Source organism: Eublepharis macularius, chromosome 6, assembly GCF_028583425.1.
Source record: "Eublepharis macularius isolate TG4126 chromosome 6, MPM_Emac_v1.0, whole genome shotgun sequence".
NCBI classification, from domain to species: domain Eukaryota; kingdom Metazoa; phylum Chordata; class Lepidosauria; order Squamata; family Eublepharidae; genus Eublepharis; species Eublepharis macularius.
The window spans coordinates 77,813,459-77,957,637 of NC_072795.1; the positions used below are offsets into that span (position 1 = coordinate 77,813,459).

At 41.6% G+C, this 144,179-nt stretch overlaps 2 protein-coding genes across 2 annotated transcripts; one reads left to right on the plus strand and one right to left on the minus strand.

Moving 5' to 3' along the window:
• Positions 1-215: 215 nt before the first annotated feature.
• On the minus strand, positions 216-22,774 carry DCLRE1A (DNA cross-link repair 1A). Its single transcript, XM_054982086.1, has 10 exons — positions 22,694-22,774; positions 18,962-19,804; positions 15,749-17,302; positions 14,028-14,161; positions 12,269-12,387; positions 11,981-12,124; positions 10,435-10,580; positions 8,706-8,860; positions 3,778-3,919; positions 216-1,713 (listed from the first exon to the last, which is right to left on the minus strand). Exons 2-10 carry the CDS (start codon positions 19,452-19,454, stop codon positions 1,547-1,549), a joined length of 3,054 nt encoding a protein of 1,017 aa, XP_054838061.1. The 5' UTR covers positions 19,455-19,804; positions 22,694-22,774; the 3' UTR covers positions 216-1,546.
• A 434-nt stretch (positions 22,775-23,208) lies between these two features.
• NHLRC2 (NHL repeat containing 2) lies at positions 23,209-87,173 on the plus strand. The gene is made up of 11 exons (XM_054983493.1): positions 23,209-23,379; positions 27,301-27,453; positions 50,407-50,862; positions 52,765-52,886; positions 55,022-55,151; positions 74,884-74,983; positions 76,143-76,374; positions 77,492-77,614; positions 79,702-79,911; positions 85,002-85,227; positions 85,768-87,173. Exons 1-11 carry the CDS (start codon positions 23,214-23,216, stop codon positions 86,022-86,024), a joined length of 2,175 nt encoding a protein of 724 aa, XP_054839468.1. The 5' UTR covers positions 23,209-23,213; the 3' UTR covers positions 86,025-87,173.
• Positions 87,174-144,179: the final 57,006 nt, after the last annotated feature.

The window sequence follows — 144,179 nt, forward strand, 5'->3', positions numbered from 1 at the left end:
TTCATTTGCTTCCACCTATTCCTCCATCACTGCTATCACCTGCTGATTGATAAAACTTTGTGACTGTTAATATAAACTGATGCTTTTTGTATAGAATACAAATAAAGCCATGATTTATGTAAACTACTCACATGGTTTGCACTGATCACAGGTCAGAGTCAAAAGAAAAACAGTAGCAGGGACACATAGAAAGAAGCTGCAGCAACACTTTGGGGCATATTTGATATATTTTTATTAATTTAAGAAATTTCATGCAAAATTTAAACAGGATACAAATGCACAGTGTATTTGAAATATATTTTTATAAAACCGTGGAAGATATTTTCATTAATGTATATTATTTAAAAATTATTCTTATCCAGATACAGCAGCAGCTAGTCCAGACTCAGCGACCACCTGCAAGCATCACCCCCCCCCCCCCCACACACACACACACCGATTCCACCAGTCGCTACCCAGGAAGACCCAGAAACCTGCATTCACGGAGATGAGAGGCTGAGGAAACAGTGCAGACTCCCAGACAACGGACGGTGAAGGCAGGAGGCGGCAGTCCTCCTCACCATATCACAAGTGCACAATGCAGTCACAGCTCTTAGTTAAGTTATAAATTATACCAATGTTTTAAAAAGTATTCAGATTTTTGACTGCTGAGAAAGAAGCTGATTGTTCTATGGCTTTGGGGTACTATCATGCAGTACAAGTCTTGACTTACCAATATCCAATGTGCTTAGGAATATCCCTTAGGGAGCTGTGACCTACATGTCATTCCCCCACATTCATGTATGAAATTGTTGATCTGTTTTCCCATGCTGTACCTTTAAAATAAAATAATCCCTTGCCATTGAGCAATCCTTCCAGGTTCTTCAGTAGTAGAGATTCTGCCCATATTTCTGTATCTAGGATCTTTGGCAAGTGGGCACTTAACTTGCTAGGAGACCACAAAACCCGCAGCTGGAAATTGCTCACTAAGATCTTTATGCAGTTGCTTGGCCCCAGGAACAGAAACATATATTGCAGTATGCCAGGGACAGATGTCAGAAGTCACAGGAGGAAACTACATGAAAGACTGGATGGAAAAATTGTTTGGGAAATAAATCTTTAGACTGAATCACTTTCTGTAGCTAGTTTTGATGTCACATTCTCATATGTGTAGACTAGAATGTGTACATGTATTTTTACCATGAGAATAAGCAGCTTTCCTTCCTGTACATTTAGTAAGCAAATCCCTGCAGACATTCATGTTTATCAGAACCCCCCTCCCCCACACTTGGAATGGCTGCTTATCTACAAAATACACTTGCCTTACATATTAATACAAAGCTACATTACAGTTTCTCTTCTTGTAGATAAAAAGGTAGAACAGAGAAACGGTCATGTCTATTGCATGCCACTCTCTCTTCTTTGTGGAACTGGATCAATCAGAAAATTTGGAATATCCATACCATACCACTGGCTTCTGCATGAAAGTATGATTCTGACCATGGCTGAACATCTCAAATGGAATTTAAGGCAGACATATGCTGTAGTGTAAAGTTCATTCCTCTTCCTAGTTCTGCCCTTCAACTTCCATCTTCCAATCTCTAAAATGTTTCTCCATTTCATTTCTGGCTTTCCAATCACCTACATTTACAGTAGGGATAATTTTGTGTGGCTTCAACCACTGGACAAATCGCTTCATTTCTAGAAAACTGCTGTGTTCACTGTAAGGGATCCCTGCCAACAAAACACAGAAGAAATTTAGACAATGTGCGGTGTGGAAGATATTAATGGGTGATTTTCCAAAGAGTAACGCGGGATATACATTTACTAAATAAATACTGCAAACTAAGAAAGATTTAGAAGAATGTTTTGGTTTGTCATTCTGAGTATCAAGCTATTTGTCATGCTGAAATCCTGAGAGTGTTCAGTGCAAGCAAATGGTCTGTTTAGAAGCCAAGAGACAGTGCGCCTTTTTCTGTTAGAAGGTTTAACACTATCCACAGAATCAGTAAACGAAAAGTATAAAAACTTTTCCTTAAACTTTTCCTGCAAGACTGCGCGTGTTTTAGAAGTGAGGTATAGATTTTGCTGACATTTCCAAAGAACTACTACCAATTAAAATATCCATTTGGCAATAGTTAACTCTAAATAAAATACAGCTCTCTCCACCTTTCAATGTGTATCAATGGACATTTAAAATTCAGCACTAAGGACTACAACGGATTGTCTACTTTAAGATATTTCTGAAAAATGTACTTGAAGAATTGAATATCAGTAATTTAAAACACAAGACTTCAATAATTTTACATTACTAGAAAATGCTAAAACATCACTGTTCACTTACAATATATGAGAGAGAGAGAGAGAGAGAGAGAGAGAGAGAGAGAGAGAGAGAGAGAGAGAGATTAATACTTGGGAAATCCCATTTTTTCCTCTACCCTCTAAAAGGACTAATGAGATAATTCTATCCACTTCCAAGAAATCCAAGAAAGAATTTTTCCTTTTATGCAGCGATTACCGAGTAAAGGCTCAAAGCCTTTGCTGAAGGACCCTGCCAGTGCTATATTCTGTTGACGTTTATTTGACCAGCTGAGAAAGACTTTGAAAAATGCCACATCCCAGGGAATGCCTAATACCATGTATCTATCATTTCCCCAGACCATGACTCTGTTCTGTACCTCAGGTGCAACACTGAAAGCTGGTGTAATAAAGTACTAAGAAATTAGGCTATGGTTTTCATAGTGCTTGGTACATGTCTCACTAGGGGATCTCAGACATTCAGTCTCAGTCCAATATTTGTAATATGGAGATCTACCTTATGGGGCTATCACTATTACAGCAATGTAATGTAGACAAAGTGCGTGACCGCTAAGTGATGACTTCAACTCCAAATGCAGGGCTCTGAAGGGGAAGTTAAACAGTGTTGCTCGTGTCCCTGTTTTCATAACTTTTCTTAGAAAGGCTGCATTTTATTCTGAAGAGGCAAACATCTTTGCAAATGTTTCATCTGTCCACATAACTCTGCTGTGCAAATAATTTTAACACTTGGCCCATTCATGGACCAAAAGGGGATATGCAGAGCTAGGATATAATATTGATAAAGTAAAGTATTACATGAATAAAGTATTATCATTATTACCACCACTACTTTTGACTATTTTGAACTTCTTAATCACAGTTATGTACAGCTAAACCTCTCTCAACTGGCTTAGTTCTGAATAAATCTGTGTTGGGTAATGGCTTGTAAAGCCTGACTACTATGTGAGCAGTCCAAATCTTTGAGTAGGGAAATGGTTGCTTAAGCCACTGAACATAAATTCTTAAAGCGGCTGCTACTGGGGAAAAAAAGGGACAAGAAAGCACAATTTCTCTTTATACATTCATGATGAACTTTTCCTATTGGTCATGTTTAGTTATGTATTTAACCAAGTTTTAAATTTAATCTGTTCTCAATTATAATCTTTGTCAAGCTTCATGAAACTGAAACAGTCTCATTTAGTCTACAGTCCGTAGATCACACCTGGGTATTTGTTTTTAAGCATAGAGTTGTTTCATGAGTTTTCTTCAGATCAAATAGTACTAGGGCTTATACAGGAAATAAGTTATACTTCTGGTTCCAATGTTTCCTTTCAGTTTGTTCAGAACTCTATGTTAAAACTGGTCTAGTCCCAGTTATGGTAGCACAAGTTTTAGACATAGATGTTGTCGGAATAGTGCATCAAAAGATGACAAAAGACAATATATGAAAAGGCTATCTGAAGAAAACTAAACATATTGAATCATTTGAAGTGACAGTACCGTATATAGTGATTTTTCCTCTGGTCTGAGGTTGGATCTCACTTAAAGAGTTACATCTGTCTGAATATGTCCACCCAGTAGGTTTAAAGGCCAAAATATGATCAAAATTCAATGAGAATTTATTCAAGTGGTTCTGTAAACCCTGGTGATAGAAAGTTACAGCTGGTTATTAAGAATTCAAGACCCACACACTCAGCATAGGTGGCAAGGGTCCTGTGGGTTTTGTAAATGACAACTGACACATAGTTTTATAAATTTTCACACTCTTCCTATAATCAACGTAGAAAACACCGGAACCACACCAACTACAGCATTCTTTTTATTAAGCATTTTGCACAATCAGCATAGAAGTGGAGATTTCTGCTTGCAGGATTTGGAAACACAGGATTTGGCACAGAATTTATGAGAATCTTACTAAAGCCAGATCATGAATCAAGGCTTTTCCACCAATACAGCTTTCAACTATTGGCTAGAAAAGGTGACACAGCTCCGAGAGAGTTTAGGAAGACTTTACTTGTATCAATAAGGAAGCACAAGAAACCAACGGCTTTTCTGCATGGGTTTTTTTGTGTGTCAGTTCTAGACCAATACAACTTTGATGTATCCACAGTTCGGCATGTATGGTCAAAATAGCTAGGTTCAGTCTTCAAATTGCTTCCCATATTCTTCTGAGTTCTGCATAGAGAAAAAGCTGCATCTGCTACAGAACAGATCCTCCCTCCCTGGGCTTTCTGCAATTTCTCTCCTTGAGCACATACCCCATTTTTTTTCTCTAGCAAAGTTAAAAGACAGCGTTTTTGAGATATAAAAAGCCCTGACTCTGCCTTTCTCCGTCCCCATTATCTTCCTGCATCCCAACTGGTTGAACAGCAATGTGTAGATAGACCCATTCCCCTCTTTCTTCTCCCACCACTGTCAGCTTTCATCCTAAAAAAAAAGTCATCATTGTTTGTTGTGTGTTGTGTATGCATGCTAACCGTGGCAATATGATGTAAATAGTCTTCTCAGTAGCACAAGCTGTTTAGGATGACATTTTGTACCAGAGTCTCCGTATTTCCTGCTTTTTTAAGTTCAGCCCCCCCGACATTAAAAAAATATATAAAAACAACAACGTTGCAACATTGCTGTGTTTTTTCCTTTAAAAAAACCCTTACAATATTGGGAGGGGGAGAATGATGTGATGGCTAACAGAAAAACTCTGTAGAGAGCCCTGAATCCCACTTAATATTTTAAAATTTCCCTCCAGAACACATCCGCCAATCAACACACTGAAATAGTATCATGGTTTGGTGTGTGTTGAGTGTGCTCGCTAACCTCGGCAGTATGATATAAATTGTCTTCTAACCAACACAAACTATTTAGGACGACATTTTGTGCAGGAGTCTTTGCACTCCCTATATTTTTTAATCCAATCCCCCCACCCCAGTTTTTAATCTAAAAAAACAACAATGATACAGTCAAATAACACCATTCAATCACTAATGGACATGTACAGGGTGAGGTAGAGGTTAACCGTGACCTCTTCTAATATCCAAATGTTACAACGTTGTAACGTGCAAAAAACCAAAACAAGCCACACTGACAAAACTGCTGATGTCATCTTCCCTAGGCACCACTTCAATCTGACTCGCTCAAGTGCAGACTTACAGAAACCCAAAATGGACTAGATCCTCACAGGCTGAATACCCACAAAACTTACTGTACTTGAGCATGCTGAAACCACTAAAATATGGAAATTACAAAGAAAAATCAAGGCAAGAAAAATAAACATTGTCAAGGTTTCACATTTTTTTTCTGTACACAAACAAAATTTCTCTTATTGAGTTGAAAATCCTTGGTGACTGAGAAGAATTATATCAAACAGTAGAATATAAATTTAGGAATAAAAACACAAGAGTGGCCAGTTTAGTTCCCTGAAACAGAATGAGCATTACAGCACCGGATCTAGGGTCGCCCTTGCCCGGGGAAACCTTAGGCTGACCACCTTGCGCGTGCAGCGTAAGCCCGCTCCCCGCACTGCGTTATGACGTCACTTAGGTGACATCATCATGCAGGGCGGAACGGCGGGGGCAGCGTGCGGAGCTGGGAAGCTGCCTGCGCCATTCACCTCCCCACAGGCAAATGGCGCGGGCGGCCTCGCAGCCCCGTGCTGCTTTCGCCTGCCCTGCAGGACAGGGGGCAGCTGACTGGCCGAGCACCCCCTGCCCTGCAGGTCATGCAAAAGGCAGCGAGGGTGGCCACCCGCGCTGCCTTTTGCCTGCCCTGCAGGATAGGGGGTGCGCGGCAAGCCGGCCACCCCCTGTCCTGCGGGGCAGGCAAAAGGAAGCGCGGGGGGCTGTGAGGCTGCCCGCGCTGCTGCCTGTGCCCTCTGGCAGCTGCTCCCGGCGCCCCCTCCCTGGTGGCGCCGGGGGCAGACTACTCCCTCTGCCCCCCCTCGATCCGGCCCTGGAGCATTACATGCTGCAGATATGGAAGCAAAGAAAGAAACTAGTATTGACATGGTCTATATTATAGTCATTTTTGACAATGGCTTATACCGGAACAAATGGGGTAACGGAATTAGAAACTGCAGCTATCCCAAACATCACCACCACCGCAAAGATTCATTGTATGTATATACTGCTAAACAATATAATTTTCTTTTATCATATAATCCTGTCAAAGATATCCTGTGCTTAACTTTAAGACATCAATGTAATATTTTATAAGTGTATTGCTGGTTACTGAGACATCATGCAGTCTGTCTGAGGAATAGGTCCTCAGAAGCTAAGTTCCACTGAAACCATCAAAGTCTAGCACTTGGTAGAAACAGTAGGATTGGACTACGAGTCAGATTTCCCTTCGGTATTTTAGGAATATACGTAACTAAAGCTTACTGAAAACAATAGCAACAGCCTTCAGTGACCAACCTAACTCATCTTGGAAAAATACAATGTAGAAACTCAAGGACCCAATGTCTCAGAAAGAAAACTATGAATACTCAAAAACCATGAAAACAGAAATGAAAATAGCAAAGCAAGGAAATTAACCAAAGTTGAAGACATGCAGGCCAATTAGAGAGAAATAAGAGGAGCAAAAAAGTCAAAGACAAGAAGACCAAACAAAAGCTAAGAGATGAGAAGAATAAAACTAAATAGGAGCTAAGAGAAAAACAATGCAAGAAGAAAAAGAATTCCTCATTTCAGTGGATGATCATGAAATGAAAGTCTTGACAGCAAGATGGAGTGTAAAAGAAATTAAAATGTGATCCAATATATTATTTTTAAAATAATATTTAGATGCTGCCTTACCAACCCCTTCTCATGTTGCCACCTGTTTAGCTACAGAAGGTGGAAGGGCACCTGAAGCAAAACCACTGAAGATGACTGGAGTGGACGGGTAGGTTCATATGGGAAAAGGCAGTCTTTAAGGTATGATGGTCCTGAGCCATATAGGGCTTTAAAGGACAATACCAGCCCCTTGTAGCTAGTATAGATGGAATACATTTTGAGTGATATTGTCCATATGACCCACTCCTGGCCACAGGATTCTGTAATAACTATAGCTTCTGAACAGTCGTCAAGGGCAACACCATGCAGAGAGCACTGCAGTAATCTAATCTGGATGTTACCAATGCTTGCATGACAGTGGTGTGATCCCTCTTCCCAGGAAGGGCCTCATCTGATGAAAAGTGTCCTTGTCCTCCCTGCCACCTGTTTATCCAACAGGAGGCCTAGGTCCAGCAGCACCCCCAAGCTACAAACCTGCTTTTTTAGGGGGAGTCCAACCCCAGAATAGGAGATATCCTCATTCCTGGGTCAAACCTTCCCCCCACCAGTAACACCTCCATTCTGTCAAGATTAAGTTTCATCCTGTTGGCCCTCATCCATCCCAAAATTGCCTCTCGGCACCTGTTCACAGTTTCCACAGCATCCCTGGTGGAAACACGAGATGAAGCTGTCGTCCACATACTGATGACAACTCAGGAAAAATTGTAGCTGTGAGATACAGCAAAGAACAAGATGTAATTTTAAAAATCAACAGAATGTTCAACAAGATGAGTAGGAGAAATTATATAAACATAAAGACTAAAAGAACTATGGAGAGTAGACAAATGCCAAGTAGACTGATCAAAGACTACATCAAAATTATTATTAAAAATAATTACTAAAAGAGGAGATAGCAGCAAAAAAAGAGAAAGGTTTCAAATTCAAAGAAAAGAACATCACCAAAAGTGGATGATACAGTATTAAATCAGCATAATCTCGAGCATCGTAGTAGGACACATTAGGAAGCTGTTGAGGGAGGAGGCAGAAGACAGGACAGAGTTAAGTATCCCCCCACCCCCAAATACTTTTCATAGCATCAAAACTCAATGTAGAAGAAATAAAGTATCATCCCAAGTGTGACCATTTATAGCCACAGTTGAAAAGAGTCACATTAGCCTCAATGTAGTAAACTGTATTAACTTCAACTTGGCATCCACCCTACTTCTCTAAGTCATTTGATAAACACTTTCAGAAGTTATGCAGTGTTCATACTGTAGAATATATGTGGTTAGAGTCTGACCTCTGGTTCATAATTCATTTTCAATATGACTGTGGCTGATCTAATGCTTTCAAATTATTGGACAGGTACTATTGGATAGTACTTATCTCAGTGGTCAATATGAGACGGAATACAATCTCTGTGTAAAAGCTACTTCAAAAAAAGAGCAATAAGTCATCTTGTCTTGTTTCATGAAGATGCAGGAAGAGAGCTATTAGACATCTGTGGTTTATATTTCCTGTTAATTTTTAAATCTGCCTCATGCAGATTATCAAAAAAGAGCTAACTCAATGTGATGTTAGAAAGAACAGGACAAAGAATTAAACTGATATACTTCTGTGTGTCTCCCCAATCAATTCAAGATAAAGTAGGTAAATATAAGTGACAGATTGTAAGCTTACCTTAAAATTAATTTGCATCATAGGCAGAAGATGAAGTAAAGTATTGCTCCAGTCTAGGGTGATGAGGGAATTTATTTCTGCTGATTCCAAACACTGCAGTGTTTTGTATTTCTCTTGGGACATGCTCACTTTTGAGCCTAGAACTTCAGCAATAGCTGCAGAATTCACAGTGGAAAGAAATTAAGATACGATGAAAATGGAACTAGGCAAAGAAAATAAAAACTTGACCCATTTATGTCAATTTATTATCCTAGAGGACCCTTCTGAGTTTTTGCACCAAGTTTATGCTAGTCTGTGGCAGAGTACACTCTTCAAAACACCAGCCAACCCAACAGAGGTATTTTAGAAAGAAAGAAGTCACAGGAAATTGGGCTATGTTAGGGCTAGAAGGAAGTTCTACTATCAGTTTCTCTCATTTTTTGCCATTCCTATTCTCCATCTGAAGATGTGCAAAAAAAAAAAACCCTGTGATAAACATTAGGAAGGTCTGATTTGTCAAGACTGCTATATTAAAGGCTTCAGAATTCCTTCTCTCCCCATAAGGGTTTCTCTGGGGGAGAGAACAGTTATGACGATTCAAAAGCTAGAACTTAAAAACTTGCATGGTGCTCACATTAGAAAATGGCAAAGACTAATTCATTAAAAAACTATTAAAGCTGTATCTGCCTGCTTGATTAAAAACAGTCAGTTAAAAGCACCATAAGATTTAAAAGTGCAGTGATAAGTACAGGGCATAAAAAGGTTTGAAATTAAATAAAGTAGCTAAAAGATTCATTTAATAACAGTGTTCAGGAATAGTTGATGTGGATGTCTCAGCTGGTTCCAGTTCAGCATGGAAATAAATTACATTGCAATTGGAAAAATAATGCACATACCCAGAAATTGAGATTAAAAGTTTTAAAAATGCCTTACATTTACAGGACTATTAATACTGCTTAAATGCTTTAAAATTTAGCGTTACTAAAAAGGGGCAACACTCAATGATCAGTTCAAGTCACATGCTGGTCTATCTCCACACTCTGTACCAAGATGACCCATGTGTTCTGGGTTAAAAATGTAAGAAGCAGACATTTCAAAAGAGAGAGCTTTGACTACTTTGCCCTATGTCAGGGGTGGCCAAACTGCGGCTCAGGAGCCACATGTGGCTCTTCTAGACATATTGTGCGGCTCCCAGAGGTCTCTGAGTGTTGCCGCAGCCATACATTTGATTTTAGTTTAGTTCTTTCCCTCCCTTCCCTTCTTTCTTTCCACGTTTTTCATATTTTCAATACAAATGTTGGGGTTGCTAGGTGTGACTCCGAAAATATCTGGGGACTTTAGGGGTGAAGCCTAGCAAGGATGGGACGTCACTTTTGTGACATCCCATCCAAGTCAAAGGTCAGGTAATGGCTCTTTCCCAGCTCCACCCCTTCCAGTGATGTCACTTCCAGCATACTGCACCAAAAGCCCACCTCTTCCTGTGATGTCACTTTCAGGACACTCCCCCAAACCCACCTCCTCTTCTGAAGTCACTTCAGTGCATCATGTCTTGTGGCTCTCAAACATCTGACATTTATTCTGTGTGGCTCTTACCTCAAGAAAGTTTGGCCACCCCTGCCCTATGTCATACAAAATGTAAATTCTATTAACATTCTATTAATCATGTCCACACTTACTTAGGAGTAAGCTATTTAAAACTGTCAGTCATGCACTATCTTTTGGCCTTTATTACAAAGAGTAACACACATACCTAGAAAAACTTTTTCTTTTCCAACAGAATATGTGCCACAAACAATCAAAGTTCGGGGGTTTAAAGTCACTGTCTCAAAGGCAGTATTGACAGCAAACTGAATAACTTCTTGCTGGGAAGGAAAAGTATATTCAGGACTACAATATCTAAAAAATGGAAACAGAAGGTATATTAAAGAATTGGCTCCAGAGAAAACATTGCTTTATCTAATGTCCCAAACATGGATTATATACAAGCAGAATAACAGTAAAGCAGAGATACATTTCTTTTATGTTGCAAAATTTATATCTTGCCTTTCTGACTTCACAAGGATCACCAAGGTGGCTAACAAATTAAAAACATACCATTAAAACAGTCAAAACCAGAGCTAAAATACATACAAAAACATAAAAACCACAGTTAAAACACTGAGGAGGAAAGAGCGATCACTGAGGGAACACCAAATGAAACATCCATCTGCATAAGATGGCAACAGAAGGGGACAGATGAATCTCTCTGGGGAGAGAATTACAGAGTTTTGGTGTCACAGCCCACAACTGAGAAGACCCCCTCAAAAGGGGGCAGAAAAGGAAAGGGATTTCCTCGTAGTTCTCTTGCTTCATATCCCAAGAAGCCATGGCTGCTGATGCAAATGTCTCCATCCTTTCAGGCTAGGGTCTAATCAGGGATGCCCCACTTGCCCAACAGTGGACTAACCTTTACTGGAAATGGCACAAGCAACTAATCTTGCCAATCCATCAATCTGTCTATTTACACATTTTTATACCACTTTTCCCTTAAGGAGCTGAGAGTGGTGAATGTGCCTCCTCCTCATTTTAGTCCAAACAACACTGTGAGTTCAGTCTGAGAGAGAGAGAGACTGTCACCAAGTGAGTTTGGTGCAGCGTGGATTAGAACCTGGGTCACCTAGCTCCTAATACAACACTCCAATCAGTACACTAGATTGGCTCCATAGGATAAGACTCATAATAATTTACATCTCCCTATCAATAACTCTGCACTGATTACAGTGAGGAATACTACCTTTAACTGCTTCATGATTACGATGTCTTTCTTAATATATATGTTTAAGAATCCTAAATTATACTTTTTCAAAATTGCATGCTTTGATCTTGTTACTTTTTACTGATCATTGTTAAAATTGGTGCAGGGTAACGTTATCAAAATTTATAATGAAGGAGTTTGTTACATATAAGATAGAACGTATACGCAATTAGGGGTTGGTGGGTTGTGTGTATTTACATAACATCTAAGCAAATAATCTGCGACATCTGCAACTGCTACATATGTTGGCACAAATAGAAGAGACAAAACAGTATACATAAAGCAAGTGTACCTTCTATTACTAGAAAAAGGCAACATAATCTGCCCCAAAACTTATCCTGGGTCCCAGATCCCCAAATTGTCTTTAGCACCAGGCAGAGAATGAGGCCAGGTTCACAAACTCTGCAGTATAGCATTAAGCATAACCCAATATACAGAAGAATAGTACTGGGACACAATGTAGTCTAAATTAAGCACGTTTCATTAAGAGAATGCAACTTACGTAGTATCCAAGTACAGACTATGAACTTTCTGGCCAATCAGAAAAGGATAATGCTCCATAGAAGGATTAGCTCTGAAGTCTCCCGTGTGTAATGCAACTGTCCCATTTGGAAGGGAAAAAAGGATCATTGCAGCACCAGGACAACTGCCAGGGAGTGAAAGGGTGGAGGGAAAGAAAGGAATTTTGATTTAGAAGCCATGTATCTCCAAGCACAAAGTATAGGAATCTAGTTAAAATACGTGATTTTACTGTTAAACATTGACATTGGCGTTGCCAAAAGATACCTACTGATTAGCATCGAGCAACACCACTTTGATGCCATTTACTATACATTCTGTATCCATTGGTAAGACATGGACATACTGTTCTTGCACATGAAGTTTGCTCTTCACCAGATTCCCAGTTATCTGAAAAATCAAAAGTGTTTAGCCACCAACTTTCCCCATTCTGTCAAGTTCCCCCTTCAATACTTGGAAAGGGAAAAGGATACTTCAGCCACTTCCATGTATTTTGCATACATGGCAGGCAGAAACAAATATGGAAAAAAGAAAAGAGCAGAATGTTGCTGAAGCATGTCTAAAGCTATCTTAAAGAGAAAATACATATTAAGTTCACAAGCATATAACAAAGTCCTACTAGGGTTTTTAAAATAAGTTTGCTCAGGAGAATATGCTTTGAGTGGAAAGGAGGCATGAGTGCATGCCTTTTTATTTATTATTTAATGCTTTCTATTTAGTGATTACAGTCTGCTCAGGATAAATGCAATTACCTTTTGTCTGTCTGTCTGTCTGTCTGTCCCTGTTTGTCTAGTCTGTCTCATCTCTCCTTGCACTTGCTCCCTTGCTGTACCTTTTAAAGAAGCGCTCCAACCCCCCTCTTAAACGAGGATTTTGACACACAGCAGAAGTGCTGGATTAGTTACCTGTGCCAAAAGTCCTATAAGGCATAGCAGGAGCTGCCAACAAAGCTTCTTAAATAGTATTCCATTCCTTGCCTTTTAAGTAAGCCCTGGCCAGGGGTGGGTGGGGGCTGTACCTAAAAGGCAAAGGGCGGAGCCCTCCTTGAGACTGAGCTAAAGGCTACAAGCCAGCTTCTTAAGCCACACTCCAACCCTGCCTCTGAGGAATGGCTGTGGGTGCTGGTTCTACTGAGCTGTCAAGGGGGCTGGAGATAAACTTGAGGCACCACAGAGAATTATCAAAGTACCATGTCCCCCGGCAACAACATTTGTTAATGTCTGGTCTATTCTAACACACTTTTCTTTGATGCTGAACCTCAAGTTCATTTTCACCAATACAAACAAATTATCTAATCCACATATTTATATACAAAGACTCTCTGGAAGGTGAATTATTAAAGAAATACAGCTAATGAACACGATTGGGTTTGTATTCGCAATACAGGAAAGAAACATCAGTCAAAACGGGTAACAAATTACCACAAAGGCATGCATGGGAAAAGCAACAGAGCTGCCCAGGCTGCTCCCAATGGCTAAGAAACACCGGGATCCTCAGGACCGGGACCCTCTGCAGATGTTTTGAAGCCCCAGAGAAAACTAAGTCCTTGCTGCACACATGAGTGCCTCGTCCTCCCTCCTCTTCCTCCTCCAATCATACCAGAAACTAATCTCATTTCTCTATGATATCTGCAGGGCCTTTTCACAGGGGGACACACCAGTATGGAGTACTGGCACCTCTTGGGCATTCAGGTCCTGGGCTGAGAAGGGAGAACTTCATAGATACCAGCATCTCTTTTTTGTGTGTGTTTACTCCCCACCTGCAACTGAGATTCTTACACAGAAAGAAGCCCAGGTTGTGGGAGGAAAATGAATTTGTACAGCATTGGTAACAGGAGTTAAATTCTAACTAGTATTTTCTGTGCAAAAAGGGAGGAAGTGGAGTGAGAAGCCTTCATGAGCCCAGCAGGAAGCCAGATTCAGAAGCCTCCTGGCTTAATGATGGTTACAGGTATTGCCTAAATACAGCCATGTTCAGTACAAAAATCAGTATAGATCTTACAAGGTACCTCTAAGGTACAAAAAACATACCTTATTGCAGTATATTGGGAATGTAAACTTTTTAGTTAGGCCACCATAATGATCAGAATGGAAATGTGTAAGGAAATAGCCTGTGCAGCCTTCAATTTCTCCATACTGGAATGCATCTACTACAAAGCCAGTTCCTGTAACAAATTCATACAGCTGAGTTAACTCAGATAAATAGGAGCTGCTACCATCTTTTTTTTTAAAACCCTCAATAAATGCATCTACCATATCTACCCATCATTCTCCCATGCAGTGTTCTGCCACCATTTAATCCTTGCTGCCACTACCACTACCCATTGAGGCAGGTTAAGTTGACAGCAAGTGACTGGCTTAAATTCAGCCAATGATCTTCACGACAAGGTGTAGATTTGAACCTGGGTTTCTAAAGTTACAGGGAAAATTAATAAGCATAGCTTTAAGAGACATTTTAAAAATAGGACAAGCAACACAAGATGTCGAGGTAAACTGCTGAAGCATATTGTATCTGTGCACATTTTCTTTTTCTGTAGGACCAACAACAGGAACCACACGTCTGTCTCCCTACTGTTTCCAAATTTTTCTTGTTTCTCACATTTTTCCAGAAACACTGCTCTTCACCCCTAGTCCCTCACAAAATAACATAAAGCTTCAAAATAATAAAAAACTTAAAAGGAAAACCTATACATTAAACATGCAAATGTATTTATCATTGTTCTACCTATTAAGATTTTTAGCACAAAATCCTAGATTTCCTGAGCACAGGGCCTCAAAAGTCTTAAACGTTATAAATCACAGGGCTTGGACAGATGAAAGGCAAGAAGAACTAGGAGACCTTCAGAAATACAGAGGAGAGGGATGGTTCTCGAAAGCTTGTGCTACAGTAAAGTTGGTTAGTCTTAAAGGTGCTACTGGACTCTTTTCAATTTTGCTACTACAGACTAACATGGCTAACTCCTCTGGATCTATGACCTTGTAAATGTGAACTGCTACACTGATTTACTAGACTAGTATAATTTTGTTTCCTAAAACCTTTAAGGATGCAATCCTATGGATATTTACTTAAGGCTAAATATACAGTGGCTTCAAGCTATACATTTACAGTGCAATCCTAAGAGCACTTTCCTGGTAATCAGCTCCATTGACTGGACTTGAATAGGATTCTGAGTAGACTTGCTCAGAACACCATGGTTAGTTTCTCAAACGCCTAAAATAAAACAAACTGCTTATTCAAAAAGCAAATGAAAACACGAAGTTCATGAAGTATTATTTCATATGTGGCAACTATATAGCTACTTAATAAAGTTAAGTAACATATATGAAACAATACATGTTACAGATGATATATGTGACTTAGGAACTTGATTCTAATAAAACTTATTTTGTTAAGTCTTTTTAAGAAGGGTGTGTTTGTGAGTGAGTAAAAAATCTCTTTCATTTTCTCTGTCCAGAAAATGACAGAAGTCATAGTATGTTTTCACATTTCTCTGTATATTTGATTTGTATACAGACTTCCTTTAAAAAAATCATTTTCATGTATATTTTGGTCAACAAATGGCACAGGCTTTCTTCCTGCAACTAATTAATGCAGAAGTACTCGAGCCCGGAGAGGGAGGTGTTTAAAGAATCGCTAAGATTGCATGTTAAAGATATTGTTCAAAATATAAAAAGAGAATATGGTTTTTACCATAAAGGAGAAAACTTAGCAACATAATAAAAGAAGTAGTTCAAGAAACATAACATAATACCTGGTATCTTTTTATAGAAAGGGCAGTGTTTTTTTCTTCTTTCACCTTCAGCAGCCCATGACTCTCTAAATCTTTTTTTCCACCTTCTCTGTCCACCAAATGTTGGCTCTGTAAGGGTGGCAGTTTTTCTTGAGCTTTCTGAAACCACATCTGAGTCTCCCAATGATCCTTCAGCTTTCCTCTTTCTAGATCTGGACCTCTTTTCTGCAGTGGTGGATGGACTCAAAGTCTGTGTTTTCTCATAAAGATTTTTCTTTTGGTCATTCTCCGTTTTTGCTTTCGGTTGCAACCCAAAGAAAACACCAATGTCCATTTGTTTTAGCTCCTTGGCAGGAGTGGCTTGGATTTTAAGATTTGCAGCAGAAACATGTGACAATTTTTGTGTAACAGTTTTAGGAAAAACAGGCATAGCTACAGTATTACTAAGCCTTCCTTCTTTTTCTATGATTGAGTATGAATTGTTATGAACTAGTGTATTTCCACATGTGTCAGGGTTAGTTTTAGCTACATGGCACAACTTCTCTAAAAAGTCAGCTTGGCAGGACTGAAAAGGACTGATGCTTTCTTCCATGAATTTCAATAGCAATGGCTTGTTCTTAACAGTAGAATCTGTAGGGAATTTCCAACTAGAGTTGACCCACTCACAATCACCTGTGTTCAGTATGGAAGAACTCAGTTTAGGTCCCTCAAGGTCTTCTCCACTTCTCCTGTAATCAACAGGGGGAGCAAGTTCTTCTGCAGTGTGTTTAGAACATTTGTTTGAACTTAAAATCCTGCTGGGAATACTACCCTGAGAAAGAGACTTAGAAACTATATCCATAACTGGGAATATATTTGAAGTTTCACAGGATTCATTGTTTGTTCTTTTAACACTGTTGTGCTCAAGTTCCTTCTGTTGCGAAGTACCAACTGGTTTATTAAATACATAGCTTCCAGCTTTTCTACTTTTGTCTTCTGGGCTTTCAGCAACAAACAGTCTTTTCTTGAGATGTTTTACCTTAGTTTCTTCCTCTTCCTCTGCCTCCCCTTCCTCTTCTGTAGATTTTTCTTCATCTGTATTAAGAGGAGAGTAAGAAATGTCACAGTCGCTAAAGTCAGCTTCAGAGACTGTGTTTAATTGAAGTGAGTAATACTGATTTTCTTGATCACGATTACCTTGAGTTTCTTGAGAAAGAGGGCCCAGACTTGCAACCTGTTTTGTACCACCTATGGACTGTAGTCTGTATTGATGGAAATCTTGAATGTTTTCCAAAGGAGAAGCCTTTATATTAGCTACATCCACAGAATTCATATTTGATGAACTCTGCTCTATCAGAACACAGCAGTTTGGAGGTTTCCCCATATTCTTGTTCAGCTCTTTTGACACCCCATCTTCAAAAGTATTGCTACAGTTAATGGACTGAGAAGTATTATGACCAAAAAGATTGTTTTCCAGGAAAGATGATGAGAATTCCACAAGATGATCTCCTGCTCTGCTGGCAGCAAGCAGGAAATGACTATAGCGCTGGTAATGAGACGGTATAGTTGAAGTGCATAGAAGACCATCAGGGCACTCTAAGAAAAGAAATAAAAGTCTCAATAGTGAAAGAAAAACACACAATATTCCATCTATGAAAGCACTACAGATGATGAATTACAGCATAAAGAGATTAACACAACTCGGTTGCCAAAGCTTTACTTGGGAATGTGCCAGGCTCCAATCAATAACATCTGGTGCACACCTGCTTCACTGGACCAGCCTGGTGGTTCCTTTAGTCCACCATCCTGTTCCAACCAATCGCCCTAGAGGGCCAACAAAAACAGCACAGAGACCAAGGCCTGTTATGAAAGGTTAAACTCTGCACTTAGAATAAGTCTGGCCCAGCTGCAGATAGGGGAGAAAATAGATTCTAACGTTGTATCTCCTGAAAGGAGAGACAGGTATATGGTAATCAATAGAGCAACGAATGGAATAGAATCCTGGGCTCCGCTGTCAAAGAAGCCAAGACAGATCAATACTGGCTGTCTGCCTTGGTGCCTTAACCTGTTATCTAGACTTTTGAACTGAAAGGTGAAGAGCAGGCTTGGAGGGAGACTGTGAACCTGCACCCCTAATTTCCAACTGGGTTTGAAAGGAAACTCCCAGGATGTGGGGAAATCTATAAAACTGTTAGCCTAAACTGGAGTCTCCTAGTGTTGGTATTCAGAGGTTTGCTGCTTCTGATGAGTCTAGTGGCCATTAATGGACTTCTTCTGTGAATATGTATTATTCCCTATCTATGCTCACTACAATCACTACATCCACTGGCAGTAAATTCTACAATTTAGTAAGTCATTGAGTAAAGAAGAACTTCCTTTTGTACATCCTGAATCTACTGTGTATCAATTTCATTGAGCACCCATGAGTTTTAGTATCAAGGGAGAAGGAGAAAAGGTTTATATAAAAAGTCATACTGAAATTAGTGAGATTTATTTCCTAATAAATATGGATAAAAGAAGGCCATATGAGCTAAAATTGATTATTTCAACAAGATGTGGATGTACTATATTATGTCATATTCCAGAGGGGGTGTCCAATTTTTTAATGCTCCCCTGTGTAAAATACTCCAGACATACCTAAGAATAGCATATCATGTGAAATGCTCTGGTTTAGCATCCCCAACCTCGACATTCTAGTTCTCTCTCTCTTTCTGTGCAAGATGTATTTTATATAGGAACATTTAAATATTTGATTTTTCATCAGCATTATGAACATTACAGCTCACTTAGGCCTTTTGCTCATTTGTTTTCTCTTTCAATCATCATAAAATGCCCAATAGGAATAGATTAGGCTGAAACAAATAGATGAGAACAGACTGTCACTTTAGATTTATAGAATTCCCTGTATAAGTAGAATTGTGTAATTAAGAAAGAATATTTGTAGTTGCCTTTGCCAGCTTGACACCTACGTCTTGTCACTGGCGCAGAAGATGTACTCCAGAACTCCCAGACTCTTTTCCAAAAACATTTTTAGGTAATGCTGTCTTTACAGTTGCAATTCCAATTTAAAACCTAATCTAATGTTATATATTTTTCTTTTAAGTGGCTCTGCTCCTAGCCTTTTAGAAGCACACAGACATGTATGTTTTCACAGCAAGGAAAATATTTCACCTTCTAAGTATCTGAATGTTATATTGCTCTTAAAGGCACAACAGCAGGGCTTGTAAAAACCATACTGAACAAACATTTTCTTACCCTTGACTGTAGCCTTTTCAGCAGTCCCTGCACTGTCCAAACATTCACTAACATGCCACTGAGGTGTCTGGACCAAAAGTGAAGAGAAAGGCATCTGGCAACTTGGGCAGTATCCTTCATATACAGGACGTACATTTACAGGGCTTTGCTTCTTACAGTTTTTCTTAGGTTTTGCTGAAGATGATATTCCTTCTTCGGACTGTACAACACGGTCATTGTTGGACACGCCAACATTCTGGGCTTGCTTTAAGGATGTCTGAATTATGCTCTGCCTTGGCCTTTGCTTTGCTTTATTAGGCTTGTCTTTTCCTTCTAATGTTTTCCTATTACTTCTGCTGCCACTACTTTGTGCCTTACTCTCTTCATCATTTGATTGCTGTACATTTGTGGAGATAACTTCTGAATTTTGGCATACTGACTTTGGCTTCCACATAGATTTGTACTCCCAAATGTCCTCTTCCAACAGGCCATCTTCATACATGACACAAAGCATTCAAAAATGTTTCTTCTGATTTAGTATTATTCCAATATTTTCCTACTCTCTTTTATTACATTAGTTTTTATTTCCTTGGTTGGTATGACAAAAATACTCAAATGCCATTTAAAAATGAAATTAGGCCACAAACACAAAATGCTCTTCTCAAAAATAGATTTAACAGGCCAGCCAAAAAAAAAAATGCAAGGGTATTAATTCTAAAAGTTATTTTTAAAAATCAACTACAGAAGATTCTGAATTTATTGGTTCCTTCTAGGAGGGAGAGTCTTCATTGTATCAACTTCTAGGAAGTTTAGATAAGAGGTTATTATAACTGTTCCACTGATCTCCTTGTTTGACGCAAACATCTAAAATGCAGAGCAATAGAAAAATCATAAATTAGTTCGTCAGTAATTTATTTAAAGTAAAAACATATATAGGGTAATAGCCATAAAGGCTTGGATCCTGCCAAAAATATAAACCTGAATTTCTTGCATTGCTCCTCCCACTACAGCTCCAAATGTCCTCCAAAATCCTGTTTCTGAGGGAGCTCCTAGGAACAGCATGAATGGAAAATCATAGGTCTGCCATAGGAGGGGCAAAAATCATCCATCTACCACCACTCATATAAATCCTCCATAGAACCAATCTATAGCATGCTACAGCAAACACAAAAAGTCCTTAAAGACTAACTGGTTGTGTAGCAGTTAGTCTGCCACACAACCAGTTAACCAGTGGCTGATATTTTCATGCCGTCCTCTTCTCAGAAGAGACCTGGGCGACCCTTGAAAATGTCCTGCTGAGTCATGGGACTCCTTGTGGGGGGGGGGGGAAATCACTCAGCATGGAGGCTTGTAGAGAAGAAGAAGAATTGAAAGAAATTACTCCAGTTCATTCTTGTACCAGTGGGTAGCTCAGGAGAGAAAACATGGTGGAGCAAGAACATTACATGCACAAGAGCAAAGTGGAGCAGTTTTTTTCCCCATTCTCCATCATCACTACCATCCACTCATATCCAGGGCTTTTGTCCTTGGGGGCCCTGTGAACAGTAGCAATGTCTTTTACCCTTCTGCCCTGCTGTTATGAGAGGAGGAAGGTAGGAAAAATTGTAAGCGTAAATACTTTTTGCACATGTACCTATAGGATCCAGCCTCACAATTTATTGCGGCAAAAGACCCTGTGGATACGAGTTCAATTCATCAGATGCGTCAAGTGTTATCCTCATTGTACAAATGTATACATGAAATCAAATTTGCTGATCCATTCAGATTCAGTGACTGGGGCATCTCCATTCAAAGTTCTCCATTCAAAGTTTCCATTCAAATATGATGTTCAACTCACTGAACTTCTCAGTCTCCCAGAACGCTCTGCTGCTGACTTCAAAAATACCAATCTTCACAATCAACCTTCTCCATGCTACTTCCAAGTAAATCCCATGGAGACCAAGGAGGCTTATTGTCCAATAAATATGTTTGGGAAAGGAATGTAAATTTCACTACACTCAGAATAATCCTACAACCTTGAGCCGCTCCCCACAGAAGTCCATTGTTGAAAGTTGATATATGAAGTACAAAAGAGCAAGAGTCCAGTAGCACCTATAAGACTAACAAAATGTAGGGTATGAGCTTTCATGAGCCTTAGCTCATTTCTTCAGATACAATAAATATGAAGAACATATATAAAGAACATACATTTGTATGAGCAAGACTCAGCAATCCATTTCTGTTCCCATTGGAACTTATTTACGGAATTTATGTACAATATTTTAACCTGATTTTAACTGAACAGGTTATCAGAGATGCCAACAATATTTTTAGGAGCTCATAGCCATGTGTGTCTATCTTATTTGTTTTAATTAAATATTAGTATGCTTAATGGTGCAATCCTGAGCAGAGTTACATTCTTAAGTACACTGAAGTTAATGGAATTAGGAGACTGTAACTCGGCTTGGGATGGTACTGAGAATTCTGCAAGCTTCTGTTCAATATTCTGGGGGGAGGGGACTGCAAGTTATTTTAAGTCTAAAACACTATAGGAGCACATCACACTTCTACATTTCCATCCACTACAGTACAGAAATTGTCAGGGCAGGTTGTCTCAAAAAAGCCAAGAATGAGCTAGTAGCTTGAACAGAAATGGGTATTCTTCCTTTTTGCATTCTTCTACAGTACTCCCCATAATATTGCAGCAAACATATTGCAGCAAATCAACACCATATATGCTTTTCTATCTTTAGAATAATCTTGAATAATCATATCCCCACTCTCCTAGCTTTCCGCAAACAATGCAAAACTGAATTATTCAAAAAGGCTTTTGTATTGTAGGGAGGGGCTCTCAGATGCTTCGCTAATGAGTTAAGGACCTTAGACTTCATCACTATGTTGCCTTACGTACTACCTGTTGTCTTAAATATGTGCTCCTATGAGCTACTTGTGCTTCATGTGATCCAATGTCAACCCTAGAATTGCTTATGTTCTGTTTCAGCATTTCTTCGACTCTGTATTGGATTCTTACTAATGCTATGTCTTTGTAGAATTGTGTTTATTTACCTTACGGCATTGTTTATGGAAATGTCCTTGAACTTGATTGTACTAATCTCACACTGTGTAATCCACCTTGAGTCTCAGTGAGAAAGGTGGACTATAAATTATATAAATAAAATATTAACAGTTACTTTGAAGTAAAACTAAACAGGAGCCTTGGGGCATCTGAAAGCCCAAAAATATTTTACCCCAGCATAAGCTTTTGTGCACTGAGCCCATTTAATCAGATGTATATAGTGGTACCAGGTCATCACTAAGAACACATTTATGCATGAGAGTATGAAGAAAAATATTATAAAAACAGCCTACACACAGCTGACAAAATAGACTCCAGACTGTCTCTAGTTCATAAAATACTATGCAAGGATAGGGTGCCACAAAACTCCTGTTTATTTTTGTTAACAGAAGATAACACTGCTATCCCTATGGAATTATTACCTAAAACTAAGTCGCTCTGAGTTCAGTGATACTTATTTCCAAGTAAGCACTAAACGAAAAATAGATACAAAATGCAAGATTTAAAAGGAAGCAAGAGAAGGCACTGCCTTGGTGTCTGGGGTACAAAGTAGGCCAAATAATTGAGAATGGACTCTGCACTCAAGAGACAGAAGCCCTGAGCTGAAAGCTTGACTCAAAAGAAATTAAATCACATCCTTTTATGTATGTATATACGAACCCTAGTATATATATTTCTCATACCCAGGAAGTACTCACGCGTTGGATGTCACTGTCAGCAACAATTTCAAATCTTTCATTCCATCTTCGGCATCGGTTACCTTCTTCCTCTTGCATCACGCTATCTAGCAAGTACTGCACTTTCTCCTCTACACTTGTTCTCTTCCTCAGCACTAGGTCCCTAAAATAAATAAATAAAATTCTAATATTTTGGATGATCATGAATGCATATTTTCTTGTTAACTGTGTTTGTTTCACTCGGCATATATGACTATTCTTTCTACGGAATCAGCAGAATCAAAATCATGACTGAGTTTTGTTTGCCGAATATGCTATTGCCCGCGCTTTTTGGAAAAATATATATTTTTTTAAAAATAGAACCACATAAGTTGAAACTTCATCGTTTTAATGAAACGACATTAATCAGTTCTTTTTCTGCGCTGCAGGGTTCTAATATCCGCCACCGGGAAGAACCTCGAATATGCCGAGAACGAAACACCAGACCAGTCAACAGAGCGGCCTCGGAGACCTCTTCACAGGCAGAAGCGAGGCAGACAATATGGCGGCGGGTGGCGGCTTGGCCGCTCTTTTGCCCGCACAGACACAGCTGGACTACGCGCTGGAGGATGCGCTGACGCTTCAGGAGAAGGAGAACTTGGTCTACCAGCACTTGCGAAAGTTGGATACGCGGGAGCAGGATCTGAAAGTCCCGGAGTTTGGAAAAGGTGAGCTGTGCTGCGGCCTGGAGGGGATGGAGGTAGGCGGAAGGGCTTCCTTTTCCCTTGTGTGCATCTTTAACATCATTCCGCTCGAGTTATTCGTTTCCTTTCTCTTCCCTCATTAGAGTTTCTCTCTTTCCTTTTATGGTCACAACAACCCTATGAAGTAGGTTAAGCTTGGGTTTGGACCACCGTTCACCAGAAAGCGTTATAATTTAGCCGTATTTGAAACCGGGGATCTCTAGCTTCAGTCCAGCCATGCTGTTTCCTTGAGTCCAACCACCTTTTTTGTACTCCCTGCCAATATAGTTGAGTTTTCTGTAAAAGACAACATTAGGCTGGTCTAACAATTAAGGTCATAGGTTCCGCGTCGAACTCACATTCTTCTCCAAGATCTTTGTTTGTGCGCTAATAAATTGTGTGAGTATGTGCACATTTACATTTCTTTGTCTTTTTTTTTTTGATAAACTGTAGTTAGTTCTTCTATAGGAACCAAAAGTTTGAACTTGAAAGCATTTTCTTTTTGCTTATGTGTGTACCTAGATGAACCAGAGATTCTCGTACCTTTTGAACTGTGGCTGCCTTGCTGTACTTCCTAACCAAGAGCTAAACAACTGTAATATGCAATGGGTGAGGGTTCAGAGAGCTGTGTATATGACACTCTTATGTGGGAGATCAATGGGATTGGGGGAAAAGAGATAGTAAAGGTTCTTTTTAGTGAACTTCCTCATGCTACTGTTTTCCTTCTCAAGCCCCATTTATGTTGCTCTTTCCTGCTCTGCCCCTGAAGTCTGATACATGTGCTACAGCTTAAGTACATTCTTTCTCAGCCCTGTCACCTAATATTTGGAACAGTCTCCTGGAGGAGATCTGGATTATATCATCACTTTAACATAGTTCCAAAGACATTGTAAACTGTCCTTGTTTAAAAAGGCTTTTGAGGGCAATTGAATAACTGACCTGATGTTTATGCAGTTGACTTTGTGTAGCAGAGATGGAGTTGGGCTGCTTTTTTTCCTATTTGTCTTTTATTTATGTTTTAGTATACATTTTCAATGTTTTGTGTTTGTGCAGTGTGATTCACAGTTGCATTTATAAGCCGCCGTTTGACTGGGAATGGTGTGGTATAAATACTTTAATAATAAATAAAAATACTTTGCATAAAAGAACAGCTGTGGATTGGTCAAAGTGTCTTCAGACTTTGCATTTTTTCTGCAGATGTCTAATGTTCCCTGCCATCAACAGTCTGCAACTCTTGGAGGAAAGCCACTGTCAGAAGTTGCCAGTTTTTCTACTAACATCTTAAGCACTGACAAATCCTATAAACTGTGTGTTCACACGCTAATGAAGTTGCTTTACTATTATCCTGCTTAATTTAGTATACAGTGCAATCCTAAACAGAGTTACACCCTTCTAAATCCTCTGAAGTCATTGGGCTTAATAGGGTGTAACTTTGTTTAGGATTGCACTGATTGAAAGGAGAAAAAACTTTTAAAAATTGTTTTGTATACCTTCAGGCTACTGTAATTTTATTAGATCAACTTAAAATAATTGTCAAAATTATTAAAGTAGAACAACTTTAGTATTTTTAATGTACATATGTCACTGAATAGCAGGGCTCAAATAATAGTAATAATAATAATAGTAATAATAATAGTAATAATAATAGTAACAATGGTAATTTCCCCTGTTACATGGTGTTTTCTAGGTTGAGACAGTTTTGGAAACTATTTCCCAGTAAGATACTCTTCATGATGGCAGAGGCTTCCTATGCTCTTTCAATAAGGGAGTTAATGTTTCTAGATCTGTATATATGCATATGATAAATGAAAAAGAAATGAAGCTTCTTGTGGAGATGGGCAGTTTTGAACTTGCTTTCTCACTTATCTGTATAGTTACAGTCTCCAGTTGTACAAGCAGAAACACATTTATTTGGGTCCTCAAATATTTGACTAGGTTTATATTAAAGAATTTTCTTTATCCACATTAAAATTGAACAATTTTATCCTTTATTGTCAAAATGGTTTGTGATCATGATTCTTGACATGTATTTGTGTTCTATATCTATGTTATTTATAGTCTGCTTTTCTCACTGAGACTCAAGGTGGATTACATAGTGTAAATCTATATGATCTACAGCTGGGGCATCCAATAAACAATGCAAAAGAGTCTGGATAAAAGAAAATTTGAAAACAAGCAGAAAACAGATAATGTTCTGGCTGACTCTGGTAATGCCTGATTCTGATATAGGCATGCACTTAAAAAGCCCCAGGCATCTAGTTAGCTTTTCTATATCAAGTCATTTAACTCCTGGCAAAAGGTATATCACAAATAAAATTTTGGGTTCGTTACTGGGTATAGTACACAAATAATACCGTCACAGAATCTCTGCCTCCATTTTAAACCTTTATCATTACAAATGGTTATTAAGCATTCTTACTATCCAGTCAATCAACAGAAAGTCATACCATCCATTATAATAGCTACATAAATCATTTAAGGAGACCAATTACATGAGTCCAAAAAAGTATCTTACCCAGAGATAAGAAAGTCACAGGCAAAGAGCCCCTTCTAAGAGGAAGCTCTTGATCGCTTTAGCCTGTTACGTTTATATGATCTCAAAATTTTATCTTAACAATAGCTGTGTCTTTCCCACTTAAAGGGGTCACATTCTTTTCTAACTACTTTCTTAGAACTTCAAACGCTAGACAAGGTTATCCATTTTTTAAACTTCTTAAAATACATAAAATAGTTGGTTCATTCTTGCTATCTCATATCTTAACAAAGGTTATGTAAAATGAGTGATTACAAGATTCTCATACATATGAATATCTTTTGGTCCTCAACTAATACATCTGTCTTTGTATTCTGTTTCTGACTTCTCACTATTTCTGCCATTCTCAGACACCCTCTGCACCTGGGTCTTTATACATTATATATATATTGATATGAGTTAGATGGCTCTTCTAATCTACACATGGTCATACAACGGTATTACTCCACTGTTTCATGCCCCTTTCCAGCATTGTTCTATTCTAGGCCTCTAGACTCCCTTTGTGGTCTGTCTGGTTATGAGGCCGGGCTAGCCCTGTTTCTGTGTGCAAAGGCATCTTGACTGACTTTCTTGGTCATATCCAGCAACTGTTCTCCTATAGTCCGAGTTACATCCATGATGATACTTACAGCATCAAATAGTGCACAGTAGATTAATCTACTGTCCCTGTCCTTTTACCAAAGCATCTTTCTGAACCATTTTGTTATGGTGCAGCCTTCCTACTTGCATAAAAAAACCTTCTTGAATAATTCAGTTTTGCGTAGTTTGCAGAAAGACAGGATTATGGGAGCATTCCTAATCTCATCAGGCAAACCATTCTACAAGGTGAGGGCATAAATATGTAGCCTTATCATGTATTGACTACCAGTACTTTGAGAGTGCCTCACAGGTTGCTAAAGCATTTAGTGCTTATAAAAAAATTATTTTCACATTTCAATGTAGCAAAGTCCTCATAGTCTGTAACAAAGGCCTCAATGCCAATCAAAGCCAAGCAGTAAAACAGGCTCCACAAACAGGATTCTGGTCTCTACATCCTTTGGTAACTCTAGGTATGCTGAAAAGCATGACCCTGTAAATTAACCAAAAGGAGAGGGGTCCTCAAAAACTGACTGCCTATGTTCCAGAAACACAGAGTAATAAGAGCAGATGAATGCAAATGAAGAAGGATGGGAGAAGGAAGGAGGGTCATATCAGCCTGCTCAGTGCCCATAAAATCCTGGTGAGGGAGATTTTGATTAGGAGGGATGATTTTTAATTATTCCCTCTGGTGATTCTTCGTGCGTCTCCCAGCTGGTCAGCTACTAATTCTGAGTTAGGTTTATTCCATGCACTTTCATTTCTTGAAAATTATTTATGTTACCTCTAACTTCCAGATCTGCAGTGGCTAAATACTGAAGGTCCCCTCTCTATGCATAAAGATTTTTGTGGAAAAGTGGTTGTGTTGGATTTCTTCACTTACTGCTGCATCAACTGTATTCACCTGCTGCCTGATCTCCATGAATTAGAACAGAAATACTCTGCTAAAGGTAAACTTGTTTGCTCAGAGAGTTACTTTGTCATTAAATGTTTTGCAAAGTTCCTGAATTTAAAACGTTAGACATCCAGATACTTGCATGCACTTCTAGAAAAGGTTATATTTAGCTGCAGGTATCTGTCTCTAGAGTGGGGCCCAAATTAGCAGTACAACTCAAGAGATCACTTGTATTAATATCAACATATGCACTTTGTGGCAATAAGAATTTCAGCCCTCCCCCCACCCCCAAAAAATTACAAGTTGTCCTGACACAGGCACTATATATATACTCTCTCTATATATTACAAACTTGTCTTTCAAAATAACCTGAAATCCAGTTTCTAGAGTTTTGGGAAATTATTTTTTAAAGGAATTTTTAAAAATGTGGGTCTGCTGCCACATTTGACCTAGATGAATTGAGCGTTCAATTTGTTATGCACAATAGATGAAGAAAAGGCTGGTATTTGGCAGTTCATACATAATTTATGATGTGCCTGTTGCCTGTACCATGGCATGTGGTATAATGAGAAACTTTTCAAGCTCTTGTAAAAGCATTAAAGTTTTTAAAAAGTTTTCAGATGCTGTGGACATGAGAAAAAGGTGTGAAACATTCACCTCTGATGATAGTATAGGCATTATCCAGTAGGAGTCTGTGATTCTCTTGTAGTCTCATTTCAAACAGCACTCATTGCTATGATGCGTAAAGTAGTCAAGGGAGATCCCAAACTACTAATACCTGAGTGCTGGTTAAATGTGACAGTACTGCAACATAAATATCTGGAATTCCTATAGCAATTGAGCGTACATGTGAAAAATAAATTGTCCTGAAGTGGTCTAATTTGGAGAGCAATGGTATGATAATTTTTGTTTTTTAAAAAAAGAAACCCCTCTACTTTTAAATAACCTCTCAAAGCACCTGTGAGAGTTCTTTAATGCAGATGTTGAAATTTTTAGCAATCTGTATAATGTTACAAATTCTGTAGAAATGTTAATTCTTAGTGTGTTTAATCTGTTTTACAGCCTGGTGTTGTATTTTTAGCTATCTTGAGACTAAGGAAATGAAAGATATAAATACATGTTTTAAATACATAAATAAACACAAAGTTTCTGCTTTTCCAAACGTGTCCCGATTTTCTAAAATACTTCATTCCCAATTCAAAGGCCAAATTCAAAAGAGGAACGATTTTTCCCTAGTTTGTTCCTGAGCAATTGAATGGCTTTCTCAATTTAAAAGTATTTTCTGGCAGAAGCTATTCAAGCCATGGAACTTGCCTTTCTTATTGCTGATCTGCTCCTACCCTACTGGAAAAGGTGGTTTCAAGCTAGATCTAGGTTGGTGAGAGAAGCAGTAGTTTTGGAGAATAAAACTGTGGGGCAGAGAGGGCTAGAAAAGTTGATTTAGCAGGAGAATATTGTTTGACAGGTAGCTTTTCAGAACAACAGGTGCAGTAGGAAAAAGAAGACTTGGTACCAGTAGTAGATTAATGGAGCACTCTGCGTATATCGGAGATAGTTAGAGTTGCTTGGTTTTAAAGGTATGTATTGATCCTTTCCTGAAATCTGGAGCTTTATTGTGCAGTCTTAAGCAGAAATAAACTCTTCTAAGCTCATTGACTTCAATGTATTGCACTGTTAAACACCTGCCAACATTGTTTCTTTTTTCCTAGCAGTTGCCCTATACAGTCCACAACGTCTGCTTTTCCTTTCCTAAGTGTCAATCCAGAGCTCTTCACTAACATTTCTTATGGTCTTCTGCTGTTGTTGCCTAAGTGCTTCCATCCCTGTGCCTAGCTAGCCCTCTGTTCCATCCTCTGACTCTTTCCCCAGTGTATGAATGGGAATGGGCTTCTCGGGGGCCCATTGTGACTGTTTTCTTCAATAGTGTGCATATAAAATCTCTCATTGCTGTACTGACTTGGACTCTATTTTAGCAGTGAAGGGTTAGATGGTGCAAGGTGCCACCTTGTCCAGCTGTTTGGGATACTTTTCAGTTTATTCAGTCTGAGGATATGGGCAGAGTCCTTGGAGCTAGAGGCCTACCATCTGCTTGTATGACCTTGCCCTTCCTGGCTGCTTAGATCTGCCAATGGGTGGCTAACTGGCTGTGTACAAGAGGTAGGTGGTGCCTCAGTGAGAGATAGAGTGGTTGCCCCAGCCTTGAAACAGGTGTTAGTGCATCCACTTATAAAGAAGCCTATCTTGGACCCAGGAGATCTCAATAACTATCAGTGATGGTTGTTGTGGGTTTTCCGGGCTGTATTGCCGTGGTCTCAACTATCAGTGAGTCTCAAATGCTCCATTCTTGAGCAAGGTGATTGAAAGGGTGGTGGCCGAGCAACTTCAGGCTTCCTGGATGAAGCGGATTGTTTAGATCCTTTCAGACCTGGTTATGGGACTAAAACAGCCTTGGTGCTGGGAGATGGACAGCAGAAATGCAGCACTATTGAGTCTCCTGGACCTCTCAGTGGCTGTCAATACCATTGATCATGGAATACTTCTGGACTGCCTTTCTGGGCTGGGACTGGGAGTCATTGTTTTGCGGTGGTTCTGGTCCTACCTGGAGGTTAGGTTTCAGAAGACTTGCTGGGAGATTATTGCTTAACCCCTTGGCTTCTGGTCTTTGGAGTCCTGCCAGGCTCCATTTTGTCCCCTATTCTTTTCAACCTCCATATGAAACTGCTGAGTGAGTTCATCTGGAGACTTGGACTGGATTATTACCAGTATGAGGATAATCTTGTCTCATGCTTCTGGCTAATCCCATAGAGACTAGAAACATGAACCAGTGCTGGGATGTTGGCAAATAAACTGAAGGTTAACATGTCATCCAATCTGGATAGGGTTGCACTCCCCTTGAAAGAACAGATCTGTAGTTTGGGGTGCTCTTGGACCCAGGCATATTACTGGATAAACAAGTGGCAGCTGTAACCAGGGGTGCCTTTACTAGCTTCAATTGGTTAGGCAGCTTTGGGCTTGCTGGGCAGTGCAAGTCCTGCTTTCAGCTAGATTAAATTACTGTAAAGCATTCTGTGTGGGCTGCCCTTGTAAAGTGTTCAGAAACTTCAATTACTACAGAATGCTGCCATCAAATTGTTATCTGGAGTGAGTCATAGGGACCATATCACTCCAGTCTTAACCCATCAACATTGATTCCCAGTCTGTTTCCAGCCACAGTTCAATGTACCTGGTCACTACAGTCATCTTCAGAGGCCCTGCTTCAGGTACACCCACTGTCTGAGTTTAGGTGGGTGGCAACCTGCAAGAGGGCTTTCTCTGTCATGGTAACAAAATGCTAGAATTCTCTCACCAGAGATACTTACCTGACCCCTTCTGTTGCCATCTTCCATCGGCAAGTGAAGACTTTTGTTCCCTCGGAGATCCTTCCTTCCTTTCCTGTGTCTTAATTGTTGTTTTTATGTTTCTGTTTGAGTATTTTAGCTTGATTTTAATATTTTAACAATGTGTTTTTCTTTGGTTTTAATGGTTTTTAAGATGTGTTTTTATTATGTATCTTTTTGATTTGTTAGCTGCCTTGGTGGCCCTGATTAATTAGAAACTACAAGTGCATATCAGTAGACAGGAGTAGTCACACACTTAGTGTGCCAGCATATTTTTTTTGTTTTTCTGCCATACATGTTTTATACCGTGCATATGCCCTTGAGTATATAGTTTTTTCTTATTAAAACGTCATGGTTATATTGCTGTGATACGAAATGCTTAAACACAAGAAGCTGTTGTGTGACATCATCAAGCTCATCCCATTTTATTTCACTAACACTTGTGCATCTGGAGTTTCATAGGTGTGTCTATGGAACAAAGTACAGTTTCTACTGGAGTTAATACCACATAGCATGTTTATCAGATACGTTCTTGTTCTTATCATTGGAAGTGCTATTTCTGCATACAGTGTGGCATCCAGAAGGTTATTTTAAGCTCTAATGCACATTCATTTCTTGTCATCAGTCTTGAAATGACCTGTTGGATTGTTTCTTGAGGAAGTGCTTTTCAACAGAAAAACTTAGAGTCAGTTTGCTGTTCTTGTCTAACACGGTACTGCAGTTCTCAATCCAACTACATTTTCACATAGTAGAATTTTACCTGAGAGAGTTCAGTGTTACTCACTTCACTGCACCTTTATAAGTCCTGTCTCTGAATGCATTGGGATGGTAAATAGGGATTGATTTGGTGTAACTTTGTTTTGCCCAGCTGGCAGAACACTGATGCCAGCCACCATCGAATTGGGCTGTATCAGGAGCCTGTTGTGGGGAGTGTGGAGCATAGTTTGATTCCTAAGTTTCTCAAGCCTTGGGCATACTCCCAACCCCGGCACAGTGGTATAGCAATGAAAACTTTGGTGTATCTTTACAGTATTCCACAGTGGTCAGTGCAAGTGTGTGTGTGTGGGGGGGGGGGGAATCAAGTTCTCTTTCCCCAGCTCTGGTGCAGCTTACTGCATACTTCTAGTCGAGAGCCAGCCATATTTTAAGTCTGCAGCCAATCACAGTTACCCAGATCATTATAGCCCAGCAGTGAACCCATAGTTCAGATGATAGGGCTACAGCATGGCACTATGTATCTCTGTCCTTATATTGAGCACCCCTTGAACACACGAAGGGGTCTTTGATGATGGGAACCCCACAGAAAGGCCACTCTGCATGAAAAGGAGCACTGAGTACAGAAGCCAGAACCTTGTACCATATGACTAACAGTTCTCTGATCAGAACCCTTTCAGGTATTCTGTCTCAGGACACACACTGTAGAAGCCTCCAAGGAATGTAAGGACAACAAATCACACACAGGTGAACAGAGGGGGGGTGACCAGCCCCAGGCTACTGCTGTTCATCCTTCCCTCTCCATATCTGCTTTGTTCCTCGCCCACCAACTGTTACCGAGCAGCCCCCCCCCTGCCCTGAGGCCAGCCATGAATTGTGTCTGAATTCTACACTAAAAGATTGCCTTGCACTGTGCCTCTAATACACATGTCAGTTTCATATCTGATGCTGCAATAGACTGTCAGTTTCCTGGACAATTGCTTTCAGGACCCTTGTGTGGCACAGCCCTGCTCAAGCTTATATTTGGACTTCCCTTTGTGATTTTACCCTGCTACCAACCACGGACTGTGTCTTAAACGCTGCTCCCTCGCCTGCCATGAGAGCTTGCCTCACCCTGGGCCCCAGCCACGCTGCTAGCAGCCAGGTGCCAGCCAGGGAGATCTTCAGCGAGCCTGACCCGGCGCCCCTGGCCAGCTCCTGCCGGGAGCCTCCCGCGGGCTGGTTACCAATCTCGCCCTCGCTACCGGGAAGCCTGCTAGTAAGCCCTTGCCGTGCCCAACCAGCAATCATGTCTCCAGGCAGCCAGGAGACCCAGAGGAATTGCCTGCTTTGGGAAGCCATTTCGAAGAAGCGAGCTGACCACGTACACAGCAAGAGAATTCCGCTCTCCTCTGCATATCTTGACACCTATCCAGAATGGAGATTGAGCACCGGTCAGCCAGAGAAATCAACAAGCGCACATCAAAGCAACCTCTGCACTCCGGACTTGATGGCACCAGGATGAGCCAGGTGCCAGCCAGGGAGATCTTCAGCGAGCCTGACCGCTGATGAGTGCTGTTAATGTGCAAACTGCCCGGATCCCCTTCCTTCCTCTGTCCCCTCTCCCAAAAGGTGTCATAATAACAGTCAGACTGGGCTCCCTGGTGTGGGCTTTCGGGGACCACAGTTCTCTTTGTCAGATGCAGCTGGCAGGGAGAGCTGTGGTCATCGAAGGCTTATACTACATAGGAATTGGATACTTTTACTGCTACAAACTAATACGGCAAACTGACTGCACACCAAAAGGAGATGTTTACATTTCCAAGCAAAGGAATGTTTTGACTGCCTCCACGCTAATTGCATTCTGTCTCCTTGTGATATATGTCCCCTTCTTTCTCCCCTCTCTCCCCTCCTCTTCTGTATTTGACCAGTTCGGATCATGCATCTGACGAAGAGAACTTGATTCTCGAAAGCTTATGCTACAATAAAATTGGTTAGTCTTAAAGGTGCTACTGGACTCTTTTTGATTTTGCTACTACAGACTAACATGGCTAACTCCTCTGGATCTAAAATCAACTTAAGGATCAGACTGGACCACACTGAATGGATTTCCTGCTCTTCAAGACCTTGTTACCTCTTTTGGACTTCTCTTGAATTGGTGCACAGTTCTAGTTAATAGTAATAATAATAATAATAATAACATTTGATTTATATACCGCCCTTCAGGATGACTTAACACCCACTCAGAGTGGTTTACAAAGTATGTCATTATTATCCCCATAACAAAACACCCTGTGAAGTGGGTGGGGCTGAGAGAGCTAGAAGCTGTGACTGACCCAAGGTCACCCAGCTGGCTTCAAGTGAAGGAGTGAGGAATCAAACCCGGTTCTCCAGATTAGAGTCCTGCACTCTTAACCACTACACCAAACTGGCTTTCCAGTTCAGCTCGGTCTGAGTCTCTGTGCCTTCTTCCATGACTGCCCAGATGCAGAAATGGACAGTCCCCCAAGGGGTTCAGCCCACCATATGACAACCCTCAGTGTGGGATGTGGGGGAGCTGCATACTCGCAAGAACATCTTGTGCAGACCTTGGGAGTTCAGTTGCTCTTTGCTATAACTGCAGAATGTTACTCATCACTGTCTGTGTTTCTTTGGACGGACAGCTGTCCCAATGGAGAAAGGCCAGGATGGACCCATTCATACTGTAGTGCCAACCATTTGTCAAGCCTACAACAAAACCAGCAACTGCAATGATCATTGTGATTCCAGCTGCCTTGCTGTGGAGTTTCAGCCTCTCTTGTTCTAGCTTAGCTTCTGCACCATAGTTGTCCCCATCATGGGCATGCAGTGATGGGGACAGCTCTTCCTGTGGTCTTTCAGTCTGTGAGTGCAACTTGCAAAACACAGGAGCCTTGGAACAAGAGAGCTGGCAGCCCCATTAATTTGCCTTTCCATTACTATGCCTGATGCTGTTTGGTAAATGTTTGATAAATGTACAGCTGTGTCTTTGTTTAAATTGGGTTTGATAGATAGGATTAGGGTTCCCATCCCCTGTTCGACACCAACCTCAGCAGTGTTCAGCATGCAGCCCACACTTGGACAGGACTGAGGGATTATCCAATGTGTGCACAAGTATGCTCTTGGAAGGGAGGGTTCCATAGGTTATACTCTTCTCTGATGACAATTGCTGTCTGAAATGCCAGGCAGTGTGCATCACAGGAGAATACAAAGATAGGCAGTGCAACTTTGGATACACTATGCCTGTGCCTCCCAACCATGCTGTGCTTGTCTTCCCACTGCTCTGTCCTCCGTGCTCTGGTTTATATTCTTTCTCTCTTTTAAAATCTTGCAGATTGCATGTATATACCCATTACATGTATATTGAAATGTCATATTGATTGTACTGACTGCCACCATTTAATCTGCCTTGAGTCTTAGTGAGAAAGGCAGACTATGGATGATGCAACAAACAAACAAACAAATGATGTGGCTGGTATTGGTACCAGGGCAACTAGGGGGGTCCTAATACCCTACGCTGTGTCTTGCTACTATATGCCCATTTGTGTCATTGGTTAGGGGACTTCTCCTCAAGTATGTAAGTGGCAGGTATTAGGGCTTTTCTTTCTGTATTATTGCTGATTTGCTGGTTGTTAGCTAAAATAAGAGCTTTGCTGTCCTTCCAGCATTCTCCTTAGCAGAATATTAAGCCTTGGCACATAATTGACATATGAGTCTTTTCCTCTAGTGAGCTATTGGGGTATTGACAGTACTACCTTTTGTAAATGTACAGTTGTGTGTTCTCTTGTTGTAGTTCCAGTGTCTGCATTCCCCTTTCTTAGCAAAAGGCTCCCTAGCCTCACCTGCCTCAAGACTTGAATCTTGTGTGGAGGAGGTTTTAGGTGTTCTATTGGCGATGTCTGTGCTGAGTGAGCTAATGAAGCATGTGGATGCTTTGGCTAAAATGGTCATGTTTCCTTCTGTGTATGTGTATGCCTGACAAAAAAGAGGGCTTAGTTGCTGAAAGTTACTCAAACCCACTTCTGCAGAACTCCCTGGAGTATATTCATTCCGGACTCTTGCTAGCCATCCCACAGTGCTCCTTCTAGTATATGGTGTTTGTTACCTTTCCCCCTCTCCATGTTCTGCTTGTGGGTGGTAGTGGTGGCAACCTGACATCAAAGGAGCATGGCTGTGTCAGCATATGTCAGTTGGCTGTCACTATCTTTGTGTCATGGGGGCTGTGGCAGTGTACCACTCCATGAGTGGTGGCTTGCAGCAGTGTTGCTGTAGACTCCTACTCAGTTGTTATGCCGTCTGCACCTTTTGGAGGATTATTTATGTTACACTTTTTCCCTCTGCAAAGCAGGCATAGGGTACAAACTAGTGGTGCTGGCAGTGCCCCAGTGAAATGAATCTTAGAATTGAGCTCTTAGTCACTTTTGTTAAAGTCCCCAAATCTGGTTTGCTTTTTATTTTATTAATGTTATGATCTTAACCACATTTGCTTGGAAATAAGTAATCTAAATAGAAGTGCTTGTTGGTGAGTGTTTCCACAGTGACCGTGATAGAGTGTAGAGAAGAGTCATACATCTGGAAACATAGCAGGCACACTCATAAGAACCACTGTTGGCTATAGTGTGTGGGCATGTTTTATTGTGTGCTTTGGGACACAAATATCCTCTCCATATGATACAGGATTAATGCTTGCACATCAAAGAAGCCAATCTTTCCAGTTTGAAGTAGTTCTAAATATAATTCTATCCATCTGGTAGAGATTTTGTGACTTGATTCCATAAGATCATTGTTCTGTTTCAAGAATTATATTTTGTTACCTTTCTTCTGTAGTTTTTATGTACATCTTCTTTTCTCTAATTTCTTACACCCTCATTCTATGCTTGTGTACTGAGGATTAAGTATCACTGACTTCTGTATGTACAGGACTGCAACTTTTTCGTATTTAAAGCTAAAGCACCTCAGGATATCTCCCATTTCCTGTGCAATGTAGCGGAGTCTCCATTTTGTAGTGGAGTCACATGGCTGAGATAGTAGAACAAGAAGGAATGAGTGAGGATTGGTGCTGACACCAGAGATCTCTTAAGTGTGCAACTCATCCTTGGTATCTAAATACGTAACACGAAAGAGGAACAGAACATAGAATGGCCATTTGAGCATCAGTCCTGAAGTCTTCTGCATGTCTTTGATGACTGACCATGGGGTGTGAAGTGCAAATGCTGTTATTCTCCCCTCCCTCTTTTTAAAACTCTGAAGCCAGGTATGGATGAAAGAATAATGGGATGCTTTAGTGTGGAAATGTTCTCTCATCTCCTCCTACAGTCCTTAAATGTATCTAGCAGTCCCATAGTAAAATGGGTGTCATTGAAATCCATCACTAATAAAATGAAAAGCTTCTCTTCCAGATGGTAAGAAATAAAATACAAATCAATATAAAATGTTTTTAAGCTAGTGTGTGGGAAGTGATCATGAAATCAAATATTTATCACCTTATGCAATTCTTTGAATATAGGATTGTGTCTGTTAACAGCAGAATGCTAGGATCTTATTTATGGCAGTGTTCTATCAACAATGTCAGTGCGGGGGCGGGGCGTCGTGAGCGTGCATGCCAGACGCGTGAAGTTCAGGCTCTGGACTCAAACTCCCTCCTGACTGATTTAATCAGCTTTTAACCCGAGCTCTTCATAACAAATCATGGGCAAAACAGGAGGTAATAAAAATAAGACTTCAGAATTGACCGTACAAACGGTTAAAACCTTTTTCTCACCATCTGAATCAAAGAACGGGGCTGAGATGGAGCTGCATGCTGCAACCAAGATGGCTGCTGCCCCTGCCAGTCAGAAGGCAGATTACAAAGAAATCCAGGTACTGGAAGCTCATATTAATCTTAAACTAGATCAACTTGAGGAGAAATTTGCTAATCGGATGGAAAAGTTGCTTAAGCCTATGAATGAGCAGCTAACCCTCATTAATGAAACTCTTCAGCAAGTTACTAAAACAGCTGACTCAGCGTTAGACCTCAGTCTGTCTTTGCAAAAAGACGAGCGCATAATGCAAGCAAATGAATACTGGCTGAAAAATAAAATCATGGATCTAGAGAATAAAATAAAATACAATAATTTGAAATTCCGCGGATTTACAGAGTCAGACGAAGGCACAGCAGATTTAACTGCGTTCCTATCAGGCTGGCTTGCTCATGAGCTGCAGTTGGAGAAGGGGGTGGCACCAACCATATTGTCTGCTTACAGGCTGGGTTCCCCTCGAAATCTGAGAGCAAATGCTAACAGAGACATTGTTGTCCGCTTTTTGGATTCCCGTACCAAAGAAAAAATCATTCAAGAAGCAAGGAAAAGAGGCACGTTTTCTTTTCAAGGGAAAAAAATACAAGTCTTCCAGGACCTGTCGAATGAAACGCTGCTGCATAGGAAAGAGCTTAAGCCTGTCACCTCAACGCTAACTAAAGCAAATATCAGATACAAGTGGGTGTCATCGACTAAGCTACAGGTTGCACATCAAGGCAGAGTTCTTCATGCAGTGGATATAGTCTCTGGCCTGAAACTTCTCACCGATTTGAACTTGCCAACCCAAGACTTGATCGTCAACCCAGCAGAAAACATCTCGGCTCAAAACCTTCCCACTCAAGAGAGATGGATCACAATCCCCACGAAATCATCTTCTTGAGCTAGAGATTGTTCACCAATGTCTCCTGTTTGACTCGGCTTTTGATGCGAAGAGCTTGCAAGGAATAAGGGGGGTGGGGGAGGGGGGGAAGGAAAAGAGGGGGGAAATTTTGGCTTGTTTCTTTTTTGTCTGAGAACTGACTGTTCTCTTCTGTCGCTACCCTTATCTTTTTTCTTTCTTTCTCTCGCTGCCCTTCACCCTTTCATCTCCAGCTATTTCATCTTTTTCTTGCCAATCTGTGGTCGGGGGGGGGGGAGTGGGAGTTACCTGTTTTTCATTCTAGTTCCCAAATTTCTTAGGGACCTCCAGATATAGGGAGGTAAAGATTTCTTTCCTCCCTATTAGTAGTACAGGAAATTTCTTTCTGTGCTTCTGGAGGGGTTAGCTCTTTGGTTTCAAGGAGCTATAGTTTAGGTTAGTTATGTCTAAGTTGTTACTGGTTGGGGGGTGTTTTGGGTTAGTTGGTACTGTTAATGTTTTCCCCTGGAAGGTCTGGTCATTCTTAGCTTCCTATGGTAAGCCGTGCAAGGTAAAGGAAGAAGCAATTCTTCATTCTAGAGCTGTATTTCTTTTGTCTGAGTTTATTACTTCTACTCTGCATCAGCTTAGCCTCTTCACAATGTTAGATCATGACAGGGAAAATTAAAATTGTTATTTTCAACTGCAGAGGCTTAAATAACCCCATTAAGCTCAAACGTGTTTCCACAGCTTTAGCACAGCAGAATGCAGATATATTATTTTTACAGGAGACCCATTATAAAAAGGAAATGCCTCAGATACTGAAATCTAATAGATTTAATTTGCAGTTCCAAGCTCCTGGCTCCTCAAACGCAAGGGGGGTTGCAATTGTATTTTCGAAAAATATCAAATTTCAATGGGTAGACTCTGAAGTGGACCCTAGAGGAAGGTTCATATTTATCAAAGGGAACCTGGAGGGGACAAGGGTAACCCTAGCGTCGATTTATGCGCCTAATGATAAGCAACTTGATTTTTTGCATGAAACCTTTTCCAACCTATGTATGTTTGCTGAAGGTGAGATTCTGATTGGGGGGGACTTTAATTGTATAGCTGATTTAAATCTGGATCGGTCCCAGAGGGATGGGAGACGTTGCAAGAAAATACCACGTCAACTGAAACTACAAATGTTGTTCGATAAATTTGCTTTTAAGGATGTCTGGCGAGCTCACCATGGAGTAGAGAAAGATTTCACTTATTTTTCAGCCCGGCATCAAGTTCATACCAGAATCGATTTTATTCTGGCCTCCAGTAAACTTTATCAAAATTTAATTTCTTCTAATATTGGGAGTAAAATCTGGTCAGATCATGCCTGGGTGGAAAGTCACTTGAATTTAGATGATAAAATAAAACAAGAAACTCATTGGCTATTAAATAAATCTCTTTTATTAAACCCATCTATACATAAAGAAATAGAGAAAGTACTTGAAAATTATTTTAAAGAGAACGTTGCAGGGGAGGTCTCCCAGGCAACAATTTGGGATGCTATGAAGGCAGTGGTCAGAGGGAAAATCATCTCAGTAGCTTCCTTCTACAAGAAAGAAAGAGAGAAATTCAGATTGGACATTTTAAGCAAAATCCAAGCACTAGAAATTAAGCATAAAAAATTTAATTATAAAAAGGTTTACAAACAACTTCTGCTTGAAAGAAAGAAGTTGGAATCTCTAGAGTCCTCTAAAATCAAGAAGAACTTACTTTTCTTAAAACAGAAATTTTGGCACAGAGGTCCTGGAACACTTTGCTTGCTTGCTTGGAAAGTGAAAAAAAAGATCTCAGCCCACCAAATTAATCTGATTAAAAAGGCAATAAGGATTATACTTCCAATAACAGGGAAATGTTGGAAGTATTTTACAACTTCTACTCTAAGCTCTATAGAACCACAAACCCATTTATATCTGATATTGACAACTTCTTAGCATCCTGCACCTCCCTAAAAAGTCTTACGCCAGCGCATAGGGAATTCTTGGAGTCGCCCATTTCTCCAAGAAATCACAGAGATTATCAAGAAGCTTAAACTTAACAAAACTCTCGGCAGGGACGGTTTTCCTGCCGAATTTTATAAAAGCTTCACACATAGCTTAGCAGAACCACTCAGGCTGACTTGCAATGCAATTCTTACCCAGGGCATCTTCCCTCAGTCATGGAATGAAGCCTCGGTCATTGTGATCCCCAAAAAAGGTAAAGATGTCACCCTCCCATCATCTTTTTTTTTTTTATTGAATATTTTTGTGCATTTCCTTCGAAACATCCTTATTCCCGTACATATATACCCATTGCCCAACCCCTCCCCATAAGTTCATATACAGTTTCTATATCTTCGGCAGAAGTCCCTTTTAAGAATCATTCTTCTATTTATCTTGTTTCTTCACAAGAGGAGTAAGTCTCTGAGTCCTCTCCTTCCTCTATTCCTCCTTGATTCTCCTTCCTCTTCCTCCTCACTTAATTCATTGCCGAAGATATTGTATCCTATAGCCGGGGAGGGTTGAGAGTTTTAGTGTATTTTGGATGACTATTTCCCATTCAAGTTATTCATCTGTATTTCCATACCCTTATCCCTCCCGCCCTCCCTTTAGCTACTCATCCTTTCTAGCCAGGGGCACAAGCTTAGGAGCTTCCACCGAACGTCCCGTTGTTGACCCTCCATGACCCATTTTAAATATAAATGCCATTTTTCCTTAATCTTTCCTATTCTTAATTCCCATGACTCATCCTGATTAATTATGGCTATAATGTCTGATTGAATGTATTCAAATAAATAACCCTGCCAGTTTAGTTCCGTCCACTTAGTTTTGTCTTTCCAACCAAATGCTATTAGTGCTTTACCGGCTAGCACCATTGCTTTAAATAAGTCCTGTTCTTCTTTTCTGATATCTTTATGACCTAAAGTACTACCTAACATCAATTCTGGGTCTATCTTTGGTCTTATTGCGAAGAACTTATAAAGTTGCTCTGTTACCTTCTCCCAAAAAGCTTTAACTTCTGCACACTCCCACCACATATGGGAGTACCATCCTTTCCCGTTTCTGCAGTGCCAACAGTTTGAACTTAGTCTTGAGAACATATTAGCTAATATAGCCGGGGTTCTATACCACTTCGTGTAGAATTTCAATTCCAGCTCTCTGAATTTATGCACTTTTATCTCCTGTATACCTTTTATAATTCTGTCAACCCTTCTATCCGCTAGACTAATTTCTACGCTCCACTTCCCCTGAAGGAGGGTTCTTGTCCGATCTTTATCAGACATCATCCTTCTATATATCTTGCCTGCTAATCCTCTTTTTGTGTTTATCATCACCTTTAATAACTCCTCCATTGGTTCCCCCGCCGTCAGAGTCCTATTTTCGATTATCTTTTTAAGTCTATTATGTAAACCTATTAGCTTCAACCAATATTGCCTTCCTATTTCATCATGTAATGTTTGTAATGGTTTAAGTGACTGCCCACATAGTATATCTTGCAATCTAGTGTACCCTTTCTGTTTAAGTAATCTCCACCACTTCTCATCTTCCTCCTCCTCATCCAATGCCTCTAATAATACTTGTTTAGATACTCCCTTTAACCATTTCGGTTGCCATTTCCTCCAAATCATTAATGCTGTTTTTCTCGGTCCCGGTTCTAACATACTGTATTTAAACTTTCCTCCTGTAAATACTCCAAATCTTCCAACCCCTTTATTTGCCTCATTCTCGATTCTAACCCATTTTTGTTCACTTCTCTCCCCTATTTCCATTAATGTTTTTATTTGAAATGCTTCATAATAATTTCCCAGTTCTGGGACACCCCATCCCATGTCAGATCTATGAGCATATACGAAATATCTAGAAACCCTACTTTTTTTACTGCCAAAGACCCATTCTTTTATTCTCGCATTCCAACTGTTAATTTTTTGTCTATTGATTTCTAAAGGTATCGTTTGAAACAAATATAATAACTTTGGGGTCCAGAACATTTTCACTATATTAATCCTAGCTGTTATGCTTAATGTCTTCTTGCCCCACCTCCTCATTTCTTTCAATATTGTGTTCCACGTCCGATTATAATTCCTCTCTACCATCTTATTAACATTTTTAACTATATCTATCCCTAAATATCTGAATTTCTTGACCCCTAAACCTATTCCTGTCCATTTATGTATCGCTTTCCTTTCTTCCATCCTCACATTAATATACATTATCTCTGATTTTGCCATATTAACTTTTAATCCTGAGTTTAACTCAAAGTCTTCTAATATAATTTTTGTCTCTTTGACTCCTTCTTTCGGATTAGATATAACTATGATCAGGTCATCTGCAAATAAGTTTAATTTAATTTCTTCCTTGCCTATTTGACATCCCTCTATCCTCCCAGAGTTCCTAATGCGTTGAGCTAGTTGTTCTATAGCCATTATGAAGAGGAACGGGGAAAGCGGACATCCTTGCCTAACTCCTCTCTGAATTGAGAATTGTGAGGTATGTTCCCCATTGAGTCTAACTACCGCTGTGCCTTCTCTATATATTTCCTGGAATACTTGTATAATTGATTGACTAATTCCATATTTGGCCATAACTGTCCATAAAAATTGATATGACAGTGTATCAAAAGCTTTATAAACATCTAATTTTAATAAAGCCAGTTTCCTAAATTTACTATGACACAAGACATTGATTAAATTTCTTATTGGGTGTGCAATGTTTCTACCCTCCATAAAACCGTATTGATCCTCTTTTATCACTTTCCGAATAATATTCTTAAGTCTATTTGCCAATATTTTGGCAAAGAGTTTATAATCCTGATTCAGCAGGCTAATCGGTCTATATGAACCCACTTCTTGGGGGTCTCTCTTAGGTTTCAAAATCACCGTTATTTCTGCTTTCCTCCAGGTATCCGGGGCCTTTCCTCCTTTTAGTATATTATTAAATACTTCTTGTAATTCAGGGATCAATACCTCTTTCATTTCCTTATAAAATTCAGCTGAAAAACCATCTAACCCTGGAGATCTACCTGTCTTTAAGCTACCTATCGCCTGCTCAATCTCTTGACACTTTACATCCTCCTCAAGCCTCCTTCGTGAATTAAGTGTATTTCTCTGGTATTCGTTTTTTACCATAACCTGCTTTTTCCATAATGCCATGGAGTCAAGAACATCCAGTTTTTTCCGCAGTTCCCTAATTAATTTATGTCTATTGGGGCAAAATTTCTTTATTTGGTCCTCTTGCAACTTACTTAATTCCTGTAGTTTCCCTTCCCTATCGGCATGCCATTTTTTCCTTATCTCCTTTTCTTTCATAATACATTGCCCTCTAATTACCGCCTTAGCCGCATCCCATAGTGTATTTGTCTCCACTGTTCCTCTGTTCTCTTTGAAGTATAGCTTTATTTGATCCGTAATATATCGCTTGTCCTCCTCCCTAGCCATAATCATGTTGTTGTATCTCCATGGTCTTCTAACTTGTTTATGCATTAGTATTATTTCTACACTTACCGGGGCGTGGTCTGAAATCCATGTTGGATGGGTGGTTACTCTTTTTACCTCCCAGGTACTCATTCTATTTATAAGTACATAGTCTAAACATGAGGTGGTTTTATGTCTACTTGAAAAATATGTGGGTTTGGGCACTAGGTTAAGAACTTTGTGTACTTCAGTCAGATCCCATTGTTTCCAATTAATTATGTTATCTTTATTAAAATCCTTATTTAAATCTCCTGCCAAAATTACCTCTCCTTCAGAGAAGCTACGCGCTTTTTTTAATACCTTTAATAAAAAGGTTTTCTGTCCCATATTTGGAGCATATATGTTTATCAATGTTGTTAATCTATTTTCAACCAGGCATTTAACCATTATGAACCTCCCTTCAGCATCTCTTATCACTTCTATTACTCTTATATCATTCCTCTTGTGAGCCAGAATTGCCACACCTCTTGATTTTGATGATCCACGTGCCTCTGCCAAGATCCCCCAATTAGGGTCTCTGAATAAAGGTCTTTTATCTTTCTTTGACTTATGTGTTTCCTGGAGCCATGCTATATCTATATTCTGTTGTTTAAGAAATCTAAGAAGTTTATACCTTTTTAAATCCGAACCCAGACCATTGACGTTCAGTGTCAGCACCTGTAGCGTTTTATCCATTTTCAAACTCAGATTTACCTTCCCTTTGTTCCCCTGGCCCGATATTTAGTTTGATATTCCCCTTTGTATACCCAACTTCCCTTCCCTTCCCCCTCCCTCCCCCTCCCCTTCCCTTGTGTAGAGCCATGAGCTGGGGATGAGTACTCATCCCTTCTCTACACATCTGGGGTAAGCGCACCCTCCACTCCCCGAGTTATATTAATAACCATTTTAATACTATTTTAATTTTGTTTGTATACTTCCCTTAATATGTTTCAGTCTCGAGACAGTCTTGGCCTCTTGTCCTGACGGTTAGATGGACCTTCCTCAGAGTCCGGTTGCTGTGGCCGAGGTTGATGCGTTTCATCCATCGGGATTGACTCAGTATTCCTCACATTTACTCCCAAAGTTTCTAATAGGTCCCGTGCCTCTTCAGGGTTCCTCGCACAAAGCCTCCTCCCCTCTTGGTAAATAACCAGGGATGCTGGGTACGCCCAGCTGAATTTAATGTTGCTTTGGTTAAGTTTCTGTGCAAAAGGTTTCATTTGAGTCCTTTGATAAAGCGTTTCTTTGCAAAAATCTTCCTTCACATAAACCCTTCTGCCTTTAAATGTCAGCTCTTTATTTTTCTTGAGTGTTTTGAATATCCTCTGCTGTAACTTCTCCCTCACAAGCTTCATTATCACCGGGCGCGGTTCCCCCCCCATTCTTCTTGTTTGGAGTCTGTGGGCACGTTCAATATCTTCTTCTTCTATTTCCAGCTCCTGTTGTGATAACCATCCCACCAGGGTCCGCTCTAAATCACATGCTTTAACTTCTTCAGAAATACCAAAGAAAATAATGCTCCCCCTCCTATTACGGTCGGATAAGTCTACGTATTGTTTTTTCAATGAATCAATCTCCACTTTGTTCTGTTGCGCAAGAGCCTTGGCTTCCGATGCAATGCCTGCCACCAATTTAACCTCTGAGCCCAAATTTCTCATTTCTGCTGTTAGCTCAGTTAAAGAAGTTTGTATTTTGGTCTGGGAGTCAAGCATTAGTGCTTGAAATTGTGCCAGTTGTTCTGATAAGCCTTTCACAGTAGCCGCCATGTTATCTGTCTCGGCTCGTCCTCCCTTCCCTTTTAAAACTAAACAAGTTCTGTTATCCTCTCACCTATTCTTTTCACCAAGCTTCTTCTTGTTGTGCCAGACGTCTCATAAATCAGTTTCAGCAGTTTCAATCAGCAGTTTACATTCTTTTAAAGCTGTTAACTTGGATGTCCTCGGGAGAGTGGAGACAAGGCGTCCAAACGCTAGCGCGTGCGCATTGCCCTCCACCCTCCCATCATCCTATCGTCCGATTTCTTTGCTGAATCAGGATGCTAAAATCTTTACAGCTATATTGGCCAACAGATTAAACAAAATCATTAATCATTACGTTCACCCTGACCAAACCGGCTTCATTCCACACAGAAACATGGCAGACAATGTGCGTAAATCTCTTAATATAATCAATCATTGCATTACCTATCAAATGGAGGCTCTCTTGTTGTCACTTGATGCAGAAAAAGCGTTTGACAGCTTGGAAACTAATTACCTTCTGAGACTCCTGTCAAAAATGGGTTTTGGCCAAACTTTTATACGATCAATCAGCTTACTTTATGCCAACCCTACGGCCCGGTTAAAAATAAATGGTATAAATTCAAAGGATATTAAACTTACAAGAGGGACCAGGCAGGGCTGCCCCTTGTCACCACTACTGTTCGCCCTTGCTATAGAACCTCTGTCGGAATCCATAAGACAATCAGCGGAGATCAAAGGCATTAGAATAAAAAGTCATGAATATAAAATTTCTCTCTTTGCTGATGATATGGTTCTGTATATCTCTCACCCTTCTGCTTCATTACCTCCCTTGGAAGACAAGTTACATACCTTTGGTCAACTATCAGGTCTTAAAATTAATAAATCTAAATCTGAAATTTATCCTATTAATTTATCCCCAGACACACAAGCTCAGATAGCCTCCAATTATGAATACCAATGGATCAGCAAGAACTGGGTCTATTTAGGAATCACGATCCCTGTCAACCTAGCAAATTTAAAGGAATCTAATTTTAAAACCCTAGAACTCAAAGTTATAGGTGAATTTAAAGAATGGAGCAAGTTGACTTTATCCTGGGCTGAAAGAATACAACTGGTCAAAACCATGATTTTACCACTTTTCTTATTTAATTTTCGTATGCTGCCTATTAATCTCACTGATCAAGATATCCAAAAGTGGCAAACTCTTATAAATAAATTTATTTGGGCTAATAAACGTCCTAGACTTAATTTTTCAACCATGAAACGTTCAACCAAAAAGGGTGGCTTGGCTATTCCAGACCTAAAATGTTATTATATGGCAGCACAGCTAGCAAACATAGTGCTTCTTTTGCATTCCTCAGATAGTTCAGACTGGACATATGCTGAAACTGCACATCTTCTTCCCCATGATATAAAGGATATAATTTGGACAGACCCTAAACACAGGCCTACCCAAACTCTTGCCAATCCATTTTTGAAATCTACTATATCTGTATGGGACAGGGTAAGAAACTATCTAGCTCCTACACCGTCACCACTATCATCCTTCCTGGACCAATCGTGGTTTCCACCAGGTCAGGATTTAATTTCATTTCAGCAATGGAAGGTAATTAAGAGATCTAGGATCATTGACATCACCAAACATGGGGCCATCCTAACTAAGGAGCAAATAGAAGGGGATACAGAGGTTGTGGTCCCTTGGTATCAATACTTACAATTATCTCACCTTATAGGCAGCCAATTATTTGTCGACTCCTGGAAACGGGAGTTTACAGATTTTGAACGTTTATTAAAAAAAATAGAACCTCATCGTAAAGGCCTCATAGCTAGCATCTATTCTAATTTAAACTCACAGAATGATCAATCCTCATTAAGGTACCAATTGAAATGGAATACGGACTGCAGTACCCCCTTAACAGAGGAGCAATGGTCCACAATATGGTCTGGCAAGCCCCTAAATTCGAACGCAATCAATATCAAAATGTCTTCTTTTAAATTGTTGTCGAGATGGTACATGACTCCTCAATTACTACACCAAATTAATCCCAATTTAACACCGCTGTGTTGGAAAAAGTGTGGTCAAATTGGTGACTATATCCATTTGTGGTGGTCTTGCCCCAAGATCCAATCATTCTGGGACTTAATTTCAAGGAAAATTAAGGAGATTACAGATTATGAACTGCTCATGACTCCAGAATCAATTTTGCTGGGTCTTTGGGAAGACCCTGTCATACCAAAGGTGCGGAAAAATTTAATATTTATGTTACTTGCTGCTGCAAAAATGCTTCTAGCAGCACACTGGAAATCAGACAAGCTTCCGAAGCTACAACAGTGGGTTCAGAAAGTATGGGATATTTTTATTATGGAAAAAATAGCAGACCACCTTCATTCTATTGATAAACCACAGTATCAGTCATCATTCTTTACGCAATGGTTGCCCTTTTTGAATTACTTACACAATACTAATCAACTGCCTAATGCTGACATCAATACTTTTAGCTTCTTAGCTATATTATGAGAATATCTCCTCACTGTTCCCCCTTGCACTGTTTTTGTAGTCTATTACATTGGCTTTGTTATTGTTATTGACCGTTCCAAGGTTTGTTTCTTGTATTATTGTTATATGTATTTATGAATATTGTAAATTGTAAAATGAAAAATAAATAGTTAAAAAAAAAACAATGTCAGTGCACAGCAGAAGGACAAAGAGATTTTCTGCCTGAGGTACTAAAAGGGTGATTTAACAATTCTTTTATCTGTTATTAAAGCTGAAATTGAACTTGGCTCTGTGAGTCAATTGGATGGAGAATGACAATTCAGTGAATATGTCAGATTGATTGGTACAGGTTTTATTAACTCCATAACTTTTAAACAGATTTTTCCCTAATATAGTTAAGTAAATTAATCTACTTTTAACACGCTAAAATTTGACTGTAATTAGATGTAAAATTCCCAGAAATTTTGAACTGAAACTGAAAACTGAAATTTTAGGAAAACTGCCAAAATGACCATAAAAATTAAATAGCAGGATATCTACCTTCTTCAATAACATCAATGTCTTCATATTATAATTTCCTACTGTCTGTTCCATAGGTTAGAAAAACAGGGTATTAGGGGGTACAGGTAGATCCTGAAATAAAGTTTAGTGACTTGATCATTTCACTGAAAATTAACATATGGTGTTGAGAACACAGTTATATTTCTTTATCCAGTAAGAATGATCTGACACAGTATTGTTACTTAGAAGATGTGGAGAAAGGCTCTGCCCTGTAGTGTGAAATCTATCTGCATGTTATTATTCATTTCATAATAATTTCCCTTAAATGCCTCAGAAAGTAAGTTGGACATTGCTTATGACAGCTGAATATGTTATTTTAAGACACCATTTACATTTTAACGAAGTTGAAGGAAAAGCTTAAAGCCATGGCTTTTGGTGGAAACAATCCACCAAAATGAGCGTAGAGCTCTAAGAGAGAGAGGAGCTCCAGTGAATGTTGTATGTTTGCCTGGTTAATTATAAGCCATTTTTATTCATATTTTTACAATGCACTGTGTTAATTTGGCTTTACTTCTGGGCTGAGTTTGTTGGCTAGGCTTCAGTAGAATATAAATATTCATGTGCTTATTTTAAAAGTAATTAAACTCAGCAATGTGAGATGAAATTTAAAATGGGAAGCTTTGCTTCCTGGAAAAGTCAGTTTGGAATTTTCTGTCCTTTATGTAATGACATACAGTCAGACTAGAGAAAACTTGGTAGTGCCATGTTTCCTCCGTCAGCAATAAGTAGGCCAGCTGTGCCCTAAAATTGGTGTGGATAAGAACAGTGGTTGCATGTTGGTCATCATTCCCTAATCCTAATAACAATGTATGCTAAGTTGCTCTCTCTAGCCTTACTATTGTGATGCAGATGGAGAAGCCATGGCATACCTCTGTTCTCAAGATTATTGTGTATTGCATCTTTCTGCAGCCAAATCGTGTACATAAGACAAATAATCCCAAGTCCGCAGCCTTGAGTGAGACGCAATACTCTAGTTTGCTTTTGCATCTGTGAGCATCAAGCAACACTTGCCTGTTTGATCTGAAAGCAAACAAAAAGGTTAATATGGAAAGGGTTCCAACTGAAGGTTGTGGTAAGCAAAGAGAAAGCGATGGTACAAGGAAACAAAATATACAAAACTATCTTGCACTTCTTGTTTTTGTGTTCTTGAGTCAGGACAAGGTTTTCAAATCCTAATGTGTCTGTACATTGCAGTGGATTGCTGTTTCAAATCTTCATTTCTTTGTTGAAGTCTGTTTCCAGGAGGCTTCCTCATATTTCTCAATTTTTCTATTCCTTTCCTGCCTTCCTAAGGTGTATTGCATAACCCAGATTCCATCACACTATATCTCTTGGGATCAAAAATATTCTCCCTACCTTATTATACTCATAAAAGTACAAAAGAAAGTCAGAAACAATCTATGTTGCTTAACATTGTACAGAGTGACATAAAAACAATGCTTCCAGATAGCCCTTCAGCCTATTATAGCCATTGCTTTGCCTGAGCCTTCAATCTGTCCCAAGCCTATCCAAGATAACAGCATGCTCAGAGTTCCCTATGACTGTGCAGGGACTTTGCAGTGTTTTTCAATTAAGGAGGAACTGAACTACACAGTGTCAGAGGTGAAGAGCACATTATACACTGCTGGGATGTAGCCCAAGGAATCCGAGGTGACCTCTCAGCTCACTTCTTATCGGCCTTGCCATCACAAAATAGAAGGGTTTATTATGGTGCAAGAGCCACAAAGACCTGGAGTACCCTACTGGTTAAGTGTTTGGGCTGTGAAGCAGCACTGCTGGTTTGAATCCTACTACTGCTGTTAGCTCAGTAGGTGGCCTTGGATAAGCCACTTTTCTTAGTCCCAGCTCCCCACTGTATTGTGGGGGTAATAATAACACTGACTTTGTGCTCTGAGTGGGGCTCTGATCTGTCTAGAAGAGCAGTATATAAGTGCAGTTGTTGTTGTTGTTGTAATTATCTACATTTTATTGTCTTTTTAATTGCCTGCATGTAGTCTTCATTTTTTGAAATATGTGCTTTCAGATGGTCTCCTTGTTGTTGGTGTGCACTCAGCAAAATTTCCAAATGAAAGGATTCTGGATAACATCAAAAGTGCTGTTCTCAGACACAACATCACTCATCCTGTGGTAAACGATGCAGATGCAACCCTCTGGCACGAGCTAGATGTGTCCTGCTGGCCAACCCTGGTCATCGTTGGCCCTCGTGGGAACATGCTGTTTACTCTGGTTGGTGAAGGACACAAGGAGAAACTATTTCTATTTACATCCATAACCCTAAAGTATTATAGAGAGCAAGGACAGATCAAAACTAATATAATTAGAATACAGCTCTATAAAGACTCTTTGCCACCTTCTCCTCTGTTGTTTCCTGGAAAAGTTACAGTGGACAATTCTGAGGACAGATTGGTAATAGCAGACACTGGACATCACAGGATATTGGTTGTCAGGAAAAGTGGCCAAATTCTGCACATTATTGGAGGTAAGGGTAAAGTGACTAAACTGTCACGGTACATTTTGAATTCTCTGTTACTTGTACAACTTCTAATACTGTACCATTGGCAGAATTAAAAACAAATTTGCTTGGGAATACTTATTTAGCTATCATTTAGTATTTATTGTATTAGGCCAGTCTGAAGATACATGCTTAATGGTTGAAAACAGACACACATTTTATAGCCCACAAACTATTGGCAGCCTGAGGAATTAAAGCATCCCAAACTACAAACCCAGTAATAAAGATGAAAGTATTTTACCAAAGCATTTATTTGTTTGGAAAATGTATATGCCTCCTCTCCTGAGACCTGCTTAATGCAGCTCATAGATAAAATGGCACTATCAAATCATATAGCCACAACATAAAAACAAGCCATAAAAACCTCACAGCATAAAAACAGCTAGGCGAAAAAAACCATGAAACAGTATGCAGCAGCAGTTCATAAAATGCTCCACAGTGTTTTACTGTAGAAGCAAAACATACAACTGATTAAAAAAATGGGACCTCTCAGTTAAATGCCTGTGTAAGAAGAAATAGAATCATAGGGTTGGAAGGGACCTCTAGGGTCATCTAATCCAACCCCCTGCACAATGCAGGAAATTCACAAATACCTCCCCCTGCGCATATATACACACGCACACACTCAGTGACCCTTGCTCCAGTCCCAGAAGATGGCAAAACACCATCAGGATCCCTAGCCAAACTGGCCTGGGGAAAATTGCTACCTGACCCCAAGGTGATGATCAGCCTTACCCTGGGCATGCAAGAAGGGGCCACGGGAACTAAGAACTGATGTAACCCTTCCTGCCCTCCCTCTCATGATCTGCCTTGGTTCACAGAATAAGCATTGCTGTCAGGTGGCCATCTAGCCTCTGCTTAAAAACCTCCAAAGGAATGCCCACCACCTCCTGAGGAAGCCTGTTCCACTGCGGGACCATTCTGTCAGGAAACTCTTCCTAATGTTTTGCCAAACACTCTTTTGATTTAATTTCTACCTGTTGGTTCTGGGGCAACAGAAAACAGCTCTGCGCCATCTTCTATATGACAGCCCTTCAGGTACCTGAAGATGGTTATCATATCACCTCTCAGTTGTCTCCTCCCTAAGCTAAACATGCCGAGCTCCTTCAATCTTTCCTCATAGGACTTCGTCTCCAGACCCCTCACCATCTTCGTTGCCCTCCTCTGGACACGTTCTGGCTTGTCTGTCTCCTTCTATATTTTGTCCTGGTGCCTAAAGGAGAATAAGATGGGCACTTAATTCCTGGTCATTATTCACCTCAGCAGGTGAAGGGAACACAGAGCAAGACTTGAGAAGAGGATTTCTCATAGTATTTTCCATTTGTACTTGTGCAGTTGCATCCCTTCTGTTCTTTGCAGCAAATGATACAGGTTAATATAGAAGGAGAGTTAGGTACAGATGGTTGAGTGATTGTAACAGACTGGGTAAGATCAGTATTGTGGTGTAAAAAAAGTGTAATTCTGTGTTCTGTGCTGTTTTCATGTGATGACTTATACAGTAATATACCTACAGCTGTTTGTTGTGATTAGTACTAAAAGAGTGTATAAGGTTTTGAATATTCTTTGGAAGAAAACATCTATCAATTCTTCTTGAAGAGGACAAATAGGAAATATACTGAATAATTTATTTAAACCATTTACATCCTACCATGTCAATTTCTGCTCTTGTGGCAATATAACAGATAAGGCTTTCTATATTATGCTATAACCTAATTTCTCAAATAGGCTGTTGGAAAACTGCAGACTTCACAACTATGTCTCTCAAATTCTTAGAAAGGTCTGCAACACAACTCTAGAGCAACTGTATGTCTGTTGGTGATCTTTTAATGTAAACTCTAACTTGGCAGTTCTACTTTTTGTTCTTTTAAGGACCAAACAGTGGAAGACAAGATGGAATATTTTCAGAAGCATCTTTCAGTTCACCACAGGGGGTGGCCATAAAGAACAATATTATTTATGTAGCAGATACAGAAAACCATCTGATTAGGAAGGTAAACTTTCCTAGTTAAAAATGTTAAAGGATAATGGCCAAATTCTGTTCCCAATTAGAGACAGAAATTGATGTCAAATCAACTTCAGGAGTTACTAAATATATATGAAGCTAAAATATTGTGTGGGGTATATAAATATATTTTAAAAATATTTGGGATTTTCATGTTTTCCTCTTTGCATATGGTTTTTAAGGCAAGTGATTAGTTACAATTTTATGCTTTCCTTAAGGGAAAGGAATGCAATTATAACGTAGTTTTTGCTCTGACTTGTATTCTGTTTTTAAATTTAAATAATTATATTTTGGCTTTCCAAAACCATGTATTTTGTCTCCCTTCTCCATGAGACACATCTACATTCCATTTTTATTAATTTCCAGGGTTATACAATGAATAAATCTTTACAATATCTACAAGATATATCTTAGTTGACATTTTTCTATGTGCGTAGAATACCCAAGACCCTGACCTGGATAGCCCGGTCTTGCCAGATCTAGTAAGTTAAGTAGGGTCAGTGCTGGTTAGTACTTGGATGGGAGAACACCAAGGGAGACCAGGGTTGCTGAACAGAGGCAGGCAATTGCAAATCCCCTCTGAACATCTCTTGCTTTGAAAACCTGGCAGGGACTGCCATAAGTCGGCTGCAACTTGATGGCACTTCTCTCTCTCTCTCTCTCTCTCTCTCTCTCTCTCTCTCTCTCTCTCTCTCTCTCTCTCTCTCTCTCTCTCTCTCATACACACACACACACACACACACAGAGTTGGAATTGAATCGATCAACTAGTCTGCACAAAAGATGTATCCTGCACATACGAAGCCATATATACACCACACATCAATACTACTCATATTATCTTGAATTTTGAGTGTGATGGTTACCAAAATACCCATGCCAAAGGCGGCTTCCCAATTCAAAAACAAAAAAAAACCTTGTCCCCCCCAAAAGTAACAGAATCTCTAAGTCAGTGTAATATAGTGGATATAGTATCTGACTAGGAATGGGAAACTCAGACCATGAAATTTACTAAGTGACCATGGGCCAGTCATTCTCTCTCAGTCTGGCCTATCTCATAAGGTAGTTGTGAGGATAAAATGGAGCAGTAAAGATCCATGTATTCTACCATGAGCTCCTTGGAGGTGGGGTGAAATTTTTAAAAATGTATCAAATAGATACATGGAATAGAAATTTTGAGGAAGATGTTTAAAGTAGCTTTTTTCAGCCAAATACGTCATGCTTTACAACTTGCTTGATTCAAGAAATAGATTTAAGGATTTTAATATTTGCCTTTTAAAAGTTAGATTTCGTTATAGATTATTTTATAGGTTATTATATATCCAGAGGAGTTAGACGTGTTAGTCTGTAGTTGCAAAATAGTCAAGAGTTCCGTAGCACCTTTAAGACTAACCAAATTTATTGCAGCATATGCATCTGACAAAGTGAGCTGTGGTTCTTGAAAGCTTATGCTATAGTGTCTCTTGTGAGTAAGCCCCATCAGTAATAATTTTACAGCATGGATTAGGCCTTTGGATGACCTCTTCAGTGGCATGATATTTGTCCTTTAATAAGGAGAAATACAACAGTTTGGTTGGTTAAAGTGTTGAACTAGGATATGGGAGACCTAGATTCAAATCTCCAATCTACCGTTAAGCTTGCTGGGTGACTTTGGCCCAATCACACTCTCAGTCTAGCCTAACTCACAGGGTTGCAGTGAGGGTTAAATAGAGGAGGGGAGACCTATGTATGTTGCTGTGAGCTCCTTGGAAGAAGGGCAGAATGAAAATGTAATAAATAAGGGGGGGTTGTAAGAATCAATTGCTTTGCCTTTTTTTTACTTGGCTCAATAGCCATTCCCTTGATCTAAAAACCAAAATAGTTCAGAGCAGTCATTGAAGAGCTATAGATGAACTCTTTGCTTCACAAGCAACTACCTTTTTATCCCTCCCCCCCTTATCTTTTATGTGAAGAGCTACAGTAGGTGAATGCAACAAAGCAGTTGCAAATAATGTGGAAGAAGTTATGCCAGGCATGGCATTTCATAAACTCAGTAACAAAAAGGCACAATTTCCGTCTCATTACTATATACAGTTGAAGAAAAGGTAAAAAACACAATTTAATTCAGCTTGTATTTTTCTCCTAGATTGACCTTGAGTTAGAGATGGTGAGCACTGTAGCAGGGATAGGAATACAAGGCCTGGATAAGGAAGGAGGAGCCCAAGGAGAAGAGCAGCCCATTAGTTCACCGTGGGATGTCATCTTTGGAACCTCAGGTATTATTTGAAGCTTTAAACATTTTTGAAACTTTAAACTATTTTGGTTTTGCTACCTTTTCCACCTGCTTAGTCTCATAGACTATTAAATTATTCATTTAGAAACCACTTTTGTGCCCCTACCGCCCATTGGTTCAGACCTCATGATTATGCCTCATTAGGAACTACAGCTGGCCAGTTCTCAGCTTCTATATACTGTATCTTAATCCACTCTGTAAAACAGGCATGCATCCTTGTTACTTCTTTGTTCCACCTGTTTAAATTGCTGCTATCATGTCATTTCTCCCTTTAAGCAATTGCAAAACTAGGATTTTTTTTCCCTTCCACCTCCTCTTCAGAAATTGATTTATGCTCTGGTCATCTTTTTTTTTTTACTTTGTCTACTGAAATATCCACCTCCTGGTATTCATCTCCCTCACCTTGATCCAATAAATACTCGTATTGCCTGAATCATTAATTTCAGTCATTACTGTGACCACCTTAATTGCTTTTAGATCGATTATACCTTCAGAGCCCCCTCTGCTTTGCCTCCCTGTCGTCATATGCACACAAACACAGAGTCCTGCTAACGCCCTTCTCTCCTCCATCTTCACTGTCTTCAGCCATCCTGTGCCATCCAGACCTAGCAAAATGGCAATCTTGTGTGACAAACAAGTATTCTAAATCACGTTGATGTGGAAGGAATGCACAAGTCTGAGGATTTCCTGGCTTCTTTTCTCACAGACAAAACGAGACTTGGTTATGACCTCTGAATGTACTGGATAGTAGCTGTTTTTCTTTTCTTTATAACTTTCTATATATCAAAGGACACGTCTTAGGCTGTTGTGTTTAGAACTGCTATAGTAAATAGGTAACAAAAGTAAAATTCATAGTTAAATATGTCAGTTCTCTATTTTTGTATTTCTGTTTTCCTTGTGTTTTAATAACAAAAGCCTAGGTATTCAGCAATGACAATAAAGACAAAAGAGGCTTAAATGTTTAATCCATAAATGCACAGTACTCAACATTTATAGTATTAATCAAATTGAATTGCATTTCCTTAAAGCCTCAAAAGAGGCTACATTTTGGAAGATAGCCTTACAGCATGGCCAGATTGGCTGAGTCAAGGTAGTTTGAGGATTGGCACCACATTCAGCTAAATAAAGTCACTCTGGACCACCAAGCCAACTTGCTTTTCAAAGAACAGGACGGTCCATTAGCTCCCCCAAGCTCTTAACCAGCTCGGAGAAAACAAACTTTACCCCAACTAGGACAAGTGGATTCAACTTCTCTAGAATAGCCTTCCCAACCTGCATTACCTTTGTCTTGTCTGGATTCAGCTTTGGCTTGTTCTGCCTTAGCCACCTGACCACACCCTTAAAGCACCAGTTCAGAACCATGGTGGGTGCATCTAGAGGCTCAGATATTGAAATACAGAGCTGGGGGTCATCTGAATATTGATGATACCCAACCTCAGAGTTCCGGATGATCTCATGCAGTGGCCTCATATATGTGTTAAAGAGCATGGGGGAGGGAAATGGAACCCTATGGCACTCCACAAGGCAAATCCATCTAGTTGATTCTGCGTATCTGGTGGGAACTGTGTCTAGTCAGACAGAAAAGAGAAAAACTACTGAAGGGCTATGCCTTTACCACCAAGTGGATAAGAATGGAGCCATCAACTGTGTGAAAGCTGCTGAAAGATCTAACAGTATCAACAGGAAGATTGTCCCTTGTCCAACTTCAAGTGAAGATCATCCATCAGTGCAACTAAAGCCATCTCGATCTCAAATCTTGGCCTGAAAAGAGATTGAAATGGGTCAAGGGCAGATGTATCATCCAGGAAACCCTGTAGTTACTTCGCTACCACACACTCTCTCTTTCCCTAAAAAAGGCAAGTTGAAGAGTGGTCTGTAATTGGCCACCTCATTCTTAGCCGATAAAGTTCTTTTGAGCAAAAGTCTAGTAACTGACAGCTTCAGAGATTAAGGGAGAGCCCCCCTCAATGAGGAAACAACTGGCTTCAATTACCTTTCCAAACAAGATTTTAAAAGCCAGAGTAGACATGTGTCTGGAGCATGTATGGTGGCTCTAAGAGTCCTCAGGACTAGGGTGAGCAGGGTCAGAAAGATTCAGTTTTCCTGCTTCGGAGTCTCCACCCCACCCCGTGCACCAACCAGCTGAAGTACGGGAAGGGCCCTTTACGTGCTGCTTGCAAGCGGTACAGAAAGGGTCCTTTAAATTTCAGCTGGCCAGTGGGGGGCTCCCCCCTGCCGGCCAGCTGAAGTGCAGGAAAGGGCCCTTTAAACTTGAGCTGTCCAGCGTGGGGATCCTCATCCGCTGGTCAGCTGGAACCAGCCGTGGGGTTTGAAAGTGCACCGAAGTGCTTTGATTCGGAAGATTTGATTCAGCATTTCCGAATCAGGGCCAGCATGCTGGGCCTGATTCAGAAATCCCGAATCTTTACAGATCAAGTCTAATTTGGGTATTTATCCCGAATTAGAAACCTGAATCGCACACCCCTACTCAGGATCCTGTTAGCATCCTGGCAAGATCAATCTGAAACTGTCCATAACAAAAGGATAAGCAGGCATTTCTGACAGCTCAGATACTGGATCTGCTCTCTAATGTAGCCTCCAAGTTAAAACGGATGGAAGAGATCTTGTCAGCAAAGAACCTTATAAAAAACATCTCAGCTAGGTGCTAAATCTCCATCTTTGGCAGGATTGGACTTAGGCGTTATTAGGACATGAACCACTTTAAACACTTGAGCCAGACACAATCCAACTAATGCAATGGTGGCAAAGAAGAAAGTAATGAATCAGAGAGAACGTGTCATAAAGCTCATTTGCTAGCCTATGAGGTGGCAATTATACCATAATTTATACATTTGAATTTGTATTTGTGATTAACTTGTAAAATGTGAGGAGTTTGTTTCTGTTTAGTTACAAAAGTGACATTACTGAAATAACCCAATTGATAGTTAATATTCCAAAATCCAGAAAACTCTGGACAATTATCATTTTATAGATATTAAGTGATAACTTGAGTATTGCATACAATAAGAAAGTAAAGTGGCAGTTCAACAATTTACAGAGCAATTCTGTCTATGACTAATATAGTGCTGCTATGCTGTTTCTCACACCAACTCTGAATAGTTGACCTGCCTCCTCAGACACTTATGTGCATATAGCAAAGTAGTCAAGAGTCTTCAGATTGGTTGAAGTCTTCAGAATAGTGTAGCATTAGACTGGTGATAGTGGTAGTGAATTAGGATAAGAGGATACATACATCACAGCGAGCGTCCCCTAACCTCACTTTCCCGCACCAGGTTACTATTTGTTAGAGACTTGAATAGGTGGATTTCTTTTCTGTTTCTCCCTTCCTCTCTCCATCTCCCTTTTTACTAATATTCAGTTGCCCTCAGTATTCAAATCCTTATAAGAGGCAAGTTCTCCAGGGCAGGTGGGGGTGTTGCTTTTTTATTTTTAGATTTACATGGTAATGTTCTGCTACATTTTTAGAGTTCTCCTACAGTATACAGAAACCTTGCATTTCTGTATCTTTGTGATGGGCAGTTATCTGTGTGATTATAGGAAATCAGTTGAGGCCGTCTGAGGAATTATGGGTGGATGGGACAATTTGGAAAACCCATTCTCTTAAACCAGGGTGTCAAACATATGGCCTGTGGGCTGGATCTGGTCTCTCCAGGACTCTCATCTGGCCTGCGAGCAACTGGGAGAAAAGGCAGGAGTCTGGAGTCTGCTCCAGGGTGTGAGCAGGGTGCACGTTTTGACGGTGCACCAACTCGGAGCTTTCCAGCTAAGGCTTCTGGCTCTCAACCTGGGCTGTGAACTACAATTCCCACAATGTTGTGCGCTAGGGGCCCTGGTGCTGGTGAGGCCACTCGCTCCCAGTGTCAGGGCGGCTGGTTCAAGTTGCCATCGCGGCTGGGTGGGTAGTGAGTTAACTGGATGCTGGACAGTTGGAGGCAGTGGCTGCAAGGCATGGTTTAGCTGGAAGAGGTGACTTGGTGCTGGCATGGGATCACTGGTCCTGGATGGGAAGAGAATGTTTGTGTGAATCTGGTGTAGTCTGATGAACTGCTGGGATGATCTGATGTTGAGATTGTGTGAATGTCCATGTTGCTGGGAATTTGGGGGTGGCTGCAATACAGGAGCAGGAAAACTGTGTTGAGTGTATAGCCTGATGTTCGATCCTTTTTAAACCGAGGCTTTAAGAATCTTATTAGTGATGTTGCAATTGCATGTGTTTTCTCTTCCACTCGCGGTATTGCAAATGACATTCTTGCTTACAGCAATCCTAAGGACACTTTCCAGTGACAGAACAGACCTGAGTAGAATTCAGAATAGAATTTGTTTAGTATTGTTCTCTAGTCTCCTAAAATAACAGTCTTTACTTGGGAGTAAGGTACTAATATATTTCCTTCTGGAGAAAACTGCAATTTGGAGTGTGCTGTCCGGGGAGTAAGGCTCATTGGGTATAGTGGGAGTAATAACTTGGTCCTGTGCATGCTTAGCTAGAAATAAGTTTGTTTAGGATTATAAATGTTCACTGTTGTTGAATCTTGTGAATCAAGATGTAAGCTGTTTAAGATGACAACTGCTGCTAGTTTTACCTGATTTGAGTTTCAAGGAGGCTGCTGAAACAATGGGGGCGTAGGTGACCATAGGGATTTTCAACCTAGAGGTGATTGGTACACAACTGTTCATTAATGTATGTGTGAGAATTTAAATGAATTGTCATATTTGTAAATGTTGCAGGAAGGGTGGCATTTATAAATGAAGCTGAAATCTTAACTGCTTGACATGGAAATATGTAATAGCCTTTAACTCCAGATTTTGACGAAATAGTTCAGAACAAGAATTGTCAGTTACCAACTTGTTAAATAAAGGAAATACTGTTGGAGTGTTAAATGTTTTAAGCATGTTTGTATTTTGTATTTTGATTATTTGTATTTTGAGTAAAAAATAATGTCATTAATTGGATTTGCCTGTGTCTTTTATAAAGTTTATATCTCTGGTATCTGGCATTAAATTTTATGGTACACATGGGTGACATTTATGTCAGATCCAGCCTTCATTGCAAACGAGTTCGACACCCCTGCTCTAAGCTGTCTTGGGTAAGCAGGTCTATTTCTCCAACACACAGAGAGCCCCCCCCTTTAACTCTTGCTTGACTACTCAAAACATTTTATCCCTTCTGGAGCATGGTTAATCCCCATTAGGCCATGTTCTGAAGTTGAGTTTTGGTTTCATTGGCTGATTTACAATGTCAGATTTGTTTTACATACCTCAAACAAGTAGAAACTTTGTATGGACCCAGTTTTGTGCTTTCATTGTCTGCAGAGTGCTACGCAATTTACTGTTGGATAGAGTCATGGTGATAATGCTAAAATATACTGGTTGGTCACACAGCAAAAAGTATGAGATTTCTTAAAGAGACAAACAAGTAAGCGTTTTTTAAACTTGGAGTATAGATTTTATTAGACTAGAAGGAAGTTGCTATCATGTTGCCTAAGTAAGGCATGTAGTCAACATTAGCATCTATAAATTCCAGCTTTAAAATACTGCCTGCTTTGAAGTAGTATGTTTTACTGCTTTAGAGTTCTTGCATAGTGTATCGGTTGTAAAGTTCTAATGCCTTCTTAACCATCATGTGCCTTTCAACTTTCTTTACCATTCTTTTCTATTTTTATTCAGTACTACTGAAAGCAAGCAGTGCTAAATGCACATTTGATTGAAGTGTGAAATGTTCTTAATAGCTTCATTCTTTCTGAAAGGAACGGAGCCATGACCCAGCCTTTATTATACAAATGTGTAGCTTGTGTTCCAAAAGTGAGTTTTTTGGAGCACAATTAGCATCCTTTTATAAAATTGCTTGCTTAGCACACATTTAGGCTGAGAACACATTTAACATCAAAGTACAGTTTTTCTTGAGCCTCATTCTGTTATGGGGTATCTTTTTGCTTTGCTCACTTCTGCACTTCCTTTTTCTTGATAAACCATACTTCACCATTGTATCCATAGTAGACAGGCACACTATGATTTGTTAAGAGAGGGAGCTGAGATGGAGGGAGCACAGAGCACATTCCTCATTTTCAGTGACCCTCCAAACTCTTGTTTGGATCAATGGGAGCATTGTGGTTGAACTGGCCTATAGAAACTTTTAATGTATTAGAGACTGGTGCCAGTTTAAGAACAAGTTAGTAAAATGATATCATAGATCCAGAGGAGTTAGCCGTGTTAGTCTGTAGTAGCAAAATCAAAAAGAGTCCAGTAGCACCTTTAAGACTAACCAATTTTATTTTATTGTAGCATAAGCTTTCGAGAATCAAGTTCTCTTCATCAGATGAGTTCGGATCAGGCATCTGATGAAGAGAACTTGATTCTCGAAAGCTTATGCTACAATAAAATAAAATTGGTTAGTCTTAAAGGTGCTACTGGACTCTTTTTAAAATGATATCAATAATGTTTACGTATTGGAAGAATATTGGAGGAGGAAGAGGTGAGATTCAGGCAGGCAGGAACAGAAGACTTGACAAACACTATGTGCAGGGCTTTCCAAACATCCTAGTGTTTATCAAACATATTTAAACTCTTCTGTGTGTGCGCGTGTGTGTATGTGCCATCAAGTCGCTTCTGACTTATGGTGACCCTATGAATGAAAGACCTCCAAAACGTCCTAACATTAACAACCCGCAGAGTGATGAGAAGAAAAAGTTGTTCATTAACGTACGGATAATCAGTACCATGCTGACGAGTTCGGTTGATTTTTGAGACATATTCTTGAATCAGAATGGAAAAATGAGATGGCAAAAAATTACAGACAAAGATCACGCATGTCCCAAGCAGGCAGGATAGTAAAGAGTCTTTTTTTCCCCTTGTCTTTTGGAAAGATTTTGCAGTGTATTCATTTTCTTCCTGGAGAGAATATTTTCTAAAACCGGATGACCTCATTCTTAAACTCCCTGTGTAATTTTAAAAGACATATTGTACAGTTTGGATTAACGTTAAAGGAATTTTCACATGCTTAATTTGCTAAAGTTTCTTATGATCTTCTCTCTACAAAACTGCAGTAATTACATAACAGCTTTATATACTGAAGATGTCCCTATTTACATGCTGCCCCACCTTTCTCCACTTCAGATTTTTCCTCAAATCCCACTTTTTCCTGTGAACCCTTTAGCCTAACCCCTTAGTCCTCACCTGTATAAAACTACATACATGCAACTGAAGTGAAGACCCCTCTTCCCGATTTTAACATTGCCCCCATTTTCCTTTCCTTGAAGAATTTTAGATTATGAACCCCTTAGAGCAGGGCTTGTTTTTTTTGTTGTTTAATATTTTATAGTATGTTAAAGAATGACTTCTCTTCATTAGAATGCTTCATGGAAAAGCACCATGCACACAGAAAGCCTGTGCATATACATGGCAGTCAGCCTGAGCTTAATTTAGAGGTTATTGAGAGAACAAACCTAAACAGGTCTATTCAGAAACTTAGATCTATTCAGTGGGGTTTATTCCCAGAAAAGTAGCTCTTAGGATTCCACTGTAAATCACGGCAGAATGTAGCCTGGTGATCTTGGAACTAGCCATGTTGGCTTATTGCAGCGTAATAGTTTCACTCTACTATTGCAGTAAAAATTTAGGCAAGTGTGATAGCTCATTCTTTTAAAAACAAATCTGTAAACTACATTGTTTTAAATAGTAAGCTGAACATTCTGTTGCCTGCTGTTATGTTCACACAATTTGTTGTTCTCCTGCCTCAGCTAGAGTCCGGTGATTTTCTTAAATGCTTTGTTGCTGTGCAGAAAGGGATGAGGAAAGGATCGGTTCATTCCTTTCATATATTTATTTCTGAATTGGACCATGGTGGGTGAATCAACAAATTCTAAAAAAAATGGGGAGAGGTTGACAAAACTCTTTGCTTCGAGATGCCAGGCGTACAACAAATGAAAACAATAGCAATATAGCAAGTGTCCAAAGTGGATGTCATAATTAAACCCAAATTTTGGTGGTTCCAAATTGATAATGGGTAAACAATACTAATAATCCACGAAGACAGGTTCTGAGGCTTCCTTTGTGTGTTTTGTCTACCATGGTTGTGAAGGCTGGAGTTTTTCTTCACTATGACTGAATTTTAGAGACTCTGGTGAAAAGGAAATAGGAATTTTTTAATAAAACAAACCAATACATCAAGAATAAGTTGAAAAAGAAGAGGAAAAAAGCTTCTATTCAGTTATCAATATACACATTTCTTCTTAATTTCTAGTCCGGAATTATACATATTGTTAGTGCTAAATCAAAGTAGCTTGCTAACAGTAACCAACTCTCTCGTTTATATCTTATATTACCAAAATGTTATAGTGCAGTCAACTTTATCTTTCTTAATACAGCATATATTGTTAACAGCCATTCTTTTTTGCTAGGTGGTATTTAAGTCTTCCAGATCCAGTATCTGACAAAAACAATTCTTGTTCTGGTTAATGCATTTAAAAATAATTCTGTGTGAGTAACTGACACACTGCTACAATACAATTTAATTTTAAAATTGTTGGTTTCACCAAGACAGCAGTATTCCAAATTTCACAGCTAACTTTATGAAATATTTTCCTAAATATCTGGGCTCTGCAACCCCTCTGCCACGTGAAGTGAAAATCAGCATTCTCCAAAAGACAGAACCAGCATTTACTACATACCTTATTACAAACATAAGATAGCTTAGAGGATGACATACACCATTGGTTAATAATTTTGTAACAGTTCTTTTAGCAGAATAAAGGCCCTTTCATAGATAATAATGGCTCTTTTGTATAAATGATCTTCCAACCTTCTGCCCATCTCAAATGGAATGGATTGTTGCCACCTTCTATTATGTCCATTTCTCCTTTATATTCTAATTCTGTTGAACAGTGATACATTTTAGAAAATAATTTCTGTTTTTCAAGCACTCAAATTGCACTTTATTCCTTCTTAGTTGCTGATATGCATACTTATTATTAGTAGATATTGGAATTATAAGTTTCTGATTTGAGCAGATACTGTTAACCCATTACTGCTTATCAAGTCCAAATACTGCCCAAAGCCTTCCTTTCCCTGATTCATATAATTGCTTGCATCAATGCTTTGAGTAAATTCACTATCCTTTATAGCAGACATTAAAGGTGATATGGTGGAGAACAAGATTTACTACATCTATCCCAAACCACTCTCATATCATGAATAAACTGATTGTCAAGCTTACAAAAAAATTCTTTTCCATACAAACGTCTATAAAAGCGTATTTATATATTCCTGCTGACCTGCTGCTAAGGCCATATCTTTTTTTAATAATATATTTTTTATTTTTAAAAAATAGAATAATAAGAGGGGATACAGAAAGGAAAAAAAGAGATCGTGCAGTGTAATTGTGCAAATCAGAAATAATCATATATAACAGAATATGTAAAACACAAAATATTCCTCCCCAATATCCCCTTCATTAAAATTTTTAAGACAGTATCTATGAGCTACAATGATACTTACTTAGAGTATATTTATATTCAACATTTAAGTTGCACATTTCATATCTAATCTGTTTCACAACTACGTATTATTAATTTAATCATTGCTACATTCAGTATTACACACTTTTGCCACTTCTACATAGTCAATATAACTTAACAAATGGAAGGCCATATCTTCTTGGTACCTTGTCCTGTCTGTTATTAATTGCTGTCTAGCTGCCCTATAGTAGAATGATAGGTTTTGTAATCTACAGCCTCCTTTTTAGCACAATGCGTAATCTTACCTAGTTTTCTCCTTCCCATATAAAATGATTAAGCAATCTTTGCCATTGTTTCAATGCATGCTTAGTGCTGGGAGCAAACATATTCCTTTTTAAAAAGTTATTTTTAGCAATATAATAGCACTTTTTAAGCAATTTAATAGCACTTATACTATCAAGTAAAATAATTTTAAAGAAAACCAAATTGTACATTTTGCTTTGATTTCAGTAGTTAAAGATTTAAGTTAAGCTTCTAGATGGCCATACCTAAATAACTTGCACTTGTGGGATTCATTTTGATTTGCTTTGTAGCCATTGGATCTTCAGTTCTCTGTGTCCTGACTCTTAACTTTTACACTGTAAGTATTCATACAGCTTCAGAGAGTTAGCAGAGGGGAGACAATTGTGCAGAGAGCCTGATCCTTTAAGCCAGTGCCTCTTTTCAAGTCCACTTTAAAATGGTTATTGACCCCTGTGGCTACAAACATGATATATGTTAATATATAATATACAAGGAATTACGGGAAGGGGGAGATACTAGTAAAATTTCCTCCAACACATAGCTCTCCCTGTAAGATAACTGATAACATAATCCTAAACCCTGGAACTGCTCGTTGTCTCCCTGAGGACTTTGACAAGTATGCTACACTGGCAGCTGCCTCTTAGTATTCTACTTTTTCAATTTGTATCTAAATGACCTTGCAACTGCCCTCTCTTCAGCAGAATTTCACCCTCCATATTTACCCTCAAAGGCACTAACCTTACTTCTCTATGCAGATGATGCTATCCTTACATCTTAGGTTGGACTGTGAAGACTCCTCCTAAGCTGTTTTTCAAAATACTGTCAAAAAGAGTCCAGTAGCACCTTTAAAACTAACCAATTTTATTGTAGCATAAGCTTTCGAGAATCAAGTTCTCTTCGTCAGATGCCTGATACAGAGACTGGATACAGATGCCTGAAACAGAGACCAGTCTCTGTATCAGGCATCTGACGAAGAGAACTTGATTCTCGAAAGCTTATGCTACAATAAAATTGGTTAGTCTTAAAGGTGCTACTGGACTCTTTTTGATTTTGCTACCACAGACTAACACGGCTAACTCCTCTGCATCAAAATACTGTAAACATGAAGAATTTCTATTAGCTATTCAAAATCAAAGGTTATGCCTTGCTATGCTGGATCCCCTGTGTCCATTGGCCCTGGAGACCCTGCAGTGTCCATCATCTGGAGGATGGCCAACCCTACCGTGATGGCGCATCTTGATGGGATCAGGGATCAGAGTTGCTCCATCACAGCAGCAGTGAATGTCAGGGTGAAAGCTCCTTGGAGGCAAACCTATGTGCTCAGATTGGGCCCCTGGACCCAGGGCCTGCCATGTCAATTCCATCCCGGGACTCCCACAGCCAACCATTCACCTCCTTCCCCCCAGTCTCTGGTTCCCGGCTCCAGCTGCGTCCCAGCCCTCTCCCACCACCATTTCCTCCTGGCTCGCCATCTCAAGGCGGCTGATATCAGAACCTTGCCTGAGCACCTTGCCATCCTGGGTGACAGCCCCGTGACTGGCCTGCCTGCCTCCAGCATTGTGGTCTCTGGTCCCTCCTGGCACCTGTTCAACCTCCTTGCCTGTGTCCCCTGACAGTTTGGGGACAGAGTCCTTGCCAAGTGACTTGCCTGCACAAGAGATATGTGGGTGGGGACGACTGATAAGGGGAGGTTTGCCCGAAAGTTAGCCCCCCTCCCACACACACACTCTGGGCAAGTCACTCACCAACCAAGACCTCGATTCCCTGGCCACCCACCAAGATGGGTGGAATCACTCTGTGTATAACAGCTTCTGCCCCAGGCAAGTCCTCCACCGCCGTCTTCTCATATGGGATGCCCATGGCCATGAGGCACTTGCTTCTGTGATGGCCTAAAGGAAAAGTTCCAGTGCTTCATAGTAGACCTCTCTGTCTAGTGAGCGTGACCCAGGGCAGACACCCACTCAGCTGCCATGTACCAGAAGCCCTGGCAGTGAGTGGTGACAGAGGTGCCCTTGCCAGTGGCAAGGGTCACACCAGCATGCTCCACCACAAGGACATACAGGGGTACCTTCTCAATGAGCGCCACCAGTGAGCACCATCGCTGCCACAGTCCTCCAAAGCCCTGCCGTCCCCACACAGAGGAGTGCAGAGTTGAGGCCAGTCAGTATGGGATACCCCTCAACTTTATGAGGAAAATTTATTTGTATCTTATTTAAAATATTTATAAGCCCAACTTTCTGCTAGGGCAGGTAACAAAAACTACTGAACCACTAAAAAACCCCTAAATAAAAAACAAGTACTACCAGCAGTAACCATTACAATCTAATATCAGTGCCTAAACAAATATTCAATACATCACCAAAATACAATCTTCCACAATCAGTTCTCATCAAAATTTGCAGAGGGTAGATGTCTTCCTTTTTTCAATTTACACAAGATTTTTTTTTTTTTGCATTCCTAGGTCATTGTCTGAGTATATAAAAACTGTGACTTTGTAGAGATGCCCTTTTGCTCCCTTCATGATGGGCACTCATCCATGAAATTTGCTACTGGAAGAAACAAGCTGAGAGCTCATGAGGAATTTTGGGAGGCAATTTTGAATTTCCCCATCCCCGGTGTTTCCACCTTCAGGATTCTGTAAGCCCTGAAGTGCTTGAGCAACTTGATTCCCTCCCCACCCCTTTTGCTAATAAGTTTAATTTGCTATTCCTCCTAGACATGCTTCATCATCATCAAACCATTTTTGTTTATACCCTTTTTATTAATTTAACTTGTCATATTTTCCTGTAAACCTGGAGGGTCTTTTGACTATGTAGAGATCTTTACCCTATCTATTGGTATAGGGCCTGCCACTTCTGTATTGAATACAGTGGTAATGATACTGGTTTCATTGAAGTCAGCAATCTAACTAGTATATGTAAAGTTAAGCATATGTTGCTTCTGTGCAGTAGGGAATCTTTCACTGACAGTAAGAGAATCAACACTGATTAGGTCTGAAGACAGTATAATTTACAGAGATATTGCGAAATTGTACCATGGCACTAACAAGCCCTGTCCTTCCATTGTATGTCAGCGTTGCAAACAGCACCGCCATTCAATATGATCATGGTATACTTTACCTGTAGCTAAACGTAAAACAAATTTAAATCAAAAATACTCTGAATTGCTGTTCTAGTTTATTAAATAAAGATCAGTGTATTCATAGGAAACTTGTTTCCAGAGATAATGTATTCTTTATATGATTTTTTTGTTTTATTTACAAAAGATATTATTACATTCCAAGTGATTTATAGCAAAATAAATTAAATAGCTCACATAATAAAATAGTATGCACGAAAACAGATGGTGAAAGTACAAAAATTGAAATCTTAGGAGAACAACAAGGATTTAACTTTGCTAAGGCTTAATGCTGAGGCAGTCTAGTGGGTCTGCTAGGAAAGCTGGTTCCAAGGCAGTGGCCCTAGGCCCCCACTAGGCCTCTCTGGGCAGATCACAGTCACATACCTAATTTCGAACTGTCATGTGTTGTAGCAGTAAGGGAAGTCAGGAGGGGAATGTTGATAAGTTTTGCTAATATTAGAGGTACTGGTTGTGATGTGTAAGTTTAAAATAGCTAATCCTCTTTTCCCACTAGATGGTTAGAAAGAGTGTTATTTCCTTTCTATTCTGAATTTCTATTCTGATGTTTTAGAATTGTTTAGGATGAAACTAAAAATTTCAAAAGACCTTTACAATCTCTTCCAATAGCCCTGTCCTATTGCCTGGGCATAGTGGAGAGCGGTGTATACATTTGGCTCTTTCTCCAGTACTCTTTAAGAGTAAGAGTTAATGTGTATGTATATTGTTAGAATTGGGTTTTGGAAATCCAGGTCCAAATCCCTGCCAAAGTTCCTCTGTTTCAGCCTCATTTGCCTCCCTTAATAAGATAGTTATCCAAGTAAAATTGTCCTATCATCTTGGCCCCCAAAAGTATATTACTACTAGTGTTGCTCCCAGTCCACCGCCCCCTCTCCCCTTCATATTACCAAAAGTACTATACAGTGGGAGAATTGGTAACAAAGCAAATTGTAGCTCTTGAGTTAGTTCTATCTGAGTGTAGGTGGAACTGGCTTGTATTATGGAATATCTCCCACGTATGTGTAGGAAAACAAATTTATACACATAGGCTGTAGTCCTAAGAATACTTTCTGGGGAGCAAATTCTTTAAAATAATAGGGCTTATTTCTGAACAGACCTTATGATTGCTTGCATAGAAAATGAGCATGTCAGGGAGAAGGAAAGGGTATAGAGAACCTTTCTCCCTGAACTCTAACTTTCTTTGTAAAGAGACCTTATTGTATGGATGAACATTCCATATGTGAGCCTGCACTTTGAGTGGGACATCCCACACTGGGCTTCTTTATTACTTTAGTAGTCCAGAGTCTACATGTTGCTTTGCATCTACTTGTGGTGGATGTGATTTTTTTGTTGTTACTGTGGTAAAGTATGTACTTAGTATTAACAATGGTTATCAGCTAAGGGACCAGATGCAATCTGTGAACGGCTCTGTTCAAGGAGAAATGCACTCCTTATATACTACAGAATTCTTAGATACAGTGAAAATCATATTGTTCTCAGGGAATATAAAATTACTGTGATAATAAGGATCAACATCAAAAGTTGTGGTTTACTGTTAATGTGTGTTTATACCATGAATATAATCACAAGGCAAAATTTTTGCTTTGATAGTTCAAACAACTCTGGCAGTGAGAATGTACATCCCCTAATAAGATAAGATGTATTGGTTTGGAACTACTTCCAAGTTGGAATGTAGAGTTTAATTATATAAAAGTGAAGGTATTTCTTTGTTCTTTTTTTTAAGAGAAGGTATTTAATAGTAAAGAAACACTTTAGGTAAAACTTTTCCATAAAAGGATAGTAGAATGTACCTTGGTTTTCTACCACCATAGTAAGAGGCACATACAAGAGTTATATTTTGATTTTCTGTCTGATTTTTCAGTCTACCATTTTTAATTTTCAGCAGTACATCCTTGTAGATTTTCTGTAATAAGTGTCACTGTTTGTGTATGAACTACTTGTGTATGAACTGTTTGTGTTTCTGTAATAACTACTTTTACAGTTTGTTTCGTAGACATTGAGAAAAGCCAGCTGTGCCATTATCCTTGGGTGTTATAATGTACTTTCTGTGAGGAAAACTTATATAATTGCTTAATTAGGAATAATAGCCTTGTTAGGGTTGCCAAGTCCCCTTAACCTCCCAACCCGATGGGGGAGGACCCAGAACTCACTTCTTTTTTTTTTGCTTTTTGTGTGCACGCTCCCAGGCCTGATGTCACTTCCAGGAAGTGACATCATTGTGCCAGGCCTGGGAGTGTGTGCATGCTTCGCAGCAGTTCGATTAGCCTGCTGCAAAGTGGAGGAATGCTCACAAGGTGACCCCCCACAGCCAATACAAATTGTGAAAGTCCTAATGCTGCCATGGCTGACACCAGGTCTGCAGCCTGAACTGAGCCGTCATCGTCAACATGGACAATGAAGTCCCCCAGCACAATCAGCTTGGCGTACTCCAAGGACCACTTCGCCACTACCTCCAACAGGCGTGAGAGTGTATCTGTTGGTGCGCTGGGTGGTCGGTACGCCAAGCAGATAGCCAAACTTTCCTCAGCACTCCACACTAGTCCCACACAGTCAATGCCTGAGATCTCAGGGACAGGGATCTGGCATCCATAAGACTTACGGCTTCTAATTTCTTCAAAGGGTGTATTCTAGAGGTTAAATCAAACTCCACCAGTAAGTTGATAAAAGCTGCATAAAGCATTCCCTTTAGTAGGATGAATGTTTCTCACCCAAATGACACAAGACCAATGCATGGTGCAATGTAGAGCTCCCTTTCCTGAAGCCAATCTACTCTGGATCCAAAATCTGGGCCAGCTACATCCAATTATGTAATTTGAGTTGGAGACGGAAAGCATATAATTTACCCTAAACAGATAAAAGACTGCTTGGAATGTCATTAGCAGGGTTATCTTTTGCCCCTTTCTTAGAGATGGGCACTACTTGCCGCCAGTGCTGGCCACCACTGGTCAGGTATTATCCCTGATCCATCAACAACTACTGTAAACAAGGCAGCGATTATGGGCAATCACCAACCATTATCAGCACCTGGGGTTTTTTGTACATGCTTATATTGGGAAGGAAAGCAGCCTGGTATAGCCCAATCTCTTCATATCTTGGAGGCTAAGCAGGGTCAGTACTTGGATAGGCTTCCACCAAGGAAGACTCTGCAAAGGAACACAATAGCAAATCACCTGTGCTTCTCACTTGCCTTGAAAGCCCCTTGCTGGGGTTGATATAAGTCAGTTGCAACTAGGGATGTGCTCTTCAGGTTTCTGATTTGGGTTTTTAACCCGAATCGGGCCCGATTGGAAAGATTCAGGATTCCCGAATTGGCCCCAGCGTTGCTGAGCCAATTCGGGAATCCTGAAGCAAAGCTTTCTGAAGCTATTCATATCGTTTCAGGAAGCTTCGGGCAAAGCGCAGTAGCTGCACTCACAGCACTTTTAAAGCTGTTTGCATTGCAAACAGCAAGAAAAATGCTGCTTGCTTTCAAACTTCTCACCCCTCTATGGGGAGGGAAGTTTGAAAGCAACACTTTTCTTGCCACTTGCAAAAGGGGAGAAAAGTGTTGCTTTCAAACGCCCCACTGCTTTCTTCACCCAATGGGAGGGGAAGGAGGCTCCCCCTCCCATCAGGTGAAGAAAGCAGTGGGGCATTTGAAACTTAAAGCAACACTTTTCTTGCCGCTTGCAAGTGGTAAACCCAAAGCAGGAAACTGAATTTTTTCCAAGTGCACACCCCTAATTGACAACACATACACGTGCAATATCACTGTATGGATTTAAGGGCTGATTTTTTTCTAATGAAATTGAACAAATGAAGTCTCTGCATGAGGATGCCTAAAACAGGAGCATCTAAGCACCCCTCCCCCCAGTCCAAACTGAAGAGCCCTACCTGGCTCTTTTAACACTTTTAACAATCTTGCCTTGATACTAATAAATATCCTCCCTATTGCCTGAGAATACATCTCTTCTATTTTTTTTTAAGAAAGTGAGAGCTGAAGTATGGCTGCTAAGCATTAGAATGAGATATGCAGCTAGATCTGAACTAGAGAAAGTATAATGCAGCCCCCCCCCCCCAAGTTTTTTATAACATTGCAATCTTTTGCATAGTTATTCCAGTCTAAACCTGCTGATTTCACAAAATATTGGTAAGGAAGTAAGGAGAAATAAATATGTTTACAGCCCAGTCCTATATATTTGTGTGTTTGGAAGTGGAACCCCCAGATTTCAGTGTAGTATATACACAAGTAAGAGTTTAGATCTTTAGAAATTCTGTAAACAAAATCAAATTCAAATGTTAGTTCCTAAGAGTGTCCACCAGAATGCACTATGTTTTCAAACAAAGCAATAGTTTGTTATTATGAATGAATCATTAATCACTGTTCTGGTGAAAAGTTGTTTATTTTTCAGGAGCGAAAGTATCCTTTCGGGAGTGATGAATCTACATTGATTTTCAGATATATTAATTCTGTAATAACCAAAGACGAAAAGAAATGAACCCAACTATGTATACTGTGTTATATAATTAGTGTACATTATTTCAAACTGTGTTATGTAATTAGTGCACACTTACAGGATTATCTGTGTGACATACCTTGCTTTACAGATCTTAATTTAGGGGTGATGGGAGAACCTCTTCTTCACTTACAAGATCTTGGAGCAATATATGTCAGGAGGACTAGATTGGTAATGAATAATTCGCATTTCTTTATATCACACTCCGGTCTGTCATAACTTTCACTGGACAAGACAGCTGTGAAGGTGTAGGCCATTTCCTCAGAGGAAATTATAATGGCTTCCTCCCTTTCTTTTCCTTTATTCCACACAGGAAAAGTGCAGGGAATTGTATTTCTAAGAAATGCAGTTTTGTCTGCTTCTGAATCACCAAATTATATCCTGGTTGAAAAATCAGAACATAGCCTAATTTTGAGAGATTACATGCTTCTGGGCAGAGCTTTTTTTAAATAGGTAATTAAGAACGTTTAAATCTGTGAACCACATTTACGTTTCTGGGAAATATGAAAGTATTTGCAAGGCTTGAGTTGTATCTGCTGATTCCCCCTTCTCTTTGCAGATACCCTGCTCATGTAGAACCTCAAAGGCTCTCCTACCCCTCAGCAGTAGCATTTTGTGAAGATAGTAGGCTGCAGTGGGAGGGGAAAACAGAAAAAGTTCCGTATCACTGATAGAAACTTTAGGCTGGATTCAACCCACTGCTATTTCTTAAATTTTGACAGTAGTTAGAACACATCATACAGGTTTATAAATTTACCATAAGCGATTAAGTACTATGGAAAATGAGGACACAGGTGCAGTGTTAAATGTCTTATCTTTAGAAAATCTATTATACAAATAAGGGGAAATAATTTCTTCCAGCTCATAGCCTAGCCATTTTTGACCACTCATCATCTTGACCAATTCTAGCAAAGAGCTCACCTGCAATAAGGATTGGATAATCAGGGAACCAATGGATCAAATTGTCATAAGTTTCCGCTAAAAGGACCAATAAGAGGTCAATACATGTCGATTTTTGAGTGGGGGGATATAGGTTGATTTTTTTATGAAGAAGTCAGTCAATTGTATCAGAACAGCCAGAGTCAAATCAAATGAAGCCACCACTTCCAATCCAGAGATGTTAAGGACAGATGAAATGAGGCCGGCTAACCCTCCTCTCGGCTTTCTCCCTTTCTCCCCTTTTTGAGCTTCCTTAAGAGAAATTAATATATCCTGGAAAAGCTATGGGATTACTTAGCCAAGTCTCTTGTATTAAAATGATATCCAAAGTAGATAAAAAGAGTTGACCTCTGGAGGGAAGCATTTGGTCTTCCAGCCAAATTCCAACTTAGTAATTTTAATGTAACTGCAAAAGTATAGTCATTGGCTGTCAAAAGTGGCATTTTCAGTTTGGCCAGCTGAGAAGACAACATTCGGATTAACAGAGCGTATTTGAATTTTGGGTTCAAGAGAGATTGGAATTGAAGAATCAGATGATGAAATGTCACGGGAGAGTTTCTTTACAAGGAAGGGAATAATCCCTCCCATAGCTTTACGAAGGGGAGGGTTTCCCTTTCTTCTAATTAAGCGTTGACCTTGGTTAGTATTTGGATGAAAGACCACAAAGGCAGGCAGCCAATGGCAAACCATCTCTGTCTTTTCCCTTGAAAACCATATGGGATCACTATAACAATAACAATAACAATAACGATAATAATAATATAACATTTGATTTATATACCACCCTTCAGGATGACTTAACACCCACTCAGAACGGTTTACAAAGTAAGTCGTCATTATCCCCACAACAACAAACACCTGTGAGGTGGGTGGGGCTAAGAGAGCTCCTAGAAGCTGTGACTCACTCAAGGTCACCCAGCTGGCTTCAAGTTGGCTCTGACTTGATGGCACACACACACAGATACTACATTTTACTACTGGAAAGGTTTGCAGTTTATTGACAGAAGTATTCCCAACCATTGCCATTTTCACTGATACTATGCTCTGTGGCAATAGAAAAGATCCAGATACAGCTAGAATGTGAGTCCATCTGACCTTATGTCTTGGAAAGTAGAGTGACTGCAGAAGCCAAATGATAATAAACAGTGAATGTCAATGGCAGGCATGACTGAATACGGTGGAGTATGCAGAAGGGTAGTGGGTGTGGAGAAATTAGCATTGGTAATGATACAGGAAGTCAATGTCTTGATTCAGTCCAGGTGGATGCATTGTCTTGAGCTTCATTATCAGTTGCAATTCAGCAGTCTCTCTTTCTAATTTCCCTTTGAAATTCCTCTGCAGGATAACTGCTTTTTAATGTTCTCTGTAGTTTCAGAAACACATGAAAGTGATATTCTATGGATTGCCATGGCAGGTACACATCAAATATGGGCACTCATGTTGGAACATGGAAAGCTTCCCAAAGGAAGGTAAGCTGTAATGTTAGACAGGTCAATAAAACACCAGATCAGCAATGGAGAAATAGAATGTATTATCCACTTAGGTGACATTTCTAGCTGCACCTTTATATATTCTCATTTCACCATATGTGCCAGCCTGTACATGGGCGAAATCAACAGCAGCCCATTCACGAGCTTTCTCTGTGGTGGCCCCTACCCTATGGAACAGCCTGCCTGAGGAGGTCAGGAGAGCCCCCATCCTCCTGGCTTTCCGCAAACAATGTTAAACTGAATTATTCAAAAAGGCCTTTTTTCTCAGCTAAGAGGGTGGTATTGTAGGAAAGGGATCCCAAATGTTTCGCTAATGAGTTAGAAACCATAGATTTCACCATTATGTTGCCTTACACATTATCTGTTGCTTTAAATATCCTACCTGTGCTTTATGTTGTTCAGTGTAAGTCCTAGAATTGATTATGTTCTGTTTCAGCAATTCCTCAACCCTGTACTGGATCTTTGCTAATACTATATCTTTGTAAACTTATATTCTTTTACTGAATGATAATAGACAGTGAATGTCAATGGCAGGCGTGACTGAATACGGTGGAGTATTGCCACTAATTGTACTAATCTCACACTATGTAATCCACCTTAAGTCTCAGTGAGAAAGGTTGAACATAAATAAATAAATAATATGTTGTTAACTGTCCTCAGCAAATAATATGTTTTGCTGTCTGTCCTCAGCAAAAACCTTAAACTATTCTAGTTAATGAGCATTTGTATCATTGGAAGTTCCTGCTTCAACCAAATCATGTATAATTTTTGGGCAGCATTTTTTGCTTTGTATAACTGAAAAGTCAGAAAGGAGAGAGAATGAAAATAAATGCCAGCTGGTATTCTTAGTGGAAATTTAGTAGCAGCAGAAAAGTCTTAAAACTCTTCAGATTTTATAACACTAAAAGGAAACTTTTCTCCTCTTTGGTTGTTGTGGATTTTCTCCGGCCGTGAAAGCCTTCGACAATATATTTCTCCTCTCTGTTCTGAGGATTCCAGTTATTGTCTTATAAATGAACTCTGAAATAATAATTTGGTATCATTTTGTACTTACCTTGCTATCCTGCACTAAAAATTGGGATCATAATTCTGTTGCAATAGTTTCCAGTGTTTTTAATTTGATCCCTTTCCTCCTTAGTGACTTGAAGAAAGGAACCTGCCTCCGCTTTGCTGGGAGTGGAAATGAAGAGAACCGAAACAATGCATATCCTCATAAAGCAGGTTTCGCCCAGCCTTCTGGTCTCTCCCTTGCCGCTGAGGAGCCTTGGAACTGTCTTTTTGTAGCAGACAGTGAGAGTAGTACCGTGCGAACCATCTCAATGAAAGATGGAGCTGTGAAGCATCTTGTAGGAGGAGAGAGAGACCCAATGGTAATAAGCTGCAAGTTAGATGTATCTTTTGAAGAGACGGGTACTATTTTTTTTTAAGTCCTATCCAAGTCCAGTTTAATAACTAGTGATCTTGGTGTGATAAGCTTAATATGGCCATTCATATCTTAAATGTATTGAATCGATTCTCTCTTTCTTGACTAGGATAGCATTTAGTAAAACAAACTTTGGTAGAAAAATGTGGGAAAATGCTGCCCAATCATGCCCTTCCTTTCAGAAGTCGTGCTGTGTATGTGTTGGCTAGAGATGGTCACAGAATTCATGGATAGCATGCCACTGTGGCTATGCTGAGGAGAAGGAGGAGAATTCTCTTGTCCACCTTCCCTCTCCCTAGACACACATGCACAAGCAAAACTAGCTGAGTTGGTTAATGTGCTAACTAGGAAGAACTCCATTTGATGCAGTATAACAACAAGCATGTTCTTCTCCTTAATGGCTTTTACCATGATTTATAAATTGACTCTTTTAAACAAAAAGTTGGTAGATGAATCCAAAATTAAATAAGGGTATAAACAGACATCCCAAAGAGCTGAAAGAATAATTATGTTCAGAGAGTTGTGGCTGGGGAAAATATGTGACTAAAAAAAATACAGTGATTCAGATGCTGAAAGCCATGTAGTACCAAGTACTTATAGCAAGTAGTGGAACTGAATCTTTGAACTCCTGTTACTGGAAATCAGGGTTTAAATTCACTCATATCTTCTGTTTCTTCAGCTATTCAACATTACATGAACTGGGAGATTTTTACATGGGGCGCTGTTTGTAAAGTACCTGCCCCTCCTCCACACCTATGTACCTACATGTTCTTTTAAATATTTGAACTGGTGCAGTGAATTTTACTTGGGAAGAGTTTCCCTGGTGAGTAATGTAGTGATCATCACTAGCAATGGAACTGAGAAATAATTCACATACTCCACCAAACATTTGGCAGTTGCAAATCTTATTTGGATTTATATTGGTAGCTCAGAAAAGAAATATTCCTATACTTTGCCCCATTTCTTTGTGCCTTAAGAACTTGTGGTTTGAACACCAGTATCGTGTAACAGATTTAACTATGTAATAACTCTCTAATTAAAGATTTTTTTTCCTCTGAAAAAAGAATTTATTTGCCTTTGGTGACATTGATGGAGCTGGGATAAATGCAAAGCTACAGCATCCCTTAGGAGTAGCCTGGGACAAGAGACGAAACCTCCTTTATATTGCAGATTCCTATAATCATAAGGTGAGCCTACATAATGAATTGCTCCAAGTTTTGTTTCATGTAATTACTACTAGGAAGTCAGATACCAGATATTCAGTTGTATAAAATAGTGTTTGTTAGAGTTGACAAATAAATGTACTTTATTTTGGAAATTCTTATTAGTTGCTTTATAGTTTCTTACCAAATTGTAAATAATTTGTGAAGGAGAGTTTTCATGAGAGATTCCAGTAATGTGAATACAACATCTAAGGCCTCTCTGTGTGGTTATTTGGGTACCCAATGGGGTTGCCAACTCTGGGTTGGGAATTCCTGGAGATTTGTGGGTGGACCCTAGGGAGGGAGGATTCAGGAGGAGAGGAAGCTCAGTGTGGCATAATGCCAGAGAGTCTCCAAAGCAGTCATTTCTCCAGGGGAACTGCTGTTTGTAGTCTGGAGACCATTGTAATTCTGGGATATCTCAAGGCTGCACCTAGAGGTTGGCAACCCTTGTCCTCAAGACTAGCTCAGAATAGAAACTTCAAGGATTGGTCTGTGACACCGGAAAGCAGTGAATATGTGGATGAAAAGATGACTATTTCTTTGGATGCTTCTCAACAAAGTGTAGGATATGTTACATTAGGCCTAGTGATCCATATCAGATGCAGGATATAACACAGTATCAGACACAGTACATTCATATGCATTTATTCAGTAATGAATTTCATTTTCAGATGCACAGAAGTTTTTTATTTTTTAAAAATCCCTGCTACTCCTTTTTCCTGCCTCTGTTTTGCAGGAATCTCAGTAAAATCACTTGAAAGCTACACCCCTTTCGTAAATGTTCATGTGATTGTCCTCTTTTCAAAAGTCAGTATGCATACTGAGTGGTTATTAAAAAAAACCTCCTTCATAATCATAGCAAATTAATTTTGAACATCCTGCTCTTGTTGACCTGGAATGTTTTCCTGATGTATTTGGTGAAAACTAGCAAAATATCAGACACTATGAGAGCAAATGGAACGTGGCAGAAGGGGAGGGCTATGTATTAGTATATGCACACAACCACCCTCGGTGAAGATAACGGGGCATGCTCAGGAAGACTTAGATTTCATTCCAACTACAGGAGTGTTTCCAGGTGCAGTGCTTTATTTCCACCACTGCCACCGCCAAATGAATACTTGCCATTCTCTTATATAGGGGGAAGTAAACAACACTGTTGAGGTAGGACTAAATCCCCTATCTTGGCATGTCAAATGTCATATGAACGTTAGCATGTTTTGCTCTTCTACCAAGATTTTTTTCAGAGTCCAGTTTAGGAACCACTGAGAATAGAGCCTGTTCACATAGCCCCACCACTTTGCTTAGCCATACACTTGATTCCATTTCTCTTGGAAAAGGAAGAACAGTCATATCGGGGAGGGAGGAAGTTGAAGCCAATCTCAGCTTCTGGTGTAGACATTTGAATGTAACAGCTCATCAGTAAATGCAAGTTTGCACATATATTTATATGTTGATTATGTGGTGTATACATCAAACGTTGTGTAAATGCACTGAAAATATGGTATGTGAAGCTACACATAATAGTGTGATTGACAGAATGTCAAACTGTGACTGGAGAGAGCTATGTTTGAATCCCTGCTCAGCCTCTAAACTCTGATTGGATGGTCTTGGGCTAGTCACATGTTCTTTGTTTAACCTATCTCTCAGAGGTCTTGAGAACAAAGGTGGGGACCATATGCTCTGTCTTATACTTCTTAAAGGTAGAATTAAAATTGTAAAATCATGGCTATAATCATCATGTCAGTCAATCTCATTTTTTCTCAAATGGATCTCTCATGACTTCAGTTAAGTACACTAACTGACTTGTCATTAACCAGTTTAGCACTTCATGCAATTGTCTAGCTTTTTTTACAGTTTTAATTTTTATTTGTGCTTGAATACTTTATTTCAAATCTCCTGGTTGTACGGTCCTTGAGGATAAATCTTCTTTATGGTGACTCAAGCTTGAATCTTAAACTAAGAGTTCAAACTTACTGTCTGCTTCTAAACACTATCACTTTTTTGTTCAAGTGATACAATTTAAACAATCATAATTTACAGAGTTTGCATCATTTATTTTTCATCTTTAGATTAAATTTGTAGATCCTAAAATGAAGAATTGTGCTACACTGGCAGGTACAGGAGAAGCAGGCAATGTCATTGGTTCCAACTTCACCTCATCAACTTTTAATGAACCCGGGGGCCTGTGTGTTGAAGAGAGAGGGTGTTTGCTCTATATTGCAGACACAAACAATCATCAAATTAAAGTGCTAGATTTAGAAACCCAAATCGTTTCACTGGTAAGTCACCTTTATAAAACTTTATATAGCATTTTATACTCAGAATAAATCATTTGAGCTGTGTTGTCTCTCATCAGCTCTCCAAAAGTAACTGTCTGAATGGCATGAAACATAGCTGATATATGTGTTCCTTGCAGTAAATGCATTCCTATGATGTTTTATAATGGTCTGGCAAACAGAACAACTGTTGTGTTGAGGATATCCTGTTAGGCTTAAAATAAATGTTCCATCTGTTTGAGAGGCCGTAAAGGACACTAGTGCAATTAAAATGAGCAGAGCAACTCAGAAACTTTAGTATTTGCTAGATAATGGAGACCAAACCTTCCCTTAGTGAATCTGCTGTGTGACATCCTACCACCACCATGTGATGAAACTATAACAGGTCCACTTTATGGCACCTTGTGAAGATGAACAAGACAGATATTTTGATATTATTTATTTATTTTTACATTTCTATGAATAAAACACTCAAAATGGCTTACAAAGTTAAAACCCACAAAAATACTTTAAAAGACAGTAACGTTCTTCAAGGGCCAGCAGAAGGAATGTCATCAAGCTCCTGAGATAGGTCTGATAATTCCGATAAGGATAAGGTTGATGATAGTGCTAATTGTAGAATTCAGAGAGATTCTAGTGGATCAATGGACCCTGTGCCCCATGAAGGAGTGTAGCTTTGGGTTACTGTTAGATCCAGATCTACAGGTGGGTACTCAAATGGTATCTTCAGTAAGTAGTGCCTTTACCTACTTTTGCTTGGTTTGCTGGCTGTGATCTAGCCACAGTGATCCATGACCTTGTCACTTCCAGGCTCAATTACTATAAAATGGTTAATTGTCCTTGAAGAGGTGGGGTGGATTGCATGTTTTAAAAATCCTTGAAAGGCTGTTCACAAACAGGACTGTTAAGAGTTAATCCCTCACATAATAAGAGAGCTTTGAGTGACAGGCTACTTCAAGGGATTTGATTGGGTAATATGAGCTAGAAAGAGAAGGGTCTGTTTTCAGTCCTAGCTGAGCCTGATTGAATGTGAAGAGTTGGGAGATGGAGTCCTAATGGAGAGCAGTTTTAACGCTGGTAGGAGAACTGGGGAAAGTTGGCAAGGAGGTTTGGGAAGTAGGTACAGACTCCCAAACAGGCTACAAAAAGAGGCTAGATCTTCTAAGGAGAGATTTTTCCTACCCAGTCAAACAGTGAGGTAGCTCACCTGGTCGGGTGTGGTTGGAAACTGCCTGTGGAGACCTTCAGATTCAGTTAACAACTGAAGGAAAGCACTGATGTGTGAAGAGAAGGGGATTGGGGTGTTAGAAAGTGGGTACCAGCATTCTAACTCCAAAAGAGAAAGAAAATACAAAAAGAAAGTATCCTAGAGTGCCTCAGGAAAACCAAGGGAACCAAAGCCTCAAGCTGCAGAAGCCTTTAAGTATCTGTGAAGAGCATATGAACTAAAGTCTGTTCTGATTTTACCTCAGAGATATATATTTGTTGAATTACCTGATTTTACCTCGTGCCATTTCAGCTGTTTAAGGATGAGAGAATGTCATAAGGGGGTTTAAAAACTTCATTTAGTCCAATATGCAATGGCAAGGTTGCTCGCTGGAGTAAACTATAGACAGCATATTACTCCAGTATTGGAAGGTCTTCAGTGGCTGCTTGTTCCCTTCTACTTCCGGGTGCTGGAAAGCCCTTTACAGCCTAGAACCTGGTATTTATTGCACTCCCGTCTAGGTACTGCATCCTGGATTTTAGGCCCTTGTTCCTGTCCCCATGCCTTCAGAGGTAAGGCAGGTAGCCATGAAGGATGTCTTTTTTAATGGTTCCTAAGGCTGCCAAGAGGGATGGAGAAAATTATGCTGTCCCTTTAATAGAGACTTTGTGTGGAAATGGGGAGTTGAAGCTTTTCAGGGCATGGAGGTAAATATCATCTGCTAAATAGCATCCCAGTGACCCTCTATTAAAGGACAGGACATTTTTTTCTCCAAGCCTAGTGTTTGTCCCATAGCTTTGGACTGCCCTCCCTTTTTTCCTTTGCCTGGCACATTCACGTGATTTTTAAAAAACAGTGTGTTGTTCTTGCTTGTCCTTTTGTGTGTGTACATGTGCATGCACACACTCCTGGTTGTATTTAATTTTTCAGTTGGTTGTAGTTCATGGCTTTAAATACTCTTGCTGTGCTGCTTATATTTTAAAATTGGGTTAAAATTTGTTTTTAAACCTGTCTGAGCAATTATTAGTTTTTAGTATATATGATGGATGGTACTTTATTAATATTATATTTGGTTTGTTTGGTTTTTTTATTATTATTGTCTCATGCATTGTGGTGGAAAGGTAGCATACAATTATTTTAGATAAATAAAAAAGAGAGCTGCATAATGTATGAGCAGCCACAGAGAAGCATTTCACTCAAGTCTCTGCTAGACACCTCTCTGACAATGTGGGCTCCTGTAATAAACATCTCTTGGATCACCTCAAGAGTACAATCAGCAACACACCCCAAATCTCCAGATGATCTCCACTCAGAAATTTTCTGCAGATGTTATAGGAGATAAGATGGAAGCCCGCAGAATTCATAGTCCCCAAAAGCAGAGGGGAAATTCCCTTTGCCACCATTATAACTCTCCAACATTCAGATTCTGAGCCAAAGAATGATGAACCTCATAATAATTTGGTAACCTCATAATAATATAAGGCTCTATCACAAGTCGCAATGTTACATTGCAATTTACTATATTACACAGGCACACACAGTGTTGTTCTACACAGAAGCTGTGGAGCATGAAGCCAAGTATATGCCCAATTTTGAGAAACCTTTTGAAAATTTGCTGAAATGGGAATTATTTTTTATGAAATGTAGTTCCTGTTTCACTAGTGCTAATTAAAACTGCACAATAAAACAAATGGTATAATAGAAGTATAAAAAGTTAAACCTTTTTTTTATAAAGCAACAAACAACTATTGAATCAGAAAATTAGAGATAAAAACCCCTAAATATTTGCTCTATGTACCATCTGGAATTACATAGGTCATTGTATGACCAGCATTCCTGGGAATGCTGTTTCATATCTGCAACACTGATGCTGAAAAATCCCTTCTTCAGGCAGTATATCCTGAATGGAAGTAATCCAGAACTAGCAGTGCTAATTTTGTAGCTCCTGAGCCCCATGGCGCAGAGTGGTAAACTGCAGTACTGCAGCCCAAGCTCTGCTCACGACCTGAGTTCAATCCTGGCAGAAGCTGGGTTCAGGTAGCTGGCTCAAGGTTGACTCAGCCTTCCATCGTTCCAAGGTCAGTAAAATGAGTACCCAGTTTCCTGGGGGTAAAGTGTAGATGACTGGGGAAGGCAATGGCAAACCACCCCTAAAAAGTCTGCCAAGAAAACGTCGTGGTGCAACATCCCCCCATGGGTCAGTAATGACTCGGTGCTTGCACAGGGGACTACCTTTACCTTTAATACTGGAGGAAAAGGAATTCATATAGCAGAAAGAATATTATAACTATAGTGTTTTAAAATTCAGAGAATGATAGAGTATTTGCATTTTAAGAATGCTTTTAATAGAATATGAGCAAATGACACTGTTCCTTAACTTCAGCTAACATTGTAGCCTCCTTCAGATCTTGGCTGTACCTTATAAGGCAAAACCATTCAGAGGAAAATTGTAATCATGAGAATAATGCTTGGAACCCAATCACTGTTTAACTGCTACTTCCTCAGTAAATATAAATACAGTTTTAAAAAATATAACATCATTAGATGTTAGATTAAATGTCGTTCAACATACAAATAGCATGCATTTACGGGAGATAATATGACTCAGTGGTGGAATATATGCTATGCATTCAAAGGTCCCAGATTTCATTCTTGACATATAGATCCTGAGGAGTTAGCCGTGTTAGTCTGTAGTAGCAAAAATAGAGAAGAGAACTGAAGAAGAGAACTGTGATTCTCAAAAGCTTATGCTACAGTAAAGTTGGTTAGTCTTAAAGGTGTTACTGGACTCTTTTCCATTCCTGACATGTCCAATTAAAGGAACTCCGGTATCAAGTGTTAAGAAAGGCCTACCTTTTGCTTGAAACCTTGAAGAATAGTTAATACTGAGTTAGATGAGCCATTGGTTTGACTCCATATAAGGCAGCTTCATATTCACAAGTTTGTTTAAATTGAAATTCCACAGTTGCCAAGAGTACAGTGCAATACCCTAACCACAGAGGAGAAATTGTAAAAGTCTCATAACACTAGTAACATTTTCAGTGTCTAGAACAAATAGTAGACTCTTTCTCCTAAACAGTTAGATCTAAGAACTATTTGAACTGAGTATCTCCTTAGACTATAAAATGTGTGCATTTATTTATTTATTTTTTATTTATTTATTTATTTATTTATTTATGTCATTAGTCTGCCTTTCTCACTGAGACTCAAGGCGGATTACATAGCATGAGATGAGTACAATCAGTATAAAGAACGATTCCGTACAGCAACAAAGACATTTCTATACAGTGTTAAGGACATTTTCACAATGTCATAGGATTTTACAAAGACGTAGCATTAGCAAGGATCCAGTACAGAGTTGAAGAATTGCTGAAACAGAACATAATCAATTCTAGGACTGACATTAGATAAACATGAAGTACAGGTAGTATAAGTACATATTTGAGCAACAGATAATATGCAAGGCAACATAGTGGTGATGTCTATAGTCCCTAACTCATTAGCGAAGCATTTGAGACCTCTATCTATAATGCTTCCCTCCGATCTGAGTAAAAAGCATTTTTGAATAATTCGGTTTGTACTTGGGAATTAGGGTTCACGTAGAAGAGTCTAGAGAACTTTGGATAGGCAGCAGAATTATGAATCATTACACTGTACAGAAAATACTTAACCAAGCTTTTAATTGGGCAGATGTACTAACATCGGTTGTTAAGGCAATAGCAGTAAACCTGCAGAAGAGACTTATAATACTTTCATATAAAGGAAGCCTAATGTATCTCAATATCTTATTAAATTCTTTCTTACACTCTTCTAAATGAAACAATCATATTTCAGAGCAAGATGCCATTTCTTCACAAATGAACATCCTTTGTTGTTTCTTTGATAGCTACCTCTTATGAATGAAGAAACACTGGACACTATAGATGGTCCAGTTGTGCAAAAGAGTGCTATGGCAAGACTACCAAAGCTGCCTAAATCTGCTCCAAATCTTCAGCTACCTTCACTGACTGTAAGCCCTGGCCAGGCACTTCAGTTTTTGTTAAAACTCAGCCTTCCTCCAAATGCCAAGCTGACTGAAGAAGCACCTAGTTCATGGTTTCTCACATCAGAAGGTAAAGAACTTCTGTTATTGTTAATATTTTATGTATGCTTGGTAGATTTTTGCAAAATGCTGTTATCTTATCCAAGGTGACTGTCACAACACATTGGTTTTGAAGGTGCATCCTGAACCTAAATCATTATTGAATACTTTATGATCTAACTATCTCAAAACATTTACCAGTGACTATAGAATCAAAAATCAACAGGAGTTTATATCATTCTTACTGACTGGTTTCTCAACAACACTCCTAAAATTGGGTTGTGGTTACCACCTAGTCGTCATCCCTCCATGTTTGCATTCAAGTTTAAATTCCTGTCATTTTGTCATCAGAATCTCTGTGCTATAATCTTAACTTAAAGATGAATGGAGGTATAATAGTTGAAGGCTGATCTTGAGCATTTACTCAGAAGTAAGTCTTGCTGCTTTTAGCACCCTTAGTTTACCAGAACTCTTTTTTTAAATAATTGAACTTTCACACTAGAAAGAGAATACAGCATGGTGGTATAATAACCTCATCCCTTAATACTGATAGAATCTTTTTGTTTTCCAGGTAGTGAGTGGTTACTTTATGAACAGAACATATTTGGAGAAATTGAGGACATTTCCAGACAACCTGCAATCTCATTACAGATACCCATGAGCTGCCTATCTGCTGAAGTTGTACTGTCAATCAAAGTGTGCCTCTATTACTGTAGCAAGGACAGCAGTGCCTGTATGATGAAAGGAATCTCATTCAACCAGCCTTTACATATAGCAAACGCTAACCAAGGCAGCGCCACTCCAGTTGAGCTAACGTATGCATTTTAATGGAACCAAAGCTAAAGAAGAAGCTACGCTCTTAATTTCTACTGCCTAATGTTTTTTAACCCAAGAAGAAGTGTTAAGAGAAGCTTCACTCCTGGTCTTCCAGAAAAGTGTTAACAGTAATTCAGTTACGGAATTCTGTTTACCTTGAAAGCCTAAAATATCTCCAATATGCTTGGTCATATGAAATGGAAGACTTCATGCTGAGTCATGAAAAATGTAACTAAATTTTAAACTTTGTTTCTTTATAGTATTAGCAATAAATCTAAAATGAGTTTGGGTCACTGAATAGAGTGGTAATTTTCTTGAGTAAGAATGAATAGCGTTCCTCTTTGGAGGTTCAGTCTTATTCATGTAACTTAATAGATTTGTTCTGTTTGTGATCAAACCTATTTTGGGCTGAACACAAACCTATTTTATGACTTCTCTTCTCCTTGAATAAATTTTATGCCTTCTCTTTGAATAGATTATTGAAATACTGACTTTTTGTTTCTCTGGTTTATAAAATTTGTTTTTTTTTCATCATAAGATAAAGTATTTAGAAAACAATGTGACATGAACCTAAAATGAGTATAGGCTTATTTTTGTAAGACCTGTTATATAAAAACTAATATTTATGCCTTATATGATGACCACATTTCTGTGTGAGGTCTAGAAATAATGATAATGCAAAAAGATAGGAAACACATCTAATAGCATTCTTTTTCTAATTGATGTGGCTATTTACATATTTTGGTGAAATCACAAAAATTAATGGCTTTAAGGGTAAAGTTATTATGACCTAATGTAAGCTTTCTTAGCATTTTTGGCAGTACAGTGAAAAAACCAAAAGGACATTAACCATGCTTTACATCAATGCCAGAGTTTATTAAAGTTATTATAAAATCGTGACAGTCCTTATAAAATACTTTCATTCGCTTTATTGTGCTATATAAAAAGCATTTGAATTCAACAGTCCTCTTTAGATATATGTGTTATTGAGAACTGGTCTTGGCCAAAAGTGTGTATCACCATCATTGATACATTATAATTGGAAAGTTATTCCATGTGTCCATTAAAATGGTTTTTCACAGAAATTGTTGGCTGCAGGAACTCGTGAACCAAAGTGAAATTAAATGGATTCACCTCTGTATTTGTTTGAATATGATCACCATTCTCAGAAAGAAAGCCAAGAAAATATCAAAGTGAACAAATGCATTTTTGAAAATACATATTTCACAAACAGCATATTTCAAGAAACACTTTTACATATGAGCCTACCACAGAAGTAGGCCTGTGTAAAAACTAAGCAAATTCATATTTGCATTTACTTTTAATAACCTTTCAGCAGAATTTGTTCATGGCTATCTCCCTTTGGTGACCCTGATTGTGCAGAAACGAGAGATACCACATTTTAAAATCCCAATACCTGGAAACCAGCAGCTCAGATTATTGGGCAGTCTTCTCCATTTCTGTCTAAAATGTTGCTCAAAAGTTATCAAACGTTTCTTTGGGGAGGGGGACATACGGTGTTGTATGGCTTTTCCTTCCTCTTTAAGATCACTTGCCAGCATAGCTGAAAGTTAAGAGGTCACTTTAATACTGAAAACAAGTTTTCTTGCCAGAGCTGTCTACAATTAGAATATTTCAGCAGCCTTTTATCTCTCATGCCAGGGTTCTAAACTCCTTTAAGTTCAGGCATATAACAGACAGAAAATATGGATTTCATATTTTTTAGCTATTTTCAAAACATTTTTTTAAAAAATAGGCACACCTTTTATATAGCCAGGGAGAAACAAGAAATAAACAAGGCCAGTCTAAAGAGTAAGTGGGCCCTCTCTGTTCTTTGAATAATGTAATCCTTTACCATTTTTTAACCACCTTAGTTAAAGCTATGTTTATTGAAAAGTAATAAATGTGACATAGCAGCATTTAATGTGTAGACTAATGGGTATTTGGGTTTCTTTGTAATTGTTATATTTTCTTTTGTATTTTAGGGGTTTATTTTCAAATGTCTGATTGTTATTCTTATTTTTTTTAAATGTCAAAAGAAGAGGTTACTAGAGGACAACATCCATGGACTTATAAATACAAGCTTTTTTATTGTGATTTCCCATTCACTCATTGCCCAGTCTTAAGCAAAAAAAAATTAATTAGCAATAGGGTGCGAGTGATTAATTAGCAAAAGAATTTATTGTGAGACCAAATAGTTTGCTCCCTTCTTTTTCATGAGTAAAAGTGTACAGATTGTTTTAGTTAATGTGGAAGCCAGTAAAGATAGGTGATAATTTGCAACAGCAGTGCATTCCACAAAAATGCCAGAAGTTGCATCATCATTTGTCTTGTCTTGTTTCCATTTGTTTGTTGACATGGAAAATCTGCCTTCATATTTAAGTAAAACAGGTAACTTTCTCTCCACCCTGGACCTAGCAATGCCATCCTGCATTACATTGTTGCTGCTAGTGCAAAAACTGTTTCCATAGATTTGCCTTTATCTTTGAAGTTTCCAGTTGATTTGAGGAGTGGGGAGCTTCAAAGACCAAAAAACCCAAAGAACAAATTGGATGAAGTTCTGAATATGAATGAGAGACCAAGAAGAGCCCTGCTGGATCAGAGCAAGAATCCATTTATTCAGCAACCCATTTCCACACTGATTCCTCTGGGGTATCTAAAAGTAGGGCATAGAGATAATAACCTTCTGTGGCTAACATACATGGAAATTCTATTTAGCTGTCACTTCTGATGGCTACTGCAAGTCATGTCATCCATATTATGGCACTGAATTTCATAAATTATCAGTTGTGTAAAATACTTTCTCCCTCTGAGGCAGAGGACATCTTGGGTGATTCCCACCATCCAATCAGGGAGGCAGGAACTAACTTTCTTCCTCTTCCTGTCTAGCCTGTGGGACCACCCTCTCTCCAGTTCTGTTCCTGCCTCCAGGGAGAGCAGTTCTGCAGCAGACTAGCTCTGCTGCCTTTTTTCTCTCTATCTCTTATTTATCTTTCTTCTTCCTCAAATCATTCTTTACCTTACTCCTTACTTACTTCATTACCTTACTCTCCTCCCATTTCCTCTTCTTTTACTCCTCTTGCCAAAGAAAGAAAAGAAGAGGACGAGATGGTCTCTAGAGAGTCATTGGACTCTGAGGAAAGCTTCATGGAGAAGAATTTGGGCTGTTCCCACGGAGCGCCATCCTACCGGCGGCGGGAACAGGCCCAGCCAGCACCAGCATGCCTCTGAGGCTGTATGGGTTCCCTGGCAAGGAGAATATGGGCTGTTCCCATGGAGTGCCGTCCTACCGATGGCGGGAACAGGCCCAGCCGGCACCAACATGCCTCTGAGGCTGTATGTGTTCCCCGGCAAGGAAATGGCCTTGGAAGAGACGCAGGCCTCTCAACAGCCCCATCTTCCACAGAGGGAGCTTGTTAAAACAGCATGCCTCAGCCAGCCAGCTGAGAACAGCGCCACCTGGTGGAGCTCAGTTTTGGCGGGAAACAACACAACACGCTTGCCAATCTCCTGGCAGGAGAAACATGGCTGAAACATAATCCAGACACCCAGAGCTCCAGCCGACAAGCCCAGGAGGGCCACGTAAGTGTTCCCCCGAGCGTGTTATACCTCCAGAATTCCTGTCAGCAATTAGACTGACTGTGAGGGAGGAAATCCTGTTACTTTACCAGTCAGAAGCACCTTGGCCCTATAAAGATTCCAGGAATCTCCTCAGCCCTGGCTCCATGTGAATGTGCCCATGCCAATCTCCTGCCTGGAGATTTTACAGCAGGCCTTTCCCCTTTGGATTTAGCCCTGCTTTTACAACAGGATCTAGCCCTGCCTTTCCCTGTCAGATGGGTAATGTATAAAGGGCGCAATTTTGCCGGTGTCTTTGAACCTTTTAACTCTTAAGACTAACCAGGAGAGAGGAAATAGTGGTGTGGTGTCTGCCTCCTCCTCCCTCCATGAGTAAGGCTGTAGCTCTGTGGAAGAGCTTCTGCTTTGTATGCAAAAGATCCAGGTTTGTTCCCCATTAACTCCAGTTTAAGAGATTAGGTAGATGAGGAGAAAAACCTCTTCCTGAGACCCTGGTGACCTGCTGCCAGTCTGAGGAGATAACACTGACCGATGGTCTGAGTCAGAATAAGGCAGTTTGTAACGTTTATCAGTCAGGGGTCCCCATGGAGCAGGGGGATCGCCCTCAGATAGAGTTTGTAATGACAGGGAGAAGGATGAATTCCTTCAGATGTGGAAAGGAAGAAATATCCCTACCAGAACAGTCAGTCCAGCTGTCAGAATCTGAGGTCTGCCAGTATTTACACCTAAGAAATTCTCAGCCTTAGAGCTGTAAAATTTAGCCTTGGGGGAGTAGGACCCTTAGACTGGGAATACCAAATCCAACCCGGGGAAACGAGTCACTTCCTAGTGAAGGTTCCTCAGAAAATGTCCTCCCATTTCCAGAATATTTGTGGAGAAGGTTCAAGGCTGAGTGTTCTAAACCATAAGCCACTTAATAATCCCCAAACTTGGTCCCCCAAAAAACTGTACTCACTACCTTCCTTTGCTATGAGTTGTTGCAGGTACCTGCGATGGAACCTCCAGTGGCTACTCTTCAGTCATCTGGGCTCTGGTCAGAAGATGGGTAAGGATCAGTCAGAGACCACTTAGACAAGAAGAGAGAGGCCATGCTAACAAGAGCTCACGAGGCCGTGACTATGGCTATTAAGGCTACAGCTATTGTCTCTATTGCCTCAAGAGTGTCAGGAGTATGGATCTGGAAACTGATCCAACTCCTCCTGTACAACAATAGCTGCCCCCATTGAAGGGATAAAACAGAAATGTTAGGGCCAATACCTTCAAGACAGAGATCATCCTGGATACATTTACCTTTTTCTTCTAGGATTATGGTCTTGACAGCAGTGACAAGCTGGCACGCTTGAGTAAGAGCATGGCCAGCAGATTCACACTCTAAAAATATCATCCTGGCTTACCTCTTTCAGAGAGACAAGCTATTTGGGGGTGCCCTGGGAAAGATCTAGATTGAGACCTAGGACAGAAGAATGTGTTGCCAAAAACACTCAAACAATCTGAGAGGAGATCCATTGGCCCTCAGCCCTTTATTCATAACACACACTACTAAGGTCCAGACAAGATTCCAAATGGCCATCTTGAGGTTAATCTAGGCAACCCTTTAATAAGGGCGGTCTTTTCAAGACCGCCCTTGTAGTGTAGTGGTTAAATAACTGAACAGTGATGCAGTACTCTACAGGTTCAATTCTCACTGCTGCCATGAACTTGCCACATGGTCTTGGATAAACCAGTCCTCTCAGTCCCAGCTCTCCAGCTGTATTGTGGGGATAATGCTTACCTTTTCCCAAGATCAAACAGACAGTTCTCCACACGGGGAAAGAGATCAACCTTAATACCCAGATCTCTAAGACAGAACTTGCTAGCTGTCCCGTGAGAGGCCAACTACTCTTTACCATCAAGCTTAGGTTGACAAGCAGGCAGGCCTTACACATAGTCTCACAAGGCTATTCCATACAATTTGAAAGTTGCCCTCCAGAAAGGGGTCTACTCAATCTTCTTCTCAGTCCCTAAAAAGAATAGGGACTGGAGGGTGTTATTAGACCTCAAGTTTTTTGAACAAGTTTATCAAATTATATCACTTCTGAATGGAGACTCTGTGCTCAGTCACAGTGACTAATCAATCAAAAGAACACATGACATCTACAGATCTCACAGAGACATACCTCCATGTACCAATTCTGACAACCCATCAAAATTATCTAAGATTTTATGTTTAAAAAAATAATAATAATAATAATTAAAAATTGGCAGTTCTGAGCCATCCTGTTTTGGCCTGTCCATCACACCAAGAGTATTTACAAAATTCATGATCAACCCCATCATACGTTTCAGAGACAGGGGGTATTCATGTTCACTTGTACCCAGATGATCTCCTGATGGGTTCAAGAGAAAATCTCTTGATCACCACAACACTCACCACAACACTCAATTCACCATTCAGTTCCTACAAGCTTGAACACCTGGGTTAGATCACAGTCACCAAAAGGGTTTTTTCTATCCCTCACCAAAGAAAAGGTCAGGAAGACCAAACTGCTGACTGAGACTGTCATCAGAGTGCAAAATCACTTCTCACAGCACTACTGAAACTGATGGGTTTGCTAGTTGCTACCTACAATGCAATACCTTTGGGGTCATCTATAGGCAAGACCACTTCAGACCTTTCTTAGATCTCATTAACAACAAATCATGGAGAAGGCAGATCTTCCCATTCAGATACCACTTCAGATCAAAACCCATCTGAGCTAAGGTCACCAATCCAATGCAAAGCAAAAGATTCATGATCCCTCAAGAACAACAAATATTTACAGGTGTAAGAATCAGGTTAGGCACGTCTTCCTATCAATGACGTAGAAAGGGGAGCAATTTGTCTGGCCCTGTTCCAGTTCAGAGCTCTGTATGGACAAGGTTGCAGACAAAATATATATAAACAAGCAGGGGGGATTCAAGACCTTGAAGTGACACAGGTGGCAGCAAGGATACGTACCTGGGTGGATGGTCACCTAGCTACAATCAGAACTGTATACATCAAAGGCATATCAAATGCCCAGGCAGACTGGCTGAGGGGACAACGGGAATAGTCCCTTAAGAAACATCTCTTAACATTGCACTTCACAACACCTCATGAACCTGTGTACACCCCAACACAGCCATCAACTACCGGGGTACATGGCAAGATTTGTTCTACTCACAAGCAGATGCCCTGACATTGCAGTGGCCATTAGGCCTCCTCTATGTATTACTACCCTTACCAGTAACAGACCATGCCTTTCCACCCTCCAACAGATGGTGATATTTCCACCTTTCACCCTACTGACCTCTCCGGTCAAGTTACAGCAGGGACCAATTTGGCTACCTCATTTAGACTTACTCTGCTTAACCGTGTGGAAATAGAAAGGAACACCTTCCTAAGATGGGGATATTTCTGAGAGGTGGCCAACACTCTCCTAGCATTCAGAAAACAGTTTATGCTCAGAATTTACAACTCTTATTGGGAAGCCCTCACTCAGTAGACATTTTACACAGCCCTGACCAAGCATCCATTTGAACCAGTCAAGGATGTTCCCCTGAGAAGGCCGAGAATGAAGACTATCTTCCTTATTATGTTCGCATCTGCCAGAAGATTTAGTCAGACCTGAACTCTGTATCTTTCCCAGTAGTAAGGTGATGCCTCGTACTGTCTTCCAAAACCGTATTCCAAACTCCATAGTTTGCAAGAGATAAGGCTACCATATTTATACCTGTACCCTAAATAGACGAGGGAGAGGCTCTGACACAACCTAGATGTCAGAAGGAGGCTTAAGGCCTCTGCTCCGAATAGTGCAAATTAGAAAGTCAGTCTTACTGTTCTTAAATATATCTCATCTCATTTTAGGGAAGAAAATGTCTTCAGCAGCAGTAGGTGCCAATAGCAAAACATACACTATCGAAACTCCTAAAAACTCTCTTTGCAGAGGTTCCTTGTGGAATACCAGCTCACTCTTTGAGGAATGCTACTACCAGTGCAGCGTTACACAGGAACACTTTTGTAGAAGAAGGCTGCAAGTTTGTCAGTCTTGACCTTATTAAGATGCTACAAATCGAATCTGTATGATTCAGCGGACACCGACTGTAGTAGAAAAGTACTGCAGTGCATGATCATGGACGAAGACCACATCCCACCCAGAAACTGGAAACTGCTTTGGGAGCACCCAAGATGTCCTCCGCCTCAGAGGGAGAACGGACCTTTGGACACTTACCGTGAAGGGTCCTTCTCCTCTGAGGAAAGGAGGACATCTTGCCCTCCCCAGGTCTCCGTCCTTCTCTACCCTGCTGCCTCATTCTTCTACCTCCTCCGGGTTATGCTTTATTTACAGTACATGTTAATGCAACAGGTGTTTTTTCTCTCAGTATTAACAGTTGCTGAATGATAAATTCAATGTTACTGCTTTGTGGAGTCACCTGAACTGAAGAGAGGGTGGTCCCACAGGCTAGACAGGAAGAGGAAGAAAGTTAGTTCCTGCCTCCCTGATTGGATGGTGGGAATCACCCAAGATGTCCTCCTTTCCTCAGAGGAGAAGGACCCTTCACGGTAAGTGTCCAAAGGTCCGTTCCTTTTGCTGTCTTGACTCATCAACCCAATCATTTTCATTGATTGTCACTAATACTATTAATAGGGTATAAGGTAACTCATTAGTGGCAATGGATGGCAAGAGATCAGGAAAAACAGTTATGGAAAGTGGGTACACATATATGTACATGGTTTCCAAGTTTATCAGATTCATCACTCTCAGCGGTTTTGATACTTTGGAGTAGGTGGTGTGGGGGAGATGTTTCATTTTTAGATGGCAATTACAATATGGGGGGAGTTAAATCACAATAAAATTCATCTTAGTTGCAAGAACAATTACAACTTCTACCCAGTAACAATTTGAAATAGTGATTTCAAACATTGACTTTATCCAAATGTTCCTAAGAAACCAAACTTGTCACTTCTTTATTGTAGTGATGATTTTAATTGGATATACTGAAAGTATACCAACTATCAAAAGAATGTGTGTATATTTAGCTGTGTTCTATTTTCTTTCCATTTTAGGTTGTTACAACAATCCTATCCATTACAAAAACTGTATACACGGATCTTAAGATCTCTAAAGAGATCGTTAGAATACTAGGAAGGGTACCAAAAACATAGCCCTAGGTGTTTAAACTATTGTGCATGTTTTGCATTTAAGTTTGCTACTGGGTCTAGTTATAACTTAGATATGTAATGTAATTTACTATAAGTAGTTTGAAGTTTACTTATAGTAGTTTACTATAAGTAGTTTGAAGAGACTACTCCTGAGTAAATTGTACTACAGAGTATGAGGCTTAATCCTTTCTACTGGCAGAAAAGCTTTCCGCAGACAAGGATGTAGGGGAGGAGGTGATATTTGCAGATTCCTTCCTTCCACTGCAGACTTCTGCATCACATCATTGTTTCCATGGATCCCCTGGTTACCCCAAGGGTAGTGTTTCTGAAAGTTTAATGGGATGCAGTGGAAGAGAGGTGGGAATGTTGGTTCTGTTCCTAGAACTTTGGGTTGTGTTAAGAGTAATTTTGTATTTAAACTCATGGTACTTGTCCTTTGTCAGAGAAGTAACTTAGAAATTATAATGTTGTTTTAGGGCCATTCTAAACAAAGTAAAACTGTTGACTTGCCTTTAATAGATGTAGCCTCCCTTTAAACTAATGAGATCTGATTTTGAATACACTGGTTGAGTGCCTCAATTAAAATAATTCTAGAACTTTTGTATTTTGTTTGTTTGTTTATGTCCCATCTTTCTCCCCATTTTGAGACCCAAGGTGGCTTTCAGCATTCTCTTGTCCTCCATTTTATACTCACGACAACCCTGTGAAGTATGTTAGGCTGAGAGTGTGTGACTAGCCCAACGTCACCCAACAAAGTTTTGAACCCAAGTCTCCCAGATCCTAATCAGACACACTAACCATTAAACCATACTGGATCTTTATAGTAATAAATTTAAAACCATGCTTCACAAAGCAGTTATGTAAGATGAAAAATAATTTACAAAATGATCATAAGCTGTTCTTTTTTTCTGAAACTGGATTGTTTTCTTGTGGTACTTATTATTTTCACATTTATTCTGATGTGCAATTATTTCCTTATCTTGACATACTTCCAAATATAATTTAAATTTGAAAGAATGAAATTGAATTATGTGTGTGATATGTTGCCAATTGTCACATTTTGACCCCAAGTGCTGAGAATATGTTTAAGTTTAGGATCTTTTGGGCACAAATATGTCTTATCTATAGATATATCATTTCAGATGTGGAGCGGTTCAGATTCTAAGCCTTCTGAAAGCTGATGGTCCATTAGTGAGTTGTGAGGTAGTGCAGGGGGTAGCCCTGTTAAAATCTGTTGCAACAAATATAAGTTTTGTAGCAACTTAATGTGTATCAAGTAGGGGTGTGCAGGTCCAGGTCGCTTCAGGTTTCTGGAAAAAATCCAGAAATACCTTAATTCCAAAGTGGCAAGCCGCTTCGAAATTAAGGTATTTTACTCACTTTGGTATGCTCTGTAAATATTTGTAGCATACTGAAGTGAGGGGGGGGACTTCCCCACCTTCCACCCACCCCGGGGCAACCCCTCCACCCCCACCCCCCTGGGAAACCCCTCTGCCCCCCACCCACTTACTTGGCGGGAGGGTCTTTGACAGCTGGGCGGCGGGCCGCCACTGCCGCAGCAGCACAAGGCTGCAACGGCCTAGAGCCAGCCAGTTCGGTTCCTCTGCCGCCGTGCCGCTGCACCGCCTCCTGAGCCTGCGGGGCGGTGGGGAAGGCCGGAGCCACCGCCGGCCCTTCCCCTCAATTGGCTGCTGCACGGCAGGAACCATTTGAGGGGCAGGAAGGGCTTTCTCTTCCTCCTCCGGCCCTTTCTGCCCCTCAAATGGCAGCCGGTGCACCACGGCTAATTGAGGGGCAGGAAGGGCCGTAGGTGGTGGCTCCGGCCTTCCCCACCGCCCCGCAGGCTCAGGCAGCGCAGCAGTAGAGGAGCTGGAGCCACCGCTGCTGCCAACAAGGGGGGGTGGGGGGATGATGTTTAAAGGGCCCCACCGCTGCTTGCAAGCAGCGGTGGGGCCCTTTAAACTCAGCCCCGAAGCTTTCCGAAGCATTCCAAATGCTTCAGAAAGCTTTGATTAGGGATTTCCGAATTGGGGCCAGATTCAGATATCCCTAATCTTTACGGATCGGGGTCCGATTCGGGTAATTTACCTGAATCAGAAACCCGAAGCGCACACCCCTAGTATCAACTAGTTGTTGTTCTTGTATAAAGCTTGTGGCCCATAACCCACGTCACTGGATACACGAACAAGGGACCTGTTTCAGGAAGATGAAACATGCATTCAATTCTAAAGCCCTGAATATGTAATTAGTGCTGTCAATGCTAACTTGATGATCTCAACTGGTGCACTATGCATATGTTCCAAATCAACAACAGGAACATATGTGGGTGCTCCAGTTTAATGGATGCAGCAATCCAGTCTCAGTCATGCAGCAGCCTACATTTGTATGTGCTTCATTCCTGTTGAATAAGCAGGAATAAGCTCAAGTTTTCATCTCTTCTACAGCTTTGTAAAGCATTTTCTTTCCAATGAAGGATAGCTTTGCAGCAGAAGTCTATATCCAACTCTTTGGTTCTGATTTACACCAGCAAATGTACATTATACAAGAACCAAACTACAAGTAAACTAGATACATCATTGTCTGTCTGATGACATTCCTGGTAATACTGCAATTAAAATAAGAGTTTGAATGAGAGGTACAAACAGCAAGCAGTTCTCAATTAACTGAAGCTTCCTGTATAATGAACCTTTGTAAGAAAATTATTTTTTCCACTGTAGTGTGTAAAGCAACCACATAAGTAGGCAAAACTGGGATGTACTCTATCCCTAACCTAGTAAATTTCTGTAGAATATTACTGTTATATATTGCTTACTTATCCAACTAGATACCTGGAAGATACGATGTCCCTTTTCAGCAGCTATTTAAACTGTCCAGCGCTGTTTCAGAGAGAAGGAAGCATCTTGTTATCTTAGCAGGCAAATATTGAATTAGAAGATTAAGAGCTCTCTATGCTTATAACTGTTCTTTAACCATTTCCAGTCCTAGGGAAACACATTAAGGGGATTAACAATGTGATCCTAAACAGTTAAACCATTCTAAACACATCGATTCAGTACATTTGGAAGGATTGCATTGTAAAAACCCCAAATGGAAAAAATACATCCTCCATCTCTGTTCCTCTGTTCAAACCTTAACTCAGACAGTGTCCAAATAAACAAGATGATGTATCTGAAATAGTGGGATTAAGTCATTGGTTCAGGAATTTCAGAGGCAGGGGAGAGTTGAACTGAATGAATATCTTTCCAGGTTTAGCCCTTGCAGGATCTAGATATGTTTATCTCTACTGCAAAAATTTTAATAAGTTGTTTAATTGTATGCTGGGAAAATGTTGATTGTTCAGGAATTCAGGACTGCTATCAATATTTGTTTTGCAAGCTTAAGAGAGCAATTGGCTGCCTAGGAGCAGGCGGAAACAAAATATAGACAAGGTTGGGTTTGCAACACACTTGAGGCCATTTGGTGACGCATCAGTGTGACATAGTTGTGGAGAACAAACAACCTTCAGATGTCAGGTTTTAATAGTTAGGGGCATGTCATTGCAACAGATGCTGTTTAACAGGAAGTATCCAGTAGCAAACCTGCAGGAATGTAGAAATGAAAGAGGACAACAATGACCCAAAGACCTAGTTTGGACCTATTCTTCAAGGCTGAGGTAGGCACTTTGCTCTCTCCAGATACAGAATATAAAGGTGTTAAGGCTTCGTGGCAACACTCACGGGTAGGGACTTGGCATTTGCACAGCATCTTTTTAAAACCAGGTTGCTACCTGTGCAAAGCAGTTCTGCAGCATTGCACGAACCAGGACCCTCAACCTCCAGATTCTGGGCGTTGAAAACAGCCATTCACAGAAATCAAGCTGGAGAGGAGTATTTGTTCATTTGTTTGTGAAATTTCTCAGTTTCTGGGTTCACCTACATGCAAGCTTTGAATCCAGACAGAGGCTTGAATAAAACTTCAGTTTATTGACTTAAGTACTGTTTGCAAAGCATGAAGCACCCAAGACACAGGCAACAGATTCAAAACAAATAAACCTATACTGTTGCTAGCTAAAAGCTACCTATCTAAAACTTATAAAGCTTACTAACTAAGCATCTCTGGTTGGCATTCTTGGTAGGTTGCCTCATCTGTTTGTTAGCATGTATGTCTTCTCTCCTGCCAGGATTCACGGGGCATGATGAAACAACAAGCAGTGTGGAGTTCCCAGTTTCTCTCTTACATGATGGTAGTAGAACATAAAGAAGAATGAATAGGTATAGGGGAAAGGATGAGTTAGGATGGAGCCATCTTTTTTGGCTTCAACACATCACCTTATCGTTCAAGAGCCAATCAGGGCAAAGCTGTTAATTGGCATTCCAGGTGTATGGGAAACTGGGGAATGTAGATAGTAGCTCTGTGAGACAGCCTCTCAAGGCCGAATTTCTAGGGAACACAGACTGTTACTCAAATGGGGTGGTCTCCTTGTGAGTTGGGGGAATCAGTGTGCAAGGAAATGAGCTACCAAGAGGGGTAACAGGAATCTCCACCTATTTATACCAGGTCCCTTCCCTCAGAGGACTCTTGAAATGACCAAGCGAGTATATAACTAAAATGACTTTTATTAAAGGGGTATCAAAAGCAATCATACAAGAACATACATCACACACATACAGTGCTGCCCAGGAAAAGCAGAGAGGAGGTTGGATAGAGTTTTGAGGTTTTAAAGATGATTGATGATCCACGATGAGTAGATGGGAGCAGCTATCAGAGCCTTGAATAGCCCAGAATGTGACTGTGGATAAAGAGACCTGCAGGGTGGGGAGGTGATTAACTCAGGAATTCCTGGAAGACCCTATTGTCTTAAGATCTTTGCACATCTCCAGGGTATGGGGCTGAAAACTAGTCTTGCCTCATGACTCGCCAATTCCTGCCTTGCCACGTAGCGTTTCTTGTGCAAGGAGAAAAGCAGTTGGGATACACTATTTTTAACTTCGGTGCTAGCATGAGTTTTTTTTCACACTTCCACTTGTGCAGGTACCCTAGCACATATGGAATTCTTCCAGTGGATCCAAACCATTTTACAGGTGACTATCTCTATGTACTTTGTAAACTAGGGGTGAGGGGATACAATTGCATATAATCAGCATTTGAAAGAGTGGGCATGTTATCAGCTTCTGTAGATTGATGGTAACTTTTAAGGCAGGGAAAGAGATGCTTGTGAATTGTTCATTGAAGTGAAGGACAATTCCTAGGGAGTCATCAAACAATTTAAAAACATGTGCGTTACTCTGGCTAAAGAAGTTTGCATGAGTCAATTTGCCTGATGGGTTATCATCCTCATGATGTTCTGATGGGTAAACTGGTGGACTGTGGACTGGGCTCTAGGATGGTTAGATGAATAGGGAACTGGTTGGATAACCACACCCCAAGAGTAGTTGTCAATAGCATCAAGTCTGATTGGAGGAAGTGTCCAGTGGAATGCCACAGGGCTCAGTTCTGGGCCCAGTGCTTTTCAATATTTTTAAAAATGATCTGGATGAAGGTGTGAAGGGATTACTCATTAAATTTTCAGATGACACCAAACTGAGAGGAGTAGCAAACACCTTGAAGATGGGAAGAATTCAATGAGATCTGAATGCACTAGAAAAGGGGGCAGATTTGAATAAGATGATTTAACATGGATAAGTGCAGGGTTCTCTATCTGAATAACAAAAATGCAAAGCATGCATACTGGATGAGGGATATGCTTCCGGGTAGCAGTGTATGTGAACAAGATCTTGGGATACGGGTGGATGGGATGGTGAATGCAATCCTGGAGTATATAAACAATGCTATAACATCCAAATCATGGGATATCATTCTCCCACTATATACTGTGTTGATTGGGCCCCTCCTGGAGTACTGTGTGCAGTTCTGGAAACCTCACTTCAAAAAGGATATGGTCAAATTGGAACAGGTGCAGAAGAGAGCAACCAAGATGACCAGGCGCCTAGAGACCAAGAGGTCTCTAGGCAACTGAAGGAGTCGAGACTTCGGAATATTCTGGAGAAGAGGAGGCTGAGGGAACACATGATTGCCCTCTCTAGGTATTTAAAAGGCTGTGACTTAGGGGAGGGAAGGGAGCTGTTCCTGTTGGCAACAGAGGGTACGACTTGAAAAAATGGGTTTAAACTACCGGAGAGAAGGTACCGGCTAGACATTAGGAAAAACTTCTTCATGTTATGAGTAATGCAACAATGGAATCCCCATTGGTAGTCTTCAAGGAACATCTGAAAGAATAATAGTTGAGGAAGCTTTAGTCTGTACCTGCATTGAAGAGAGGATTGAACTAGATGGTCTGAAAGGCCCCTTTCAACTCTATGATTCTATGAAAAATAAACAGGTACAAAGGATGGTAAAATAAGCTGATGGCTGTCCCTCTCATCATCCTGATAGCGCTTCTGTATGGATAACTACACCTAGCAAGGGGTCATAGCAGCCCATTCAGTCTTTTAAAATACTGTTTGTTCAAAGAAATTGGTTGGATAATTATCGGCACCACATTTCACCCCACCCTGCATTTCATGTCCCTTTGACCCTACTTTTTTCCATATCCTTATACAGTGAGGATCCACTCATTGTATCTGATGAAGTGGATTCTAGTCCATGAAAGCTTATACAGGCATTATGTAAGTAAAGGTTTAATTCTTAAAACAGCTCACTGAAATAAGTAGGAACAAAGCACAACAGCTTCCTCTTGCCAGTCCCCTGCTGGGGGTAGGGATCGTCTGCTCCCACCCTCCACCCCCTGCTCCTGCTTAACTGACCAGCGGGGAGTCGGGGGGAATGTGCCTCCTGGGACATGCTCCAGCCCATTTGGTCCAGATCATGCCTGTTTGGGGCCTAAATTGGCCCACTCAGAAGGACAGGAGCTCTCCAGGGTCCCCCGGGCAGCTCTCCTGTGCACCACAGCAGGTCCAGTAGGGTTCATTTGGGTCCAAAATTGTCCCACTATGAAGCACAGGAGCACTCCAGGGCCCATTGCACTACGCCAGCAGCGGGTTGATTTAGGCCCCAAATGGGTCAATTCGGTTCACTGCAGAGCACAGGAGTGCTGCTGGAAGGGTCCTGGAGAGCTTCTGTGCTTCACAGTAGGCCAACATGGGCCCCAATTCAGCCCCAAATGGGCTGAAAGTGGCCCGCTGTGGAGTGCAGGAGCGTTCCCAGGGGCGCCACAAGGCCCTGCACGATGGTGTCATTTCCTGGAAGTGATGTCATCGCACAGCCCAGGAGCACACACGTACCACATGCACATGAAGACATCTACAAAGGTGAGTGCCAGGTCTCTTGCCTTCCGCCCGGAGGGTACCTGGCAACCCTAGCTTCCTCCCTGTCTTTCATTTATATTGTGTTGCTACCATATTATGTCATTGAAACTATAGCAAGAAAGAACTATGCTAAGCACAAAGAACTTTATGGGGAGGAAGTGGGGCTTTTCTTTTTTGTACTACTTTTGAATTTTAAAAAATTGAGTTCTTAATGAAATTTTTAGGTGCTGCACCAATTGAAATAATACGAATAAGATTGTCCCTCATTTGTATTTTTATTTTTAATTTTTTTCGATTTAAAGGGTTTTTTAAAAAAATAGACTTGACCTTTTTATATTTTATATATGCCAATAAAGGCTTGCTTGACTGAGAATAGACTTGACCACTGCCTCTTCAAAAGAACCGAAGACTCCTCATAAGCAGTCAGATTTGCTGACAGATATGATTATATTTAAATAGCACTGTCAAAAGTTATCTCAGGCATCTACAGTATGGGAAAAGAATATAAATACTCAAGATTTATAATAACAATAACAACATTAGATTTATATACCACTCTTCAGGACAACTTAACACCCACTCAGAGTGGTTTACAAAGTATGCTATTATTATCCCAACAAAACACCCTGTGAGTTGGGTGGGGCTGAGAGAGCTCCTAGAAGCTGTGACTGACCCAAGGTCACCCAGCTGGCTTCAAGTGGAGGAGTGAGAAATCAAACCCAGTTCTCCAGATTAGAGTCCCATGCTCTTAACCACTACATCAAACTGGCTCAAATCCCCATAATGGGGCCAGGTACCCTTCAGATGTTCTTCATCTGACCTACATATACACATCCCACCACACAAACTAAGTTTCTCAAATTGGAAAAGTTACGTGGGAGTGGAGGTTAATTTTGGTGTTCGTTATCAAAAAAATTTCCTTCATAATTTTCAAAGCATGCCCTTTTCTTCTTTGGATCATTTTAAAAAGCTTTAGGGCAGATATGAAAATGTTACATAAATAGCAGAACTGTTGAACTTTATATATGAAGCTTCTCATCCTACCCTGTTTTTCATTGCTGTGGCCAGCTGTACAAGTGCTTGTTTTTAGATTCTCCCTTCCACCACCAGGATCCAATTGATTAGTTCACCTACGGTCACTTCAGTCTTTCTGCCCAATACTTTATTCACAGCGTAAAGAATCCGTTATGGTTTCCCAAAAGCAGGGTGAACTGGGAAGCCAAACTGGCCTTGGAAAAGGCCCTCCCCACCCACATCTAGACAACCCACAGGAAGTTCTCCCAGTAAATTAAGTGACCAGTCTGCTCCTGCACAAAAGTTTGTGTGAATACCATCCATCACATTTCTTATCCCATCATTCCTTCAGTTTGGTGTGCACAGATGTCCCCTTCTACATTTGATCCTCACAACAGCACCATGATGTAAGGTAGACTGAGCGATTAGCCCAATATAACCCAGAAAGATTCATGGAAGTGTGGGGATTTGAAACTGGGTGTCCCAGCCCACTACACTTTCAATGAATACCCCACTTTGCAATCTGGTGATGGTGGAGAGTGTCCTCAAGTCATAGCTGAATTATGGGGAAACCCTAGTGTGGGTTTCATGGCAAGAGACTATCACAGGTGGTTTGCCATTGCCTTCCCCTGCAACCCTGGTCTTCACTGGAGGTCTCCCATCCAATTACTAACCAAGGCCGACCCTGCTTAGCTGCTGAGATCTGAAGAGATCAGGCTTGCCTGGACTATCCAGATCAGGACACTGTGCAACCTAAAGGTAGTCCCCTGTTCAAGAACCGAGTCATTACTGACCCATGGGGAGAAGTCGCATCACAACATTTTCTTGGCAGACTTTTTGGTACAGGGTGGTTTGCCATTGCCTTCCCCAGTCATCTACACTTTGCCCCCCAGGAAACTGGGTACTCATTTTACTGACCTCGGAAAGATGGAAGGCTGAGTCAACCTTGAGTCGGCTACTTGAGCCTGGCTTCCGCCAGGATCGAACTCAGGTTGTGAGCAGAGCTTGGGCTGCAGTACTGCAGCTTCCCACTCTGCACCATGGGGCACTGTGCAACCTATAGGTCACAAAAGTGACTAACAGCATATAGACCAATAGAATAAATTCATAATGAAAATAATAACGAAACAATACCATTGAAAAGAAGAAAATCCATTGGCTGCATTCAGATGTCACAAGGGCAGTAACTGAACTGTATTTGGGCACAAACATTTCTTGTTGCCATGCTCAGATGCTCTTCTCCATCCTCCTTGGTTAAACCCCAGTTTAGAACCTCAGCACCAAGCAAGTAAATCTGCAGTTTGCTCAAGTGGCTTCATTTGGACATCATGAGAGATAGCAGCTTACACAAATCTGAAGATTTTTAATCTAGCTCCATGTAAGAAAGAAGGGAGGAGCAAAGGGATTGTGAAAGTGGAGCAACAAGTTGTGTTTTTGTCCACCTGTAGTTTAATTGCAGCATACAAATAATAGCATTTAGCCCACCAGCCCTGACCATCCAAGCAAACTAACTAAAGAGTCTGTAAGATGTTCTGTGCTGGGTTTCACAAAGAGGAAATCCAGCAATGTCAGCAAATGCATTCCCAATTATTGTCATACCAGTGCTGAGATTTGTGGTTGATGTTAAGTTTTTACCTTGTAGGGCTTGTTCTTTATTGTTAGGGAATACTGACTTTTCCTTAATGGTACTACAGAACATGGAGACTCAAGGATATTAGGGTAAGCTTAACTGCTTATGTTTTGTATATGTTATGATCTGTCTATATTAAAGAATCATGTTTCAAAAATACACAACAGAAGGTGAGCAACAGTGTGTCCAAGAAGCTAATTAGCAAGTCTGATACCAACTTGAGGAAACATGTCTCAATGCAGATGATTTTATGTATTTCTCAATGTTTGTTTTGTAAAAGGTTTTAAGGCATCTGTAACCTCAATTACAAACGAGAGGAAATAGTGTGAGAAAATATTTACTTATCTGCAGCTATTACATTAAATTCTCACTCTGAAAAAAAATCCTTTGAGAGTGACATATTAAACAAAGCCTCCTTTTACCTGCATTAAGCACAAGTGTAAGTGTAAAGTCCTGTCAAGTCACAACTGACTTATGGCAACCCCTGCTGGGGCTGTCAAGGCAAGTGGGAAGCAGAAGTGGTTTGCTGTTGTCTTCCTCCGCAGAGTCTTCCTTGGTGGTCTCCATGTAAGTACTGACCCTGCTTAGCTTCCAAGATCTGACAAGATCAGGCTATACCATGCTAACCTTTCCTCCCCACTATGCACATAGCACCACCTAAAACAAATAGGGGGACTGCATATAAAGTATGTCACACTTTTATAGGTCATCTCTCTTTTTTTGTCACACTTGCTTTTTTATCTGATGGCAAATTCCTCTGTGGCCAAAACTGCTACTTCTCCCGTTATATAATTTATAGACGGTCTCAACTGCTCCCTAACAGTACAGGTAGTAGAGATCTACTAAGTATAATCAAGATCTTAGTGCTATAGATCTGAACACGTCAAAACGCAATGTCCTCTCCCCATATCCAAAGGTCCTTATATGGCTGCTCACGTACGGCTGCACACAACAGTTGCTCTCTTGAGCAGCTGGCATCTTGAGGTTTTATAGCCCTAATCTCTCCTGAAGGAGAAGAATAGAGATGAGGAGGTATCTTCTACCCACCTTGAACTAACTAAGGCAACAATCAAGGAAAGAGCAAAGCCCAGGTTTTCAGCTAAAGGGATCCCACATTCCTCAGACAGCAATTTTCCCACTGCTGCCAATTCACTGCAGGGGCAGTACCTGCCCTCATCATGGACCTTTTGTGTGTGTGTGAGAGAGGGGGAGTTATAGATTGCTATGGGGTTATAAGATCGTCACTATCTATTAGGTTCTGTGAATTTCAGGTGTTCAGAGAGGCAAAATTTATTTAAAACGCTTGGAAAATGTCCAAGAGAGGGCAAAAAAGGTGGTGAGGAGTCTGGCGGCCAAGACTTATGAGGATAGTTGAAGGAGCTGGGTATGTTTGGCAGGGAGAGGAGGCAACTGAGAGGAGATACAATAGCCCTCTTCAAATATTTGAAGGGCTGTCACATAGAGGATGGAATGGGGTTCTTTTTGTTGGCCCAGAAGGTTGAACCAGAAGCAATGGGTTAAAAGCAAAAGAGTTTGCTGCTTAAAATAGGAAGAACTGTTCTTCACTGAAACAGACTTCCTGGCGGGGGCGCTCTCCTTTGGAGTTATTTAGGAAGAGGCTAGATGGCCACCTGATGGCTTAATGTTTCTCTGACTCAATATGAACGTACAGAGACCAGGCGAAAAAGTGCATGAAGGGATGAGCTGGTGCTTGACTCTCATGGCCCTTTCTTACGTGCCCAGGGTAATGCCAACCACCACTTTGGGGTCAGGAATGAATGCACACCCCTAACAATCATTTTCTGTTATGCACACCCCCTAATAAATACCTCATCGCCCAAATCCAGGTGTCCTTCTATGTCTTGCATGAAATATTCCTCCCTTTATTTATCCAGGATCTGATCACATTAGGGTTCCTATTCCCCCACCCAGGGCAGGGGATCCCCCAATCCCACCCTTTGTCTTCCACGCCCACTTACTTGGCCGGGGGGACGACGACGTGCTTCCACACCACGAGAGTGGGCGGCGGCAGTGGTGGGAGCGGGCGGCAGCCCAGGGGACTACAGACTAGCCCTGGAGCTGTGTATTTTATTGTCATTTAGTTTGTCTAAACTGTATTTCTGTTTCTTTGTAAGCAATTTTGAGCCCCAATGGGGAGAAAAGCAGAATATAAATTATTTTGTGCAATTATTTTATTAACATTGCCCATATCATGCCATACCAAGTAGTTATGGCAGGTATAATTTAGCTTTTCCAAAATTAGCAACTTGCCTTTTTGCAGCCAAAAGCAGGAAGGTTAATAATATTTTGTGAATCTCTGCTCCTTTTTATTCTGCTTCAGACTGAAGACACAAATATTCAGCTCTATTTATGAACGCTTTGTTTGGACACTTATTTAAATATTTTATCCCACCTCTCTTCCAGATGTGCTGCCGTACGTTTCCCCCCACAACCCATTCGGTTTGCCATACTTTATTACTTTGGCTCTCTGCCATCAGACCATTAGCCCTGAACTTCCTGCAGCTGGACTCTCTCCTTCACTTGCCATGTCTTTTTTCCCATTCCTCTCTCAGTGTAACTGCAACTTCTTTACCTGCAAAGTTCATTTAAAGAGGTAATTTAACCAGCAGCCCTATGGTTTTCACCTCACGCATCTCAGTCCTGAGACAGGAGTGAGGAATCCCTTTGTCACTTGTTGTATCTGTCATGTTATTTTCCATTCTAAGGGCACTTTCACACCGCCTTGTGTAAATCATTTTGGCTGCTGGTTGCTAATGGTTTTTTGTTTTGTTTTTTACCATTTTCAGACACAACCATTTGGGCTGCCTGTTACTTACAGGTTACTAAGCCATTTGTATGCCATGTGAAATTATTTATTATTTATTGAAAACATTTATCAGCTGATAAATGAAAACATTTATCAAGGTGACTTACAAGACGAAATAACAATAATAACAATATACTAAATCCCAAGAACTTAAGAACACAGCTTAAGATGGCCCCTCAGGAAAACTAAGTTAATTGAAAGCAGTCCTAAATAAAAACAGCTTCAGCTGCCTCCTGAATTCCGCAGTGAGGGGGGGGCGGGGGCCTCTTTGCCACCATCACTGCCAGGAGCACCTGCCTGAGGAGGCTGTTCCACAATTGTAGGACTGCCACTGAAAAGGTCCTCTCTCAGGTACTCACCAGGGAAGCTTCTTTAGTTGATGGGACAGTCAGGACTCAGGAGGGCCTCTCCCTGTGATCTTAATTCCCAGGCAGGAACATATGCGAGAAGACAGTCCTTCAGATACCCTGGTCCCAAGCCAGGTAGGGCTTTAAAGATCAAAACCCACACTTTGAATTGTGCTTGGGAGTGGATTGGAAGCCAGGGTAATTACTGTAATATCTGGGTCAAATGTTTCCAATAGCGGCCCCGACCAGCAGTCTAGCTGCAGCTTCCAAATGCACTTCAGGGGTAGCCCCAGCACATTGCAATAGTTCAATCTACATGTAATTAAGGTATGGATCACTGTGGCTAGATCTGACTGAGCCTGGAATGGGCACAGCGGGCATACCAACCAAAGTTGGGCAAAAGCACTCCAAACACCCATAGCCACCTGGTTTTCTAAGGTGACTGCTGCACCAAGCATCACTCCCAAGCTGTGATGTGAACCTGGCTTTTCAAGGGGAGTATAACCCCATCCAAGACAAGAGAGATCTCAAATTCCTGGTCTGTCTTTCTCCTAACCCAGAGAACCTCTGTCTTGTCAGGATTCCATTTTGGCTTCTTCGCTGTCATTCAGCCCATTACTGACTCCTAGCTCCAGTTCAAAACATCAACAGCATCCTTGGAATTAGGCAGAGAAAGGTAGAGCTGGACATCATTCCCTTATTGGTGACACTGTAGCCCATTGTGTGGTCAAAGTCCAATTCCCTGGGGCTATAATGTAGAAGCCCCTGAACCATATAAAACAGCTCAGCTGGATGATTATGTGCAGACTCAAGGATGGCAGAGAACACTGCCTTTTTGCCACCATCACTGCCACAGAATAGGCTCTAATATGGGCTCTATTTTGTGTTTGGTCCGTCCCACTCTGAGTTTTCCACCTGCGGTACTCTCGCCATTGTCCTTCCCATTTCCTTCCCATCAATTGCTCCATGAACCATGAAGACTGCTTGGCTCTGTCTGGGGAAACTGGGTGCTTACAGGAGATAGTGTCAGCAGCCCAGGCCATCTCCCTTTTCCAGACAGCAATCAGGGCCTCAACAAACTCGGCAGCAAACTCACTGAGAAGAACCTGTCAGGATCCATCAAGTGCCTGGGGCAGTCCATCCTAATGGTTCCACCACCCCTGTGGAGGTAAGAGGGAGCAGCGAGTCTAAACTCTATCAGGTAATGATCTGCCTACGACAAGAGAGTAAGCTTTAGCTCCTCCACCTCCAAATCACTCTCACCATAACAGGCTAGATCCAGAGTGTGCCCAGCTAAATGTGTGGGGCCAGTAATTACTTGGGAGAGGCCCATAGTCACGGTGGCCAGAAAATCTTGAACCACTCCTGAAAGCTTGACCCTGACATGGATGTTGAAGTCACTCAGTTCCACCAGTCTTGGGATGTCCATAAGCTCACCTAATGCCAGCTTGGCTATCTCAGGGAGAGAGATAGTTGTCCAGCACAGTGGATGGTACACCAGCAGAATCCTTACCCTGTCCTGGTCACTCACCTTCAGGAACATACACTCAGAACTGGTTGACTTTTGGATGAGGGACCTCAACAGATAGATGGAATTGCATTAGACCACCACAACCCAACCTCCCTGTCCCACTGGCCTAGGCTGCTGCTGTACATATAAAACTAGACGGTACAGCTTGGTCGGATTTTCTCCCCCCACCTCCTCCAGCCAGGTCTCCTTACACATGCCAGATCAGCCTGTCCATCCAGGACCAAACCCAGAATGGCCATTTTTTCCATTTATTGACCTGGAGTTCAGCAACAGAATCTTAAGGCCACGGGGCCGAATCTTGAGCAACCAGGTCTCTGTTGGTGAGGAATGACCAACCAGCGGCCAGGCCTCCTTCTCCTGGAACAGCCAGTCTGCAGCCACCCATCATATCTCCCTCTGCCCAGGACTAGGGCAATGGCAGCCTTCTCCGCAGGACACATGACCACCAATTATCCCCACAATAAGGAGACGACTGAAAACTGGCATTCCTCCTCCCCTAATCACCTTAAACACCTTTTAGCGCTCCCAGCACCAGTTTCTTATAGACAATGTGATGGCCCTCACGTCTCTGCTTCAGTGGCTCTCCCAAGTGGCAACCTCCTTTGGTGGCAACCTCTCCACTGATGGTCCCGCCCCCACAGGAGTCCAGTCTATAGCCTATCAGCCCAGGGAATGATGATGATGATGCAAGCCTATGCAGAAAACTGCTGAGTCAAGGCCTTCCGTAGCAAAGAGGCTCAGACACCAAGACAGGAGTCCCACTGGTGAGGATTTGAGCCAGCTTTTTTGAAAACCATTTTCTCCTGTTCTTAAGTGTTCTGTACTTTTCTGATTCACCTCAGAGTTTGCAATGAATATCTATGTGCTGCCTTTTTTGTTTTCCTGGCCTTCTCTGTGCATTCTTCCCTGTTTTTTTTTTAAGCTGATATAAATTTTCAATATATCATTATATCACTATATTGCAAATGGTGGAACCGTTTAACACAAAACCACAACCATGCGGGACCAGAAAAAGTGTTGTGGTTTGAGATGGTAATGGTGCATCACACACAGTTCGTAAACAGATGTAAATGCTATTCCAAACAGCTTCCCCAAAACCTGAAACTGACCCTGATCTTATTCTGTGAAAGTTCTTGTCCTATATAGTTTGAAGTTGATGAGTTTCCAATTAAGAAAACACTGTCTTCTTGCTGGCTTCCCTTTTGCAGCTTAAACATCCACAGCTGACATGTAATTCAGTTGAAATGTCAACCCAGAAGCGTGTAGAATTTTTGAAAGGAAAATTAAGAGTTACCCCTTTTGATTAACCTTAGTGTCACAGGCTTGAAAATTAATGATAATAATTACACTCACTTCCAAATTAAGAAAGCAATAACTCATTTGTATGGTATCTGAGCGCCTAGAGCTGCCACTTGTTTCCACATAGGCTTGATGTTCTCTCAGGTCACTTCAATATTTTATATGAACACCTCCATGCGCTAAGCATGACAATATTGTCAACAAAGAACAAAAGCCAACGCATTATATCGGTGACACTCATACCTACCAGCTGTTCTATAACTATGCCAGTCAAGTGTTCCAACAGAAGTATGACATTTGAACTAAATATACTTTAATTTTTACTCAAGAATAAATACCTGATTTCCAAATATCTACTTCCATTTCAGTTTCTTTGCTAATTTTCTATAAAGTTGCATGCGGAAACTTCAAGCTGAGCAGGATCATCATGGCCAGGTTATGAGAAAACTGTTGTTCTTCAACTAAAGTAGCTATAAATACCAGTTCCAAAAGATATTGCATCTGTTAGACAGAGAGCTTGTCTGCTCCTTTTGCACAATATCTTCAAGAGGAGCTGGTCCAATAAAAAGTGACCTCTTACCTAGGGATGGACAAATTATTTGGCTTCATGGAGTGCACAGGAGCGAGAGGACCACATCCAAGTAACACATTTTAGCTGCACATAATTGCATGGATCTGGCAGATGTCAGGCTGTATTTGATGGATACATTGTACGTCTACAATATCTGTAAGCTAATATTGTGAGCACCAAATGTGAAAAGTCTAAATAATCTCTTGGAACTAGCTCAACTGTTAGGATATTTTCTGACCCCAAGGTGGCGGTCAGCCTTACCCTGGGCATGTAAAAAGGGGCCATGAGAACTAAGCACTGATGTAACCCATGCGCTGTGTAGGTTCACAGAATAATCATTGCTGTCAGATGGCCATCTACCCTTTGTTTAAAAACCTCCAAAGAAGGAGAACCCACCACCTCCTGAGGAAGCCTGTTCCACTGAGGGACCACTCTAACTATCAGAAAGTTCTTCCTAGTGTTTAGCTGAAACTCTTTTGATTGAATTTCAACCTGTTGGTTCTGGTCTGACCTTCTGGGGCAGTGGAAAACAACTCTGCGCCATCCTCTATATGACGCCCTTCAAGTACTTGAAGATGGTTATCATATCACCTCTCAGTCATCTCCTCTCCAAGCTAAACATACTGAGCTCCTTCAACCGTTACTCATAGGACTTGGTCTCCAGACCCCTCACCATCTTCATTGCCCTTCACTGGACAAGTACCAACTTGCCTACATCCTTCTTAAATTGTGGAGCTCAAAACTGAACAATTTTTTAGGTGAGGTCTAACCAGGACAGAGCAGAGCGATACCGTCACATTGCGTGATCTGGACACTATGTTTCTGTTGATACAGCCGAAAATCACATTTGCCTTTTAAGCCACTACATCACATTGCTGACTCAGGGCTTTTTTTGAGGGAGAACTCTGGAACGCTGTTCTGGAAGCTCTAGAATCTACCCATGTGATTCCTTCCTTCTCTAAGGTACTACAGGACCAGAATCTTCCATTTTCAGTGTATCTCTTATGGAATCTGCTGAGCAAGGTTTTGATAAAATGAAGATGCTGCTTTAACGCTAGAGAAACAAACACTTAGATGCATAATATCTTCAGGTACGCGACCCACAAACTGGCTCTAGAGCTAGTCCTAGATTTACCCTGCTGTCCCAAACTCCCAAATGAGGAGTCAGCTCTCCATTCCTAGTGGAAGAGCCCAGATGAAACCATGGGGCAGTTGGAAGGCCAGCCAGGAGGCCTGCAAAACACCGTGTCTCAGCTGGGTGGATGGGTAGACCTCAGGGCCCTTTAAGGCCAATATGCAGCTGACAAAAGCCACAGCCCACAAACTCGGGAAGCTGGAAAAACAGCCCATGCCAGCTCTGATTTCCATTTCTCCTAAGAGGTTACAGCCTCACTCAGTGCTTGCCAACACAGTTTGCCTCCCAAGCTTTGTGAGAGGCCAGAACTCAGGCCAAGGAAGAGCAGACTGTGCCTTCCACTCTGGCTTCATAGGCCTATGGAGAGGAGGAGGAACCAGATGAACGCAACCCCCTCCCTCCATCCTGAGGCCTTGCAGGCCCTTCCAGTGCGGCAAGTGGCAAGGCAGAGACCTTCCTCCAAGTCCCAGAAGGAGGCATAGCTGAGCTATGGCCTCAATCTCACTCTTTAATCAGACCCAGGGCTCATTTCGAGGGGGAACGCACAGGAACGCAGTTCTGGTAGTTCCCAAAAGAGGTCATATGTCAGGTAGCACCACTCACCTGACTCTCGGCCATTTTGGGCCCGTTTTGGCCTGGATTGGGGCCGAAATGGCCTGGATCGGGCCTCTAACGGGTGGTGGATCACTCTCCTGCTCATCAGCGGCCCGAACCTGGCTAGACATTTTGGGCCCCTCTTCAGCCATTTTCAGCCCCTTTTTGCCGTTTTGGGCCCAATTTTGGCCCTGAGTGGCCAAGATTGGGTCCAAAACAGCCAGAATAGGTGATGTCAGGGGGTGTGGCACATGCAAATCAGTTATACTAATGACACACTTCCAGTGATGGCAAGAGGCGTGGCAATTGCTAATGAGTTATGCTAATGAGTTATGCTAATGAGCTCCTCCAGCTCTTTTTCTACAAAATGACCCCTGATCAGACCCATATAACTCCAGTTCCTTATCGTAATTCTCATACTTGCTTTCTATTCTAAAGCCAGAGATTGCATTTGTTGTCCTATTGTTATTAGATAACATAATTGTGAAAATAATGAGGTGCTACCTGATGGTCTGTTCTAGACAAGCAAACTGTCTGTACATGAAGTCTCAGAGACGGTTGGTAAATTAGAACAGAGAGGCCTAGAAAAAGATTTATGTGACAGGACCCCCCCCCCTACTCCCCGCAAAAAGGTTTTAGGAACTGGATGTTGAATCCAAGCTTTGCTAGTTGTCCAAATGTGTAGGAGGCTTCCTGCAAAAAAGATTGAAGGCAAACTTTATCTTGTGGTAAGAAGGCGCTGACAATCATTGCTATAATAAAACAAAAGTTTATTAGTTTCCTCAGTATAAACAAACGTTATAAATGCTTTGGCTATACCTGCCAGTTTGCTGCTTCATCAAGCCTCCCACTCCTCCCGTTGAAATGCTCCAGAGTCGTTTTAACACTTAGATTTTGATTACCAAATATGGTGCTGAGGCCCAGCAATGCACTCTGGGAATTTGGGTTACTCTTTTTTATATGCAGGACACCAAAGGACTTGAACGGGAAGGGGACGTGTGAGAGAAACATTCGCAACATTTTCCTGGGTGTTTATTTATTTATTTAAATATTTATATCCTGTCTTTCCTCTTGGCTCAAGGCAGCTTTCCCCTTCCTGTTACATGTATAAGGTTTGGGTATGGTCAAAGACATATTTGTACCATATAAATATTTAAATAAAATAAATTGAACTTAAAATAGATGAGATGCTGGGAGATCCATGATCATTTTAAACTCAGTTACAGCTATGCACAACTTCAGTTTAGACTGAAGGAAAGAGGAAAGTTAACCTTAGTTTGCACCCTTGCCTGGTTTTGCAACTCAGAACCAGTCTCCTTATGCTATCTTTAATTCAAAGAAAAATCCAAGCAAAAGACAAAGTGTCTGTCTTTTCCACCTGTTATTGGTTAATAATGCATGGGAGGGGGCATTAATCAGGGTTGCCAGCTCCCCGCTAGAGGCAGAGCATCCCTGCTCCAGCTGCTGCCTCCTGCCACCTCTCATCTGACTGGTGGCAGGGTGGTGGCAGAGGGAAAACAGGAAGGCAAGCCAGGCCAAGGACATTGTTTCCAGCACAACCTGGAAGTGACGGGTTGCATCAGGGCCAATGCAGTAAAAATCAGCCCTCAAATAGTTTCTACATGTCCTAACGTCACACCACACTCACGGAATGAGGGCATCTTCCTGGTACAATTTCTGACATCATCACACCACAATCCCGTTTTCGTGGTGCAATGATGTCAGAAATCACACCAGGAAGATCCCTCATTCCGTGAGTGTAGTGCGATGTTAGGACATGTAGAAACAACCTATATTTGGGGCTAATTTTTACTGAATAGGCCCTGGCATGTCCCATCGCTTCCAGTTTGTAAAGGAAATGTCATCAGCCAGGGATGTGGGAATGTACATACAGGTAAGTACCTGTTGCCACCAGCCCCCACAGCCCCCATCCACCCCCATTTTTAGATTTGGGGGACCTAGCAACACTGATTTTAATAGAAACACTATGTGGAAGAGGAAAGTTTTTTTAAAAAACCCTCTCCTGGCTATGTTCAGCTGTAATTTGCATTTAAAAGGCCAACAAATCTATGGCTTTCCATTTGTCACCTCTACCTTGTCCTAAATTAGGATAAAACATTTTGTTGTTGATTACACCACTCTATGATTTGATCTGTTCATTGCACATAAATTTTATAAATAAATAGTACCTTGTTAAATTTCAGAGATGTTTCAGATAGTGCTATGAAAAGCACTAAACCAGACAAACCTGGCCAATATTTCCTGTCTACAAGTATGGCAGGGAATTTGACTCTGAATGCTTGACTCCTTTGCTTAGAGCTTTCTTTCATAAAATAGTTAATGCACTGCCACTAGGGACACCATTCTGTAATCATAAAATAAGGAAGAACACAAGGGTCTTTTTTTGCCCCCTGAATCTGTAATTATTCAGTACTTTTATTCAGTACTTTTTCTCCTCACCAGCAGGTGACATTTAGACCATAATTATTTCTCTTGACCTGACATATTACAGAGTCCAATAGCACCTTTAATACTGATCAACTTTAGTGTAGCTTGGCTTTTGAGAGCCACAGCTCTATTCATCAGTTGCATCTTCCAACCACAGAGCAGCCGGCGAGCAGCCAGACCCCCGCCCCCTGAGGGGAGGCAGCTTTCCGCTGCCTCCCCGTGCTCGCCAGGCCCTGCGGCGGCTGCCAGTACCCACTGTTCCTTTCTTGCTGGAAATACCAGCATGCTCCAGTTTGGCCTGGCGGGCGGGCACATGGGGGGTGCTGCCAGCGAGCGGCCATACCCCCCGCCCCCTGAGGGGAGGCAGCTCATCGCCGCCTCCCCATACCCGCCAGGCCCGGCGGCCACCGCCACCACCCACCTTCCCACATAGCTGGGAATAGCAGCACGCCCCGCTTTGGCCTCCACGATCCACGATCCACGGCTCGGGAACGGGAGATGATCGGAGCGGATCGTTAATTCGGGATCGTCGCCGGCACCGATCCACAATCAGCTGGATCGTTTATTTTTTTGGGATCGTGCCCATCTCTAATCCTGAGTCAACTATCCTTTATAGACCTGCTTCCTGTAACCTGACTGTCAGCTTTCTTCGGTTCACATGCGCTGACTGAGAAACATTGCAATCCCAAACAGAGTTATACCTGTCTAAGTCTATTATTGTCAATTAATTGAGAAAAGTCTGCTTAGGACTGTACAGTAACAGCCCTCTTCAGATGCTCAAAGGTGATAGAATTAACATATATATGTGGGAAGGGGGAAGTAGGAGGAAGTAGCAGCAAGGTCAGCCCAGATTTATATGTATTCATCTGAACTTATACAAAATGTATTTGTTTACATAGATGTATATACATAGATATATATGCATAAGGGTCTCTCGACTTGACTGGGAACTCAGAATTGCCAATCAAGTAGTGTCATAAGCACATTCATGTACGTGCATGTTGGCTGAGTAAATATGATCAAATGAACGCACAAAGATTGGGGTGGAATTTGCTATCATGATGCCCTCCCTGTGTGAATTCATTACTCCCACTTCTATTTTTAATAGCTCATTCACTTATAAAAAAGCAAATGTTATTTTATACTTGTATTCCATCCTTTCTCCAAACCCCACAACAATCCCACGAAGGAGGCTAGCCTCAGACCTTGCCAGTTCTTAACCCCATTTCCTCTTAACAAGGTTTAAGAAGTCTGGCTTCAAATGTGGCTTGGTTAGTACTCTGCACCAGTCTGTGTAGATTGAAAACCACAAACATTTTACAAATGGCATACCTCATCTTCCTATGCAAATATCTAGAAAGCTCTTCTGGGGAGCACAAAACCAAAGCATGCTACAGCTGTGAATTGTCATGTTCCAAAAATGCTATTTCATGGACTGTTATTTGGTCTCTTTTCAGCTCTCAAAATGCTCAGCCACCACTGTGGACTGAATAACACCAATTCTCAACCTTAGCTGAGGTGTGAATAAGCCTAGAATTTTATATCTTCCAGTACTATCTGTAAGCCATAGTTGAACAAATACACAGAAGATGTAGTGTTGTTGAAGAAAGAAATTACTTCATTCTCTAGAGTATCTTCCTCTTGCTTTCCACCTACGCTCAAGGTATTCAAAATTAGTATGTGTAAAAGGACTCTAAAATAGTTGGTCATTCTAAAAACAGCCTAGTAGGGGATAGCGCCCCCACCCCACCGCTCCAATTACAAGTAGTGGAAAGCTTTTTTGAATAGTCATTAGTTTTCCTCATTCATACATCTGAAGAATAAAAAGAAGCCAAACAGGCTGGTATTAATTAGCTTGGCAGAGGCAACAATTTTGAAAATTCTTTAAACAAACACAACAGAAATTCCCAGTTGTACCATCTGCTCCAAGGCTGTTAATGATTCTTTTAGGTCTGACCTATCAAGGAACCAATAACTTGATGCCACATGATTTTGGAAAAAGAAACACAATGCTGAGAAAATAACAGACAATAAAAACAATTAGTACGTTTCTGCTTAAATGTTAGACACCACAAGAACAAGATTTCAGAATCAGATGAACAACAGAACAATGAGGGCTCAGCAACCCAAAATTTGTTTCATTTTCAAAAAAGGGAACTCCCAGCTTCAGTCTATGAGTTGTTTCTTTACTTTCACATAGGGCTGCCAGTCCCCCAGTGGAGGGAGGGGAATACCCCACTCCCAGCCTCCACCCCCAGCCACCACTCACCTGGCTGGCAGTGGGGGAAGGCATGAGGAATGAACTCAGGAGGAAAAATACTTCACGGGCATGCCTGCAGCAGGCGCACTCCTAGAAGGGCACAACAACGTCACTTTCAGGAGTAACGTCATTGCACCAGCCAGAGGAATGCTCCTACACATCATTTGCGGCTGATTTGGGCTCCAAATTGATCCCAAATCGGCCTAGCATGAAATGTGGGAGCATTCCCCTAGCTGGTGTGATGATATCACTCCTGGAAGTTGTTGGAATATAGGCTGCAAGGTCTGACAATTAGTCATTATGGGGCTAATGTGCTTATTATTATTATTATTACTAATTATTATTATGTTTACTTCCTTACTTCCTTACTTCCTTACTTACTTATTTATGGATTTAATGTTGGCCTCAACCATATGCCTGGCAGAACATCTCTGTTATGTACGTAAAGTTGAAGGATCTTGGTGGGCTCAGGTGTCTTCTGACAGAAAGTTCCACTAGGTTGGGGCCAGGACCGAAAAAGCCCTGGCCCTGGTCGAGGCCAGTTGAGCCTCCCTGGGGCCAGGGACCATCAGCAGGTGTTTACCCGCCGATCTCTGCACCCTCCGGGGCATATACAGGGAGAGGCTGTCCCTCAGGTATGCTGGTCCCAGTCTGTTGGCTTTATAGGTTAAAAACAACACCTTGAACCTGATCTGGAACTCCACAGGGAGCCAGTGCAGCTGCTATAAGACTGGAGTTATGTGTGCCCTGTATGGCACATATAGCTCCAGCAGCATTCTGGACCTGCTGAAATTTCCGGGTCAGACTCACAGGAAGCCCTGCGTAGAGCAAGTTACAGTAGTCCAATCTGGAGATGACCGTTGCATGGCTCACTGTTATTAGGTCATGGGTTGAAAGATAGGGAGTAAGCTGCCTGGCCTGCTGAAGGTGGAAAAAAGCAGACCGGGCAACTGCCGTGACGTAGGCCTCCATTGATAAGGAGGAGTCCAGCATCACGCGAAGACTCCTGACAGATGGAATGGGCACAAGTAGTACCCCATCAAAGGTTGGGAGCTGGATCCCCCCCTCTGACACCCCACGGCCCAAGTACAGGACCTCGGTCTTTATGGGATTCAACTTTAGTCTATTCTGCTTCAACCATCCAGACACAGCCTTCAAAGCTTCAATTAGGGCTTCAGGGGAGAGCCAGGCTGGCCGTCCATCAACGGATACAACTGGGTGTCATCCACATACTGGTAACAACCCAGTCTGAAACTCCATACCAGCTGAGCGAGGGGGCGCATATACAGATTGAACAACAAAGGGGAGAGTATCTCTCCCTGGGGGACACCACACACCAATGGTTGGTGTACTGATAACCTCTCCCCAAGCGCCACTCTCTGTCCCCAGCTGTAGAGAAAACAGCCTAGCCACTGTAGGGCAGTCCCTTGTATCCCCATATTGGCAAGACGGTGAATCAACAATTTACAGTCGACCATGTCAAATGCTGCTGAGAGATCCAACAGCACCAGCAGTGCTGACCCGCCTCGGTCCAGGTGTCTACAGAGATTGTCTGTGAGGGCGACCAGCACTGTCTCAGTTCCATAGCCTGGACGGAAGCTGGGCTGGAACGGGTCCAGGACCGATGCATCTTCCAGGAAAGCCTGAAGCTGTTTTACCATCGCCCGCTCAATCACCTTATCCAGAAATGGGAGGTTCAAGATTGGGCAGTAACTGGACAGGTCGGTGGGGTCCAAAGTTGTTTTTTTCAAGAAAGGCTTCACTATGGCTTTCTTTAATGCTTCGGGGGAAACTCTGGAGCTCAACAACAAGTTAACATTAGCCTCCAGTGGGGCCCTCAGCCCATCTGCACTGGCCTTAACCAGCCACGAAGGGCAGGGGGCCAAGGAGCACGTAGTGGGCCTCACCAGCAACAGGATTCTGTCAACATCCTCCTGGGAGACCAGACTGAAGTGATCTAAAATTGGACAAGAAGACGGCCAAAGGGTCTCCAGTTCCCTTACTGTATCAACTGTGGATGGCAGATCGCAACAGAGGGACAAGATTTTGTCTGCAAAATAGCTCCCCAAAGCCTCATAGCTAATAGCCGAATTTCTAATTTGGCAGTCTCCCTGCAAGAGGGAGACTACGGACCAAACCACTTGAAACAATTTTGCAGGGCTTGAGCCTGCAGACGCTATGAAGGCGGCGTAATAGTCTTTCTTTGCCGCCTTCACAGTCACCTCATAGGCTTTCATAAACGCTCTATAAGACGATCTTGTCTCTTTGTCCCAATTCCGTCACCACACTCGCTCAAGCCATCTCAGTTCCCACTTCATCCGTTGTAGCTCTTCTGTATACCAAGGGGCTAGTCTGGCACTGGAATGAAGAGGGTGACAGGGAGCGCCTTCTTTATCCAGTGTGCTATTGTTTGCCTTGACCTGGAAGGAAATCTGGCAGAGAGCCAATAGCCTAATTTAACTCAAAGCCCGGGAAACTAAGATGTGTTAATTGATCAGGTGATTTCCTTTTCTAGGATGAAGAAGAAGGTAGCCATAACAGGCGTGGTATCTCAGTCTAAGTTAACATCTGTAGTGTTAAGATGTAGGGGATAGATTTCTTTGTTTCGTTGGAACCTTGTACACCTTTTTCCTTTAGAAGTAAATTTTTCTTAAAAGTAACAAAGCGTCTCTCTATTGATGCAAGATCCATTGCAACTCTGAATTTAAACTATTTTTAACCCTTTTCCCAACAGAAATGACATCATCACATCAGCGCAGGGAGCACGCACATGCATGTTAAGATCTACAAGCTGGTAAGTATTGGTTCCCCCCTCCTGCCGTGAGGGTAAGAAGACCTGGCAACCCTAATGTACATGTACTGCAATATTCTGATAATGGCCCCAATATGCAACCTCCAGAGGCTAATTTCCTCAAATCAATGCACACAGGGCAAAGGTTGAGTGGAATTGGTTGATTTTTGTTGAGCAATTTCACTTTCTCTTTTCCACTCCTCAGTATTGTTGGATTCATATCTTTTCTGATATGTATTAGATTAAGATATGATCAATTGTGTTAAAAACAACAAATCATGGTGGGTCATTTTTGTGAGCCACTGAAGTGCATAAAGAACGGACCCCCTTTGAAAAGCATAAGAACAAATTACACTTGAATCTATGCTTTTCATTTCATAGGGCATTAGAGCAGCCTCTTATGCACAGATATGAATTGTATTGCTTTCTAGTAGCTGGCCGGAACCACACAGAGTGAAAATTCTCCATTTACGCTAGTGGCCAAAATTGTGGAAACCTTTTGGGAAAAGTGTATTTTTGAGGTTTGATGGCTCATAACACCACTTTTTTTTGGAGTAATACCATAAAATTATATATCAATGGAAAGATAATTTAATCAAGAATGTAATGCAATAACTTATGAGGGAATTTTTTTTAGAACAGTAGTTATAAAGAAGAAAATTAAAACACACAGAAAAAATGAGTTATACAACAATTCTCACCATGTCAGTTAATACTGAGTTGGGTAACCTTTTGCTTTAATTACGGCCTTACAATGCCTTCCCATGGAGTGAACCAGGTTTTTTTAGTTCTGCAGCTGTTATAATGTGAAACCACAATTGAGTTATTGCTTCTATTAATTGCGGTTTATTGCTGGGTTGCTTCTCACTAACCAGTTTCTTTAGTCGGCTCCATAGATTTTTGATGGGGTTAAGGTCTGGGCTATTCCCAGGCCATTCCAACAGTGGAATATGATTATCTTGAAACCACTTTTTGCACACAGCAGCAACATGACATGGAGCTGAATCTTGTTGAAATATAAATGCTTCATTATCTTGGAAAAGATCACGTGTGGAAGGCTTCAGTTTGGGCTCAAGTATTTCATTTATGTATTTTGGGGCATTTATATTGCCAATTATCATGCAAATTCTGCCCACACCTTTTGATGTCATACAACCCCATATCATAGCACTAACTGGGTGTTTCACGGTAGGTGTAATGCAATCAGGATGCAAATCTTCTCCGATTCTTCTTCTCACGTATTTTATGCCATCACTACCAAACAGGAAGATTTTGGTCTCATCACTCCAAATAACACTGTCTCATTGTTCCGCTGTCCAGTTAACATGGGTTTTAGCCCAGTTTAATATTTTCAACCTTTGCTTGAGAGATAACAATGGTTTTTTTTGTGGAATTCTAGCATTAAGACCAAATTCCTCCAGTCTGCGCCGAACAGTCCTTGCACTCATCTTCACATTGAATTGCGCATTTTGTTCTGTATGATTTTTGTACTGTATGATTGCGCCATTTCATTCTGTATGATTTTCTTCTGTCACCTAGGCTCAGTCTCTCAATTCTTCTATCATCCCTTGCTTGTGTGCACCTTTTCTTGCCTTTACCAGTCTGGTTTTGTAGTGACTGAGTTGCCCTTTACCTCTTCAAAAATTTAGAAATGCCACCTTTGGTTAAGTTTCCACCAATTTTTCTTCTAATTTCTTCATAACTGTAGCCTTGTTCACTTAATAGTACTATTTTACATCGCTTTCTGGGTGACCAGTCACCTCTTTGTGCCATTTCTTTAATTTTATTACGTTTACAAGCTCACTAAATGAAAGAACACAAAACAAACAAACCAACTTGATAGCAACCACATAACACACTGACAAATGACCTCCTCTCAGCTCCAATACATGACATCAATAGCTGATTTCTACTGTGACCTGATTGGCTCATTGCCAAAACAAGACGACACCTGATAGGCTCTCTAAAGATTCATGCTCATTGGCTACATTCAAATGAAGGAAAGCTACTTCATATCAACCTAAGCAAGTTGTGCTTCCTTTTCCTGGTTATTTGGCTATAACATTTGATATAATACAGATAATTGAATAAACTTTGTTGCATTACATTCTTGATTAAATTATCTTTCCATTGATATATAGTTTTATGGTATTACTCCAAATAAAAGTGGTGTTATGAGCCATCAAACCTCAAAAATGCACTTTTTCCAAAAGGTTTCCACAATTTTGGCCACTAGTGTACTTCATTAACTAATCTCCTTTATTTCTGAATCTGAGCTAATTAGACATTCCTAATCATTATTTTTATTTATTTATTTACTTCATTTATTGTGCATGAGAGCATCCTGGCATCAAGGGATAGGAACATGTTAACCTCTTACAAGTTTTTTTTTTAAAATGAAGACTTAATATTCTTGCTTATATTTTAAGAATATCTTGGACTGTATTGTCGAAGGCTTTCACGGCCGGAGAACGATGGTTGTTGTGGGTTTTCCGGGCTGTATTGCCGTGGTCTTGGCATTGTAGTTCCTGACGTTTCGCCAGCAGCTGTGGCTGGCATCTTCAGAGGTGTAGCACCAAAAGACAGAGATCTCTGTCTTTTGGTGCTACACCTCTGAAGATGCCAGCCACAGCTGCTGGCGAAACGTCAGGAACTACAATGCCAAGACCACGGCAATACAGCCCGGAAAACCCACAACAACCATCAATATCTTGGACTATTCAGAAAACTCATGATGTAACTGGAGGATAGGCAGTGCTGAACTGTAAGGATGCCAGGCAACTCTCAAGAGACTTCACTTTGTGAGTAAAAGTTCTTTATTGATAAGATGCCAGTATCATACTCTTACACCATCCTTGCTAGGACTAGCAGCTACAGACAAGTATCAAGCAGATATAGGTTCCCCAAGGCTACTCCTAATTCCCCCCGCCCTTTCTCCTAACAGTCCTCTAACTCTGCAGACAGGAAAACACGTTGTGTGATTCATGGACTGCTCAAAGTCAAGCAAGCTCCCAGGCTCGGGAGAGATGACAACAGGAACAAACATCTCCCGTTCCCAGTTTCCCACCCCGGGTTCAAATAACAGAATCACCCCAACAGCATCAGCTTCAGCTCTAGGGAGGTATTGAATATGACAGGTGATCCTGAGCAGCTAGAATTCTGCTCATTTGAGGTCCTTGGTAAAATCCTGACTTTCTGTCAGTGCATATTTCTATCTAAGTTTCAGAAACAGCAATCTTTGGGATGTTTTTCATCTGCACCTTAAAAATGCTCACTTTCTGGATCTGTCCAGTGCATATTTACAAACAAACATCTTTCTGCCATGCTTTGGAGCAGGAGTCCCCAACCTTTCTGAGCTTGCAGATGCCTTTGGAATTCTGACACAGGGTGGCGGGTGAATCCACAAAATGGCTAGCATAGGACACAGAGCCAATAAATAAACGGCTTCCACAAAATGTCAGGGGGGAAAGTCATGCATAGGGTTGCCAACTCCAGGTTGGGAAGAGTATGGTATTTGGGAGGGGAGAGTCCTCAGTGTGATATAATGCCACAAAGTCCACTCTCCAAAGTAGCCATTTTCATCTAGTGAACTGATCTCTGTCATCTGGAGATCATTTGTGGTTTTGAGAGACCTCCAGGCCCCAACTGGAGGTTGGCAACCCTAGTCATGCATAACCAGAAGGAACTCCAATATTTCAGGCAGCAGCTCTGTTTAACTGAATGCCTTTTAAAATGAACATATAATTCAAAAATATTTTCTTGAAACTTCACTGGATTAGTGATTCTTGTTCTGTGGTGGAAGCTACTGCTGCAGCCGTTTCTAAAAAATAAGCACAGCTAATCAGATCTCCAGCAGCAAATCAGAAGCACTTCTGGGCAAAATCCACCCCTGGCTCCCACTTGCCTTCTAAAATCACTTGGTGAATGTCAGGAAAGGGGTCAGCCAGCATCATCATGGTGCCCACGGGGTTCCCTGTTTTAGGAAGTACATAGCATTCATTTGCTGGGGAAAGTATGAATTGGCCTTGTGGCCATGTGGCCAACTATGGCTGGAGGAGCCTCTTAAAATCAGATAGGGGAATGAAATGAATGGGCACCCTTGAAGTAGCCTCTCAGTGAGATTCAGTATCAAGATTAAGAGGTTATTGGCTATTGTACTCTACAGGATCCATCCCTAGAAATGAGACTCAAAGCAGAGCATTTCTCTCCATAGTAGTCACCTAGGAGAAATCAGCACCGTCCAATTATGTCCTATGGGCATCACCCATCAGGACTTTTCCAAGCGACAACTCAATACTGGGTGGGGGGCGGTGAGACAGGCATAAATACTTTGTTAAATCCATACGATTATTCTCCTAGCAACTTGAAAAGCATCCTGAACTGTACAGAACTTTTTAAAACCAGTGTAATCCTTAAGAGGCCCAGGGTGTGTTCATTCATTCTTTACAGAAGGAGAACCAAGGACATAATAATTCTGCTGTAAATGTCCAACAGCAGCTCTCACCATTTCCTGCTTCAGCTGGCGATTTATCTTGTTTCACTGATATTAAAATGCCTGTCATTGGAATGTAATATGACTGTCTTTTGTAGCTGCTTGTGTATACCTAGGAAAAGATGTCTGCAGTGAGTCCAGCTCTGTAGCAGTGATTTAAAGGTCATGCTAATCTCAAGCAGCCAGGATAGTGTCAGTATTTTAAACTGAGTCATAAACACTGAAGTAGGTATATGAAGAAAGGCGGGGGGAGGGTTGCTTGAATTAAAAGCAAAAAATAAAGACATTTGGGAAATAATTTCTGTCCAAGGATTCCACAATGTCTTTTCAATTGGAAATAAAGGTATCTCTCATTTCTATGTCTAACAGTAGCATTCATTCAAAAGACAGAAGAGACATTTCATACTTACCAGTATGAGCTTAGCACTTTTGTTTAGAAACTTCCTGCCAGAAACATTTTTAACATTTAGGTTTAATAAAAGTAGCAGTGTATATGCACAGTTCACCTCAGAAAGTAGGATACTAAAACAGGGTCCATATCGTGCTCAATAGGAAGAAGCCCCATAAAAATCAAAGATCCAGCCACTTTGTGCCACCGCCAAGCCACAAAAACATTTTATTGATTTTTATTTATTTATGTTATTTATAATCCGCCTTTCTCACTGAGACTCTAGGCGGATTACACAGTGTGAGATTAGTACAGTCAATATCAAGGACATTTCCATAAACAATGCCATACAGTAAATATGTTGCCAAGTAGGCCCCCTCTCCTGCTTTAAGGCCTGCCATGGACTGTGTTAAAGTTTCCTGCATTGCTGCTTTACTGCTACACCAAGATTGCCCTGCACGTGTGCGCTCTGATACACGTGTCAGTTTCCTGCCTGTCTGTTAATTACCTTGTTGCTGCAATAGACTATGTTAGTTTCCTGACCCCCTGTCTGGATGACTCCACAAAGGACTCTCTTCCTGGGCAGCCCTGCCTAGACCTATATCTGGACCTCCCAATGTGGGTGTTTGGACTTTATTGAAAGTGTGCCCCATGCCTGCCTTGCCATCTGCCATGGACCGCGCCTGTTCCCTGCAATGGACTGTGTTTTACATGCTGTTCCCTCTGCTTCCATGGAAGCCTGCCTCATCTGGGCCCAAGCCGCTGCTAGCAGCCGGGCGCCTGCTGGGGAAACCTCCAGCGAGCCTGGCCAGGCACTCCCTGGTCAGTTCCCGCCTGGAGCCTCCCGCGGGCCGGCCCCCGAGCTTGCCCTCGCTACCGGGCAACCTGCTAACCAACCCCCGCTATGCCCCGCCGGCCATGTTCTTAGGCAGCTAGAAGACCGAGAGAAGAAGCCTGCTTTGGGAAGCCATTTCGGTGAAGCGGACACCCCACGTCTGCAGCGAGAGAACCTCGCCCCGCTCTGCATATCTTAGGAGCCGCCCCGGAGAAGAAGCTAAGTGCCGACCATCCCAAGCACTTAGAGAATGCATCTCAAAGAAACCTCCGCATTCCAGAGCTGATGACATCAGGACAAGCCCTGTCCGCTGGAACACCCATTCAGCCCACTCGGATTTCCCCCTCCCTCCTTTGTCCCCTCTTCCTGAGGTGTCACTTATCACAATCAGATTCCTAAAGTGGCCCATCTAAGCCATTCAGTAACCCATTAAAGCCTTTGTTTTAATCTGTGAGAACCACCAAGTACAGACCCAGCCCCAGGGTACGTTTTGGGGTATTTAAGCTAGTCCCTCAGACCGCATGGTGCTCGTGCCATTCCTATCCTGTTCCCAGCCAGGCATACGCCACTCCTATCCAGACCCCCTTGCTGTCCCTCTGTGGATCCATTGCTGGCATTGGACCACCTCGTTGTTGTGTTTCTGCTCCGCTTCAGGATTGTATTTCCCTTATCATCGTGGGTACCTGCTCAAGCGACCGTCTCTGTATTTCTTACTTTGCATTTCCTAGTCCTTGTATGCTCTCTTGTGTGTATGTGCAAGTTCAGGCTTACTCCACATTATTAGTAAATACATGTGTTTATTGAATCTATTTGTAGTCTGCCTCTTTGTCACTAGAGTGTCTGGAATCGGGACCTCCATAAACATTGGTTAGATCCGCGCTAATTTTAGTTCCAGACTGCTAAGCTAATTTCCCCATTATAAAAAGCAGTTCTGGTAACAATAAGCACAACTTTACAAAGACATAGCATTAGCAGGAATCCAATACAGAGTTGAAGAAATGCTGAAACAGAACATAAGCGATTCTAGGGCTGACATTAGACAACATGAAGCACAGGTAGCTCATAGGAGCATATATTTAAAACAACAGATAGTACATAAGGCAACGTATAGTGGTGAAGTCTATAGTCTCTAACTCATTAGCGAAGCATCTGAGACCCCCCTCCCTACAATAAAAAAGCCTTTTTGAATGATTTGATTTTGCATCATTTGCAGAAAGCTAGGAAAGTGGGGGCTCTCCTGACCTCCTCAGACAGGCCGTTCCACAGGTTAGGGGCCACCACAGAGAAGCCCGTGCAGGGGCTGCTGTTGATTTCGCCCATGTGCAGGGTGGCACCTGCAGAAGACCCTGTTCAGATGAGCAAAGCTGCCATGGAGGAACATAGAGAGGGAGGCAGTTCCATAGGTATGCTGGGCCAAGGCCATGAAGAGCTTTATATGTGATAACCAATACCTTGAACTGAGCATGGTAACTGATAGGTTGCCAGTGGAGTGACTGCAGGATGATAGTGATGTTCATGCTTGTACTTGCTCCGGATAACAGTCACGCCGCAGCATTTTGCACAAATTCAAGTCTCATAGTTAACTCAGATGTGAGACCTATGTATAGTGAGTTAGAATAGTCAAGTCTTGATATTACCATAGCATGGATCCAGGTGGCCAAGTCGGCCATTTTTAGGTAAGAAGCCATCTTCCAGGCTAGAGTGAGGTTATAGAAAGCATTTTCGTGGCTGCCTTAACTTGTTTTTCTGGTAGTAGCACTGGATTCAGTATAACCAGACAGATGAACTCCATTGAAAGCGAGGAGTACAGTGTTCTTCAAGATCTCTGCATTACCAACAAGCATCACTTCCATCTCGTCTGGATTCAATTTCAATTTGTTCGTTTTCAGCCATTTTACCACACCTGTCAGGCAGTGATCCAAGATTTCTACTGCATCCTGTGGGGACCTGGATAGAGAGAAATAGAGTTGGATGTCATCTGCATATTGGTGACATCCAACTCCGTAGCTGCAAATCAGTTCTCCTAAAGGCTGTACATAAGAGGTTGAATAACAGGGGAAATACAATTGCGCACTGAGGATAGCTCTCATTATGGAGATGGTCCTTCAGACGGACGGTGCTAGAGCAAAGGTCTAATAACAGCCTCCTTCAAAGTTTTAGGGAAAGGCCCCTCAATCAGGGAGGAATTGGCAATTCTCACTAATGGCTCCAATACCTCTTCCCAACAAGATTTTAAAAGCCAGAATGGGAACGGGTCCATATCATGCTCAATAGGAAAAAGCATCATAAAAAACAAGGATCCACCAACTTTGTAGAACTGCCATGGCACAAAAAGAGACTCAAGGTGTAGATCCTCATGGATCCTCATGATTTTTACACAGGATCATCCCAAAATAACCTTCAAATCAAGTAGCATGTCCATAGGCACAGATTGCACCCGAAACTCACACACCTACTGCTCAGCTCCACAATGGTGAAAAAAATGTGGTTCCACAGCACAAATCTTCATGGATCCTCAGGATTTTTGCAAGCGTTCCCCCAAAGTCAAGATCAAATCACATAGCACGTCACAAAAATCATGCATCCACCACTTCATGGCACCATCATAATGAAAATGCATGGCTTCAAAGCACAGATTCTAATGGACATTGACATGTGTTCATCATGTGATATGAAGATGAATTTGGGATTATTTGTAAAAAAATAAACAGAGGATCCATGTGGAACTGTCTTTTAGCCCTCCCCCTCAATTTGCTTGATATTCCAGATAAATCCTTGAGGTGCTGCAACTCAGCCCACCCATCTGGCCAAGCCCCCAGCCACATGGGGGGAAGGGGCTAGAATCGCTGCATGAGGCTTGAGTCACAATGAGTAAGAAGGGTCTGTGATTTCTTAACTGCAACTGGACTCAAATCCTCCTCCTGCTGGAGAGAAACCCTTCTATTATTCCTGATTTTTAAAGTTATGGAGCAGGAAGTGAGTGACCTCCTGGCTCCAGAGACTGAGCCCCGGGGTGGGGGTGGTAGGGTTGCCAACTCCAGGTTGGGAAATTCTTGGAGATTTGGGGGTGGGGCTTTGTGGAAGGCAGGCTGTCAGGAGGAAAGGGACCTCAGTGAGGTATAATGCCATTCAGTCCACCCCTGAGAGAGCACAGAAGAGCATGCCAAGGAGCACCTCAGTTTATCTGAGCATTTTTCAGAAATGTAAACTATGTAATAGTGATTTCATAATGAAAACAAACTTTTTCACAGTTCACAAGGTTATATGGATGAGATGAGGCATTGTGGTGCTGGTGTGTGGGGGTGTCTGTAGCCTGGAGATCAGTTGTAATTCTGGGAGATCACCAGCCGCCACCTGGCAACCCTAGCACCACGTCCATGATGCTGATGGAAGAAAAGAATCCTGCCTCCCATTACCCATGAACTTGCCTCTCACCCACCCCTCTGAGTTTCCCCCAAGGGTGAATTGATGCTCCTCCCTTTGCAACATGGTGGCCTAGCCTCGTCTGCTTCATTCTCCGCTTAGCCTCTGTCCCCAACGGATATCTCTTATGCTTTGAATGAAAGTTACTGGTGCACTCTCAAGCAGATTAAGAGTTTTTATGAGATTTCATGTTATGTTATACCTTTGGGCTTTCTCTATTCTGAGTGCAACCTTTCCAATGAAACCTTTTAAAACTTTGATCCGGTTGTTGGTCAAAGACCATTTGGATGATCCGAGCAGTTCCCCTTTTGCAAACAAAGAATGCAGCCAAGAGAATTGAAGGGGGAATAGGGTAGATAATACAACCTGCAGTAATCAGCATTTGATTCTTGCTGCTACAGAGACCAAGACATCAAGAAAGAGCGGTATCTTTGAAATTCTATGTTCCTGTGAAGACAGCAAAAAAAAAAAAAAAGGCCTGAATCCATGGGTCTCCTTCCCTGCCAGCACTAGAAGCATGCATTCTCTGGACATTTTGCAAATGAAAAATAACTGACTCACACACCCCACAACAAACTTTGGAAAGGTCAGGACAGCCACTGTGTCAGTTCTAGGGATGGCAGTCCATGGCAGCTAGATCCCCAAACCCCTCACAGCAAGTACTCCAGGGTTTTGGATGAAAATGTTTTATTATAGAGATTCATTAAGTTCACAGGTACATCCAAAGATGAATAAGTTGGCAGGAATGACAATACAAGCATCTGCACTTTGATATAAGGAGCATGATTCCCCCCTCCCCTTGGGCAGTGAGGAATTAGGTGCTAAAATCCCACAGTCTCATGAGAACGTAAAAGCTTTGTCTGGGCAGAGAAAGGTAAAAGATTACAAGGAATCCAACTCCCTCTGTCTCTTGGGAAAAGAGACAGGACAGCTGCAAGGTCAACAAGCAGACTCTAGAGATAACAGGCTCAGCATTAGTACTTTCATAAGAACATAAGAAAACAGGGTTGACATACCTGTAACTTATGTTCATCGAGTTCTTCTGTGCTGACACACATGGGGACTGCGCAGGCGCAGGCCAGCCGCCGGAGAATTTTCCATAGCTTCTATAGCTCCGAAGGGGCCGTTTGTCGCGCGCCTCAGCGACCGTTTTCCCGCCCAAACGGTCACGTGCTCCTCCAGCGACCAACGGCCCCTTCCCTCAGTTCTCCTTGCCGCCGCTTAACCAATACACATAGCCACAACCTGCATAGACATCAATATTTGTTATAGCCCACACAGCATTGTGCATTGGAATTCACAGCGGGGTAGGAGGGAGGGTTGTGTGTCAGCACAGAAGAACTCGATGAACATAAGTTACAGGTATGTCAACCCTGTTTTCATCTTCGTTCTTCTGTGCCTCCACACATGGGAGTGTACCAAGCTTCACACAATAAGGAAGGTGGGGTGAAGTCCAACACAATTTTATTGTATCACACAAGAACCATCAACAAGTGTAAACAACATATAACTATATACAAATATACATTCAAAAATAACACATATATACAATATACTCCCATATATACACACTTGTATAAGGATATATTCAATAAATATATATAAGCATATATACATATAAAACATACAACTACAAAATTGTAGCATGATAGCGTAGCATCCCAGAACCCCTTAGGAAAAAAGGGAATGCAATACAGCCCTGGCCACAGCCACATCTCGCCCTGTATCCACATCTACAGCATAATGCCTGACAAAGGTGTCAGCCGTGGACCAGGTGGCTGTCCTACAGATGCTAGCCAACGGAACCCCCCGGAGGAGAGCCGAAGAGGCAGCCTGGGACCGCGTGGAATGGGCCCTAACCTGCAGCGGGCAACTCGCCCCAGCCAGGGAATAGGCCTTACTAATGGCCGTCACAATCCACCTGGACAGAGTCTGCGAGGAAGCCCTATTGCCCTTGTCCTTGGCCCCAAAACACACGAACAGGTGAGGACACTTTCTGAAGCCCTTTGTCCTGTCCAGATAGAAAGCTAGCGCCCTCTTCAAATCCAGAGTGTGCAGCGCCTTTTCCCCCTTGGAAGAGGGGTGAGGAAAGAATGCAGGAAGCGATATCTCCTGCAACAGATGAAAAGCGGACACTACCTTAGGTAGGAAGCCCAGGCAGGGACGCAATACCACCCTATTGGGATGGAATAAAAGGAAGGGGGGGTCAGACCGTAGCGCAGAGAGCTCACTGACCCTCCTGGCAGAGGTTATAGCCACTAGGAATGCCACCTTGTACGATAGCAGGTCCAAGGGGCAGGTCGCCAAAGGCTCGAAGGGAGGCAACATTAGCCGTGCCAGCACCAAAGACAGTGACCATTGTGGTACAGGAGGCGACACTGGTGGGTAGAGGTTGAACATTCCCTTAAGGAACTGGCGGGACTTTGGGTGGGAAAAAACCGTGCTACCATCAACACGAGAGTGGGTAGCAGAGATAGCTGCCAGGTGAACCTTGAGGGAGGTAACCCTTAATCCCTGGTCCCTCAGGAGGCACAAATAGTCAAAAATCAGCCCTAGGGAGCTATCCGTAGGCACCACCCCTTTCTCACGTGCCCAGGTCTCAAACCTCCGCCACTTGGCCTCGTAAGAGCGCCGGGTAGATGGCTTGTGGGCATTCAAGAGGACCCGTTCCACCTGCGTAGAAAAATTCAATGAGGAGGGACGATCCGCCAAGCTGCCAGATGCAGCTTCCCGGGGTCGTGGTGAAGAATGTCCCCGTTCCTCAAAAGATCCTGCCAAGGGGGCAGCCTCACATAGGTCCGCTGAGATAGCTGCAGGAGCCTTGGGAACCAGACTTGCCTCGGCCAAAAAGGAGCCACTAAGATGCAGTCTGTCCTGTCCTCCTCTATTTTGCACAGGACCTTGGCTATCAAGGGGAAGGGCGGAAACATGTAATGCAATCCCTGGTTCCACGTAAACAGGAAGGCATCCCCAATAGAGAGCGGGTCGCTCCCTGCTCGGGAACAGAACGTCTGGGCTTTGGCGTTCGCCACCGTAGCGAACACATCTATAACCGGGTGTCCCCACATCTGGAAGATCAGCCCACTGCACCCGTCGTTGAGCTCCCATTCGTGGTCTAACAACAGAACCCTGCTCAGGGCGTCCGCCCGAGCGTTGTCTGACCCAGCCACATGTATGGCTCGCAGAGTGACGCCATTCTTGACTGCCCACTGCCAGGTGAGCGTGGCTTCCCGGCAGAGAGTCATGGACGCTGTGCCCCCTTGCTGGTTCACGTAGTACATGGCAGTGGTGTTGTCTGTCTGTACCAACACGTGACGATTTCGCAGCAGAGCTGTAAGGGACACAAGCGCAAAACGAATGGCTCTTAGTTCCAAAACATTGATATGGAGCGCCTTTTCACCTTCAGTCCAGACGTCCTGGACACAGACATCCCCACAGTAAGCCCCCCATCCCACCAGAGAGGCATCAGTGGTCACCGTGATGTCAGGATGTTGATAACCGAAAGGGAAACCTCCAAATAAATTGCCCTCAGACAACCACCAATCCAACGAGGACAGTATGCTCCTAGGAACGGAGAGCTTGAGGGACGGAGGGTGCTGAAAAGCATCATACCTTCGTACAAACCAGTTCTGGAGAGGCCGCAAATGCAGCCTGGCGAGGGGGATTACAGAAGTAGCAGCAGCCATATGGCCCAGCAAGCACTGGATAGTGCGTACCGGTTGAAAACGGTTCCTCTTAAACATGGACACAAGACCCTTTAGGGACCTAGCCCTCTCCTGGGGGAGCAGAGCCTTACCCTTCACAGAGTCCAGAAGTGCACCAATGTAGGAGACCGTACGACTGGGAACCAACTTAGATTTTTCTAGATTAACCACGAGGCCCAATCGGTCGCATGTGGTAAGCACCAGATCAAGGTCCTGGGCTAATCTGGGCTCAGACTCAGCCACGATGAGCCAGTCATCAAGGTACGGAAAAATTGAACAACCCTGCTCCCGAAGGAAGGAGACCACAGGAGCAACACACTTAGTGAACACCCGTGGGGCAGTGGACAGGCCAAAGGGGAGCACCTTGTATCGAAAAACCCTTTGCCGGTAGACAAAACTCAGGTATTTCCTATGTTCCTCACGTATCCCCACATGAAAATATGCGTCCTTCAAATCCAGGACCGCAAACCAGTCCCCCTTCCTGAGCAGGGCAAGCACAGTTGCCAACGTCACCATTTTAAATTTAGTCACCCTCAAATAGGCATCAAGGCCTCGCAAGTCCAGAATGGGACGCAACCCCCCATCCTTTTTGGGGACTAGGAAGAACCTGGAGAAGAACCCCTTCACAGAGCCTTCATAGGGCACCTCCTCTATAGCTCCCTTGGCCAAGAGCGATGTTATTTCAGTGTCCAGCTCGGCCATAGTGTTATTGACAGCGGTCAGCGGTGAACAGCATCTCGGCAGTTCAATGAATTCCAGCCCGTACCCCTTCTCAACAATAGTTAAGACCCATGAGTCAGATGTTATTGACTCCCACTCCGAGAGGAATGGCCTCAGTCTGTCCGAGAAGTTCGGTGGTACGGCTGGGTTGACCCGTCAGTACTGCCTCCCAGGGCCCTGCTGCTCCTTCTGTTGGGACGGAGGCTGCGAGGAACGAGGTTTGAACGGCCTACGCCTCTTGGGCTGCTGCTGAGGAGGGTAGTGCCGCTGTTGATAAGCCGGGAACGGTTGGTAACTCGGCCGCTGCTGCTGGTACCTGCCCTGGTAGTGGTAAGGGCCGTACCTTGGAGTGTATCGTGGCTTGTAGGCGGGTTTGTCAGTGGGAGCTAGGCCCAAGGACCGTGCCGTCTGTCTGTCCTCCTTCTTTTTCTTTAAGGCCTCATCGGTGGACGCGGAGAATAGTGATTCCCCTTCGAAAGGAAGGCCTTCCACCCGGGACCTCACTTCCTGGGAAAGTGCCGTAGACCGCAGCCATGAATGGCGTCGGAGGACGATAGCGGAAGTCATCCCACGAGCTGCCGTGTCGGCCGCATGGCTCCCTGCATTTAGCTGTTGTTTCGACAGGCGGACAGCTTCTGTCTGCAGGAGCGACACCACTGCCTTCTGTTCAGGGGGGAGGATGCCAACATAGGATGCCAACTTTTCCCAGAGGTAGAGTTGGTACCCAGCCATAATCGTCTGGTAGTTGGCAATCCTCAGCCCTAGGGACGCGATGGAATACTGCCGTCTACCTAGGGCATCTAGCTTCCTCCCCTCCTTGTCAGGTGGCGCTGAGGGTGCTCCAGAGCGGCGAGACTGGAACTCCTCCGTGACGAGCGATGAAGGCGGAGGGTGCTTCAACAATGATGGCCAGGTGCCCTGTTTAATCTTATAAAGCTGCTCAATCCTCCTCGAGGTGGCAGGTTGGTCACAGGGCACCTTCCACACCTTCTCGACAATTTCCTCTATCCCCTCAAGCATAGGGAAGCCAACGGTTGCAGGATTGTCCGCATAGACCCTTCTGAGCAGCTTGTCCTTGGTTTGGGGAACAGCTGAGGAGATATCCATTTCTAAAGCTTGAGCCATCCGAGCCATCTGATCTGCGTAGATTCTCAAATCTTCATATGGAGAACTACTGCTCGGCGCCACGTTGTCGTCTGGCGAAGGTTCGGAACAGGACTCGGAACCGTAATCTCCGACGCTGCCGACGTCCTCCCCTTCGGAACTGTGCGATTCCTCTCCCCGGGCCGGCGGAGGGAACCATGCCTGCCTAGAGGTCGAGGGCCTCGGTTCCGAGTATGCGAAACCAGGAGCCCCTTCCCATTGGCAATGGAAAGCGGGAGGCAGATCCGAAGCTTGACGATGACGGGAGGCCAACGAGCGCACGGAACCGACACTCCCCTCCTCGGACCGACGTCGCTCACGACTGGAAGCAGCTGCTGGTGAGCGGTGACCAGAAGACGACCGATCCCGCCGACTCGGAGGCGGGCCTGGATCAGCTACTGGGGAAGGTGCCGATGGTACAACCTCGAACGCGCCCGGGTCCGGCACATCCTCCGGAACCGGAGAGCCCAGGTGAGGAGACGGTGTGCGCGGAATCAGGATGACCTCCTCCGTCGGAACCGAGCGTGGAGAGCGATGACGGTGCTTGGTCTTTTTCTTCTTTGCAGGTGGCTCTGAAGAAGATTTCGGTACCGACGTAGCTCTGGATGACGACGAGCGCGGCTTAGCCACCGGAATCGACCCAGCCGTCGGTTCTGACCGAGGGCTCGGAACCACGATCTTCGGTCCCGAGGCGGCAGCTCTCGGATCCGACGCGGTGGAAGAAGCGCTTCGGGGCGGCCGCGCCGAACCCTGCGCTGGAGAGGTTGTCTTCGACGCTGCGGCACTTGCGGGGCGTGCAGACCGAGCGGAGGACACAGAACCCGCCCTCGAGCGCCCTCCGACAGAGGGGCTTGGGCCAGCCTTGGGGGAGGGCAGCGGTGTTGCCGTTGACATGACCGCTTTCCAGAGGGAGGAATTCAGCCGGGCCTGCCGATCCTGACGGGCCTTATTCGTGAACCCCTGACAGATCTTGCAGGCGGTCACATTGTGGGTCTCCCCCAGACAAAAAAGGCACTGGTCGTGGCCATCGGTCTGTGCCATTTTAGTATGGCACTTCAGGCAACGCTTGAAGAGCGCCTTTGAGGCCATCTTCAGGGGCGCGCAAATAAGAGAGGTCAACCAGTCCGAGTCAGAAACCGTCCGTTAATTACCGTCCAAATCAGTATCCAAAAGCGAAGTCCGAAGTCCAAACCGATGTCCAAATAAACCAGAAGATCAATCACAAGCAATAAGCGCAGAGCAACGAAGCTAACGTTCTCTCCCAGCGGCGGCAAGAAGAGAACTGAGGGAAGGGGCCGTTGGTCGCTGGAGGAGCACGTGACCGTTTGGGCGGGAAAACGGTCGCTGAGGCGCGCGACAAACGGCCCCTTCGGAGCTATAGAAGCTATGGAAAATTCTCCGGCGGCTGGCCTGCGCCTGCGCAGTCCCCATGTGTGGAGGCACAGAAGAACGAAGATGAACATAAGCAAAGCCATGTTGGATCAGGCCAGTGGCCCATCCAGTCCAACATTCTGTCACACACAGTGGCTAGAAATCCAGTGCCATCTAAAGGACTGTCAGTGAGGCCAGGACACCAGAAGCCCTCCCACTGCCTTCCTTCCAGCACCAAGACAACAGAGCACCACCTCCCCACAAAGAGAATACCATCTATCTCCTGTGGCTAATAGCCACTGATGGACCTCTGCTCCATATATTTGTCCAGTCCCCTCTTGAAGCTGGCAATGCTTGTAGCTGCCACCACCTCCTGTGGCAACGAATTCCATGCGTTTATCACCCTTTGTGTAAAGTAGTATTTTCTTCTATCTGTTCTAACCCGACTGCTCAATAATTTCATAGAGTGCCCACGAGTTCTTGTATTGTGAGAAAGGGAGAAAAACACATCTTTCTCTACCTTCTCTAACCCGTGCATTATCTTGTAAACCTCTATCATGTCTCCCCTCAGTCGTCTTTTCTCCAGGCTAAAGAGCCCCAAGCGCCTCAGTCTTTCCTCATAGGGAAAGTGTTCCAACCCTTTAATCATTTTAGTTGCCCTTCTCTGTACTTTTTCCAGTGCTATGATATCTTTTTTAAGGTGTGGCGACCAGAACTGTACACAGTACTCCAAATGAGGCCTCACCATCGATTTATACAGAGGCATTATGATACCGGCTGATTTGTTTTCAATCCCTTTCCTAATAACCCCTAGCATAGCATTAGCTTTTTTTATGGCAGTCGCACACTGTGCTGACGTTTTTAGTGAGTTATCTATCATGATTCCAAGATCTCTCTCTTGGTCAGTCTCCGCCAGTTCAGACCCCATCAACTTGTATTTATATTTTGGATTTTTGGTTCCAATGTGCATTACTTTGCACTTGGCTACATTGAACCTCATTTGCCACATGGATGCCCACACTTCTAGCCTCGACAGATCCCTTTGGAGTGCCTCACAATCCTCTCTGGCTTTCACCACCCTGAACAATTTCGTGTCATCTGCAAATTTAGCCACTTCACTGCTTAATCCCAATTCCAAATCATTAATAAACAAGTTAAAAAGCATTGGACCCAATACCGACCCCTGTGGCACCCCACTGCTCACCACCCTCCACTGTGAGAAGTGCCCGTTTATACTCACTCTCTGTTTCCTATTAATTAGCCAGTTTTCGATCCACAAGAGGACTTGGCCCTTTATCCCATAGCTACTGAGCTTACTTAGGAGCCTTTGATGAGGAACTTTGTCAAAAGCTTTCTGGAAGTCAAGATAAACAATATCTATCGGGTCTCCCTTGTCCACTTGTTTGTTCACTCCCTCAAAGAACTCTAACAGATTGGTGAGACAAGATCTTCCCTTACAGAACCCATGCTGAGTTTTCCTCATCAGCTTTTGGTCATCAATGTGCCCACTAATTTTATTTTTGATAATAGTTTCCACCAACTTACCCGGTATTGACGTCAGGCTGACTGGCCTGTAATTTCCCGGATCTCCCCTGGAACCTTTTTTAAAGATGGGGACAACATTAGCTACCTTCCAGTCCTCAGGAACAGATGCAGAGTTTAATGACAGATTACATATTTTTGTGAGGAGATCTACAAGTTCACACTTGAGTTCTTTCAGAACTCTTGGATGTATGCCATCTGGGCCCGGTGATTTATCAGTTTTTAAATTATCTAGCAGTCGCATAACCTCCTCTCTCGTCACCTCAATGTGACTCAGGTCTTTCAAAACCCCTCCCAAAGTCAGTGCTTCCGGAGTGGGCATGCACTTCTTATCTTCCACAGTGAAGACAGAAGCAAAGAACGCATTCAGCTTCTCGGCCATTTCCCTATCACCCTTTAGTAATCCTTTTACGCCTTGGTCATCCAAGGGCCCCACTGCCTCCCTAGCTGGTTTCTTACTTCTAATATATTTAAAGAATTGTTTATTGTTTTTCTTTATGTTCTTTGCAATATGCTCCTCATATTCCCTTTTTGCCTGTCCGATCACAGACTTGCACTTTTTTTGCCACAGCTTATGCTCCTTTTTATCAACCTCACTCCGACTAGTTTTCCACTGCCTAAAAGAATCCTTTTTACCTTTTACAGCTTCTATTACATTGCTTGTTAACCATGCTGGCCTTTTCCTAAACCTATTTGTGCCTTTCCTAACCAGCGGTATATATTTAATTTGAGCTTCCAGGATTGTAGTTTTAAATAGTCTCCAAGATTCCCCAAGTGTTTTGACCTTTTTTACTTTCCCTTTCAGTTTCTTCTTCACGTACCCCCTCATCTCAGAAAAGTTACCCCTTTTGAAGTTAAACATGGCTGTGTTGGTCTTATTTGGCAATTTCCTATTTATACATATGTTGTACTCAATAACATTATGGTCACTGTTCCCAAGTGGTGCAATCACATTTACATCTCTCACCAGGTCTTCAGCATTACTGAGGACCAAATCCAGGATCACCTCTCCCCTAGTAGGTTCTGTAACCATCTGTTCCATAGCACAGTCATTGAGACAGTCTAGAAACTCACTTTCTCTCCCCCGATTCGAACACCCATTGGCCCAGTCAATGTGTGGGTAGTTAAAATCACCCATTACAACACAGTTTTTTTGTTTAGCAGCCATCTTTAATCCTGTCATCATTTTATAATCCTCCTCTATTTTCTGATCTGGAGGGCGATAACAAACTCCCACAGTTAAGTTTCCATTTGGGCCCGTAATTTCAACCCATAGCATTTCCAGAAGCGAATCTAATTCAGTTACCTTCTCAATCTTACTGGAATGTATACCTTCTCTGACATATAGAGCCACCCCACCACCAACCCTTTCATTTTCAGGCAGGCCAGAGATGGCATGGATATAATGGCTACAGTATATGATCATAATATGAGAGCATACAGATACACAGGGTGATAAAATCAATACAGAGGACAGAGAATACATGAATGGCATGGAAGACTGATAGGCAGCCATGACACACTGTACTGTAATATTGGCCAAGCACAGTGTCTGTCTCGGGGAGCTCTCTGGATATCCTCCCTCCACAGAATCACAGACTCTTTAATAGAATTTTAAAGATGAAAAACTGTGCGTTAAAAATCTTTCAGCTTCAGTTACACTAACTTACAGGCATCTTTGCTATGACCCAATCACAGCACTGAACTTTCTAAAAAAGAGAGAGAAAAAGAGAATTGAATTGATCTGATAGGAACTGTTTGAGATAAGAAGGGTTGCAGGTATTATCCTTAAGTAGATGTACCACATCACTGGCTCTGGCTGGTGGAGAAAGTGTCAGCGTGTTCTTGTCATACTAACAACAACACCCACTCAATGGAAAATCTAAGTGGTTGCCCTTAGAAACAGAAATAAAAGCACTGCCCGACTAGCTCTTTCTAAGACATTTCATTTTCAGCCCAATATGATTTACAAAGAACACTTACTACAAGAATACAAGGCATGCTAGACGTTGCTTATTGTCACATAATCACAGACTTCCTGTCTTTCTCTGTGGACAACTGAGCAAGGACATTAATAGCAATAGAGCTTTCAAGAAATGCCCAGGCACTACAGAAATGGAAATGTCTGGTAATCCAATAATTAGCACGCATAGGAGTCACATCAAGGATCATGAGAAAATTATGGAACTTACTGGGTGAACAAAATTACTTGGGTAACAAAATTTCCTTGTGTAATTTTGATGTTGAGCATTGCATACTGTTAACAAATTTTCTATTGTTAACATGGTCTATTATTAACAACTTTGAAAACAATACAGCAGCCAATTTATATAAGTTCTGTCAATATAAAATGATGCAATGAGTTAATATTTGTGAGTTTTCCAGTATGGATATCACTTATACAGGATCTTATAAAAATATGCTATGCTTTTATTTTTATGATCAACTGACTCAAATTGTGCAGGTTGGTCTCTGTAGAGTTTGTTGATGGGCAGGGAACTGGAATAACTGACCTTGTATTTCTTTCTAAAAACAGGATCCTGCAAAATGCAAAAATGATACTAATTAATAAAAATATTAAGCACCCCCTTGCAAGGAGGAACTAATAAGAATGGTATGATGTTACTTCCTCTTAATGACAGAGCAGTGGAGACATAAAGTTTTTTTGAAACATATGTCTTATTTGTAAGGACAGAATAGTGTGGTCCAGTGCATTCCTATAAGCAATATCACACCCACCACTTGTGTATCAGATTTCTGTAGATAGCTTCTCTTCCCCAACTTCATCTAATGCCAATACTTTCTTGCTTCCAAATGGTAACTGCAGACCTTTGGTTTCTCACCCACATCTAGAGAACACAGAGCTAACAAGGAAGAAGACCTGAACATCACCAGCTACTAAATACAGGTTCTTTTGTTTAAAAAATGCATTCATCAGCCACCATGCACAGTGATCAAGAATGATCAAAACTCACAACTATATGTTGTGATGGCCAGGCTCTATGGCAATACAGATTTCAGCTTCCTGTTATGTGTGGTGGGGCAATAATGATGCATTTCTCAAGGCTTAATTTTGATCCAGGCTGACTATATTGTTGAGAGTGAGTGATGCTGCATAATGTTGCCTTTTGTTATATAAAATATTTACAAAGTGGCACCACATTGCCCTCAGAAAGCTTGTTCTCCAGGGTGTTTGCTATCAAGCAAACTGATTATCTGTCTACCAGGACTCAGGGAAAAGAGCATTTCCCATCCACACTACATGGAGTGTTTTCTGCAGCAGGGACACCTTTGTTAATTGTTCTGTAATGGGTTGATACAGGGTTTGGGGTTTTTTCCCACAACACCTGTTAGTGTCAATAGGGTCACAGCACATATAGGCACCAGTTATTGACTTTGGTTGAGGTACCTGAATACTAACATAGTTCCCTTTGTTTAAGGTTGCTAAGATACAAAACCACAAGTTCCAAAATAGGCCACTCGATGGCAAAGCTTTGCAGTTGTCTTTGAATGACAAAAGTTATGGAAGCTTCCAAGATCTTTAGGAAACAGCAAAATCACCCCGTAACCCAGGAGACATAAGCCAAAATTCATCACAGGGTACAGAGAACAGAGTAAAACTACTTACAGCGGAGCCCCTTCTTTTGCATATCCGCATAGGTGAAGATATGTAGAAACACATTTTCTTGCATTCTTGTTTCTCTTTGATGCCTGAAAATTAGCCTCATGCAATTTATTAATGCCTCGGTCAGAATTTTGTGAGACAGATTTTCACTTCCTCTCCCCTCTTATCTCTAGAATTCCAGGTGCTTAACTTCTTCCTCTGGGAAGGTTCTGGAAGGATCTCTGTGAAATCTTCAAAGAGAGGCAGCACTGCCAAGTCATGTGATTGTATTATGACTCCTTGATTACAGGCACTTGCCTAAAGCTCTCGATGAGAAAATTGTGAGATGTCACCTTATACTTTTAAAAATAAGTCTATGCTTTTACGTTTCCTGGATTAAATGTAAAAGCATGAATCTAGCATATCTCCTTGAGAAAACAGTATGGTTACTTTCACCTGAGCAACAGGAGTCTGGGGGCAAAATCCTGGGAATTTAAATTTATCCTTAATTCCATGGCTTGCAAAGTGTGACACCGGGTGGAAATTTCAGAAGAAAAGCTCTGAGTCAAGACAGAAAATAAATCCAGACAATGGGGAAGAAAAAAGCAAACAAATCAAAAAAGAAAAGGGAACCTTTTAGAAATCATGCGAACATCACTAAATAGTGTGTGCAGGAATCTTTATGCATGTTTAATCAAAAGTAAGTCCCATTGAGTTCAACAGAGCTCATCCCCATAAGCGTATCCATATTATTATTATTATTAATTATGCATAAGATTATAGCTGCAGCAACAGGACTATGCTGTGTCATTATGGCTGATCTTGCTGTTCCAAAAGGTGGCTTTCCCCATTCATTGCCTTTTAAAGGTTTACGTTGGTAGCTAAAACAACTTTCGGTAGAAACTATCTCTAAGGTATTAACCTGCCTTTTTATATATTTAGCTACAAATAATGAACTTTTGGGGGATGTGGAATTTTATGGTATAGCCTAATCTCATCACATCTCAGAAGCTAAGCTAGGTCAATACTTGAATGGGAGAACCAACAAAGAAGTCTCTGAGTCTGCAGAGGAAGGCATGGGGAAACTACCTATGCTTCTCAGTTGCCTTGAAAGCTCCTTGTTGGGGTCATGGTAAGTTGGTTGTGACTTGATGGCACATACATACACAATGAACTTTTCAAAGGAAGGAGGGGACTGTTCACTCTGCCCCACCTCCTCCTGTCAGGATTTTCCCTTTACTCTCTTGTACTTCAATCTGGGCCAGCTTCTTAGAAGAAGGTTACAGGCTGGAGGAGCTTAAATAGTTCTCCGTAGACCCTGCAAATCCCTCCCCCTTCTTCTGGCTTTCAGGGAAACACCCAATCCTGTGTGTTGTCTTTCTCCCCTGGCGAAGGCCCGAGGCTGAGCTGTGCCCCCAGTGGCCAACTTTGCTCTGGCCCCATCAGGCCACTGTCAGACTGTGGAGGCAGGGCTTCTGTTTCCAGCCTGCCACGGCTTGAAATCACATCATTGCCAGCCTGCTGCTTGCTTCTGCTGTCTCAAGAAAGCCCAGCTTTGCCAACTTTCTGATAGACAGCCCTCTTCTAGAGGTGGAGGTAGGTCCTGAGCCCTTTCCAATCCCTGCTGAGGGGCTGCAGCTCCACCCACTTGCCTGGCCCCACAGCAATTGTGGGACTCACCTTGGAGACACCACCTGATCTTGAACACACACACGTGCAGGCACAGACACACACACACCATTATTCCACAAGAGCTCCTATGTATCTCTGGTTATTTTTTTAGAATCGCATCTGACAATTTTGTTCATCTGCCATAAAGAGGATCTTCTGTTGGCAGAAATTTCTGCTGTCAGTGAAATGGAAACAACATTGAAATACAAAGTGCAGCAGCATCAAGGCAGCTGTAATAAAACACTGGCAGTATTAATCAAGCCTAAAAATCATCATCAATTTTTATAAACATTAAACATTTGACCATTTAAAGGGTCAAAGACTCTCTGGCTTCTGCATATCAACTGTTACGGCATCAGGCATATCTCCCTGAGGAAGGAGATCCAAACTCTTCCAATACATTCTCTTAAAATCCACAGCATTTTGGATCTTACATATATGAAAAATAAGGCCATTCAGCCTTGTAGGAGTGCTTGGTTCCCACCCCCACTGAAACCTGAGAAGATGCCAATGCCACCACTTGTTCTAGGGCTCTTTTGCACACCAGATGAGAGCAGCTGTCACCACTTCAGCAGTTGTTTCCCTTTTCTTAGAGAAGTCTAAAATCTTGTGCCATTAAGTTGAGCTTTTTGCATGTGATAATACAGATGTGATTCTTGCAGATTTGGAATGCTGGTCAGCTGCCTTTTACATAAACTTGCAAGGAAACTAAATGATGTAGAGGGAAGTCTTTATGTGTTGCCAGGAGCAGCAATCCACAGAGGCAGGAACATCTGCATTATCTCAGGTATGAATAAAGGGTAG

Coding starts and splice junctions, on each gene's coding strand:
- DCLRE1A (XM_054982086.1), bottom strand. CDS start 19,454: ATGCTTTGTGTCATGTATGAAGATGGCCTGTTGGAAGAGGACATTTGG. Junction 14,162..15,748: donor TTTCTATAAAAAGATACCAG/GTATTATGTTAT, acceptor AATTTGTTACAG/GAACTGGCTTTGTAGTAGAT. Junction 12,388..14,027: donor TCCCAATATACTGCAATAAG/GTATGTTTTTTG, acceptor TTGATTTTTCAG/ATAACTGGGAATCTGGTGAA.
- NHLRC2 (XM_054983493.1), top strand. CDS start 23,214: ATGGCGGCGGGTGGCGGCTTGGCCGCTCTTTTGCCCGCACAGACACAG. Junction 55,152..74,883: donor TGTCATCTTTGGAACCTCAG/GTATTATTTGAA, acceptor TGTTCTCTGTAG/TTTCAGAAACACATGAAAGT. Junction 76,375..77,491: donor GAGGAGAGAGAGACCCAATG/GTAATAAGCTGC, acceptor CTCTGAAAAAAG/AATTTATTTGCCTTTGGTGA.